This window comes from Notolepis coatsorum (genome assembly GCF_963971535.1).
Source record: "Notolepis coatsorum genome assembly, chromosome: 4".
In the NCBI taxonomy this organism is placed as follows: domain Eukaryota; kingdom Metazoa; phylum Chordata; class Actinopteri; order Aulopiformes; family Paralepididae; genus Notolepis; species Notolepis coatsorum.
The window spans coordinates 24,032,481-24,169,557 of NC_140168.1; the positions used below are offsets into that span (position 1 = coordinate 24,032,481).

The following is a 137,077-nucleotide window of genomic DNA, read 5'->3' on the forward strand; positions in this document are numbered from 1 at the left end:
CACTGCAGGGCTACGGTGTGTAGGAACCCATGGGGGCCTTACACCTTGCATGTCCGGCTGCAGAACAACTCCTTCAGCATGTTCTGGAGGGGTGTTCAGTGGGGGGGCTTTTTTCATCGGAAGCCCCCCGTATCAGATCGGCCCTTTCTGTCGGGGTTCCCCCTTGGGTGCGATTGCCTCGTGGGTGTGTCAGGGTCAGGTGTTCCGACACGGAACGCGCTCCTCGCACGGTTCCGGGGTTGTCTACGCACAGCGAGGGGACCGGGCCAACTATCTACAGTTCCTGGCGGACCTGCGCCACGTGACGGCGGGTGCGTTGGGAGTGTCGTCACATATGACTACGGCAGTACCATATGTCGAGGTAGATGGAGAGAACGGTGAGGCGGGGACTTGTGTTTACACAACCCCACCCGTTTTCAGGTTTGGTACAGACCCTGTTGTCGGGGTCTCCAGCAGGGACAGCTCTGGTCAACGAGATCCAATCTCTGTGGACGAAGCAAGCCATCGTCGTGGCGTTCTCCTCCCGGTGTTCTCAGCCCGAGAAGTCGGGAGGGAGGGGTGTAAGACCCAGGCTGGACCTGTCCCATGGGAAGGTTCAGCATTTTTTGGATCGTCTCCTACCTGTTGAACACTGTCAGGTGGGGGTCTGGTTCTCCTCCATAGACCTGTAGGATGCGTATGCGCATCCCCGATCTTCCATCCTAGGGCTTACCTACGCTTCCTTTGCAGGGTTAGCGTATGAGTACCAGAGGCTACCGTTCGGTTTTCTCTGGCTCCCCGCACTGGGGCCTCTGCGTCGTCCGGGGTTACGGAGTGTTCTGCCCTGATGACGTTCTGGTCCTTCGCGGTCAAGGTGGATCGTCAGGTCTCATACCAGGCAGGTCTCTACCAGCCTGGGGTTGCTGTAGACTGGATGTAGAGTATTCCTCTTCCCAGTCAACGGTTGGAGGGCTATGGGCATCCATCTCAGAGCGTGTTGTCAACACGCTCGGGAGGTTCCGTCCTAGGACGGTTACGGCGCTGTCTCACGTCGCGTTTTCACCGACGCCTCCCTCGCTGGTGATGCGTCGGGCCAACGCAGTAGGGGGCAGCTGGCAAACCATGCTGCCCGGTCTGCGCTACGTTCAATGTGTTGGTGTTGAAAGCGGTCCTTCTGGTCCACAAATGGTGTTGATCAGGACGGACGATACGACGTCAGTGTCATGTATCGACAGACAGGGAGGAGTACGCTCCCCCTGTCTGCACCAGGCGGCGGGCGGCTGGCTATGGGCGTCCTCCATCTGCGCGGCCTGAGGGCTCCCCACATCCCCGGCAGGGAGAATGTGGGTGCAGGTGTACTGTCGCGGGGCGGCCCTCATCCTGACGGGTGAGGATTGCGTCTGGACATGGCCAGGCAGGTCTGGGACCGATGCCGTGCCGCCAGGGATTCTTCCCCATACATCTGTTAGGTCAGTTGTTGGGACGGGTACGTTGAGGGGCGCAGGTTCTTGATCCTGATGGTGTTACCATCTGGAATGCGCATGCTCCCTCCACTGTCGCGCTTACGCGGGCAGATGACGTATGTTCCAAGTGTGGTGTAAGGCGGGGGGCCGGGACTCAGTCTCCTGCCCCCTGGATGCTGTCCTTGGTTACCTCCAGTCTCTCCTTGATAGACTGTCGGCTTCGACGGTGAGGGTATATGCAGCAGCTATATCCTCCTATCATGAGGGGTTTGAGGGGATGTCTTGTTCAGCCACCCTCTTGTGAAGCGTTTCCTGCTTGGCGCTCGACGCGTTAAGCCGGTGCAACGCTCCTTGGCTCCGACTTGGGATCTTCAATTGGTCCTCGGTCGGTTGTCCTTGGCCCCGTTTGAGCCGCTCGAGCAGGCGCCGTGGGGACAGCTGTCCTTCAGGACCGCGTTCCTTCTGGCTGTCACTTCCGCTAAACGCGTAGGTGAGCTCTGTGCTCTCTCGGTACGTCCAGAGTGCCTGTCTTTTCGGACCGATTGCGGTGTCACTCTGCGACCTGATCTTGCTTTCGTGCCTAAGAATATCCGGAGTTCCTTCCGCTCCCGGGATATTGTGGTTCAGGCGTTTCGTCCTCCTCCTCACACTAGTGAGTTAGATGCCTGTCATGTCCAGTCCGTGCTTGGGGATTTACCTCAGCCGTACTCAGGATTTCAGGGTTGCCGTCCAGCTTTTTGTCTGTTACGGTGGGGCTCGTGCTGGTAAAGCACTGTCGGAGCAGCGCCTGTCCCATTGGTTGTGCGAGGGTGTTACCCGCTGCTACACGTTGGCTGGGCAGGATCCCCCTGGGGGCGTCAGGGCGCACTCCACTCGTGGGGTGGCTGCCTCTGCCGCTCTCCTGGGTGGGGCCTCGGTGGAGGCCATCTATGCTGCAGCTTCATGGTCCTCCCCGGGCTCCTTTGTAAGGTTTTTCCTCATGGACATGACCGGGGGTTCTGTCTCCCAGGCGGTTCTGGGGTCTGTGGCCTTTCCTGCTTCCCGTCCTTTGGTCGGGTAGCAGGAGTGTATGGGTATGGGCCACAGTGTGTTGAGTCACACGTGGTTCCGCCTGTACGGTGTGTTCAAGGGGTTCTAGTTTCCCTCTTGTTCGCATTCAGGTGGAGTTGACTGCGCCCCCCCTTCATTAGGGAGGATGGGGTGACAGGGCTCCCCGCACCCCTTGATGTGGGCTTATGGGTCCTCAGGGGGTACATCTGTCGGGTCTCGCGCCCGCTCTTCCCCATTATCTCGTAAGGCTCAGAGCGGGACGCGATGCAAATACGATATATAACGATAGGTTATGTAGATAACCTAGTTATATTAGTATTGGCTGAGCGTCCCGCTCTGCGCGGCCCTGAGTTCCCTCTTGAGGGATCTTTTCCTGGGACAGGTTTTGGCGAGGAAGGGTGTTTCATGACCAGAGTCATGGTTATATGGGTGGTGCCACCGTAAGGGGCGGGGCCCCATACAGGTGGGGTGCATGTGTTTTTTATTCGTGGGAGATACATTAAGTATCACAGGAGATAGAAGTATCTCGTAAGGCTCAGAGCGGGACGCTCAGCCAATACTAATATAACTAGGTTATCTACATAACCTATCGTTCAGCCTAACCTAACATGTAAGAATGTACAAGTCAGGAGGTTCAGCCTAATGTATAAGTCAGGAGGTTCAGCCTAACCTAACATGTAAGAATGTATAAGTCAGGAGGTTCAGCCTAAACTAACATGTAATAATGTACAAGTCAGGAGGTTCAGGCAGCCTATTCTAACCTAACATGTAATAATGTACAAGTCAGGAGGTTCAGCCTATTCTAACCTAACATGTAAGAATGTATAAGTCAGGAGGTTCAGCCTAATGTATAAGTCAGGAGGTTCAGCCTAACCTAAAATGTACGAATGTATAAGTCAGGAGGTTCAGCCTAATGTACAAGTCAGGAGGTTCAGCCTAACCTAACATGTAAACATGCTCCAGAAGGTTTCTATTTAATCTATTTGGTCTATTTTTATGAAATTTGTATTTGCATTTGAGTAGTGATGTTGAGACAACTTGACAACCCATTACAAGGTATACCTGTTAAACAGGTCAACATGTTATTGAACGAGGTCATGTGTTTAACCCTTGTGCCTCCTTAGCAACTATTTCCTGTATTTAGCCTGTGTGTGTGTGTGTGGTGTGTGTGTCGTGTGTGTGTGTGTACAACGGTGGCTGTGTTGATGATTATGTCATGAAATTGGGTCCATTTGCTTATTTTCCATATATTTACAGAATTTGAGAAGATTATATTTTGAAAACCTCAAAAAAAGAAACCCTAACGCTAACCGTAACCCTAACCCCAACCCTAACCCTAACCATAAACATTTAGACTTTTTTTTTTTAATGGTTCATTTGCATGTTCTTGGTATCTGATTCTAGGGACATCTATGGATCTGTCAGAAATATTGTGTATGTTACTAGGCTTGAGTAAATTGTAATGAACCAAAGGAGAATATCAATTCAATTATATATATATTATTTTTATATTTGACTGTGAATAACACCATGCTAAAATTGACCAGACCTGAAAAATCTAAGCAAATTAATAAAGGGAAGATGATTAAACAGAAGGTTTTGTAGATACAGTACTGAATTCTGCCATTCGGACACATGCAATTTGAAATATGATTATAGAATATCAGGCCTATAAATGACCTTATTATGGCCAAGTCGCACATCTATGGATCGGGCCAAATCTCCTCTTTCCAATGGCAGAATTCAATCTGGATTTAGTATCACCAGGCGTGATTCACAAGTACAGTTACTTTTTTATAATGTAAATTTCTCCAAAATGTTTCATCAGATTGCAACGCAGTTTTTTGCTAGACATTCACAGAAAGGTAGAGAAACTAACTGTGTTCTGTATTATGGCAATAACGTTCAGGTTTGTGGGAGATAATCCTGAAAAATAAGAGAAATAAAAAAGTTAATCCAGAGGTCAGATGATTGACAGGCGCTGGCATGAGCTGGGTAGGGTCGTTTTTCGGAATTCGAAAGTCCATCAAAAGCCCTGGGTCTCTTCCTTCAAAAGACTCACTTTTGGCTGCGCCACTTCCTCACGTCAATATGCGCCGGTTTCCGACTCAATGCCCTGAGATTTCTATAATCATAATTTTCACTAATAACAGTTACAATCATTGGTAAACAAACATAATGATGAAAATATACACTTTGACTGCTGTTTTGACAGGGTTAGGGTCTTTACTCTTGGCTACATTTGAAAAGAAAATGCAACATTAATTCATACATTCTGTAGAGATGGATTTATGGCCTGATGTCATTTGCGGTCCAGTACCGGACCCCTCGGGCTTAAGAGGTTAACCCTGTGAGGCCCAAATAAAAAAGACATTAGCAACATCAGAGGCCAGAGGGTGGGACCTATAAACACATGAAGGGTGCCGTGACTGAAAAAAAGGTTGAGAAACGCTGGTATATATGGTGTGGCTCTTTGTGGTACCACAGTAATTTTTGTGGCTCTTAGTCTCTGACTGGTTGGCCACCCTAATGGCGTTCACTGGCAAGATGCCAACCAGAGGGCTTGGGCGAGAGGGCCCCAACTATCCCTCAGCCACCACGCCTCTGGAAGGAACACAATGGAAATAATATAGTGAAAGATTAAGGGAACGAATTGACTTGAATTAAAAAGACCTCCCTACGTACAGGTAGATGTTTTGAATGTACATTCTATCGATGGCCCGGGAACATGAGCGCGGCCCTCAGCGCGTCGCCTGTGCTGTAGTACAGATGTGCAGCTGTGGGCTGCTGGGGCAGACTCCAGGTTTATGACAGGATGCCAGCGCAGCGCTCCTACTGGAACTTTTATGGCTGGTGTACAAAGGGATGGTCTGCGGACGGGTGCAGCGCCTACACACACCAGGCCCCTCTGCCTGGGCTGTTTTCTGAATGAATGAATGAAAACTTTATTTAACAGATTGCAGAATGGGTAGGGTACACACAAAGGGATGAACATGACACTGTGTGTGTGGGCAAATATATGCCAACCACTTGTTATGCCGGCTGCGATGAATGCGAGGGCTGATGATTGATGTGTAGTAAACCGAATGAACATATTTATTGTCCAAGCTATTTATTAGGAAATAGTTTCACTTGAAGGCATGAATCCCGACAGTTATTGAGAGTAAATGAGTATGAATATGGCCACCAGTGATGTCATCGGGGACATTGGATCCTTGTGTTAATTACAGCAACAGGAAATGATAAGGTAGCAGTCCCTATAAGACAAGGTGTTGCTATTTTTCATCTACATCATTTCATGGAGCTGTAATTAACACAATACAAGGGTTCAATGACCCCGATGACATCACTGGTGGTGGCCATATTCAAACTCTCAATAACTGTCATGAATGTGTGCAAAACTGTTTTGAAAATAAATCTGCATCGTTTTTTGGTGAAGTGCCTCTTTAAGATATTACAGTTTGGTTCTCAAAGCAGCACTACAATAACCAACGGGAAAATGCAATAGATTACAGAGACCAGAGATTATTATAACATATCACATATTTATTTCAGGTCATGTAGAAAAATATTACATATTCATCAAAATACATTACCACTCAAATGCAATAAGCAACACATTACATAAATATCGTACACATACAGCAAAGCATTTGTGTGACTCGGTTCATTAAGACATGTTCACTCAAATTCAAACTTGTACATCAGATACATCAGATGGTCTATAGTCCTACAAGAAGAAAACAATGGTTCCACAACATATTAATAGATAATTAAGCATTAATAATGATGCATGAATAGTTTACATTTTTACTTTGTAACAACACACTAGCCTGACACAAGCCTCAAAACCCTTGCACTTCATGTAAACATTCCTTGAGCACAAGTTAAATAAATGGCACTAATTAAATGTTAATGTTTGATCAAAGTGAAGCTGGTACATTACATACACTGCACTCACTTGGGTCCTAAGCGTAAAGTTTGTTGGTATAGCGCCACCATCGGGCCAAATAGCTTCAGATTCAGTGCTAGACCGCCCTGGGTCCTCAGCAATACACCTGCAGAGTGTGAAGCCGATCGGATGAACGGTTCTCGAGATATGTGAAGGACAGACGGATAAAGACATTCTGTTTTGGATTTGGATTTTCCCTTTAAAAGTCCAGCTTTTTCCTGAAAGGACTGTACCAATACTCTTAAAACAGATCTGTTGAAATAACACACATAATGTGTTGTCCCCCAACTAAAGCACATACGGCCTGTGCTGAAGAGAACAACACGTGTTGATAACAACACACTTTTAAGCCAGGGCCCTATTCCCCGTACCTGGTTCAACTAAGTCGATCAAAAGTCCCATTATCCAGATTCAATTAACCCAATGTTTGAATCCGGGCTTTCCCTGTTCCTCGAACGCTGATTGAGTCTCGTTAATTCGAACCAGACTTGATACTCAGGATAATTGCGCGCGGCCGCCTCACCTGAAAAGACAGCAGGTGTCGATCGCAGAAATCCTGATTTTCTAACGGCATTGATTGATTGATTGAAAACTTTATTAACAGATTGCAGAATGGGTACAATACAGTACGGCTCAATAGCCTCGCCGACAAATTAAATGCATAATCTATAGGCTAATGTTAAGTGCCTCATTACCCCCAATCAATCAGATTATATTTCTTTAAATGTGCCTGCTGGCAGTAGGCTTAATGGAATGAATAATCGAATGAGATCTTGCTAGCAAAAATAATTAGTTCAACTTTCAGAATAAGTAGATACAAACAAGCCCAAAGAGTATCTAATTGATACGAATTAATAGATACTTATGAGGATATCTGTACTGTATGCGCTCGGCTTAGGTATCATGTACTTTATATATAAACACAGTTTTCAAGGCGCGACGCCCGAAATAACGGTGTCAGAGAGGCTTGGAGGGAGGCTATACAGTTTCACTATTAATCAGGTTTTAATCTGTTTCGGACATCATCCATACATGCATTGAATTGATTAACCTTTGGTTTATACCAGTGACACCTCATGTTCATCATCAGATAACAGTGCTTGAACATTCATCAAAACGTCAAAGGCTCATTCAATTTCTCAAGTCACGTCCACGTCATCAAATCCGTCAAACAGCGTATCTCCTCAGACATTTTAATCCCAGTTACAATATCACAATAACGTGTGAGTGACAGTGATACAATTCAACAATCCACAGATTCAGATTCCTCGTAATTCATATCCACAATCCACGCATAAAGACGCTTCAATTTATGCTTGAATGAAACACAATTCGGGTGCTCCGTTAATCAAATACATCCACAGCGAAGAATATGAAAAGAATCAGAGCCAAACGCCTGATAGGTTTCATTCATTAAAAATATCCTGCGGGATTCACATTTGCAATGCTCCGTTATTAAAATAACCACATAGTGTGTGTCGCGACTCGCGAGCGCCGTATCCGTATAACTATGACGTACATTATTTAGGACAAAGTAAATCCATAGGCTGAATATGCTTTATTATCCAAATTTTAGGTCTATTATTTTACATTTCAAAAGCCCCCTCTAGAAAAACGAAGCACAAAAACATAATTCAGAATGGTATAATGGGATCTGTGAGGAGAGCTGGCATTTCTTTGCGAGGGCGTGGCGAGGTTATCCAGCTAACTCAACTTAACCCTGCGCTGGAGCAGGTTCAAACGTTCTGATCTGTTGCCATAGTGATTTAGACAATCGCACGTCCGGGAACCGAAAAATCTGGCTTATGTCAAGTTATCCTGAAAATTATCCGGCTAACTCAGTTAGCCAGGTACGAAGAACAGGGCCCAGGTTGTGTAAAAACAACACATGTTGATAACAACACACTTTTAACTAGGGATGTCCGATATTATCGACCTACCGATATTGGCATTAAAATGTGATATCGGAAAATATCGGTATCGGTTAAAAACATTTTTTTTTTTTTTTTACATTTCTATAACCTTTATTTACCCAGGCAAGCAAGTAAGAACAAATTCTGATTTTCTTTATTGTCAAAAGTATGCATAATGTTGTGTTAATTCCACAACAAGAGATATGTAATGTTAATTACCTGAAATTATTCCGTTTTTTGGGGGGGGAAACCCTGCATATATCGGTATCGGTTGATATCGGTATCGGAAATTAAGAGTTGGACAATATCGGTATATCGGTATCGGTAAAAAAGCCAATATCAAGCATCCCTACTTTTAACACAATGGCGCCCGACCACGGAGATGTCCGTGTTTCGAATCCAACGGTTGAGGACCAACCACGGACATGTCCGTGGCAAGGTTGTTTTGGCTTTTATTCCATTGTAATAACCTACTCGATGTCACGAGCAGCACTGCAGAAGTACCCTACTCTTTGAATTCGAAAAAGTGCATTACCGGGCAGATCCTCTTAGGGACGCTATCTCGATAATGCAGTGTTCCCTGTGGCAGAAGTTGTCTTGTTTTTTCTGGATCTCCAATGTAGTTTTCTGCTAACATGAAGCGATGCCTATAGCCTGTAGCTTGGAATACGTTTTGGGACTCGGATTTCAGTGTGCAGTAAAGGAATATATCATCAGCCAATGGACATATCGATCTACCAGATGGTGATCGATAACTGGGAAATCCTTTGGGGGATCCAACCGGCCCACGGTAAGATCTTTTTCACGTAAATTACATGCTGATCAGGGCTTGTTATGATAGCCATCCACCCGATCAGCGAATGTGGCTACTGAGGCTAACGCGGTTATTGGTAATCAATAATCAGAAACGAGGTCCACCTTTCATGCATTCATGGTGGACCATCATATCGATCATATGCAGTTTGATTTTTAACTGTAGCTTCTGTATAGCCGAAATGCCATTGGATTTAATGTTAGTAGCTTAGCGGCCTGTATCGCGCCTTCCAGGAAATATACTAGCCGAAATCCCTTATAACGCTTATATTCAAGACACTATAAAATGAGAACGTATTGATGATTCTTTTTCTTCTTTAAGCCAGTTTGAAGGGACGGTTTATGGTGTCAATTGACAATGAGAATGGACAGATAGCAATACTATAAAGTATAGATTTAGCTCTACAAACAGCCCCACTATTATGAAATGCTGGCCGTCTAGAGTGATTTTAGACGGATCCAAGTGGCCTCGAAAGTGTTAAGCCAGGTTGTGTAAAAACAACAACAACACGTGTTGATAACAACACACTTGTAAGCCAGGTTGTGTAAAAACAAAAACACATGTTGATAACAACACACTTTTACTGTCCCTAGCATCTCTGGTGCCCTGGCCCCGATCACAACCTGGGGGGGATGATGTTACAGGAAGCTGGATACTCTCGGGCAGATAGGGCCGCCGTGGTGACGGCTCCCTCTTCACTTCCTGTGTGTCTGGCTGCCTGGAAGAGCAGAGAGTAGGGAGGAGGAGGTGGGTTAACATTAAGACTTGACTGGGACGATTGATTGAGTGACAAAACAATGCTTATTATGACTATATGGTTTCTGTTGTGAATATAATATTTACACATTCACACCCACTGCCCATTCTAAACAGTCTTCCACTGTTGCCCAGATCTACCTTTACCGCTAACCCTTAGGCTACTAACCCCCTCAACTCCCCGCTTTTATCAGTCTTTATACAACGGCATGCAAATTTCTCGATTCTGATTGGCCATTTACACAACTTTATTGGCAACAATCCACGGTCCTGGGCTCAGGACCCGCCCACAACCGAATCACATATCACTCCCCGGCTCACTCCGGGAGAAAACAAGATCGCGGACAACAAATGGATATGTTGATAGCACCATAACGACTAAATATGAAGCGATTCTGTCAAGGGGAATGTGTTAGTCCTTTAAACAATGTTGGATGATGTAATTGATGGGTCTTGAGTCAATCTAGAACAAAAGAAAAATCGCGGATTGATTGATTGATTAATTGATTGATTTAAATTTCTACTTCCTTCCCACTGACTGCAGCGTTCACTCTCACACTGTCAGACGCTGGCGTACCCACAAACACACACACACACACACACACACACACACACACACACACACACACACACACACACACACTGTGACACACACACACTGTGACACACACACACACACACACACACACACACACGCACACACACACACACACACTCCTGTCTGCAACAGCGGGGGAGTCAGACTGAGAGAGAAGCAGCGCTGTTTTAAGTGAGCATGGTCTATTGAATTGATTGATTGGTTGATTGCTAATTTTATTACTGTACCCCTGGTTTCCAACTGGTTAAGTTTAGGCTAAAAGAAATAAATAAAAAAATAGGGCGAAGAAAACGTTTTTTTCCTATAGGGCAAAGAAAACGTTTTAATTTGTTTTACCTACTTTATATAGAAGCATCTAAGAATGAAGTTCTATGGAAAGTAGGTCTGCATTCCCTTAACAATTGTGTGTATTGAGCCGTACTGTATTGTACCCATTCTGCATCTGGTAATAAAATTTTCAATCAATCATTCCAATAATACACAGTTGGATGTGTTAGTTGGTTGGATGCACTTCAAGCTGCTTCCACATGAGGCAACTTCTCTCAATCATTCCAATAATACACAGTTGGATGTGTTAGTTTGGTTGGATGCACTTCAAGCTGCTTCCACATGGAGGCAACTTGTCTTTTTTGTAGTTGTGGGAACTACTTTTTCTGGCGGATGGTTTTTTCAATAAATCTTCGATTAATGTGTGTTTATTGTATAGAAATAAGGTTGGATGAATCTGGCAGTTGTATAAAAGCTTTACACCACTTGTAGTCGTGATTTGTGACCAATAAACCATGCCTAGGGGGGTCTAACGACCCTCGGCTGCGCCTCGGGCCTAACGACCACCCCTAGGCATGGTTTATTGGTCACAAACCACTCCTGCGCGTGATGTAATGCTTAAATATATCAGTGTATCAGTCTATATACCAGTTTATTAGTCTATATACCAGTTTATCAGTCTATATACCAGTTTATCAGTCTATATACCAGTTTATCAGTCTATATACCAGTTTATTAGTCTATATATCAGTTTATCAGTCTATATACCAGTTTATCAGTCTATATACCAGTTATCAGTCTATATACCAGTTATCAGTCTATATACGAGTTTATCAGTCTATATACCAGTTATCAGTCTATATACCAGTTTATCAGTCTATATACCAGTTATCAGTCTATATACCAGTTATCAGTCTATATACCAGTTTATTAGTCTATACCAGTTTATCAGTCTATAACCAGTTTCATCAGTCTATATATCAGTTTATCAGTCTATATACCAGTTTCATCAGTCTATATATCAGTGTATCAGTCTATATACCAGTTTATCAGTCTATATATCAGTGTATCAGTCTATAACCAGTTTCATCAGTCTATATATCAGTTTATCAGTCTATATACCAGTTTATACATCAGTCTATACATCAGTCACTTTAAGGAAAGAACCGATGTGGTTCTTGTATAGTATAGTTTAGATATACTGTAGCAAGTATAGCATAAGGATATAGAGTAAAAGCTGTATATTGTATAGTAGTGTACATAGGACCCAGTGCCTTAAATCTATAGCTAACAATCTCAGGAATTTATCATGTCTATTTTATCATGCCCTTTTTATGTATATTTTATTACCTGGTTTTTTTACGTCTATTTTATTATTAGTATTATTGCACAATCGAAGCGGGCATGGTCACCCGCATTTCACTGTATGCCCTGGTATGTATGTGACAAATAAAACTCTTGAATCTTGAACAGTGATGTGCGTTCATTTACATAATAATGTACACAACACTCAAAGAAAACCTTTGTGTTAGTTCCACAGGTTTCATTAAAGGTAAATGGGATGAGGTAGCTTGTGGTGCCACCTTGTGGTGGTAAGGTAAGGTGCAAGGCTTGGCTATGTGCAATGAGTTGCCAATAATATATAAATATAAAGTGTGTTAGTGTCTAAAGTGGGTGCTACAGTGAGTTGTCCATTTAAAGTGTGTATGTGTGGGTGTGTGTGCTGCGAGTGTGTTTGATGGTTTGTTACATAGTGTTAATTGTCATTGAGCATCCTGATGGCCTGGGGATAGAAGCTCTTTCTGAGTCTGTAGTCTAACTAATATATATATAGTTGTAAGCAAATGTGTCATTGAAACAACTAAAATAATCTGCCAGCTAATCTGGCTTGGCAGGATTTCTTGAAATATGTAAAAAAAAATATCTACTCCAGATTGGGTAAAGTGGGAACGAGATACCAGGAAATCTATTTCCTGTTTACTACAAATAATAATAATAATAATAAATCAAATTTATATAGCGCATTTCATAGAACCCAAGGTCGCTTCACAATCAGGAAAAAAAATAGGGCTAGGGAAATATGGGGAAAAAAGGGGGATGAGGGAAGGTAAGGGATAATGGACCTAATCTAATCTAAACTAACTGATGGGGAAAAGCCTTGGTGAAGAGGTGTGTTTTTAGAGCAGATTTGAAGGTGTCCAGGGTTGGGGCGTTGTGGATTTCGGGGGAGGAGAGAGTTCCAGAGGGTAGGGGACGCCAAGCTGAAGGCTCTGTCCCCAAAAGTCCGTAACCTGGTGCGAGGGATGGAGAGGAGACCTAGATCAGAGGATCGTAGGTTCCGGGATGGAGTGTACTGGTGGAGGAGATCAGACAGGTACCGGGGGGCGAGGGCATGGAGGGACTTGTAGGTGAGGAGCAGGAGTTTGAAGGTGATGCGGAACTTGACTGGGAACCAGTGGAGGTGGATGAGGGTGGGGGTGATGTGCTGCCAGGGCTTGGTGTGAGTGAGAACCCTGGCAGCTGAGTTCTGAACATACTGGAGCCTGTCCAGGGCTTTGCTGGGTACCCCGAACAGGACTCCATTACAGTAGTCCAACCGGGAGGTGATGAATGAGTGGATCAGGGTCTCCGCCACAGAGTCTGAGAGTGAGGGTCGGAGACGGGAGATGTTCCTGAGGTGGTAGAAGGCAGACTTGGTGACGGATTTGATGTGGGAGTGAAATGAAAGTGTGGAGTCAAGGGTGACGCCCAGGTTACGGACTTCGAGAGACGGGGAGATGGAACAGCCGTCAACGTGGAGGAGGAGATCTCCAACCTTCCCGAGCAGTGCCTTGGGGGCCACAACCATGAGCTCTGTCTTTTTGCTGTTGAGTTTCAGTAATTTGGTTGACATCCAGGTTTTTATGGCGTGGAAGCAGTTGACTACAGACTGTGGGGGGAGCTGGGAGGATGGTGAGGTGCTGATATAGAGCTGAGTATCATCAGCATAACAATGAAAGTTGAGTCCGTAGTGATGTATAATCTGACCGAGGGGGAGCATGTAAATGGTGAATAGTAGGGGACCCAGCACAGAGCCTTGGGGGACACCGTGGTTGACTGGGGCCGGGGGGGGAGGATGAGCCGCTGACGCTGACAAACTGAGATCTATTTGTGAGATATGAATGAAACCAAGACAGAGCTGTACCGGTGATGCCAAGGTTGTCGGAGAGGCATTTGAGGAGGACTGAGTGGGATATTGTATCGAACGCTGCGGAGAGGTCGAGAAGGATGAGGAGGCTGATGTGTCCGGAGCCTGCAGCAAGGATGAGGTCATTAGTGATCTAGATCAGTGGTTCCCAAAGTCGGGGTCGCGACCCAAAGGTGGGCCGCGAGCAGCCACGGGTGGGCCGCGAGACGATTAAAAAATAAAGAAAAAAAAAAGAAAAAAAAGAAAAAAAAATATATTTTTTAAATTTAAATTTTTAAATTTTTAATTTTTAAATTTAAATTTTTTTTTGTCAGGCCACTGAACTTAGAAGCAGGCCAGGACAGTGTTTCTAGTTGTATTCTAAAATTATATTCTATTGTATTCTAAAATGTGACTATATGGTTTTATATTAACTTAATAAATAAACAAAAACGAAAAATCTACTTATTTCAACGAACATTTCAAACTAAATAACAGATTATGCACATAAAACGCTGAAAACAACCGAAGCAACAATAGTATTTTAATGAGGCTATTATTATTAGCATTATTATTTTGCAACAAGTTAGCCCTCTCATAAATAGCACATATAAATGAATAACTAACTTGAACTAACTTAATAGGATTGAAGTGATATTTGGCTTAAAAAATCGGTCGCCTGGCAAAAAAAAAAAAAAAAAAAGCCAGACGATGTGCATTGGGCCGCGGCTCTCTGACGCCTTATTTTCTGGGCCCTGGCCTGAAAAGTTTGGGAACCCCTGATCTAGATGAGGGCGGCCTCTGTGCTGTGATGTGCTCGGTAGGCTGACTGAAGGGGTTCGTAGAGCTCATGGTTGGACAGATGTTGATGAAGCTGGGCGGCGACTGCCCTTTCCAAGGTTTTACTTAGGAAAGGAAGGTTGGAGATCGGCCGGTAGTTGTCCAGCACCTCAGGGTCCAGACCAGGCTTCTTTAGGATGGGAGTGATGGAGGCGGTTTTGAAACTACAGAGCGGAGGGACTGGGAGACTCATGTTACTGACCAGACACTCTATAGCAGTGATGGCTGTCAGAATGTAGAGCTATTCAACACTTATATAATACCACTTACAGCACCTTTAAATATTTTTGTATTTAGAGCAGATAAGACGTCATGTTTGTGCAGTAAATCTTGTAAATCTCCAATTGTGAAAGTAGATTCCTCGTCACGGGGGAACACGTCACGGAGTGAAATAAACAAGGAAGGTGAGAGACAGAGAAGGTAAAAAGAAAGAGGACTCACTGTGTCGGCCGGACGCCATGGAGCCCACCCCGGCGGTGCGGCTGCTCTGCTGGGGCTCCGCCTGAGAGAAGTGGGGGGCCAGCGGGGGACCTCGCCCTCGCCGGCTGCTGCTGCTGCTGCTGCTGCTGGAGTCGGGGGAAGCAGCCTCACTGTCAGGCGTGCGTAGAATCTTGGTCCGAGTTGTAAACCCAGAGACGTTGTCTCTACTGAAGATGAGACAAAACCATGTGGGAGGACTTGTAATTTTACCTGATAATATAGCTCGATGACTATTGTAATATCTTAATAAGCAGCCTTAACACATTGGTTGCCAGCAGGGGGTGTGCTATTTATCACTTGAGTGCCAGCGCTTTAGTCAATGAGAAGACGGGGATATTTGCGAACGCATAAACTATATCTTAGATTATGGCTATGTGTCTAATACAACCGTCGCTTATCAATGGGTCTCATTCCCGAACGAATTTACGACAAAAAATTTCGTTTTAGCCAGATTTCGGCCCATTTAAAGGTCCCATGCATTATAAATGTCATTTTTCAGTCTCTAGCATTGTATTATAGTAATAGGAGTTCGTATCAATGTGTTTTAGGGTCTAAATACCATATTGGCGAATTGCTCCGTTTCAGCCCACCCCCCCTGTGCCTCTAGTAAATCGGGTCATTTTGATTTGAAGTCCCTGAGCACGTCACTGGGCGCTGTGGATAGACACAGTGATGCAATTGGCTCTGTGGTTGGAGCTAATGCCCGCCCCCATTCTACCTAGACTAGACAGCGAGTGGGGCTGCGGGGCCGAGAGGAAGAGAGAGCCGAGAGGGAGCCGAGAGAAAGGAAGAGAGAGGGAGGGAGGGAGAGAGAGGGGGCACTTGGGGGGGGGGGGGACCTGCCGCACGGAGGTCCGCGCGACACACACCTCCGAACGGGAGAGTGATAGAAAGAAAAAAAGGAAGAGAGAGGGAGGGAGGGAGAGAGAGGGGGCACTTGGGGGGGGGGGGGGACCTGCCGCACGGAGGTCCGCGCGACACACACCTCCGAACGGGAGAGTGATAGAAAGAAAAAAGGAAGAGAGAGGGAGGGAGGGAGAGAGAGGGGGCACTTGGGGGGGGGGGGACCTGCCGCACGGAGGTCCGCGCGACACACACCTCCGAACGGGAGAGTGATAGAAAGAAAAAAAGGAAGAGAGAGGGAGGGAGGGAGAGAGAGGGGGCACTTGGGGGGGGGGGGGGACCTGCCGCACGGAGGTCCGCGCGACACACACCTCCGAACGGGAGTGATAGAAAGAAAAAAAGGAAGAGAGAGGGAGGGGCCTCTCTCTCTCTCTCTCTCTCTCTCTCTCTCTCTCTCTCTCATGGTATAAATGATTATTTGTGTAAATAAGGTTATACGCCGACCATTAAGAAAATACATGTTAGTTTAGGAATAAGGGGCAGGTAACTATATAACTATAAGATGTATTCTTCTTCCTGCTCCTTTTTAATGAAGAAACTATGATTGTATTATTCCATGTGGCAAATAAAAACTCTGAACTGAACTGAACTCTCTCTCTCTTCCCCCCCCTCCCTCCCTCCCTCTACCAGTGCAGACTGTGGTCTGACTGTCACTCAAAGTGCTTATGGGCGGAGCCAGGCCATAACAGCCTGATTTCTCGAGGCTGAAAAATGATGGTTTCGAGTACTTGATTAGAAATATAAAACAATGAATTTTTTTGAAAAAAAAATTACAAATGTCTTCAATAGACTAACAGGAATTGTGTAAAGTTGCCCAAATAGTGCTAGGAATAGCAGTGCATAGCCCCTTTAAGACATATTAGGGCTGGGAGCGCGAGTCCCCAAATTTTCCTGAGATCAGATTTGAGCGTGGCTGAGAGCAGATTTAAGAGTGCTGAGGAGCAGTCTTATGATTGATTGAGTAATTGAAAATTGTATTAACTTGATAGACTGTGTTCTCATAGTGATTCCTTCATGTCAACGCTACAGGCCTCCTTGGAATTAATTACTTAATCATAATTAAAATAAATATGACAATATTTGTACGATATGAAATTACGCATTTGATGTCGGAAAAATAAATAATATGGATTCATCTGATCACAGGGCAGCTGCTTAACCATATCTGAACCAGCTATTTTGGACAAATGTATAATTACTTTAATTACTCAGATATTCAAACACAATTATGCAATTATTGTGAAATGATTGAAAATAATAATTATTTAATGCCTTCTGTGGAATTTGTATTTCTTATTTGTTACACATCTGTTTTAATGATTAATTATATACATTTGAAAGAATGCAGGTCAACATGCAATGTATCCCATTGATTGGTATACAATGGGACAGACCTTTGTTTGATTGATTGATTGAATGATTGAAAACTTTATTAACAGATTGCAGAATGGGTACAGTACAGTTCAATTACATAAGGGGATGCAGACCAGAGAAAGACTTTCGTCTTGTTTACATCAGGGTCCCCCATTTTCAATTCATCATAACATATATGACACACACGACACAGATAGACAGTACTGCTACATCTATACATTTATGACATACCAGATACAGTACTGTTTGTGATACAAAAAGAGTCCAGAAAAGAGAGTACATTTGACGTAGAAACTGTTGGAGGAGGTTGGGTAGGAGGGGTGGGTGGGGGATAGACTTACACTGTACAAGCAAAACTGTACATTGGAATATTGACAAAACCATACTTGGTAATTTACTGTACATTGGAGGGGGTTGATATAGCTATAAAGCTGCATTCCTTCGAATATATCATTAATCAATTAAACTTATATTGAAATACACTATATAGACTATACACCAACACTGAAATGACAGTGGATAAATAAATAAGAACTAAAGCTAATTGGTGGAAATAGACTGCATTAATATTCCATAACAAGTCTTGTGTGCGCCTACGAATGAACAGTATAGGCTTAATTATGAAATAATAAGCCATACTGCGTTCATTCATTACGCCCGCCGTAGGCTATATATATTATATTTCATTCATATACAGTACTGCGCGCGTGTGTGTGCGTGCGCGCTGCGGCAGGTGTACCACGAGCTGTATATGATGCCAATACATTAATCTAATCTAGTTTTGATGGCTCGCAAGCGTGATTACGAAACCTAGCCGCATTTCTCGGAGACGCTCTCTGATTGGCACTGACTGGCGCTCTCTGATTGGCCACTGACGCGTTTGCCCAATCCGTGACGAGCTGTGTCTTTGCCCATTTCCACGTCAAACAGCCTGCAAACTACCTGGCGTTCTATCGCCATGCTCTAAAACAAACTCTAACCTTAACCAACTTCGAAAGAGTGCCTAAGCTTAACCGTCGAAAGAACTTGCCGTCACGCTCTAAGACAAACTCTAACTTTAACCAACTTCGAAGAGTGCCTAAGCTTAACCAGTGTAGAAACAGGCATCGGCCAATCAGAGAGCGTCTCCGAGAAATGCGGCTAGGTTTCGTAATCACGCGGCTTGCAAGACTCGCAAAGCACTTCCGCCATTCCATTTTCACACAGCTGCGTCACTAGTTGCCTTATAATGAGCTCTGGAGGCGTTGTTTTGTATGCAAATGACCTGAACGGGAACGCGCGTTTCGAGTTTAAGACAGAATGCCATTCTCCAAGCAGATATCAGATCATATCATTTGTGGGACCGGTTCAGCCACTTAAGACATATTACCAGCACGTTGGGGACTCAGAGTGAACTTGTCATTGATTCTGTCTCAGTGGTTCCAAGATGAGTCTTCCAGAATAACTATTTGAAAAAATTTCGGGAATGAGACCCAATGACTTGCTTGCAGTCAACATGTACGAAACGGATTGTTTTTTCATCAGTACATTTCCGTTTTATACCGTTTTGAATACGAGTATAGTTTTGAAGATTTCTAGTGATTCTAGAAAAATCCGCGAAAATAGCCCTTTACTGAAATACACAAAACACATGTTATCAGTCTATATACCAGTTATCAGTCTATAATATACCAGTTTATCAGTCTATATATCAGTGTATCAGTCTATAACCAGTTTATCAGTCTATATACCAGTTTATCAGTCTATAACCAGTTTCATCAGTCTATATATCAGTTTATCAGTCTATATACGAGTTTCATCAGTCTATATACCAGTTTATACATCAGTCTATACATCAGTCACTTTAAGGAAAGAACCGATGTGGTTCTTGTATAGTATAGTTTAGATATACTGTAGCAAGTATAGCATAGGGATATAGAGTAAAAACTGTATATTGTATAGTAGTGTACATAGGACCCAGTGCCTTAAATCTATAGCTAACAATCTCAGGAATTTATCTTGTCTATTTTATCATGCCCTTTTTATGTATATTTTATTACCTGTTTTTTTTTACGTCTATTTTATTATTATTATTGCACAATCGAAGCGGGCATGGCCACCCGCATTTCACTGTATGCCCTGGTATGTATGTGACAAATAAAACTCTTGAATCTTGAACAGTGATGTGCGTTCATTTACATAATAATGTACACAACACTCTGCCTATTTATGAATAGTTTTCAAATAAACGCTAGATTATCGATAGTATATGTGTACTTATGCACGCTAGAGAAGCGGGCTGAAAGATTATTATCTATGCCCTGCCTGGCGCTAACGTTACGCACACACACACATTATGAGACATGTTGTGAAATCTGTGAAAAAAACATCCGATTACCCCAAGACTGGTAAAATAAAGTCCTTACCTCACATCAGATCTGCAAAAAGATTAATCCAATTCCTGATCGCCATTCCAAATATCGATCGCATTTATTGATCGAACGTTAGACCTCGAAATAGATAATCCACGCTGCTTTCGGTTGCCTCAATGAATGCAATAGTCTCAGGTTACATGGCTCAGAAGTCAAATGTGGAGCCCGGAGTTTTTTTTTCTCATGCATTTCCATTGACTCCATTCCAATGGGTGCAATACCATCCGGGAGACGATAGGGGGCGGTATTTGCCCTTTTCGAGCTCAGAGCCAGTCCCAATAATAACGTGAGGCTGGATGGATGAAAAATGAATGGATATCGCTAATAAAAGAAATAACGATTAAATAACGAGATTTCTCGTCATTGGCACTCAACGCATGGCGGCCAACAACGAGATTTCTCGTCGTTGGCACCCAGTGTGTTAAGCATTGACGTTCATAACAGCAATGAATACATCCTTGTCAGCCGCAACAGTATTTCTCAAGTGTAGTCCGGGGGGACATGTGTAGTCCGTGTGTGTGAGTGCGTGCGTGCGTGTTTACCTGGACGTGTCCCCGTTGCGTTCCTCCTGAGACTGCGCTCTGGGTCTCGCATCATACAAGCCGTCCAGCTCCGACTCCTGGGAAGACCGACCACACGCAGAGTCTGAATGTGAGAGATAGAGAGAGAGAGAGAGAGATAGAGAGAGACAGAGAGAGACAGAGACAGAGACAGAGAGAGAGAGAGACAGAGACAGAGACAGATAGAGAGAGAGAGAGACAGAGAGAGAGACAGAGAAAGAGTGACAGACAGAGAGAGAGAGATAGAGAGTTACATCAAATAAAATCTGCGCGCGCGCACACACACACACACACACACACACACACACACACACACACACACACACACACACACACACACACACACACACACACACACACACACACACACACACACACACACACACACACACACACACACACACACACACACACACACACACACACACACACACACACACACACACACACACACACACACACACACACACACACACACACACACACCTCGGGCATTCCACCCTGGAGCAGCCTTTCACAGGCGGGTGTCAAGTCAGTACAGTATGAGACACCAAGTCACCACGGTCTCCAGCACTGTGATTTCTGCCCGGCAACTATACTTTTTTTAAAAGGACCACACCGATTCTTTTTTGACACACGGGTCCCAAGTCGTTCCCGAGTCGTTCCCGCCTCGATACAGACATCAAGGTGCCCCTTCTTCTGTTATCCTCATCTTTTACCGTTACTGAAAAACCGCAGTGATTGTTTTCAGCCGATTCAACACTGCCTCAGGCTTCCATTGTATCTGATTAAAAACACTGCATAAAACCCATGGAAGTACAGCACGTTTGACTACAAACGGAAGATACTGTTAAGCGCACCTCTGTGTTAGCATGGCATTTTTGTCAGATGTGGTGATTATTTTATTTACGTGAATAACCTTTCTGAAAATAAATAAATCAATCAGTAATGGTATACGATTATGAAAAAAGAAGGGCATCTTGATTTTTGTATCAAGGCAAGAATGACTTGAAACCGATGTGTCAAAGACTGGTATGGACCTTTAACCCTTTCACTGCCACACGACAGAAGGTTAACCCTTTACTATCACACAACAGACGGCAATGCTCCATCATTAGCTCCGCATCCATGCTCCATGCATGCTGCACTGAAAACAAATTCCACCAGCCTGGCTGGGAGGTCATTAAAGAATCTAATCTAATCTAATCCGCGGAGCTAATGATGCTAATGATGGGGCATCGCCGTCGGTTGTGTGATAGTAAAGGGCTAACCTTCTGTATTGTCACAGTGAAAGGGTTAACCGGCTGTCGTGTGGCAGTGAAAGGGTTAACCTACACCACCTTCCAAATGCTGTGAAACCCCCCAATTTTAACATTGATTATAGACCTCTCTTCCTCTCCCTCTCTCTCACACTCTACATACTGCATAAACTCTGTTGCCTATACTCAATCCATAGTACCCATCTATTGCCCACACAGCCTACAACTGTCTAACGACCTTCATTATACCACTATATATCTAATTTATAGTCTACCCATATAACACTATATGATAGCAATGTACAATAACACTGTATACACATTTATCTATACCTGCTGTAGTATATTTATTATCTATACTCTTATTAGTTAAATGACTTCCTAGTATGGTTTATTACCATAGTGTTTTCATACTGTACTTGTACCACTGTATATAATAATACTGTACAGACATTAGCTTAGCATAATATTATTGACTCTGTAGCTCTGTCATATATAGCAGTCCACATATCCACATGGTACACTGTATGCTGCAATGCACTTGCCTGTAACTTTGCACTTGGTTGGTTAGGTGCCAGCTTCATTTCATTGCACTATACTTGTGCACCACATTTCCTTATGATTCAGTGATTGGACTTTGAATGTCATTCTATCCTCAAAGGTTTTAATGGAGGAAGCTTTTTGGAGGGGGCTGCCTTGGATGGTGGACTTAAAGAGACATCAAAGAGATCAAATATGAGACAGAGCGGAGAGAAAAGTATGCAGGGGGAAATTAAACTGTCCCCGCAAATATATAGCAGGCCCCTGGCACAAATGGTATGTGTGTGGTAACGTTACGAGATCTCAGACGGCCGATGAAAAGACACAGTGCCCTGGCGTCGCTGTAGACGGATTACACCACTGAACCCGCCAATCATTAGTCCACAGAAATCGTCCTTTTTCATTTTCAATGTATCGGTAAATTAAAAAAAAAAATTAAAAGGGTTGGAGGGAGATATATACTTTGTTTGGTGTGTGTGAGTTAGGTGAAATAGGTGTGAGTTAGGTGAGATTGAGAACAACGTTCTCTCGTTGTTTTACCGTCCTGTTTACGAGCAGTTAAGGGAAGTACTTTTTAGAAAAATTTCCTCCATTTATGTTGATCTGCTTCAGGAAGAAAACGTGTTTTTGTAGCAGATGTTATTTGTCAAGCTTGGGAGAGAGAAGGCAGAAAACACTGTTTAAGACAGAGCTGTAATCTGTATTTATGTAATCCGTATTTAGATAAAGAAATGTAATGTGTAATGGAATATGGCAACAGTATTTTTGGTGTCTTGTTATTAGGGATGTCCGATATTATCGGCCTACCGATATTATCGGCCGATATCGGCATTAAAATGTGATATCGGAAAATATCGGTATCGGTTTTCAATTATTCTTTATTTATTTTTTTATAATTTTTTTTTACATTTCTATAACCTTTATGTACCCAGGCAAGCAAGTAAGAACAAATTCTGATTTTATTTATTGTCAAAAGTATGCATAATGTTGTGTTAATTCCACAACAAGAGATATGTAATGTTAATTACCTGAAATTATTCCATTTTTTGGGGGGAAACCCTGCATATATCGGTATCGGTTGATATCGGTATCGGAAATTAAGAGTTGGACAATATCGGTATATCGGTATTGGTAAAAAAGCCAATATCGAGCATCCCTACTTGTTAGAAACCTATGAGGGTTGTGCACGACATGAAAATAAAAGAATCAATCAATCATATACACTGCTAGCTCAAATGCACGCATACAGTATACTGTATATAGACACGAGCACAAACGTGCATGTGCAGACACATGTGGGAGAGGATCAGAAGCCCTGGTGTGGAGCACACACCCAGAATGCCTTGCGGTACAAGAAAGACAGTAGTATGCGTGCGTTAAAAAGCATCCCGACAGATGCTCGGTCGTAGTAGGACCGCGTCCATGCTTTCTACAACGGAGTTCGGCGATTTGCGAATCTGATTGGCCACTTGCCCATTTCCGCGTCGAACAGCCTGCAAAGCACCTGGCGTTCTATCGCCATGCTCTAAGACAAACTCTAACCTTAACCAACTTCGAAAGAGCGCCTAAGCTTAATAACCAGTGTAAACACTTGCGGTCCCACGATTGGGCGTACATGTCACATGACCAGAAATGAATCGCCGAACTCCGTTGTAGAAAGCATACAAGCAGTCGGACCAGCGAGGCATTCTGGGTACGTTCCCCACCAGTAGGGCATCTATCCTCTCCCAGACACACATTAGATTAGATTAGATTCAAATGTATCGTCATCCTACAGCACAAGTACAGTACAACGCAAATAAGTTTGGCATCCAACCAGAGTGCAAATGTAACAGTAAAGTGCAATAGTAACAGGTGATTCAACTGGGTATAAAATATATGAATTAGTACTACTGAGCGTAGTGCTAATCAGATGTACGTACAGAGTTGTAATATACTATGTACAGTGATACAGGTATAAAGACTGGCCAGCAGTGTAACTAGTAAGAGTAGGTAAGGGATATGTACAGATATATAGTGCAGGTATTATGTGCAGGTATGTACAGACAGGTGTGGATATATATTATAATTATATATATATATATATATACGGTGAGATACGCGGTATATACAGCATTACTGTACATTAGGGGTGGGAATCACCAGAGGCCTCACGATACGATACTATCACGATACTTGAGTCACGATACGATAGTATTGCGATACTAAATATATTGCGATATGCTGAGTATTGCGATATTAATATTGCGATATATTGCGATTTATTACCTTTTTTCAACTGCAAAGTAAAACTTTGTCAACATGTTTTATCTAATCAAATAAAGTTCAGTCTGTTCATCTCACTTCAATCATTTTTATTGCAGAACATGGTATTTTGTCAAGCAGACAGATGTAAACACTGTAATCTGTGTTGCATGTACCTGACAAACTGAACTGTTTGTATTACAGTCATATTCCAACTTAACTGAATGCACATGTGTGCGTGTGTGTGTGTGTGTGTGGACTACTGTACTATTACAGGTATTGAAATTAACAATGCAACTTCCTTATACATTTTTTTTTTAATGTTTATGAATAATTAAATATCGATACTTGGCGTCCCTGTATCGATACAGTATCGCCACGCAAAGTATCGCGATACTACTACGTATCGATTTTTTCCCCCCACCCCTACTGTACATACTATCATACAGAGTTATAGTGTGTGGTGTGGAGGTGTATAAGTAAGTATATAGAAGGATTATATGCAGGTATATATATTCACACATCCGGGTGACCCACCGATGCCATGGCGCAGTGAGTCGCTGGTACTGGCGCAGCTGCTGGAGCGAGTAGGGAGCGGTGAGCTGTACCGGGACAGGGGCAGGGGGTCCTCCTCACTCCTGGGTCTGCACAGGGGGGGGCCGCCGGCAGAGTGCCCTCCATCCCCACCCACTCTGAAGTCTCTACAGAGAGAGAGAGAGAGAGAGAGAGAGAGAGAGAGAGAGAGAGAGAGAGAGAGAGAGAGAGAGAGAGAGAGAGAGAGAGAGAGAGAGAGAGAGAGAGAGAGAGAGAGAGAGAGAGAGAGAGAGAGAGAGACAGACACACACAGGTAAACGGTAAAGATGGTGGTTCAAATACCACAGAGCTCTGTCTCTGTGTTCATCATCCGTGTTTGGGAGCGACAGTGGCTCAGGAGGTACAGCGGCCGTCTGGTAATCAGAAGGTTCCCCGGATCGATTCCAAACTCCTCCTGGCCTTGCGTCGAAGTGTCCTTGAGCGAGACGCTTAACCCCTAACTGGTGGCTTTCACATTGTTTTAGTTAGAATATTTATTTGATTGATTGATTGATTCATAATTGTATTTTCGTGTCATGCACACAAAGTGCCCAACCCTCATGGGTTTATAAGACACCAAAAGTACTGTTGCAGTGTTGATTAACCGGCATGTGACAGAAGCTGATAGAGCATGAAGGCTGCCACTTGTATATACGTGACAGTGGCATATCCAGTGGCATAATGGGGAAAAGTGATCATCCCAGTTGGCCTCCTATTATTAATGTATTGTCATTGCTCAAGTACTGTACACAATACAACAAAATGAAGTCGGCATCTAAGCAGAGTGAGAAGGAGTAGTGAAGTGCATTGCAGTATAACATGTACATATGTGTATATGAGTATAATATGATGAAGCTACCGATTGATTATGCTAAGCTAGCTAATGTATGCACAGTATTATTCTACACAGTGGTACAAGTATGGATACACTATGGTAATAATTAGGGATGTTCGATATTGGCTTTTTTACTGATACTGATATACCGATATTGTCCAACTCTTAATTTCCGATACCGATATCAACCGATACAGATATATGCAGGGTCGCCCCCCCCCCCCAAAAAACGGAATAATTTCAGGTAATTAACATTACATATCTCTTGTCATGGAATTAACACAACATTATGCATACTTTTGACAATAAATTAAATCAGAATTTGTTCTTACTTGCTTGCCTGGGTAAATAAAGGTTAAATAAATGTTAAAAAATAAAAACAAATTTGAATGCCAATATCGGCCGATAATATCGGACATCCCTAGTAATAATAAACCATAGTTTAACTAATATCGTAGGCATGGATATAGATACAGATACAGGATATAGATAATGTGTTTATGATATTGTGATATAAAGCTAGGGTTTGTCCGGTAGAAGTAGAACGCAGAGGGTTTATAGCACAATCGACTATCATTATTGGTAGAGTTGGGGATTCGTGGGCGGAGAGTGTGAAAAGCGGTAAATGACATGTCGGAAGAAGCATTGAAAGGAAGTCAGTGGATTTGGTTGAGGAGAAATAATGTCAGCTGGGGGCCAAAGTAAACAAAGGGTAAGACTATTAATTTTCTTCTCTGTTGTTGCTGTTTCATGTGTGATATTGTTATCCGGAATTGTTCTATTTTTAACATAAGGAAGTTCGGCGTGTGGTGTGGGTATCATGGACAATGGGAGCTGGCATGGGGGGGGTAGTTCTGGGACGCTGGAAGTAACTGTTGAGCCTTCCCGAGGTGCCGTGGGCCTAACTTGACGAAACACTGGTGAAGCAAGGTGCCCACTTGATAACCCTGGTGATATGCTGACTCTCACTGCCTATATATCTACACGTTGGGTTGTAGTGGCCATCAGGGTCCACATCAAAGAGACACGGCTCTGTTGGGCCATTATGGGCCACGTAATACATTCATAGTGTGTAATTCCTACAAAGTATTTATAGGCATGTTAGACTTTCTTTTGGCAATGGGAGTGGGTTTCTTCACTGTGCACTTATCCGTATCATTAGGACACAAGTATGTTGTGTTTTATCATAAAAGAAAATGTTTGTAGAAATTAGGGATGTCCGATATTGGCATTCAAATGTAATATCGGGGGGCGCCCTCGTGGCGCACTGCATAGTGCCTCGCACACCTACGCGGCCGTTCGTATCCCGCTCCCGGTGACATTTGTCGCATGTCTTCCCCGCCTCTTCTCCCGTTCATCCTCTCCTCCTCTGTCGATCATGTTTGACCATGAAAAAGCAATAAATGCAAAAAAAATTATCTAAAAAAATTAAATAAATGTAATATCGGAAAATATTGGTATTCAATAATTCTTTATTAAAAAATTCTTTTTACATTTATTTAACCTTTACTTACCCAGGCAAGCAAGTAAGAACTAATTCTTATTTTATTTATTGTCAAAAGTATGCATAATGTTGAGTTAATTCCACGACAAGAGATATGTAATGTTAATTACCTGAAATTATTCCGTTTTTGGGGGGGGGGGGGGGGGGGGGGGGCCTGCATATATCGGTATCGGTTGATATCGGTATCGGAAATTAAGAGTTGGACAATATCGGTATATCGGTAAAAAAGACAATATCGAACATCCCTAGTTGAAATGTGTGTGTTCAAGAGTACTTAACCTACATGGCGTGGGCGCTACGGTGAGACCCGGGGGTGACCGGTCGCTGCAGGGGCTCGTCGACAGACTGGTGCGGTGGCGGGGCAGACCTCCTCTTCACCTTCGCCATGTTGGTCATGATCTAGAAACGCACAGACACATAACACGTTGACAGTAAGGACTCGGCCAAGTCCCCCTGTCCGAGTTATAGCCCGTCCCAACATGAACCACGTAACGACCGATCCCTTTTTTTCTAAAGCACCATACCACGGCACCTGCCACAACTGGGTCCTTCAACCAGGTCATTTAATAAACCATACTAGCCAATGGTTTAACTAATATGTAGACATGGATATAGATACAGATACAGGATATAGATACCGGTAATGTGTTTATGGTATTGTGATATAAAGCTAGGGTTTGTCCGGTAGAAGTAGAATGCAGAGGGTTTATAGCACGATCGACTATCATTATTGGTAGAGTTGGGGATTCGTGGGCGGAGAGTGCGAAAAGCGGTAAATGAGATGTCGGAAGAAGCATTGAAAGGAAGTCAGTGGATTTGGTTGCAGAGAAATAATGTCAGCTGGCGGCCAAAGTAAACAAAGGGTAAGACTATTAATTTTCTTCTCTGTTTCATGTGTGATATTGTTATCAGGAATTGTTCTATTTTTAACATAAGGAAGTTCGGCGTGTGGTGTGGGTATCATGGACAATGGGAGCTGGCATGGAGGGGGGTAGTTCTGGGACGCTGGAACTAACTGTTGAGCACCTGCCACAACTGGGTCCTTCAACCAGGTCATTTACTGACACAAAACCACACTTTCCCCCTCAGGGAGTGTCTCACTCTCACACTCACACACTCACACACTCACTCAGAGAATCACAGCTAATAATAGGGGTGTCATAATACATCAGGCATCATAGGTGTTGAAGTTAATAATAAATAACGTGAAACAGAATAATTACTCACGGTTCTTCTCCTCGCTGCTTTCATCTAGTTACCATGTGTGACGGGTGTGTTTAGGGCTGTGGTTTGTATGGCTACGTTCACACTGCAAGTGCTCAATTCTGATTTATTGCTCAGACCACATTTGATTTGTTCGGCTGTTTAAAATGTTTTATTATTTTTTTTGACCATTATCAGATTCCAGTGTGAACTGGTCACGCTCCTGAACCGACCTGCATGCACAAATTAACAATAAAGAAGATGGGCGTAAAAATTATTGTGACAAATGTCAATCTAGAGTGACGTAAAAGTTGCATGAAAGTCACATCACTGTTCAGAGACTGAGGTCGCATTGCAAAAAACTCTGACCTGTATCTGATTTAGGACCACGTATGAAAGTGGCCCAAAATCAGAATTGAAAAGATCAGATTCCATGTGATTTGTGCTGCTCACACTGATCTGATCACATTATGCTGTAAAGTAATTCAGAACTGGTGAGCTGGGTAGCGCAGTGGAGAATGCACTCGCCTACCACCGCACAGACTCTGGGATCGAATCCAGCTGTCAGCGGTACCTCCGGCTTGGTCAGTCATCCCTACTAACACAATTGGCAGTGTTAGCGGGTGGGAACGCGGCGGGGTATGTGTCCTGGTCGTTGTAAACTGCGGTTCCTACTGGTCGGTCGGGGCGCCGGTTCAGCAGGGAGGGGATGGGGGGGAGATAGCGTGAACCTCCGCATGTGTTACATTATGTATCGGAGGAGGCATGTGGTAGTTCTACACCCTCCCTAGGCCGACAGTGGGGCAATGCGTGCAACGACCAATGGCATAACTAAATTGGGATGGGAGCAAAATACAGAAAAATAAAAATAAAAAGAACTGGTCTGTAAAATAATTCAGAACTGTAATTCTATAATGTACCTTAGAATGGGGGAAAGACATATGGCTCTGACAGCTCTAAACATCTAAAATACTGCTGTGCTGAAGCACTTTGTGTGCTGATACATCTTTTTTGTTATTATTATTACATGTATCTGCCAATTTCATGATTTGATATGTCTATTTTACGTGTATCAGTGATAATCAAACCGTAAACAAAGAGGCCTCTTAACTGCTTCTGCGCCAAGAGCACGAGTTTACTCGTTTTTATGATCGTTATTTCCTTTATTCGCTATTGCCATTCATAATTCATCCAGCAAGGCTGTGGGAGACTCTGGACTCTGTCTGATATTGCAACGGCTCAATATTGCCGCCTGGTGGATTTCGGGCGATGTTGCACCCACTCTAAACCAGATGCTGTGCATCGGTGAATATGTCCCGGGCAGAGCTCTCTTGTTATGTGGATCCAGACAAACACTAGTCTAGTGCATTGGATCGCTTTCGAGACGCAAGAATCAATATGCTTTCGGCGTTTTTTGCGTCGTACAAACGGAAAACAGATCTAGCAGATGGAAATCAAATAATTGGAATCTTTTTTCTCCAGACTCATCGGCCATAAGTAAGAGGAATCTAACGTTAATTCCAGCTCGATTGTCCATTTATTTCATTGCAATCCATCTGATCAACGTATGATGTCGTACTAAAGAAAGCAGTTACTGACAATCAAGGAATCATAAACGACCCCCCCCTTTCCTCCACGCATGATGGAGCATAATGTATACCAATCATATGCATTTGAAATTTTTTATGTAGCGTATAAGGGACGAAACGCCAATCGATTATGTATAATATGCGTAGAACTTGCGTTCTAGGAATTACTGCAGACCACTCTAAAAACAGACTTATATTCACGACGGTATTAACACGACAATGTATGAATGGAAAAATATAACGTTCCCACATCCGGAACGATAGATACCCGATGTTGAATGGGCCATAGTAATGTCGATATAGCTATAATATTTAAAAAGTTATAGCCCTGCAAAGAAGGTGAGCGACTCCATAGGCTTATAGCGCTGGCAATGTAGACTATAAGATGCTCAAACTGCGTGGCATTGTGTTAAGATGATCCTAATATGAAAAACGATGTGATTTAATGTTCTATGCCTTACCTTGACGTTGTCAATTTTGCTGCTATCTATTTTATGCTCATTTTATGCTTATTTCATGTCTGCACTTTATGCTCTTGATCTGACAATTCTGTGCTCATTCTGTGCCTGTCTTTTTGTTTTACTGCTGCGAAACACTTTGAGCTGCATTTCTTGTATGAAAGGTGCTGTACAAATAAAGTGTATTATTATAGGATTTGGGCCACTCTTATCTTACTCTTTTTTTTATCATCCACTTTTTCTCCTTATTTTCATCCCAATTTCGCCTCGCCAATTCTCCCTTCAATTCTCCCCTCCCCTGTCTCGAACGTTGCTAGACTATGCCTCCCACTGGTCGGCTGCAGTGAGGACCAAGCCTTGCATCACGTGTCCCCTCCGGTACACGAGGAGGCAGCTGTCGCATCTTTTCACCTGAACAGCGCGATCTCTCAGTGGCGAGGAGTAACGTGTGGGAGGCTCACGCTGCCCCCGCTACTTCCTGATTCTGCTGTACAGGCGCACCAACCGACCTGTAAGAGTCGCTGTCCACAACGTCCAATCCCCACCCACCGGCTTTCCCACCCCTAACACTGCCAATGTGTGTTAGTATGACGACCGGCCAAGCCAGTAGCAACGCCGAGAGCTGGGCTCGATACCAGCATATCCTGCGTTAGTGGCGAGCGCCTTTCCCACTGCGCCACTCAGCCGCCCTACTCTTATCTTACTCTTAACCATTTCACTGCCACACGACAGAAGGTTAACCCACTACACTAACAGACAACTAACAGACAACTAACTAAAATGTGATCTCATTGGATGTGCCCTGACAATTAATGCTTGTATATCTTATCGTGTGTTGTCATGTTTGTTTATATGTTTGTTTAAAAAATAATAAAAAAATAAAATACAAAGAAGGTTAACCCTTTACTATCACACAAATGTGATAGTAAAGGGTTAACCTTCTGTCATGTGGCAGTGAAAGGGTTAACCGGCTGTTGTGTGGCAGTGAAAGGGTTAACCTTCTGTGTATTGTCACAGTGAAAGGGTTAACCGTTTTGGTAGTGCGGCAGTGAAAGGGTTAACAACGTCAGGGATCCACTCTACACACAACTTTCGATTGAAAACACTAGTTCTACTGACCTTGATTACATTTATAAATTGTAAAAATAATGTAAATGCTTGCGCCAAAGCCTGCCACCTCATCATCCAACATTGATGCGGTGTATGATCTGTGTTTTCAAGAGTGTGTAGGGCGGCTACGTGGCGTAGTGGGCAAGGCGCTCGCCACAAATTCAGTTTAGCTGGTCGTTCATACTAATACACATTGGCTTTATTCGGGGGTGGGAAACTGATGGGTGGGGATCGGGCGTTGTGGACAGCGACTCCTACAAGTCGGTTGGTGCGCCTGCGCAGTAGAATCAGGAAGTGTCGGGGGCAGCGTGAGCCTCCCACGCGTTACCCCTCGCCACCGAGAGATCGAGCTGCGCAGGTGAAAAGATGCGACTGCTGTTACCTCAAGTACCGGAGGGGACTTGTGCTATGTATGACTTAGTCCACATTGCAGCCGGCTTGTGGGAGGCAAGAAACAGCGTTCGTGACAGGGGAGGGTTGAATTGGATGATACGAAATTGGGATGGGAGAAAAATCTATAAAATGGGAGAAAAAGTGGATAAAAAAAAAAAGAAAAAATGTGTGTGTGTGTGTGTGTGACTGATTGATTGTTTGTCAAATGAGCACCTGTGTGTACCTGAAAGGTCTCTGACTTCCCTGTTGAAATAAGGGGAGGGGTTATATATTCAAATGTGTGTGTGTGTGTGTGTGTGTGTGTGTGTGTGTGTGTGTGTGTGTGTGTGTGTGTGTGTGTGTGTGTGTGTGTGTGTGTGTGTGTGTGTGTGTGTGTGTGTGTGTGTGTGTGTGTGTGTGAGAGTGTGTGGTCATACTCCCAGGTACTCTGTAGTCAGCAGGCTCTCTCCACATGTGTGTATGTGTGTGTGTGTGTGTGTGTGTGTGTGTGTGTGTGTGTGTGTGTGTGTGTGTGTGTGTGTGTGTGTGTGTGTGTGTGCGTGTGTGTATGCAGGGAACAAAGTTAACTTTTTGGCTTACCAGCCAAGGTGGCTGGTAGATTAAAAAAACTACCAGCCAGGCAGATTTTTTACCAGCCAAAAATTCAAAAACGCATTTTTGCGTCACATACGTATATATAATATTTTTTCAGTACATTTCAAGTAGATAAGGTATTACGTTCAAGTAGATAAAGAGTTAAATAAGAGGCCAGAGTAACATTTTAAGCAAATTATTTTAATATATTGATTGATGATTGATTAATCAATACAAGTCAATCTTACTTAGTGCCCTCTCTAAACTGGTTGGCGTGGCTAAACCCTCAACCTGTCTGTTTGACCCTCTCCCAGCAACTCTCATCAAAAAACTCTTCCCAACTCTAGGCCCTGCTCTACTCAATATCTTCAACACCTCCTTGTCTACTGGCGTGGTGCCCCTAGCCTTTAAATCAGCTGTCATTAAACCACTACTTAAAAAACCGAACCTCGACCCTCTAATCTTGAAAAATTACAGACCTATCTCCAATCTTCCATTCCTATCCAAAGTGTTAGAACGGATCGTCGCAACGCAACTTACTGACCATTTATCAAACAATAATCTTAATGAATCATTTCAATCTGGCTTTAGAGCCTTACACTCCACCGAAACGGCGGTTACCAAAGTCACAAATTACTTACTGCTCTCTCTTGACTCAAACCTCACTTCTGTGCTCTTATTGCTTGATCTCAGTGCAGCCTTTGACACTATCGATCACTCGATTCTTCTAGGTCGGCTTGAGAATCATGTTGGCATTCGGGGTCTCGCACTAGCTTGGTTTAAATCCTATTTAACTGATAGAACACACTGCGTGGTCTATAATGATTTAACATCTGAGACCCTCCCAGTGCAATGTGGTGTCCCACAAGGCTCTGTCCTGGGCCCTTTGCTATTTTCGATTTACATGCTACCCCTCGGCGATATCATACGCAAATTTGGCATAAACTTTCATTTTTACGCTGATGACACCCAATTATATATACCTATTAAGCCAAATGATTCCTCCCAACTACAAAACATTGAGGCCTGCTTGCTCGCCGTCAAAAAATGGATGTCGCAAAACTTTCTACTCCTTAATGCAGATAAAACTGAGATGTTAATTGTTGGCCCCCCAAACCACAGAGGCCTGTTTCAGGACATCTCCCTCAACTTTGATACCTGTCATGTATCCCAGAGCTCCACCATAAAAAACCTCGGAGTCATTTTTGATTCCTCCCTCTCATTTAATGCACATATAAAAATGTTCACCAAAATTGCATTCTTCCATCTTCGTAATATCGCAAAAATTCGCCCCATTTTAACTCTGGCTGATGCTGAAACCCTGATTCATGCTTTTGTCTCATCACGTCTGGATTACTGTAATGCACTTTTTTCAGGCCTACCTAATTCAAGCATCAAAAATCTTCAACTCGTGCAAAATGCGGCTGCACGGATACTAACTAGAACTAGACAATTTGATCACATCACACCAGTTTTGTCCGCCCTACACTGGCTTCCTATCCAAGCCCGATCTGACTTTAAAGTGCTACTCCTCACCTACAAAATTTTAAATGGGCTTGCACCGCTCTATCTATCCGATCTCATCTCCCGATACTCGCCCGCTCGTGCCCTGCGCTCACAAAATGCGGGGCTTCTATCGATCCCTAGGGTTAAAAAGAAATCCGCAGGCCACAGAGCCTTTGTCTACCGCGCTCCCTACCTGTGGAACAAATTACCTGCCGTCATCAGGTGCGCCTGCTCTGTCGAAGCTTTTAAATCCCTGCTTAAGACTCATCTTTTCTCCCTCTCCTTCAACCTACCCTGATCTCACCTGGTCGGGGACTGACCTTTAGATTAATCTGTCTAGTTTAGTTAGGGTACAGGGTACTACATGGTACTACTGGGTAGTTTACTACAGGGTAGTTTAGTTAGGGTACAGGGTGCTGCATGGTACTACGGGGTACTGCATGGTACTACATGGCACTACGGGGTACTACATGGCTCTACATGGTACTACATGGCACTACATGGCACTACGGGGTACTACATGGTACTACAGGGCACTACGGGGTACTACATGGCACTACAGGGTACTACAGGGCACTACAGGGTATTACATGGCACTACGGGGTACTACATGGCACTACAGGGTACTACATGTCTGCTCTTTTGCAGCACCACAAACATGGGAACTCTCTAACTCTTCCCCCCTCCCCCCCCCCTCCCCCTTCCCTCCCCCCCCTCCCTCCCCCATCTCTCTGAGTGCCCGTCTCCTGGCGCTGACTAAGGTGATGGATGCCTCGGGGTCTTGGCCAAGATTGTAGTGACTGCTCTACATGCACCTCCGAGGCCTTGGATCAGTTATTTACCGTCGTCTGTCCGTGGTCCTGTCAACTGATTAACAGCATTAACAGACTGTTAACAGATTAACAGTCAACGCGGTTTCATTGCTGGGTTAAGTACTTCTATTCTATTCACATAATATGCTCACTTCATATATCTACTCCATTCACATATATGCTTACCACTTGTATCTATTGCTATGTCCGCCCACTACAATCACATGAGCTGTCTAACGCCTGTCCCGTCTCCCTGTCCCCCTATGACTTGCTGTCCTGGAGTGCTGACCGGAGTGTCGGACATCCCGTGATGAAGGCCGGGAGGTTGCGACCCCCTCTGCGTGCCCCCCTGTCTCCGGAGGTCTCGTAGTGGTGACCGGAGTGCCGGACGTCTAGCGATGATGTCGGAGAGTTCGCGACCCTCTCTGCGCCGCCCCCTATCTCCCTGTCTCCGGCTGTCCCTGAGCAATGACCGGAGTGTTGAATGTCCCGTGACTAAGACGGGGAGGACGTGACCCTCTTTGCGCCGCCCCTGTGCCTCAAATAGATCCGCTATCAGCTCTATCTTTCAAAATGTTCAGTTGCTATTGCTATTTGCTTTATCTTTAATCTTTCAAAATGTTCAGTTGCTATTGCATGCACTCATCTGTGTTTCACTACACACATGAGTGCATGCTTACCAACTGGCCGTCTGCAACACTACTATCACCAACATCTAAGAAGGGAGATCCCCCCTTGAATGGCCCTTCTAAGGTTTCTCTCCTCCACACTGCCTGTGGAGCTTTTTTCCCTATTGTTAGGTTTTAGTGAGTTTTTCCTTACCTTCGCGTGGGGTATGTCTGGGAGTGCTTGCATTCTTAAATTTTTTATTTTAATTTTTTGCATTCATCTAAAAATGTTTGGACCTTATGGTGTTCTTGTTCTGTTCTTGACTTATTGTTATGTTTTCTTCTTGACTTGTTTAAAGAAGACCTGTACGGCCCATGGGGACATTAACGTGTGTTGTCGGGCCTTATAAATAAATTTGATTTGATTTGATTTAAGCTTAAATTGTAACCTAATGTTAAACACTCTAGCCTGTTTGCAGGATTGAACAGAACATAATAAAATGTGAAGGTTTTGTAAACCTAACTAAACCTCCTCAATCATGTCCTCATCAGAGTCCACAATCTCATTGATTTACTACCGATGACTGTGGTGTTATGTTAATGTGTGTGTGTTATACGACAGAGTGTACAGGCCACCGTACTCGGGGTCAAGGGGCAGGTACGGGAGGGGCGAGAGAGATACACCTGTGTGATGTTGCTACGGAGTTAAGCTAATAAAGGATACTCACAACCACAGCAGAGGACTCACGTATTTGTACTGTGAAGTAACACGACAATGACAAATGTGTTGTTTCCGTTTTTTCTTTTTGACACACGGAACACGTTTTATTTATTTTTTATTATCTTTCTTCCCCTCTTTTTCCCGATTTTTTCTCCCATCCCACCCTTCCTGGTTGTTGCGTACTTTCCCCTACTGTTGGTCCGAGAGACCGGAGACTGTCACATGCTTTCCTCCGACGCATGTGCAGCCTGCCGGCAGGCCAGCCTGGCCACACAGGTTCTCACCGGGGAGAGTGTAGCGTGTGGGAGGCCGCACTATCTCTCCCTAGTTCCTACCCTTGCTGAGCAGGCGCCCCGACCGAAATGTAGGGGTCGCTGTCCACAACGCCCAGGACCCACCCTTCAGCTTTCCCACCCTCTAATACTGCCAATTGTATTAGTGTGAGAGGCCAGCCAAGCTGATGGCAACGCCGGGAGCTGGATTCGAACAGGCGAATCCAGCATCCCCGGTGTTGGTGACGAACGCAATCTCCGCTACGCCACCTGACCCCCACACGGAACAAGTTAACAACTCACCACTACAGCCCCCAGTAGCCTAGCCAGTCTCTTGAAACACCGCTATCTTCAAACTTCCACTACTCTCGAAACTTTCTTTTGGTAGGTGGTCCCGCTCATCCTTTTCGTCTGAGAAAGCCACGGTGGGTTTCCTTTTTAGCGGCCGGCTTACTCCTTCCATATGGTTCCACATATTTGTAACCCATTTTAACGCTATTAAGCTAACGTTGCAGTGCAAGCAGGTGGTGGATGTGACGTCGGTAAACAAGGAGAGATTTATGCGCAAGGAGAGATTGGGGCTGCAAAAAAGGCGACTGTTGTAAGACCAAAACACACAGCCGTTTTAATTATTTTACATTACTATTTTGTTACCCGCCATGTGGCGGACAGACCTCTCATCACTCGCCAAACCTAAAATTTGCCCGCCATTGGCGCTTGGCGGGTGCTTATTTTGTTCCCTGTGTGTGTATGTATGTATGTATGTATGTATGTATGTATGTATGTATGTATGTATGTATGTATGTATGTATGTATATATGTATGGGTGTGTGTGTGTGTGTGTGTGTGTGTGTGTGTGTACGTGTGTGTGTGTGTGTATATATGTGTGTGTATATATGTGTGTGTACGTGTGTGTGTATATATGTGTGTGTGTGTGTGTGTGTGTGTGTGTGTGTGTGTGTGTGTGTGTGTGTGGTCTTACTCCCAGGTACTCTGCAGTCAGCAGGCTCTCTCCACACAGCTCCCTGGGCTGCGGTTGGAGCACTTCCTCCTTGTCAAGGTCCGCCTCCATCAGATCCTCCTGTTGCAACACAATATAACAAAATACAGTCACGTACATAAATGGCTTAATGACTGTACAAACCTGCATATAATCCTTTTTACATATCTGTAGATACTATATCTATATCTGTACATATCCCTTACCTACTCTTACTAGTTACACTACAACTCTCACTCTCTACTCTCACTAGTTAGTTACGCCGCTGGCCAGTATGACTAGTACTACCATAGTGTCTTTATAACTGTATCAACTGTACATATTAATACTACAACTCTGTACGTACTACATACTGATAAGCACTAACACTGTATACATGTATATATTTTATACCCAGTTTAATCACCTGTACATTGTATATTACTATTGCACTTAACTGTTACATTTGCACTCTGGTTGGATGCCAAACTTATTTTCGTTGTGCTGTACTTGTGCTGCATGATGACAATACATTTGAATCTAATCTAAAAAGGAAAAGGCATTTCATAGACCTGTTCACTGACAACATTAACTCATTCAGCGCCATCGCTTAATGAGCCAGGGGGGGGGGGGGGGGGGGGGGGGGGGGGGCGCTAGAACGCCATTGCTTTAATCAATGGGGAGACTGCGACATTTGCGAGTGCTTAAAATATATCTTATATTATAGCTATGGGTCTAATACACCCGTCGATTGTCAGTGAGTTGCTTCCAGTCAACATGCACAAAACAGATTGTTTTTTCATCCGTACATTTCCGTTTTATACCGTTTTGAATATGAGTATAATTTGGGTACTTCTGAGTAATTCCAGGAAAAGACGCGATAATAGCGTAACGTTTTAGCGGAATACACTTATCACGTTGTCATTTTTCGCCTGATTATCGAATCTTCCTGAAATCAACGCTAGATTATCATTATTATCCTTCCTCGTGCATACATAAAATGGCCCTCGTAGCGCGGCGCTCGCCCCCACCCCCACCGGAGCCAACGGTAAAAAGCACATACACAGTCCACACACGCAGCCTCGATCGCGGTAGAAAGAAATATCAGATCAACGCAAGATTGGATATATAGAGTCCTTACCTGGTCTCTGATGTAATGCAAAAGAAATAATCCAATTATCTGATCGCCATTCCAAATACTGCTCGTGGAGCTCCGTCCCACATTGTCCGGCATTGCATATGAAGGGGGGGGGGGGCAGCATCGCAGATGTAACGTTGTAAACGCTAGTACTGCCGGAGTATTTAAACCCCGCCCGCACGGCTCAGATTGGTGCTGAACGGTTGGCGAGTTAACCCAACTTTTCTCGTGACTGGCGCTGAATGAGTTAAGGGCCGTGGACCTTCGTCATCAGCATCGTGGCCAGATATAGGAGCCCGTAGCCCTCCCCCACCCGCCTTGATGACCAACGCAGTTGCTTTACCGGCTTAAGTGGCCAGATATAGGGAGCCCAAAGCACGGATTCGGGGGCGAATTTGGGGACACGGTGGAGAAGGACCGAGTCCAGCGAGACGGCAGGAAGGAGAACCGGCCCGGTCACGCCCAGTGATAACACTGTTGGATTCAAATATATTTGAATACACACGGTCCAATGGTCGCATGGTCCCCCGCGCCCTAGCCCATAGCCCCCCCCCCCCCCCCCCTTGCTACCTTATCTAGTTAACCCACTTTCCCCGAAGAATTCAACCTGCCAGTCCCATCGCCATACAGGCAGGTGGGCGACACCCAATATCTATGTCACGGCGAGATTGTAATCTACAGGTTTGGGAAAAGGTCAGATGTGGAGCTGTTGTTGTTATTTTGTTTCGTCTTGTGTTGTTTTGTTGTTGTCACTCACACTCCCTCCGCCTCCTTTGACAGCTCTTTTTGATGCAGACGTGCAGGTCTAATGGCTGCGGTAACAAAGAGTGCTACTAGGTAAGCAGGGTGGGAAATGAATAGCAGCCATCAGGCCAAACACTGCTATACTGTATCTGTGGCTGTTAGGTTTGCCCATTCATTCAGGGTATCTCACGATTCGATTTTGATTCTTGGCATCACAATTTTATTAAGTTTAATTTTTTCATCAAGATTATCTAGGGAATCCAGTGGATTAGACTGTAGATCACTATTAACCTTGTGTTACAAAGTTTTCCGCTTGGTTGATCTGTAAGATTTAGCAAGCTGATGACTTGTAGCTCTAAGATCATGCAGAAGTTGAAACATTATCACCAGACTGAAAAGTGACATTTGTTCGATTATTATTTATTTTTTTGTTTTAGATTTTGATTATTTTAGATTATTTCCATCATCCCTTAAAACTCAATCAGCGCCAGACCCGAGGATAGTCGGGTTTTCATCGTTATTTCTTTTATTCGATATTTCCATTCATTACAGGCACACGGACTCGGGATTAACATGGGGAATCATCCTGAGAATGCCAAAGTGCAATACCGGCCGCATCCTCCCAGGTGGCAGTATCGAGCACCCTTTGAAACCTTATATCTTGGCCTGTGCAACTTTCAAATGTCTCCGGGCACACTTTTCTTTGTCAGGCAAGTCGAGCGGGTATCCCGATCACATTGAGAAGCGTCAAATGCCCCCGATGCATCTGTTGTGGTGGATTATGTTGGCGACACGATGGACACCAATACTTGGACTCGCGATCAGACAATTGGAATATTCTTTTTGGGGTACCTGCTAGTGAAGGTAAGGACTAAATTATATCAATCCTGCTTTGATCCAACCATGCTTTCACCTCGATCGCAACGTGTGTGTGTGTAACGTTACTCCACAATGTATGCCGTTGGTGACGATCAAAGCGTCAAAAAACATAATACCTATTATATACATTTGATTTGGAAATAGTAGCATGTCCAGGCGAAAAACAGCAACGCGTTTAGTGAAATTCACGCTTTGCTGCATATCGTCGTTTTCTGGGATTAGACAGGATCACTCTAAAACTATGCTTATATTCACCACGGTATAATAGGCGAACGTATTGATGAACAAATGTATTCTTTTTCACATATTGAACGATAGATAGTTGTTGGCAAATAGGCCATAGTATTGTATCCATAGCTATAATATAGAATCGAGTCGGGTGGGGGTTGGCGGTGTACACCGTTACTCCAGCTGTGTTGTGAAACTACCCAGGGGGCGGCGGTGGGTCATCCGTGTAACGAGAGTCAAGCGGATGAGATGACTGAGAGAGCCGTGTCAAGAGCCTCCAATGGATTCTTTGACCCCAGTTGGAACAGTATGAAGAAACCGGTCCCTGAAGATTGTGTGATCTTCCAGCACGCTCACACACACATGTGAATAGAGACCCTTTTCACAGCAGCCATTTTGACGTGTCATAGCAGGGTAAACACAGGTGTAACTGTTCCATTTGAGTGTGCCAGTGCTGTTCCAGTGAGTCAGCATGTATGGTACCAGGGTCCTGGCACAACTAAATGGAACGGAAGCGTAATTAATGTTATTAGTTACACCTGTGTTTACCCTTTTTCCATTTAATTTCAACCTTTATTCAAAGTTGTACGTTTGAGGTTTCCCTCATTTACAGAAACGACGATCATACAAGTACACAATAAAGCAATATTGACAGAATATGAAACACAAAAGATTAATACAAAATAGGGGTGTAAAATATTTGACCCCACAACGATTCGATTACGATTCTTCAGGCAACGATTCAATGCATCATGAAATCTCTTCATTTGACCATGATTCGATTCGATTCGATAAATCTTCTATCAGTTGATTCCCCCAAGAATTTGGAATACACAAATGTGGCTGGGGGAACTGATTCACTCAGCATGAATGGACTATAGGTCAATAATAGGAGTGTAAAATATTTGACCCCACAACGATTCTATTAGATTACGATTCTTCAGGCAACGATTCAATGCATCATGAAATCTCTTCATTTGACCACGATTCGATTCGATGCGACCTTAGGATCGATGCATTGCATTGGATCAGAACATACTTGAGGGACCCTAAGAACAATCCAGCCATTAGATCAGAACATACTTGAGGGACCCTAACAACAATCCAGTTATTAGATCAGAACATACTGGACCCTAAGAACCATCCAGTCATTAGATCGAGTTGATTAGGTTCCAATATTCCATTCTAATAGATATAAAGAGGTTGCTTTAAAAATAAACAAATACCAGTGTTTGTTGCACCTTTCTGCAAGAGAAGGCCACGGCTATCATACAAGGCACAATGGTGAATTCCCAACCCTGCTATGCCACATCAAAATGGCCGATCTGAAAGGGGCCTATTTATGAACCAAACAGCGATGGATGGAAAAAGTTAGCTTCCTGCCCTGTGTGTGTGTGTGTATGCTGGTGTTTATGGCAGTGAAGGTGGGGGATTTCAATTCCCCTCGTGTCTAGAGGGTGCAGCCTTACATCATCGTCATCCTCTTCCTCATCTGACTCCGCCCCCTCTTCTTCATCTAGCAAGGAAACAGTCAGAATAAACAAATAGGCACAAATGTATCCAGCATTTGACCTGCTCACATGAAACGATGGATGGGAATTCAGACAAATTTCTCTGAGGATTCATCTCACAGTATGTAATGTAACAAACAGACTAGACTAATAAAAAACACAACTAAGATGCTGGACAACTAAGTTGCTGGACATTGACTCCATCCGTTTCCCTGGTGGGTTAAATATCTACACAATATGTGAATTACAATTTTATTTTTGTATCAATATATCAATGGGGTGTGGTCTGTATGAAAACAAATTCCTAAGGTAATCCAAATGTGTACATCCTGAAAGTTATGAAAACTTTTCTCTTCTGTTTCTGCAGTCTATTTCAATGCTGTTAAAAATCGATCAGTCGATTGTTTGCCGATATATGCATCTGCCTAGTTTTGCTCATCTGACAAATGCTGATAAATAAACAGAAATCTCTGATATGGGCCGAATATACCGTGGATCCCTAGAACTATGAGACGACTCTCTAACGTGCGAATGCACTCACAAAAGCCAGGCTGAACACGGCCCACCTAGTTACGGACGAGACACTAGGCACTAGGGCTGGGATCGAATATTAGAAAATTCGATCCCATACCTACATTAGATTTTAATATCAGAAGATTTTTTTTTTTTTTTTAAGCAACCCATTCTTATTTAATTTCTTTTTATATTTAGAGGCAGCCTCATTTTCATAGCCTAATTGATCTAAAAGATGCACATGCTACTGTTTCTGTTTGTTTATTAAAACCGGTTGATAGGCCAATGCAATGCTGTTATTATAGGCTACGATGGTGAATGGTGTCATTTTGATTTATTTGTCAGCTGAGCCGATCAACGTTCTGAAGGTTTATCTGAACTTCAGATTCTGAAGTGCCTATTTATGTGCAATACCCTTTGATTTTAATGATCCATTCTATTAATAAGAATAACTGAATTGAACTGAAACTGAAGATTTTAACTGAATTTAAACTGAAACAGAAAATAACAATATATTTAAAAAAAATTATAATAATAATAATTTGGGGGGTGGCTGGGGGGGTCGAATATTCGAATATTCGATCTTAAGAAGCAGCGATTTTCAAATAGCACTTTTGCTAGAAAGTCCCATCCCTACTAGGCGGCACCTCCTCTATTCTCATCTAAACAACATTGTGTGACAGGCGGGAAACTGACCTGAGTTCAGCTGTTTGATGATGAACTCAATCTGCCTGTTGAGCTCTGGGTTCTCCTCCTGGCTGTAACAGCTCAGGATCTCCTCCACACTCTAGACACTCAGGAACCACATGCATAGAAGGAGAAGGAGAAGGAGGGGAAGGAGGAGAAGAAGGAGGAGGAGAAGGAGAGGAAGGAGGAGAAGGAGGAGGAGGAGAAGAAGAATGAGAAGGAGGAGAAGAAGGAGGAGAAGAAGAAGGAGAAGAAGGAGAAAGAACTCAGTTGTCATTTGATTATCAACATTTGTTGCTGGCCTTCCAATGTGTGGTGTGTGTGTTGATGTAATGGAATACTGTGGATACCAGGGTTGAAAACCAGGGAAAAGATTAATAATAAAAAAAAAAAACAGGGACTGAAGGCAAAAATGTCCTCCAAGAGTTCATTAAATGCCCATGACGTTATGATTAAGATAAGATGTTCCTTTATGAATCCCCCCTGGAGAGATTCACGGTTCATTCAAAACTAGGCCTCGACTGAAAAGGGAAAAGTAGCGCAACAGTGTCGTCGTAACTCAGTTGTTCACGTTCCTACCCCTGGACTGTTACCCCCTGGTGGCCAAACTAATCCATGTCTCTCATCTCACCATCTCCCTGGCTTCCTGCCGCACAGAGGGAATACACAGGATACTGTAAAGGGCTCCGTTCACGTACGGACGGATCTGTGAAAGCAAACACATGCAGCACACGCAAACATCAGGGCCTCCAAATCTGGTCATTTCAAGCATAAAGCAACAACAGCTACTACGCTAACTTTCCAGCGTGAGGGGGAACAACAGTGTAGGTGTGAAGAGGGGAAAAAATAACATTTACAGGACGGAATATGAATTGCATGAATTAATATGATATTGTTTACGGCTTTGCTGTGCTGAAAAAAGGTGCTGACTAAAGGTAGGCTAAGGCCATAATCAAGATGCAGGAGGATCACGCACTTCTCTCTATGCAAATTTCATTTTTATTAGACCAACATGTTTCAGCAGAGTGCAATATACAGACAAATACAGGCACAGATGCCTAGGCAAAAAGGTGAAACAAAAAGAGGAAAGTGAGAAGCGGCTGGGTACTAGCGCAGTGGAGAATGCACTCGCCTACCACCGCAGAGACTCTGGGATCGAATCCAGCTGTCAGCGGTACCTCCGGCTTGGTCAGTCGTCCCTACTAACACAATTGGCAGTGTGTTCGCGGGTGGGAAGCCGGCAGGGTATGTGTCTTGTGTCCTGGTCTTTGTAAACTGCGGTTCCTACTGGTCGGTCGGGGCGCCTGTTCAGCAGGAGGGGATCGGGGGGAAATAGCGTGAACCTCTGCACGCGTTACGTTCCCCCAGTGAGAGTCCTCGCTGTCAGGTGAAAAGAAGCGGCTGGCTGACTCCACATGTATCGGAGGAGGCATGTGGTAGTTCTACACCCTCCCTAGGCCGACAGTGGGACAATGCGCACAACGACCAGGAAGGGAATTGGCATAATGACTAAATTGGGATGGGAGACACTCGTTGGCTACAACGCTGACCAATAATTTTTGCCATCAGCGGTGATTGGTCAGTTCTCGAGTGTATACTGTCCGAGGTGGGCATTTGACGCGCGGCCTGTAAAAAGACACTCACCTGACATATCGTTATGTAACTCGAGAACCGAGACACGGAATTGGTCGAGTGAAGTGGCGTTCGAACGGCGCAAATAGATGTTTCGAACGGTATATTATATGTTCGGCGATAAATGCAGCCCTGAGCCGGTAGACGCTTGCATGACAGCCCGATTCCGGGCAGGTGCGTGGTAAGAGGTTAATGGAGACCTCGGACTTGTGATTCCTGATTCAGTACAAAGATTTGGATCTTTAATGCGGATGAGTCAGGAACCGCCCAGCTCTAATCCATTGAGGGTAACATGGGACATACAGCAAGGAGCTTTCCAGTGGAGACAAGCCAGCTGAGATTGTGCTTGGTGTATTTAGTGTGTATGTGTGTGTGTGTGTGTGTGTGTGTGTGTGCGCATTACCACGTGGTTCTCGTGTCCCAGGAGGTCGGTCAGAACCTTCAGCACATGCTTGGCGCTCTCCGCACACTTCCTCTTTCCTGCGACAAGGCAGCCATCACACACTGACAATCATATCATTGACAATACAAAGAGCGCTCTACTCTCTTCACTGGTATTAAAAGGAACACGCCAACATTATGGGAAATCGTCTTCGAAGATAGATACCAATTTCCTGTACTGTGTGTTCAGTAGAAAGCTATCCGGCTGAAAGCTAGCCTCGCTTTTTGCTATCCTTTTTGGCAGGGACACGGGTATGATTCTCCGTAAACGATGTTGTTCTAAAGGAATAAAAAGTAAAACTGCTATGCGCAATGAACTGCTCTGTGGTATGTTTAAAAATAGGCATTTTTTCTAGCGTGAGTGGTTTGTTTTGAAAACAGGTTGAACATGATTCAACGGATTCATTCATAAAGACTGCCGAGCATGCAAAGCCAGGCAAGTGATACATTAGGGGCAGTCTTAATAAACTACTGATAAAAACATTAATTACATTGGTTCACTGACGATTTTAAGCTCATCAGTTAACTGTTAATAACTGGTTAAAGAAGGTCGATGATGGGATGACCTTGTGTAGTAAGAGTGTACCTTTTGTGCGCAAACACAAGTTCATGAGCAATGCCCCGGAATACTCCAGCATGTTGTCACTCAGACTATCAGAGTCCTGCAGCTCATCCACCAGCCAGCCGATCAGATCATCCGCTATCATAGCCGTCTGCTGACTCCGCCTATCAAGACATAATGGCAGGCGTTGAGGGGTCAACGGATATGAAAGCTGTGATGGGAATGTTATCTATACATCTGTGTGAAAATGCATACCATATTCTATCTTTGTACAGCTTGACTGGTTCAATATGACCAACTAGTGAACTAGTCTGACACTAGGCTACATATTCGACTGTCCCTTTAAGTGTGGGAGCAGTGGAGAGTGCCAAGGTTATTTCTCTCCTATGTCAAGCCATAACAAATTCTATTGAGCCAGGCTTGTTATTTGATTTCCCTAACTGGGCCCATTTTGTTTACCTTTGGCTTTCGGTCATATCTGAATGTCTAGTGTTACGTCTTTCAATTGTGTATTAATGTACGTCTGACCAGACCTCTTGGTCACTTTCTGGATAGACGCTTGTGTGTGAACATGACGTGTCTTTCTGTAAACTGACCACTTTTCACTGTGGCCACAGAGAAATAAACTATGTTTCTATTTTTAATAACTCGACTCAGAATGATTTCACAGCGGCTGATCCTTTGTCCTTAATAATTTCCACAACAAAGCACACAAAGGTTTATGTTGATCTAAGCATTAGTGTGACGATTCTGTGAAGACATAACACCAGGGGCACCCGGGAGCAGACATGGGCTGCGGCGTGGGCCGCGCTCGGGGACCAATCCAAGTGCTCCTGTCCGGTCTTCGCCAGGGATGCGACAGCGATCTGTTCTGCATGTTTTTCCATTGGGTTTATCTTATTGGGAGGGGAAACCCTTGGGAGCACGTGGGAGAACATGCAAACTCCACACAGAAAGGCCCAGGATATACCCCACCTGGGTACCTGGCAACCAGGCGACCTGGTCCCCAAGCGGGAATCGAACCCAGGACCTTCTAGCTGTGAGGTGACAATGCCACTACCCCACTGAGCCAGTGATCAACAATTAATATACTTCACTCTGCCTACCCAGCCACAAATTTCACCGCACCTTACTACTCCACGGTAACTATTTCTTAATATGTTGTAAACAAATACAACTTCTGCCGATAATGATAATCATATATTAATTTGAGACTGAAATGAGGAAGTTCTATACCCCAAGGAGCCACCAGTCACCTTCAAGTATAAACAACTAACCACTAGCTAGGTTAGCTTATTTTCAGTTACGAAAGACTTTTAGAGAACACTGTGCCAGCCTCCAGCAGCGTATGTAGTATTCAAAACGAATGCCGTTACTGGCGATCAGGGCATAAAAAAACGACCCCCCCCCCCCCCCCCTTTGATGCATTCATGATGAAACATAATACCTATTATATACCTTTGATTTGGAAATAGGAGCGTGTCCAGGTGAGCAACGCGAATGCATTTAGCAAAATTCACATATCGCTCCATAGCAGTTTCCAGGAAATAGCCAGGATCACTCTGAAACTATACAATATTCACGACGGGATAATACATGAAAAAATTTAAAAAAAATTACATGTTGGACGAGGGATAGTTACTGTCAAATTAGCTATAGTATTGTCTCCATAGCTATAATATAGATATAGCCCTGCAAACACCGCGACGCACAGTGAAAATGCCTATCTTTTAGCGTGGCCAAGTGAGAATGGGATAAGGATAATAGTTGGCAATGAATGAGTTAATGCTGATGATTCTTCAAGAGGATTGCTGTTTACTGCAAAATATCATACACTCTCCATAGTAAAGTGTAGGAACTTTTGAACCAGGGGGTGGGGCCAAATGGAATCATAATGATGGCAAAGATCTTGGCAATTTCCTATGGTAACAAACTCAATGCGGCACAACTGCAACACAAATACGGCCCAGGGCTTTCCCCAAACAATGGTATAGGGGCGCAGCACCACTATGACAACACGCCAGCGGCACAATTTAACAAAGGTTTAACAATAAATAAATAAATATATATAATTCTTTTTTGTTTTGCAGTGAAAGCTTGGGGCCAGCTTATACCTTTTACACTGTACTTAAATAAAAACTTTTTTTTCTTTTTATATATAAGTTGACGGAAATTACAGCAAATGGCTTTCTTTACTGCAAATGTTTGTGCCTGCCGGACGGGGGCACAGCCCCCCTCCAGACCACCCCCTAGCTGTGACTCAGCACCATCTTGTCTGAAGATCCTGGGGAAAGCCCTGTGGCCTATTCTGGAAAAACAATCAAATAAATACACCACAGTAGATGTAAAGTGTACCTGAGGCTGAGTTTCTGCAGGGCTACCAGAACGCTCTCTCTGGTCACAGAGTCCTTCTCCTCTTTCCTGAGCAGCTCTGTTAGCAGCTTGAGCAGAGAGGAGATCTGGGAAAGATACACTCGTCCTGGAAACAGTAACCAGGAGGAGGAAATGTTACTGAAATATATTGTAATACTGTATGAACTCTGAACTCCTATATTTATCTATATCTGCATATATTTCCATTTATATTCCTGCATATATTTCTGTCCATATATTCCTGTTCATATATGTATTCCTGTTTATATACTCTGTATATACTATATCTATATATATCCCATACCTACTCTTATTAGTTATGCCACTGGCCAGTACTACAGTATATATACCATAGTGGCCAGTATATTACCATATGGCTTACTGTGTGTGTATTTATACCTCTATCACTGTACAGTACATACAAATCTGTCAGATTAGCATATTACTCAGTAGCTTCATTTTATATATTCCACTTAATCACTTGTACTGTATATCATTAATGTACTTTACTGTTACCTAGCACTCTGGTTAGATGTCAACTTATTTTCGTTGTACTGTAGTTGTTCTGTACGATGACAATACATTTGTATCTAATCTAATCCTCAAGTATGAGCACTCAAAGTTATTTCAGTGAAGTTGCCCTCAAGTAGGAGTAAGGGGTCATTGTCTCAGAATTGCTTGAGTAAACTGCTTGGTTACTTCTGTACAAACAGAAACCACAGAGGTTTTGTGCATAATTGCCCATTTTGCCGTGGTGTTTGCAAATAGTTTGAAGGGTCGTTATCCACCCAGGGTTTGGAGGGCGGTCGCTTTACATTATATCAACAACGCTAATCATCATCAAAAGTAAAGTCCAGAATGACAGCTTTACAGAAAACATCAGAACTCATCGTACTCAATACTCAAATAGACAAAACATACTCAAATAAGAGTAAATACTTATTTTTTCATTGCTTTAAACCACATCTTCCTATGCTAAGCATTCGTTTAAGGTTAGGAAATGCAAAATATGTGATTTCTAATGGGTTTATAGTCATCCATGTCCCATGAAGTAAACAGTAAAAAAGAATTATAATAATAATAAATACAAATTCCAAGTGCTGCATCTTGTATCTCCCTTCTCTTTGCGCTCTTCTACCAATCACTTCATGGACGTTCTACCACAGCCATCTCCCGTGTGTCAGCACAAATTAAGATGTTTAACTTGTAAAAAATTTTAACAGTAACTGAGATCCTGCTGCGGGAGATCATTAGCGGGTCTTCTGTCTATCAAAAGAGACTTTCATCTGATCTGTGAAGAGATAAGAGGCTCCAGGATCTCTCCCTTGAATCTGCGCTTTCACTCAAATGCTTCCAATTTGATCAGGGCTGATGTTCTGAAGGGTGCACAACACGTGAAATTGATGCTTAACCCTTTCACTACCACACTACAGAAGGTTAACCCCTTTACTATCACACAACAGAAGTGAAAGGGTTAGCCCTTTGTCACGTGGCAGTGAACGGGTTAACCTCGTGTATCGTCACAGTGAAAGGGTTAACCACTTTGGTAGTGTGGTAGTGAAAGGGTTAACCAAATGTACTGGCATGTACCGTAGTCGAGCACTTACCCTCTGCGAGCGAGGCGAAGGCGTTGATGAGACGAGCCGTGTATTCACGCACAGTCTCGTCCTTTGACCTCATCAGGTGAAGCACGGTCTCCTGCCACGGCACAAATCAGATCAGATTTAATTTAATGTATTTGTAAGGTCCGACAACACACGTTAATGTCCCCATGGGCCGGACACGTCTTCTTTAAACAAGTCAAGAAGAAACATCACAATAAATCAAGAACAAAGACAAAAGCACCAGGAAATCCAAAATTTTATTAAATTAAATTAAATTAAATGTAAAATAAATAAATTAAATGAATGCAACACTCCCAGACATACCCCACACGAAGGTAAGGAAAAACGCACCACAGGCAATATGGAGGGGAGAAGAAGGGCCGTTCAATGGGGGGGGATCTCCCTTCTTAGATGTCGGTGATAGTAGTGTTGCTATGGATAATCGATGGGTGGAGAATAAAACAGGCGAAATAGTTTGTATGTAAACTATGAACATATACATGTGTAGACACCTGAATATGTCTAACAATAATTCAATGTGTCTAACGTTAATTCCTTGCATTCCCTGTGTGCGCGAGGACGTTGTGTAACTGGCTGACCGCTCTTGATCCTCCCTATCCTAACATTGACACTTAACTTGCTGACCTCTCTTGATCCTCCCTATCCTAACATTGACACTTAATAGTGGGACATGATACAGGTACCGCCATGGGGAGCTGGTGGCGACGTTGGACAGGGAGACACAGGTGAAGAAGGATGGGCTCAGGGCGAGGCGCCGACGGAGGAACTTCCTCTTCATCGTTTTCCAGAGAAGGAAGAGGTCGCGCGGAGCTGGAGCTCCGGACATCAAGCACGCGAGATATAAACCCAGTTACGAAGCGGGTTAGTAATGAGTATGCGATAGCTTAGCTTTTAGTTAATGCGGAAGAGACATTGTGAACGAAGAAGCAGACAAGCTACTGCCGAAGAGTGTGGTAGATATTGCCCACATTGAGTTTTAGCTGAAGTATATGCGTCATGACAGGGGGTCGTCCCGACCCACAGCTTAGCTTCAGTTAGGCTAGCACCACAGTTTAGCCCGCGTGTCGCCCCACCCCTTCAGCCCAGCAGCGGACGTCACTACACTGCACGCTCCTCCAGCCCCTCCGAGCCGTTACCCCAGCAGTCACCTGCCCAACGTCTACCCAGCCCCGCTGCCTGCTATCACGGGACCTCTCGACGGCCATCTCACCACACGGACGTTTGGTGGTGGGAGCAGGCCCGCCACTTGGTTAAGTACACTCAAGCCGGTTACAGCGAGCGCTCCGAGTGCTGAAACTTTATCGGTAGACTTTCTCTCTGTGTGGCGCGGGCCCTTTAAGGGCGAAGAGAAGCAGTGCTTTGAACTGACGCTGGAAACAGTGTTTAGGGGCGCCCCGACCTTTATTATTTTGGGGAACGCCGGCTATAGATAGGACTTTTATTTTCGAGGTGGGCCCACTGTCATTTTGGTTGAATGTGGTAATAATGTGTGTTCTTTTATAAAAATCCCATTGAACAGCTCCTTTATCCCTCTCCCTCTTCCTCCCCTCTCTCCCCACCTACGGAGAAGCGAATCAGTATATAAACCCTTAAAGGGAAGGGGTTATTACTGTGTCTAACCCAGTGTGGGAAGAACTTTAGTCTGTACTGTAGAGCGAGAGCACTAGGTGCCCAGTGCGGAAATAACTTTCATTCCTGTGTAAATACTTGTAACGTGCATCAGACTTTCAGTAAAGGAGAGCTCAATGGGACCACTGTGTGCGTGTCTGTTAATGTTCATTACAATTTAACCCTTTCCCCACCCCCCCTGCCTATAGTTCATTGGGAAAGGTCTCTACTCATCAATCAGGAAGGGTACTGCTTTGGGGAGCGAATATATCATCCATCCTTACTGCCATCGGGTGTGGGAGGGCCCAGGAAGTATTGGGGGAAGTGTGGGTGTGTGGGGAGCTACTGCTGATCGCCCTGGAGGGCAAGAAGGACCAGCGCACCATCCCTAGGTTAGTGAATCCTAGGCCCCATCCACTCCCGCTGCTCGACCTCCACTTCAACATTCCTGGCCTACAGTCGACGACTCAGCCGGACCCAGCTCTGCTGCGTTCTCACTACCAGGTGGCCGTGTACATCCACTCCCATAAAGCAGGGATAATCCACCCTGCTACACATGTAATAAAACACAAATATGTACATGCAATAGCAACTGGGGTACATTTTAGAAATAAATCCTCAGAGAGAGATAAAACATGGTTCAGAGACTCGTGGATCTGAGGCCCCTGGATCTAAGACCCTGGATCTGAGGCCCCTAGATCTAAGACATTGGATCAGAAGCTCCTGGATCTGAGACCCTGGATCTGAGACCCCTGGATCTAAGGCCCCTGGATCTAAGACACTGGATCTGAGATCCTGGATATGAGACCCTGGATCTGAGACCCCTGCTTCTGCTTATTCTCTAAATACGTGGCGAGGTTGGCAGAGCCCTACAGAACCTATGCTACTGGCAGAAACTGTGTAGTTTCATAAGAAGCTACACACCACAAACTGCCTCAGCCAGTCCTTTGTGCCAGTAGCCACCAGGCTCCACAACTGTGGGCACAGACTACTGCAATTGCTGGAGAACTAATAGCTGGTGAACATGAGTACTGTTAGGACTATCTGACTCTTAATAATAAACACTGCAAGGACTCTGGTCCAGTGTGTTACTATGGTTATTACTATTACTACTGTCTGATTGAATCATGCTATTGAACCAAATACTGTTCACTACTTCTACTACTGTTATCATTATTGTCATTATGTATTCTATGTTCTATTATTCTATTATCCTACCTGTACCCCCCCCTCCCCATCCCCATCCCCATCCCCATGCTGCTATGACACTTGAATTTCCCCAAGGGGATTAATAAAGGAACACTTGACTTGATGTGATAATCCCACCTGGTTGGTGTTATCCAGCAAGTCGTTGCTCATGTAGGCCTGCAGTACCGTGTCTCGCTGTTCCCCATGGAGAGAGCGAGTCAGCCTCTGAAAACAAGGCAACAGGCACAAGCACTGATTAAGACCCAAATAACTGCCATTACCTGACACTGGCATTACCTGACCATGACATTACCTGACACTGGCACTACCTGACACTGGCATTACCCGACACTGGCATTACCTGACCATGACATTACCTGACACTGGCATTACCTGACACTGGCATTACCTGACACTGGCATTACCTGACACTGACATTACCTGACCATGACATTACCTGACACTGGCATTACCTGACACTGGCACTACCTGACACTGGCACTACCTGACACTGGCACTACCTGACACTGGCACTACCTGACCATGACATTACCTGACACTGGCATTACCTGACACTGGCATTACCTGACACTGACATTACCTGACACTGACATTACCTGACACTGGCATTACCTGACACTGACATTACCTGACACTGGCACTACCTGACACTGGCATTACCTGACCATGACATTACCTGACACTGGCACTACCTGACACTGGCACTACCTGACACTGGCACTACCTGACACTGGCATTACCTGACCATGACATTACCTGACACTGGCATTACCTGACCATGACATTACCTGACACTGGCACTACCTGACACTGGCATTACCTGACACTGGCATTACCTGACACTGGCACTACCCGACACTGGCACTACCTGACACTGGCACTACCTGACACTGGCATTACCTGACCATGACATTACCTGACACTGGCACTACCTGACACTGGCATTACCTGACACTGGCATTACCTGACACTGGCACTACCTGACACTGGCATTACCTGACACTGGCATTACCTGACACTGGCACTACCTGACACTGGCACTACCTGACACTGGCATTACCTGACACTGGCATTACCTGACACTGGCATTACCTGACACTGGCACTACCTGACACTGGCACTACCTGACACTGGCACTACCTGACACTGGCATTACCTGACACTGGCACTACCTGACACTGGCACTACCTGACACTGACATTACCTGACCATGACATTACCTGACACTGGCATTACCTGACACTGGCATTACCTGACACTGGCACTACCTGACACTGGCACTACCTGACACTGACATTACCTGACCATGACATTACCTGACACTGGCATTACCTGACACTGGCATTACCTGACACTGGCACTACCTGACACTGGCATTACCTGACACTGGCATTACCTGACACTGGCATTACCTGACACTGACATTACCTGACCATGACATTACCTGACACTGGCATTACCTGACACTGGCATTACCTGACACTGGCACTACCTGACACTGACATTACCTGACACTGGCATTACCTGACACTGGCATTACCTGACACTGGCATTACCTGACACTGGCACTACCTGACCATGACATTACCTGACCATGACATTACCTGACACTGGCATTACCTGACACTGGCATTACCTGACACTGGCACTACCTGACACTGGCATTACCTGACACTGGCACTACCTGACACTGGCATTACCTGACACTGGCATTACCTGACACTGGCATTACCTGACCATGACATTACCTGACACTGGCACTACCTGACACTGGCACTACCTGACACTGACATTACCTGACCATGACATTACCTGACCATGACATTACCTGACCATGACATTACCTGACCATGACATTACCTGACCATGACATTACCTGACACTGACATTACCTGACCATGACATTACCTGACCATGACATTACCTGACCATGACATTACCTGACCATGTCATTACCTGACCATGACATTACCTGACCATGGCATTACCTGACCATGGCATTACCTGACACTGACATTACCTGACCATGACATTACCTGACACTGACATTACCTGACCATGACATTACCTGACCATGACATTACCTGACACTGACATTACCTGACCATGACGTTACCTGACACTGACATTACCTGACCATGACATTACCTGACACTGACATTACCTGACACTGACATTACCTGACCATGACATTACCTGACACTGACATTACCTGACCATGACATTACCTGACACTGACATTACCTGACCATGACATTACCTGACACTGACATTACCTGACCATGACATTACCTGACACTGACATTACCTGACCATGACGTTACCTGACACTGACATTACCTGACCATGACATTACCTGACACTGGCATTACCTGACCATGACATTACCTGACCATGACATTACCTGACCATGACATTACCTGACACTGACATTACCTGACACTGGCATTACCTGACCATGACATTACCTGACCATGACATTACCTGACCATGACATTACCTGACCATGACATTACCTGACCATGACATTACCTGACCATGACATTACCTGACCATGACATTACCTGACCATGACATTGTGGAGATCAATGTGGTATATCGGTTTGTCCGACTCTCACTGTAAAAAAGCTGCACGACTCTGATCACTTTCTTTAACGTAGTGGACAGAAGGGGTCCCGGAAAAGGTCCACGTTAAAGGAACGTGCCAACATTATGGGGACATGCGCTTACCGTCTGCTCCAGAGTCAGACAAGAAGATAGATGCCAAATTAGATCTATGCAAATGAATGGAAGCGGATATGGACCACTAGCCTAGCTGTTGGCCAAAAACACCTCTCCCAGAATTTTAAGCTAGGCTAGTGGTCTGTGTCCACTTCCATTCATTTGCGCTAAGCTAGGATAGCTTGCAGCCGGATAGCTTTCTACTGCAGAGGCATTTAGCAGATTTTTAACCTGAATCCTATTGTTCAGTTTTGAGGAGGACGAGAGCTCGGCTCACTAAAAATAAACTGAGTAAACTAAACTAAACACTAGGCGTGGTTGTTGCCACATGAATTCTAAAGTCAACGAATGAACCCTTCAGACAAACAACCATATAGGTCTGTTTTGAAAATATTTTTGTTCAGTCCATATACTTGCCATAAAGTTAATCCAGATCAGTGTGAATGGCATCCAAGTACTAAAGCTCTACTATCTTTAACCACTCCGACTTACCATCTTTAGATAATCAGGTTTGAAAACATTGTTCCTCTTAAAAAACCTATATGGATTTATATGGTTCTTCATCTGAGGGATTGAAATCATACTAGCCTTTCGGGGGAGTGCTGCTACAGCTAGGGATCCCAATCTGAGTAATTTAATATGGGGTATCTGCCGATACAGAGTCCCGATCCGATATTCATATTTTCCTAGATAATATAGCAGCACAGTGCACACACTACAAGTACATTACCACTTTGAGTGCCAGGGATGCGATTTGTCGTTAGTTCATGCCGCCAGTTGAGTGCCACCAACGACATATAGCGTTTGTTTGTCGTATTTTTTTTTATTAGCGATTTGAATTAATATTTCATCAATCGAGCCTCACGCTAGTGTTGCAGACTCTCTCTGAGCTCAATTGGGAAAATACTGCCCCCTATCGTCTCTCCCTGTGTAACTGCACCCCATTGGTTTTAGAAATAAATCCTCAGAGAGAGATAAAACATGGTTCAGAGACTCGTGGATCTGAGGCCCCTGGATCTAAGACCCTGGATCTGAGGCCCCTAGATCTAAGACACTGGATCTGAGACCCTTGGATCAGAAGCTCCTGGATCTGAGACCCCTGGATCTAAGACACTGGATCTGAGACCCTGGATATGAGGGGGGGGGGGGGGGGGGGGGGGGGGGGGGGGCGGTCCAGCCTCCTCATGTTACTTTTCCGGCGAGGCATCTGAAGAGACCCAAGTTGATCGCCGACCCTCAGAACAGCGTGGATTATGTATTTCCAGTACCCAATGCTGAATCAATAAACGCAATCGATATTTGGAATGGCGATCAGGAATTGGAATAATCTTTTTGGATAACATCTGATCTGAGGTAAGCAATTTATTAGACCAGTCTTGGGATAATCAGAGCTATTTTGACCTATATATCAACGTGTGTCCTATGTGTGTGTGTGTGTGTCTGTGTGTGCACGCTGATCAGGAAATGAGAGAATATATTTTTCAGATCGCTTCTATAGCGTGCATAAGTACACATATACTATCGATAATCTAGCGTTTATTTGAAAACGATTCATAAATAGGCCAAAAAATGAAAACGTTTGTGTATGCCAGAATATTCCAGTAAAGAGCGATTATCACGGAATCTATATATTTTCCTGAAAAACGAGGGCTTTTCAAAATGCTATAAACGGAAATGAACCGATTAAAAAACAATCCATTTCGACAATGTTGACTGCAAACAAGTCATTGATAAACGACGGGCAGATTACACACATAGCCATAATTTAAGACAGAGATTATGCGTTCACAACGCTATCATTGAAGTGGGTGGTGGCATCCAACGATAAATAGTGCACGCTGGCAATCAAAGTGTTAATGTTAGTAAAACCATTTCAATGTAGATAAGCTATGCTTGGTATTTGAATAGTTCTGCTTAAAGAAATAGCCTATATCACAGCTTTCCCTTAATGGTTTTCATAACTGTTTTTTAACAAAAAAAAAATCTGAATTTGATTGGGTTCAATATACCCGATACCGATCAATACAGATTCATAAAAATATGCCTTAAGGGTTTCCCATTAAATACCTAGACTGTGGCGGCCAGCCACAGTCTAATTAGTCCCGCCACAGTTGTATAATGAACAAAAAAAGATTATTAAAAAAGAAAACTTTGCCAATAGGGATGTATCAGTAGTATTGGCAGTGGTAGTAGTCGTAATAGTAATCCACTATATTTTTTTATTTTCAAAAAAAGAAACCAGTTCAACACAGGTAACCACTTTTGCTTAATTTCTTTGATGGCTCAAATGTATGCTCTAGTCGATTTTGTGTTTTGAGCACAAAGTTCATCATAGATCTAGCCTCTTTATTTTGCTCTCAAAGTGCACCAGATTGATGCATTTAACTTTAAAATGTAGAGGGACGGAGGTTCACCCCCCATAGTCTCTGAAAATCCTGTGGGAAACACTGTATGCCGTGATTGGCTCAGATTCCGATCTGTCCAATCCGATTGGGACATCCCTAGCTACAGCTAATGACAGCAAGTGTAACAAGTGCACAGTCTTGTCGAATTACATAAGATCTGCTCTGACTGAAGGCCAGGGAACGACCTATGTTTTACATGAGGCCTCCTCACCCAACGCAGGGCCTGAAGCAACAGGGACTTGAGTCTGTCGGAGCCTCGCAGCAGGTCCTTCTTCAGCTTCTCGTAGTCCAGGGAAGGCAGCAGTGGCACCTCCTTAGGCCTCCTGGAAGTTAGTAGAGAACTACAATTCAAGCGTCGTGCAGGGACCGTGGCGATACCCATGTAGCCAGACAGAACAGAGTGTAGTCATAGGGGAGGAATGGACAGAATTAGGGGTGTAACGATGCGACCTCATAACGATTAAATCCGATTACGATTCTTCAGGCAACGATTCAATGCATCATGAAATCTCTTCATTTGACCACGATTCGATTCGATTTGATACATTTTCTATCAGTTAATTCCCCAAAAAAAGATGTATACACAAATGTGGCTGGGGGAACTGATTCACTCAGCATGAATGGACTATAGGTCAATAAGAAAAATGTAATTTTCTTTTTTTTTAACAATTTTTTTTTCTTCAATTAATTTCGATTATAATCAATTCTAACATTTTCAAATAGTCACATTAGAATCGATGCATTTCGATGCATCGTTACACCCCTAGACAGAATGCATGGGAAATCTATGCCGTTGTCTTTGTGTGAGCAAACAAGGTTTGAAACAAGACTCACTGTGGCGCAATGGATGCTCGGAGCATTGAAGAGGCCTGTGATCATGAGACAGAGCGAGAGAGAGAGAGAGAAAAGGTTTTATAATTATTTTATAGTTATTACAGGTGACATTTATTCCCCATTTGTACTTTCAACACAGTGGTGAACCGAAAACCACATAATCACTGTCCATAATTACTTGTTCCTTTTTATAGAAAAGATGTCATGACATAAATGAGTCATAAATGAGAATGTCTGCGTGGGAAAAACGCAAATCCCTTCATGCTCACTACTGTATATGCTCCTAAATTAAGAATTAAAATGTTATTCCTATGGTCCTAGGAACGTTCAATCAATATTTGTAAACACAAGCTTCTCTATCCCGAAGCCAGAAACCGGAGTTTAGTGAGACTCAAACTTGAGATGTCATCAGGTAAGAAGGTCTGAAGCTGTCCCGTTGCCTGGGAACGGAGATGTCATCAGGTAAGAAGGTCTGAAGCTGTCCCGTTGCCTGGGAACGCTCCAATGAACGAGAGACATATTTTTTTGTTTTTATACCCAAATTAGTTTTGATCAAAGTTAAGTGCTCTCAGTTCTGAATCAGAAAATGTACCCGTATACTCAGAGAATGACACAGAATGTCCCCCTGAATGCCCCCAGTGTCATGGGGTGTCTTGGATGGGGATGTGGTAGGGATTGATGTGTGGGGTGTTCGGGGGACTGACTGTTCCGGGGGGGGGGGTTCACATGCCTTCGAGCGACATTGTACTATTTGTACTTATTTTATACCTATTCTTATGTCTGAAATGTATGCAATTTTTATTTTGTCAATTTGTGTGCTGATTTTATGCCTTTGTTCATTTTATACTAATTGCTGTGGGGTGCACTCTGGACTGCGGTCCATGTGTGTGAATAGTACTATATAGATAGTTATTAATATTTATTATTGTTATATTGTAGAAATGTGTGCATTGAAATGTCTGTAAAGTCTCGACGACATTGAAAACGAGGGGGACCTCAATTGTAATCTCGAGAATAAATAAAGGTTTGATGATGATGTTTCTCAATTCAGTGTCTACGAAGCGTCAGACCTCCCTGTATATGGTACCTGATGACATCATGGGCTTGAGTTTTAGCGCTCTAGTTTTGGGATTTATGAGAGTTGAGTTGTTCATGTTCACAAAACGTTTCATGGACTTTCTTCAGATTTTGGAATAACGTGCAAATTCTTAAAATTGGGTGGCATTATCCCTTTAACCCTTTCACCACCGCACTACCAAAACGGTTAACCCTTTCACTGCCACACGACAGCCGGTTAACCCTTTCACTGCCACACGACAGAAGGTTAACCCTTTTACTATCACACAACCGATGGCGACGGTCGGTTGTGTGATAGTAAAGGGTTAACCTTCTGTCGTGTGGCAGTGAAAGGGTTAACCATGAAGCATTCTCTCCACCTAGAACAGTCGGGTTAGTCTTGTGGTTTTCAAGCTCCATCGTGAGCGGATTCATGCGTCGGTTCTGGAACATGCTGCATCCCCCGGGGCGTTTTGGCAACAGCGCCCATGCAATGAGTGACAAGAGGAGACCATCCAATCCGACGAATGGAAAGGACCAGAGTGGGCGGGGTGAGAGCATTAAGTGTCAGACACACTAACTAATCTCTCCTTGTGTGTCTGTAATATCTCACTTCACCAGTGCTGTAAGTCCTCCACATTGGGATTAGTCCTTGAACACTTTCCATCCGCAGACCTTAACACCTGTGGCCCGGCGTGAATATTTTCCTTAAGTGGGTTGTACTTCCGCGTTCGGTTTGCGCGATCTGATTGGCCACTGACGTTTCTGGTCATGTGACATGTGCGCCAATCGTGTGACGCCTAGTTCTGCCACCGGTTAAGCTTAGGCGCTCTTTGGAAGTTGGTTAAGGTTAGAGTTTGTCTTAGAGCAGGGTGATAGAACACCAGCCCTGATTCCAAACTCTAACCTTAACCAACTTCGAAAGAGTCGCCTAAGCTTAACCAGTGATAAACTAGGCGTTAGGTAGTTTGCAGGCTGTTAGACCCGGAAATAGGCGCAGAACTAGGCGTCACACGATTGGCGCACATGTCACATGACCAGAAACGTCAGTGGCCAATCAGATTGCGCAAACCGAACGCAGAAGTACAACCCGCTTAGGGAAAATCTTCATGCGCCCTGGCCTCAACATTCGCCGTCAGAAGAGTTGGGAACACGTCGTTCTATCTCATAGCAATGCCTGCTTTTCATCGCTGCCTTCAAACAATTCCTCCTTGTGATCCTGTAGGACAAGCTGTGCATGGGGATATTATATATAACATACACTGTGTGCGTGGGAACAGCTTCTTATAACGACCATTCTTCCCTCCCTCTCACAGGTCTCTCTGGGCTCTTAATCAAAAAATAAATAAAGGTAACATTAGAGGAACTGGGAGAGAGGGGGGGTTGTCAGGGCTGTGACCTACGCGCAAAAAGAAAACACAGGTAGTGATCAGAAGGCGACAATGAAGGTGGTGTTTGGTTGGTTGGGAAGGACAAGACAATGGCTGCAACGTTTGGGGAACAAGCGAACGTTTGATGGAGAGCTACACCCTTGTTTGTGCTAGTGCTAAACAAGTGGCCGGGGACAATCGGGGGCATTCTTATCTCCGACGAGGACATACATTGCATTAAAAACTAGGACAATCTAATGGGAGCTACTGGGATACAAGATGCATGTAGGGCAAGTACAATGGAGGCAGAAGAGAGGTATAGGAGCGGTGGTGGTGGAGGAAGAGAAGAGAGAAAACAAGCGGAGGAGGAAGAGAGAGAGAGAGAGAGAGAGAGCGGCGGGGGGCGAGCGAGACGAGGTGGGAGAAGAAGAATAGAAGATGAAAATGTATGAAACTTACATAGCCGTCATCATAGGGACTCATAGAGTAATATCCCTTTATAGGCAGGGTGACACACACACACACACAAAGGCAAAGACAAACACAAAGAAAGCAGTTGTTGAGTCAAAACAAATTAAAATGCTGGCAGATACACAGGCCAGTTCAGATACACAGGCCAGTTCAGAAGATACACAGGCCAGTTCAGATACACAACCGACACTACAGTAGGGTCTGGTTTTGATGCGGAGGCGTTCGGCAGATGGCTAGCACATTGGGTAGGGCTCCGGGCCTCATGATAGGAGGGTCGTAGGTCATGGCCCCCGACCAGGGTGCTGTCGGAAAGTGATGTTGTCCAGTAGGGAGCACTCTGTCCTCTGGTCCTGGCAGTAGCACTGCACCCTGTTCAAGGTGACGGGGACACTGTCGTCCTTCGGATGAGATATTAAACCGAGGTCCTGACTCACTACGCTTGCTAAAGAACCCAGGGTGTCTATCAAGCGTCTGGGTAGTGTAGAGGTAAAAGCACTCTCCTACCTAGCCCCTTTCGTGACTGTGATGCACCGAGTGAATCCACAGTCACTTCCTTCCTAGCCCATAGCCAACCAACCTAGATTTACCATGAAGGACTGGTTCTGCCCGAACCGTATCAGAGACATTTCAAAGGTACTCACAGTTGCACGGGGGTTTCGGACAGAGATACGTGATGGTTTGAAAGCTCGGCGTTCGTTGCTAATAAACATTTTAAATAATTTGTATAAACGTGTAAACATCACAGAGGCAGCGTTCGCTTCTTCTCTTATTCTGCATTTGTGACACGCCTGGTGCGCCCAGCATGCAACTGTGATGTTTACACGTTTATAAAAATTATTTAAAATGTTTATTAGCAACGCCGAGCTTTCAAACCATCACGTATCTCTGTCCGAAACCCTCGTGCAACTGTGAGTACCTTTGAAATTTCTATGTGATCTAGGTTGGTTGGCTATGGGCTAGGAAGTGACTGTGGATTCACTCGGTGCATCACGAAAGGGGCTATCTCCTACCGCCCCAGAGACCGGGGTTCACCAGTGGTACCAGGTTGGTGAGACGTTCCAGCGAACACTGCAGTGTTCACGGGTGGGAAGCAGATTATAGTCCTGATCGTTAATAATAATATAATAATGCAGGACCTCTTTAGGGGGTCTTTAATCGGCATGCAACGAACTGGACATGCAATTGGAGCGGCACACACACACACACATGCATTGTCTTTTTCTCAGTCGCCGATGCGATAGAGTCTCTGCGCCTAACCCATCCCGTCGTCCTTCCCCCCATGGGCAGCCGGGAGCAGATAGGGCGTCAACGTGATCCGCGCCCCGGGGACCAATCCAAGTGCTCCTGTCCGTCTTCGTCAAGGACGCGCCACAGCGTTAGCGATCTGTTGTTGTGCATGTTTTTCCATTGGGTTTTTCTTATCGGGGGGGGGGGGGGGGGGGGCCTTTGCCAGCACGGGGAGAACATGCAAACTCCACACAGAAAGGCCTGGGAGATACCCCACCTCGTGAGAAGAGATCGTTGCAATAGCGACTCCTACTGGTCGGTTCCTGCTCAGCGGGGAGGGGATCTGGGGGAGATAGCGTGAACCTCCATGCACGTTACGCTCTGCCAGTGAAACTCCTAGCTGTCAGGTGAAAAGAAGCGGCTGGCGACTCCACATCTATCGGAGGAGACATGTGGTGGTCTACACTAGGGACGGGTACCGAACTCTACTTTTAAGGGTACCGACCGAATTACGTCTGTACTACCAAGTACCGATTCACGTTAGATCAATCGGTGCCACATTTTGATACCTAAGAAACCAGTTAGAAAATAATCCGAATTCCAATTATGCGCAATTGTCATTTCATTATAGACACAGACCAGCACGGACCTTCAATGACTCGCAATTGTTATTTCATAATAGACACAGACCAACGCGAACAGCGGCTACAATGCGTCTAACATGCTTTGCATCCTCACCATTCCTGTATGTCCACGTAGCAGTAAAAACCTTACGCTAACTAAGCTAACTAACGTTAGCCGCTAATGCTAACTAAGCTAAGCTAACCCTGGAAATACTTGATACCAGTTTCAGTTTCGAGTTCCATTAGTAAGGAAACAGGGGGGGGGGGGGCTGAGCCTCTCTCCCTCTCTACATTCAATGAATTAAAGTAGCCAAACGTTACACTATAAAAAGTAACTGGATAGGTGGTGATAAAACATTTGCCTGAAATATTCTAAAATCATTAAGTCTGTTATAAGCCATTCTCCCTTTCTCTATGTGTGTGTGTGTGTGTGTGTGTGTGTGTGTGTGTGTGTGTGCGTCTGTGTGTGTACACGTGTGGATTTGTGTGTGTGTTTGTGTGTGAGTGTTTGTGTGTGTGTGTGTGTGTGTGTATGTATGTGTATATGCATGTGTGTGTGCGTGTGCCCTCACTCACAGTGCCCGGCCTGGTGAAGTCGATGCCCTGTTCCACGCTCTGCCTCATCTGGCTGCTGAAGAGACGGCCGCAGACACTCTGGAGGTACTCTGGGGAGATCTGTGAACAACACCGCAGGCCCCTGAGCTTTTTTTTATTTTTTTTTTTACTAATATTTTTATTGCATTTTTTTTCTTTTATACAAACATACATATATACAGACAGTAACACATGACAAAAAAAGGACACATTTCAACCCCCTCCCTTCCCTAATTATAATTCAAATTGACATTCACGCCGACATATTACAATAATAAAAACAAATATTGTTTTGGGTGGAGCAGCGGACATTGCGCTCGTCACAACGCATGAGACACCGGTATCGAATCCAGCTGTCGGCGTTGCCTCCGGCTTGGGCCGGCCGTCATATTAACTCAATTGGCAGAGTTAACGGGTGGGAAGTCGATGGGTGGTAATCTGGACATTGTAAACAGCGACTCCTACAGGTCGGTTGGGGCGCCTGCACAGCAGAGACAGGAAAATGGCGGGGGCAGTGTCAGCCTCCTACACGTTACTCCTCGCCAAAACAGAACCTACCCTGGTAAATAAAGGTTAAAAACAGAACCTACCCTGGTAAATAACGGTTAAAAACAGAACCTACCCTGGTAAATAACGGTTAAAAACAGAACCTACCCTGGTAAATAAAGGTTAAAAACAGAACCTACCCTGGTAAATAAAGGTTAAAAACAGAACCTACCCTGGTAAATAAAGGTTCAAAACAGAACCTACCCTGGTAAATAAAGGTTAAAAACAGAACCTACCCTGGTAAATAAAGGTTAAAAACAGAACCTACCCTGGTAAATATAGGTTAAAAACAGAACCTACCCTGGTAAATAACGGTTAAAAACAGAACCTACCCTGGCAAATAAAGGTTAAAAACAGAACCTACCCTGGCAAATAACGGTTAAAAACAGAACCTACCCTGGTAAATAAAGGTTAAAAACAGAACCTACCCTGGCAAATAAAGGTTAAAAACAGAACCTACCCTGGCAAATAACGGTTAAAAACAGAACCTACCCTGGTAAATAAAGGTTAAAAACAGAACCTACCCTGGCAAATAAAGGTTAAAAACAGAACCTACCATGGTAAATAAAGGTTAAAAACAGAACCTACCCTGGCAAATAACGGTTAAAAACAGAACCTACCCTGGTAAATAATGGTTAAAAACAGAACCTACCCTGGTAAATAAAGGTTAAAAACAGAACCTACCCTGGTAAATAATGGTTCAAATCTAAATAATCTCGATTACGATTTTTGCCATACTCGTGCAGCCCTAGTATCCGTGTGGCGCTTATGGGCGTGTGTACGAGCAGACCTCATCAGCTTGTTTGTGACTGTGCTCTCAGTCCGCCCTACCATCTTCCCACCGACGGTGGCCTCCAGTAAGTCCACCAGCTCAGCAGCGACTCCGATCAGGTTGTGGTAGTCGGCCTGCATCCTGGTGAAGCGCCTCATGTAGGAGGACGCGCGCCTCTCCGACTCCACCAGCTGCAGCTGCAACTGCTGCATGGCCTCTGTGCGCGCGCACACACACACGCACGCACACACACACACACACACACACACACGCGTGCGCACACACACGCACACACACACACACACACACACACAAAATAAAATACAGTCACACATCAAGGGGTTGGGTTTCTGGTAGGGGTGCTCGATATTGGCTTTTTTACCGATATCAACCGATACCAATATATGCAGGGTCCCCCCCCCCCCCCAAAAAATTGAATAATTTCAGGTAATTAACATTACATATCTCTTGTTGTGGAATTAACACAACATTATGCATACTTTTGACAATAAATAAAATCAGAATTTGTTCTTACTTGCTTGCCTGGGTAAATAAAGGTTATAGAAATATTTAAAAAATATCGATACCGATATTTTCCGATATCACATTTTAATGCCGATATCGGCCGATAATATCGGTAGGCCGATAATATCGGACATCCCTAGTTTCTGGGCATGGTCATTTTGTCATAATTGTGAGATTACAAACTGAAGTATGTGCTCTGCATAGGAGACTGGAGAGGAACAATCAAATGGATCAAACATTCACCTTTGGTGCTCCTTCCTCCTTCCTTCTGTGTCACACGTGTTAAGGAAAACATCCTGTTCCACCCGGAGTGAGGGCCTATTTACTGTGTCGTTGGTTTGCTTAGGATTCAGTGGGTTTAGGCTGAGGCAGAGGCGTGGGTCTGTGACTCAAATGTCCCACTGACCCGACCGACACCCTTGGGTTTTTGGTAAAGACAGCTTCATCGACACACACTGGCTGTGTTAACATGTTGGCGACAGTGGCTCGGGAGGTATCGTCTGGTAATCCGGAGGTTCCCGGTTCGATTCCCGCTCCTCCCGGGCAGCGTGTGTCGAAGTGTCCTTGAGTGAGACACTTAACCCCTAACCTCGCATTGGTTGCCCCCGCCGTCGGTGGGTAAAATGTGAGGAACAAAATGTAAAGCGTTTTGGATAAAAGTGCTATATAAATGCACCATTTACAATATACTATATTTTGAATATTCAAGGGGAGAGTTTTGGTGACGTGTCGCCAGGTGTCAACATCATATCACGTGTTCAATAACCTGGATAAACTGTTGTCCTCATTGAGAGAAACCTTGATACGACAACCTGGGTTGGGATATTGGGTTAGTCTCTCTTATACATAAGAGGGGGTTGTGTTGTAGTGTATGGTGGTGGTGCTTTAGTGGCTTAACCTTTGCTAGCCAGTAGCCAGTAGCCAGTAGTGGCAGTAGTGCCAGTAGTGCATGCATCAAGTACCACTGAGTGTTAAGACATTGAATATACGGTACGCATTACATTCATGTTTACATTAATCATACATATATCCCGATGTATCCAGGTCGGGCTTGCCTAGTCTTACATTTTCGGTTCTTATTTATAAGACAAAAAATATGGGTGGGGAACAGTAATACAATATTACTTGTACAATATTTCAAGAGAAAATAATATGAGTATAGGTAGCACCGGACAAGTGGAATGTCGTCCAACTCTCTACATAGGAGAATGGGTGAGAGACAAATACTTATTTTATCCCATTTGAATTGTGCCATGTACACATGTCACATATGTCAATTTAAAAGTGTAATTGTCTAACGTTGTGTTATAGCATCAAAAGCCATCGATAATGTTCGCTAACTTTGGCTAATTTGCTAGTCAATAAACTTTTTTGACTTGGACATTTGAATTGTGTAATTCATGGCAATAAAAGAAATGACGTGTCTCTGGTCATTGAATACTGTATGTAGTCCAAGATAGGGTCCATACTGAATCAGTAAATACACTTTCTTACTTTTTGGACATGGTGTGAATTATTACCCAGAAAACCACAAGACAGCCTCTGGCATCACATCAGTATTCATAACCAGCATCTGTGTTGGCCTTTGATTCATCAGTATTCATAACAGCATCTGTGTTGGCCCTAAAGAGGCCATTGCAGATAAAAAAATAAAAAAAAATGTTTGGTTGATAAAGTCGAACACTTAATTCATTTGTTCTGTATTTGAATCTGTTGGGTCAGTTCTAGAGATGATGGTTACTATTACTGTTGTGAAGGATCAGATTAAACCGAATATATATATTTATTTATGGATATATATTTAATAGTATTTGTATATCGTTTGATATCCCTTGTATATTCCTTGTACATATACACGGAATATCCCTTTATTCTACTACAGCCCATAATAGTTCATTCTCTTATTGGACAAAAGGACCAGGCGCCAGGGACCGGCCCCTGGCGTTCAAGTTCAAAGGTACCGACGAGACATGCCCTTACTAGCCTCAGCTCCGCGCAGGAATACGGCTACCGAAAGCAGAGCGGCACTACTTGTCCACTGTGCATATAAATATGGCGCAAGAAATGTAGAATTCCTCTTAGTCCTTTACCCTTCTACCCAACTAAGTAACAAGACGTGAAGCCTCACCCCACGATACCGCGTGCGGTGTAGTACGGCCTGTTTGGCCTTAGAATAGCAGTGAGACCTCGTGCGAATTAATAGCTGAATTGCCAGAGTTTGGCACCGTATTTCTATTAAGTAATAATAGTTTATTATGTATGGTGCATCGTTCGGTTAGAGTTCTAAAGTGAGCAGCACCCCCATCGTTTCCTCGCGTTATCTAGAGTCTTAACCAGGTTGGGCAGACCACGCGTGGTGCTTTCATCCGAGGAGTTCTGGGCGAGGACGAGTGGACCTGCACATTGGATTACCTACCCCGACGACTGCTGAGCCCTATACGGCATGGAATATCTATTTGCTTTGGTGCTTTGATTTGTGGAGCGGATAATCGCCAACACCGGTGAGTGTTGGATTTACCCCGAGAGGAGCCAAGGTGAGACGGCGCTCAGACCAGACTGAGGTCGCCTCGCTTCTTCTTCGTTGTGGACCGACAGCGACAGATACAGCTATCGTCTACAAGAGAGCCCAAGTGTATTCATCTGCGGATCAAGGTTCTACGGGCACTGTGTTCTGTACCTGGACTCTCCCTAGAAATCGTTGACCAGACGGGATACAGCCGACGGCTCTCCTACCCCCCCTACTGGCTTACAACCGGCGGGACCCCTTCAGTATATTATCCAGCTATAATCATTAAGTGACCATCGCTATAATCCCCTAAGAGCCAGGTTGTATACTTGCTTCCTGTGTAACCAGAGATTGGACATTCAGTGTTGATTTGCATACGAGTACTCATTTGCCTTACAAGAGCATTCAATTCAAATCATAAATGTAATAAGTAACTATTATATGTACCTTTTGCTATATATTAAATATTTGACTATTACCTTTGTGTGGACCTGATTTCATATGTGGGAAAGTGTTCATCATACTTAGATATCGTGTACTGTATGGCCAGTAATTAAAGTACATAAAGCGGTAGTGGTTTAATGATACCATACTTATCAATACAGTCAGGGAATTGTACCCCTCAGTTACAATTGGTCCTTCGAGCCGGAGGGTAATTAGTGTAATATTAATATAGTGGTATTAATATTGAAATGGCCTATGATGAACACTCCACGAAACGGTCCTCCTAAAGTAGAACGCCCGCAACGTAGACGACAGCCACCTCAGTACTTAGAGGATTACGCCGTCAGTAAACTACCTAGCCTTCTACAAACAGTAAACGCAGTAAAAGTAGAAAGTAAAATTATGTCCGACCCTATCAACCAGGATACCCCGACCACAGAGGCCCTAGTGGGTTCTAATGTAACTGACCAAGCTCACGGTGGGGACCAGGAGGGAACTGACAGGACTTTACCCCCCGCCAATACCGAAGAAGTAGTCCCCCCAGAGCTCCGGGAGGAAGACAACCCTCCAGAGGTGGAACTCTGCACGGAACAAGATGAGGAGAGCGCCGAGGAGATAGAGCTCCAGGACTCCCCAACGAGTACAGCCAGGAGCGGCTCACCTCTACAAGCGTCTTCCCCCAGCGAAGCGGAGAGGATGCTGTCACAGGCGTTCTTCGCCAGCCTGACAGCCTCTACCGAACGCGATCGAATTCAGGGTGAACGCGATCGACTTCAGGGTGAACGCGATCGACTCCAAACACAGCAACGGAGCGAAGAAGAGCACATACGTCTGGAGCTGAGACGCCTTCAGACGGAAGAGAATATGGCAAGAGACCGGGCCGACGCCCGGCGCGCCGCTGCCCAAAGAGAAGCAGATCTCACCAAGCGCGAAGCCGAGCGCGACAGACTACAAGCGCAGCTAATGGAGCAGCTGATCACCAGGGCAACACCCCCTCCCTCCACAAGGGGTTCCAGAGCCTCGTCAAGACACACGTCAAGGGCACCCTCCCCTAACCGAGCAGGCGACCTTGAACTCGACCACCAGAGAGAGTCTACACCCCCCTCCGAACTCATTCCCCGACCGGTCCAAGTGAGACCCAGCTACAAGGAAGGAACGGCGGACACCGCGGAGAGGCTAAATAGACGACTACAAGATTTAGGTGACCTGGCAGAAGAAGAGGGAGAAGAGGAGAGTCAAGCCCGACAGCAGCACATTACTCCACAGGACCAGGAGGTCCAGTACAGCCCAGGCTATACCCCCGCGGCTCTGCGCTACAGACCCCCGACTCGATTCACGGGTGAGCATGACGCACGACCAGTCCCGAGGAATAGCACCTGGACCAGCGGGCCATGGTACCCTGCCAGTACCAGCCCACCGAGAGGCGTAAGAAGAGACTCGCCCAGGAGGCCTCTCTCCCAACGCTCACCGATCTGCCAGCCATCCATGGCGTCATACATTGGCACACCAACGTTTCCAGACTTCACCCATGAGAATCGAGCACAGTACACGGAGCTCCGGATGTGCTTAGAGACAATGATGGTGGATGTCGCTGATGAACGCCACAAGTATGCAATATTATTGAAGCACCTGAAAGTGCCCCGAGCGCACAACATAGCGCTGGCCTATGCCACCTCTACGACCCCATACACCGCGGCTCTAGCAGCGCTGGACCAGAGATATGGACGTATATGGGATTACGTAATCCAAGAGATAAGGCATATTGACCGCCTACCCCCAGCAACAGACAATCGCTCACTAGACGACCTGTCTATAAAAGTACAATCCCTGGTAGGGATGCTGGGGGCGCAACGAGAAAAGGGTATGCACGAACTATACGCAAACTCGAACGTCGAGAGGATTTTAGAGAAGCTACCGCCCGCCCGACAGGAGCGCTTCAGGCGGCAAAGAGACCACCGTGATCCTAACGGTCCCGAGCCATCCCTCCTAGATTTAGCCGACTTCCTGGCGAGAGAAGTCAGCAGCCTACGGCTGGATACGTTCGTGCGGAGCACGCCAAGCTCCAGAGAGGGACCTAGGAGAGTAAACGATGGCCGAAGATCGGTGACTGTCATGCACCAATCAGAATCAGTACCGAGCAGCAAGAACCACAGTACCCCCTCGACGAAAGAGAAGTGGAAGATGGTGTGCCCGTACTGCGAGAAGGAACACTGGTTGTCACAATGTGACCAGTTCAAGAAGATGACCGCTGAAGAAGTAAGTCACTGGATAAAGTCCAACAGGTGCTGTTACCGATGTGCGCGCAGCCACATGGCAGCCGAGTGCCGCCTAAAGAAGAAGTGTAGTCGGTGTGACGGAGCCCATCTGGATGTCCTACACGACAGTAACAAAAGAAAGCCTGCACCATCCAACAGCACAAAGGCAAGTGTTATGTACATTGACCCCGCTAGCAGCAGCGGCGCCCAGGTGCTCTTAAAGGTGGTCCGTGTAACCCTGAGTTACCAAGACAAGATCATGGACACTTACGCCGTCCTTGATGACGGGTCAGAGAAGACCCTTCTCCTCGCGTCCGCTGCGGCCCAGCTGGGGCTACGGGGGAGCGAGAACCAGATGACTATTCGGACAATAAGACGAGATCTAAAGACGATAAAGGGCGAGAATGTCTCCTTCACTATCGCAGCAAGCGGGCAGCCAGAGAGACGGTACAGGATTACTAATGCTTTCACCAGCCAAGAAATAGGACTATCGCAGTACACCTACCCCATCGCCAAGCTGATGGAGAAATATGTGCACCTGCGTCAACTTCCTATCCCGCTCATAGACGGCGCCACCCCGACCCTGCTGATAGGCTCCGACCATGCAGACCTCATAGTCCCGATAGACCGGGTCCATACAGGACCCAGAGGCTGTCCTGCAGCAGTCGAGACCCGCCTAGGATGGACATTACAAGGCCCCCTCGCTAAGTCTCTTAACCGAACAGCAGCCACTAACTGCCTCCACTCCAGAGCGACAGAAGGAGACACCACACTCCTGCAGCATGTCGAGAGGCTATGGACACTAGAGACAATGCCCTTTAAGAACGAAAAGAAAGACATTCGTTCTAAGGAAGATATCTACGCTATAGCCCTCCTCGAGCACGGGACAAAGAGAGTCAACGTCAACGGAGTGATGAGATACGCAACTCCACTCCTGAGGCGAGAGGGAATGCCCACCTTTCGTGCTACAAAAGAGGCGACGGAGCGGTATCTATTGAACACAGAGCGGCGCCTAGCCAAAGACCCCGCTCAAGAAGCTATGTACCGCGCTGAGATTAACAAATTAATCACAGCGGGACACAAAGAAAACTGACTGGCGACGTCGTGCGCTGCTCCGCGCCTCCCTGATCAAAGGCGGCTTTGATCTCAGGCAGTGGGCCAGCAGCGACCCGCAAGCACTGCGCCGCCTCTCCCCCGAGGACAAGGCCGCGAGCAGCGATACTTGGATGGCGACCATCCCAGGAGAAGCCCAAGAAATGACACTAGGACTAGTCTGGCGCTTCAAAACAGACTCGCTCCATTATAGACACAAACCCCTGATCAAGGAGCAGGGAAGGTCGACGGCAATACCGACCACCAGACGGAGTGTATACAGAACACTCGCCAGACAATATGACCCGTTGGGATGTATTCTACCTTACACCACCAGGGCAAAGATGATTGTAAGAGCGCTATGGGACAAAGACCAGGGCTGGGACGATCCCATACCCGAACACCTTGCATCCACATGGAGAGAGTGGGAGACGGAACTCCGCTCACTCCCAGGTGTTAATATACGCCGCAGCTACTTCCCACCCACAGTGAGGCCAGAGACATGCAAGATCGACCTGCACGTATTCAGCGACGCCTCCGAAGTAGCCTACGGTTCGGTGGCTTACTTGCGTGCCCAAGAGGAGGGAGGAGAAATACATACTGCTTTCATCCTGGCTCGCTCAAGAATAGCCCCACGCAAGCAACAATCTATCCCGCGCCTAGAGCTCTGCGCAGCCCTAGCAGGAGCGCAGCTCGCCACGTTAATCCAACGTGAACTCACCATCCCGGTGCAAAGAACAATCTTGTGGTCAGACTCCACGACCGTACTCACATGGATCCGGTCCGATTCGTGCAGATACAAGGTCTTCGTGGGAGTCAGAGTCACAAGAGTTTCAAGAGTTAACAGAAGTAACCAGCTGGAGGTATGTGGCCACCAAACACAACCCAGCTGACGTCATCACCCGGGGAATGTCCCTGGATGACCTCACCCGTCACAACCTCTACAGTGACGGGCCAAAGTTCCTCAAGCTCCCCGAAGAAGAGTGGCCTACACCCACCCCACGGGAGGCGAGTAAAGAGGAGGCAGAGAACAAGAAACCTATGTTCTGTGGGTTGACACACACACACTCGTCCCCACAGACCCGGTTCTAGACGATTGCCTCACCCTAGAGAGTGCGCAGCTAAAGACATTTCTGTGGCACCACCCAGAGGTTCAGCCCACAATTGACATTTCAGCAGCTGACTACGAAGAAGCAGAACTCCTTCTACTACAACGAGCCCAGAAAGACTCGTTCCCCGATGAGCTAGCTTGTCTACAGGGAGCAAAGCCCGTCCCATCAGACAGCAGACTGCTTCACCTGGCCCCCGAGAGCGACGCCCATAATCTCATCAGAGTGGGTGGTCGTCTGCGGAGAGCCCCAGACCTACCGGATGACGTTAAGTACCCGATAGTCTTGAACAGCCGACACAAGGTCACAGAGCTGATCATAAAGAAATACGACGAGGATGTGCACCACGCAGGGGCAGAGAGAGTCTTCGCGGAGATCAGACGTCGTTATTGGATACTGCAAGGGAGAGAAGCAGTGCGGCGCTTCCAGCGAACCTGTCTAGACTGCCGTAAGTGGCGCGCGCAGCCCAGTATACCCCGGATGGCTGACCTACCTCCCTGTCGCCTCCGACTCGGCGACAAGCCCTTCCACTCCACCGGTATGGACTGTTTTGGCCCGCTGTATATAAAGAGAGGAAGAGGAACCGAGAAGCGGTGGGGTATTGTATTCAAATGCATGACCACCAGAGCGATACATATCGAACTCCTTCCAACCATGAGCACAGACTCATTCCTTATGGCCTTCCGAAGATTCACATCACGGAAAGGAAAACCGTCTACATTGTTGTCTGATCACGGGACAAACTTCAAAGGCGGAGAAAGAGAGCTGAGAGAGCTTCCAAGCTATGGGCCCAGAACTTAAGACCCACCTCGCTCCATCCCAGATTGACTTCCAGTTTAATCCCCCGAACGCACCTCACTTCGGTGGAACCTGGGAACGAGAAGTACGTTCCATAAAGACAGCCCTGTACGCCGTGCTTGGGGCCCAGACCGTGGCGGAAGAAGTCCTAATGACAGTCCTCACGGAGATCGAGGGAGTATTGAACTCAAAGCCCCTCGGTTACGTCTCAAGTGATGTAGCAGATGTCGACCCAGTCACCCCCAACACCCTCTTGATGGGGCGGCTGGACCCCGCGCTACCACAGACAATGTACAGGCCTGAAGAAGCGAACGGCCGAAGAATGTGGAGGTACAGTCAAGTACTGGCTGATAAGTTTTGGAACAGGTTCCTACTCCACTACCTACCGTCTCTACAGACCCGCCAGAAGTGGGTAAAAGAGAGAGACAATTTGACAGAAGGAACAGTCGTCATGATCATCGACCAGTCACTACCCAGAGCTATGTGGCCGGCTGGCCGCGTAAGCAAAGTGATCACCGGTGCCGATGGAAAGGTCCGAGCAGCTGAAGTGCTCGTCCAAGGACGGACTTACACCCGACCCGTGGCGAGGCTAATAGAACTGCCAAGGCTCCCTGATACTATTGATGACGACCATGACCCTATGACTTTGTGAGTTGACTGACCCTTACAGCGGACAGTGCGGTTAATCTGTCTCTGCTCAGCTAATTAGGTGGGACTAATTAGGGGGCGGCTGTTGTGAAGGATCAGATTAAACCGAATATATATATTTATTTATGGATATATATTTAATAGTATTTGTATATCGTTTGATATCCCTTGTATATTCCTTGTACATATACACTGAATATCCCTTTATTCTACTACAGCCCATAATAGTTCATTCTCTTATTGGACAAAAGGACCAGGCGCCAGGGACAAGCCCCTGGCGTTCAAGTTCAAAGGTACCGACGAGACATGCCCTTACTAGCCTCAGCTCCGCGCAGGAATACGGCTACCGAAAGCAGAGCGGCACTACTTGTCCACTGTGCATATAAATATGGCGCAAGAAATGTAGAATTCCTCTTAGTCCTTTACCCTTCTACCCAACTAAGTAACAAGACGTGAAGCCTCACCCCACGATACCGCGTGCGGTGTAGTACGGCCTGTTTGGCCTTAGAATAGCAGTGAGACCTCGTGCGAATTAATAGCTGAATTGCCAGAGTTTGGCACCGTATTTCTATTAAGTAATAATAGTTTATTATGTATGGTGCATCGTTCGGTTAGAGTTCTAAAGTGAGCAGCACCCCCATCGTTTCCTCGCGTTATCTAGAGTCTTAACCAGGTTGGGCAGACCACGCGTGGTGCTTTCATCCGAGGAGTTCTGGGCGAGGACGAGTGGACCTGCACATTGGATTACCTACCCCGACGACTGCTGAGCCCTATACGGCATGGAATATCTATTTGCTTTGGTGCTTTGATTTGTGGAGCGGATAATCGCCAACACCGGTGAGTGTTGGATTTACCCCGAGAGGAGCCAAGGTGAGACGGCGCTCAGACCAGACTGAGGTCGCCTCGCTTCTTCTTCGTTGTGGACCGACAGCGACAGCTACAGCTATCGTCTACAAGAGAGCCCAAGTGTATTCATCTGCGGATCAAGGTTCTACGGGCACTGTGTTCTGTACCTGGACTCTCCCTAGAAATCGTTGACCAGACGGGATACAGCCGACGGCTCTCCTACCCCCCCTACTGGCTTACAACCGGCGGGACCCCTTCAGTATATTATCCAGCTATAATCATTAAGTGACCATCGCTATAATCCCCTAAGAGCCAGGTTGTATACTTGCTTCCTGTGTAACCAGAGATTGGACATTCAGTGTTGATTTGCATACGAGTACTCATTTGCCTTACAAGAGCATTCAATTCAAATCATAAATGTAATAAGTAACTATTATATGTACCTTTTGCTATATATTAAATATTTGACTATTACCTTTGTGTGGACCTGATTTCATATGTGGGAAAGTGTTCATCATACTTAGATATCGTGTACTGTATGGCCAGTAATTAAAGTACATAAAGCGGTAGTGGTTTAATGATACCATACTTATCAATACAGTCAGGGAATTGTACCCCTCAGTTACAATTACATAAACAACATATTCCATGACAATGTAATACGCTCGCCACTCGACACCATAAGTAGAAAAAAATTAAACTGCGTTTTATATCAAAGTAACAATAGTTGTTGAATGCGTATCCTTTTCTCATTTGCCATTTAAACCACCAATGGGTGGGGTTGAGAGAGGTTGACACTAGGTGTGACCATGCTCGGAATCGCTTGTATTTGTACCAGAGTAAAACAAGTTGTTCCCCCATCAGTGATGTGGTTCCCCTCTTGAGTCAGTCAGTGACTTAAAGGTGCTATAGATAACATTCAGTCACTTGATGTCGCACTAGCATGTCGTTTAACCAGGCCAGGTGCATTCCACATGCCTGCAACATGTAAACAACAACATTCATTTTGGACCTGCAAACAGTTTTTTAAATGATAAATTCATTAATCAATAACTTTTTTTGGGGGGGAAGCAATACTTTTATTCCACACCTTTTGTATGTGGATAGCGAGAGTGTGAGAGAGAGAGAGAGTGGGAAGCTGAGAGAGAGAGAGAGAGAGAGAGAGAGAGAGAGAGAAGCTGAGAGAGAGGGAGAGAGAGAGAGAGAGAGAGAGAGAGTGGGAAGCTGATCGAGAGAGACGATCGAGGTATCAGGAGATTTGAATTACCCACCCGTCTTCAAAAGGGTAGAGCTATGGGTGGCTGATTGGCGCAGTGGGCAAGGCGCTCGCCACTAACACAGGAGATGCTGGGTTTGAGCCCAGCTCTCGGCGTTGCTACCGGTTTGGCTGGTCGTTCATACTAACACACATTGGCAGTGTGAGGGGTGGGAAAGCCGGTGGGTGGGGATTGGACGTTGTGGACAGCGACTCCTACAGGTCGGTTGGTGCGCCTGTACAGCAGAATCAGGAAGTATCGGGGGCAGCGTGAGCCTCCCACGCGTTACTCCTCACCACTGAGAGGTCGCACTGTTCAGGTGAAAAGATGCGACAGCTGCCTCCTCGTGTACCGGACCAGTTGCATAGTCTAGCAACGTTCGAGACAGGGGAGGGGAGAATTGAAGGGAGAATTGGCGAGGCGAAATTGGGATGGGAGGAAAATAGAAAAATTAGGAGAAAAAGTGGATCAAAAAAAAGAAGGGGGTAGAGCTATGCATCACTATGGCGTCTGGCTCAGTGATCGCTTTGGCCACAGCCACACTGGAGAGAATCAACCAGTTACACTTCAATCTGGTTGCCGAGTATAATATCGCTTTGCAGTGGAATTGCTCCTCTAACTCTCATTGGTATGGGCAAATATCAGAGAGGGTGTTTGCAGCATGAGAAGCACTCTGGTTTGGGTGGCAGACTGCATCTTAACAAGCTCTTTATTCGGCAGAGAAAGGCTTTTTGAAGGAGCCAGAGCCGGTCTTGGAATGACCTGAATTCCTGAGTCACTGCTGCCGATTTGATTTTTCCACTCATTATTCACAGCCAATTTCCAGAGGCTTTTGTTTGCTACGAATGGGCTTCAGAGCGGCTGGTACCTGCCGTGTCGCGGGCTCAGCCAGAGCGGCTGGTATACCTGGCGTGTCGCGGGCTCAGCCAGACGTCTCAGTGAGGGCTGTGAAGTGCGCCGTGGAATACTGAATTTCAGAGAGCTGACCACTCGCCACCTGGCAAGGCCACAAAGCCAGGGCTCGCCACAAAGTGAAAACGTTGGTGTTCCATCTCTCTCAGAATCGCTTCTCTGTCTCTGATATTAAACCACTCAAAATATCTTCATACAAATATATATATTTGTCACCCGTCACTACTTCAAATGTTCAAAGCTCCTTATAAAGAACCTGTGCTGCAGACCAACTTTCAGAAATGACAAAAAAAACATGTGATTGAGTAATGTGTCATGCTTATAAGATACATATAAAACATGCAAGTATTGAGTAATGTATGCAACACTTATGAGATACATATACAACATGCGAGTAATGTATGACACTTATAAGATACATATAAAACATGTGAGTAATGTATGCCACACTTATAAGGATACATATAAAGTCAGCAGCCTTGGCGTATTGGAGGCCTTCAATGTCACTGACAGGAACTGGTCCAGCTTCACCTTCAACTCCGGCGTCCAAGAATCCTAAATGCACATAAGGATCTCTTTCAGTAAGAAAACACAGCTGTGTACATGTCAGGAGGTGAACAATGCCTCACGCATCGCGATGAGCAGCTGAAAAACCACACCGCAGGTTTATACAGTTTATAAATGTCTTCTCTCTGTGCAATGACTGACAAAATCAATATGACCCAATCACTCGATCGATTACTGTACAATACATCTTCCATTAATTGCATTGGAAATGGAGTGGTGACCACTGAATTGAAAATGGGGGACCCTGATGTAAACAAGACGAAAGTCTCTCTGGTCTGCATCCCCTTAACAATTGTATGTATTGAGCTGTACTGTACTGTACCCACTCTGCAATCTGTTAATAAAGTTTTCAATCAATCAATCAAACCAGGGGACAGACTACCGTTTGAGACTCCAGCTTCTTATTAGAGTTCTTTTTAACCATTATTTTCATATCTGATGTCTCAAGAGACTTCCTGTCCATTCCTCTCTGCATTGACATAAAAGTAAAAGGGCCCTCTGGTAAAAAGTGAATGCCTACAAAGTGCCCTTGTTATTTGGTTCTGTCTTGCCAATTCACTATGCAGGTACAAGTAGGGTGTGAGAATACAGCTTTTTATCAACCAATCACAGTGGTTACTTAGCACATTAAGACTTTCACCAGCCAATTTGACTTCTTAGCAGCCAAATGTAGTTTATAGGATAGAAAATATAAATATACACATTTATATATTTACCCCATATATATCCATATCGGTCTGAATATACCTGCATATAATCCTTTTATATACCTACTTATACACCTGCATATACACACATATTGTATATATATTCATTCACCATATATATCCACATCTGTCTGTATATACCTGCATATAATCCTTTTTACATATATGTAGATACTATATCTATATCTGTACATATCACTTACTAGTTACACTACAACTCTGTACATCCATCTGATTAGCACTATTACTCAGTAGTAGTGCTAATTCATATATTTTATATCCAGTTTAATCACCTGTACATTGTATATTACTAGTGAACTTTACTGCTACACTGCTATAATTTATTTACTGTATATTTTATTCCATTTTTATTCTATTTTATTCTACTCTTATCTTAGGCAATTTGATTTGATTGTTTTGCTATTCTTATTCGTGACCTGTTCTGTCTAAATGTTTAAATGTTGAGCGATTTGCAGTGTCAAATTTCCCTCTGGATAATAAAAGTATTTCTATTCTATTCTATACATTTGTACTCTGGTTGGATGCCAAACTTATTTTTGTTGTACTGTACTCCTACCAATAATAGGACAATACATTTGAATCTAATCTAATCGAATCTAAAGAGATAGGTTGGATACGTGAAAGAAATGGCAAACAGAAGTGACAGACTTACCAGCCACAGCCAAAAGGCTACTAGTATTTGACTGAAGACTAATATTAATTCCAAGGACTGGGTAGAAGTGTAAACAACCCATCACCTTGTTACAACTGACTCTGGTACACGCTCAACACACTCAAGGATCAACATAAATTATTTAAAGTCCCAATCTGTGATTTCTCTGACCATATAAATGTGGGGTATATACGTATAGATTCTTGATGTTTAATCTCTTCAATGGAAAATAAGATAATCTTAATCCGTTGTAATTTTAAATATAGACTCTTAGTTTTTACAAGCAGTACCAACAAAGAAACAAACCGTTTTACAGCCACGAATTACAGCAAATACAATTACAATACAAACCCATGTGTATCTGTTGTTGTCTAGTGTTAGTTTATTTGTATGAAATCGCATCACTGACTGGGCCTTTAAAAAGGGAGAATCTATTACTGAGATATTTTAGGCAACAAACTTGCGTCTAGCCACGCCCCCGTGGCGACGCGGCAGAGCTCTGGCTCTGCCGCGGCAGCATTATGTAGCCGTAATTCCCCCTCTTTTAACATCGACGGTTAGCTCAACTGGTTCGCTGCCTTGCTGTGGATCCTGCGGTGCGTTGGTAACAAGTTCGAATCCCTTCAATTTCTTTTTAACGTGCTTTCGCCGGTTAAGTTTAGGCATTGTTTCGGAGTTGGTTAAGGTTAGGGTTAAGGTTAGGCATTGTTTCGGAGTTGGTTAAGGTTAGAAGGGTTAAGTTTAGGCGCTGTTTCGGAGTTGGTTAAGGTTAGAGTTTGTCGCAGAGAATGGCAATAGAATGCAGCCTATTTCCGCACTGCAGCTCTCTCGCGGTCACATGGTCACAGTTGGTTGCCTAAAATATTCACGCAGTCGGGCCAGGGCACCTGGAAGAGATCCCTGAAGGAGGGGTGGACCTCGGGGTTCCGGATGAAGGGCAGGGCGTAGTAAGGCAGGAACTCGGTGGTCTGGCTCAGGGTGGCCCCCTGGGTCTCCAGGTAGTGCTTGAAGTGGGAGATCCTCTCCTCAAACTCACTTTGGTTCTGGGGGACAGAATTAAATGAATGAATGAATGAATGAATGAATGAATGAATGAATGAATGAATGAATGAATGAATGAATGAATGAATGAATGAATGAATGAATGAATGAATGAATGAATGAATGAATGAATGAATGAATGCGTTTATTTTTGAACATGTATTCTCCATATTCCTCCAAACAATATCAAGCTCCGTCATACATAACAATCATAATGAAAAAGAAATTAAGCAAAAAAGTCAAGAGCAATGTAGTTAGTTTGTTGACATGTTCAAAAAAGGAGTAGAGGGAAGCTAAGCTTATTGATCCCTACCCCCTTACATTTAAAAAAAATTCTCTTCCATTCAATTTGACTTGATTTAACATAATTTAGTATAATACATTATATACTATACTTTGACTTATAGTACAAAAAGAAAAAACTTGAGTCACTTGACAGCAGTAAATACAATACCACACTACATAACACAATATAACATAACTTTGTTTATCCGCATTACTCAATTCTATATTTCTCTAATGTGTATTTTTTAAGCTGCTTTTTAAATTGTGCAATATGTTTACTCATTTTGATGTATTCAGGCAAGTCATTCCACAACTTCACTCCACAAACGGATATGCACATGCTTTTCAGCGTAGTGTGTACCATTGGTTGTTTAAGATTCTCTCTCCCTCTTAAAAAGACCGTCGATTGTGTGATAGTAAAAGGGTTAACCTTCTGTCGTGTGGCAGTGAAAGGGTTAACAATTGTGTGTATTGTGCCGTACTGTATTGTACCCATTCTGCAATCTGTTAATACAATTTTCAATCAATCAATCAATCAAACCACATGGTGGCGCTGGCACGTTGTCATTGTGGCGCTGTGCCCTTTTACCATTGTTTAGGGAAAGCCCTGTGAATGAATGAATAATAATGTCCCCTTTAACAGGGATGTGGTTTTCACTCGTTGGCCACGTGGTGCAAAGTCAAACATCCCTACTGTCACTATCTAACTGATGATGACCATACTTGAGGTCTGGGTGGCGCATTTCATGGAGCTGTAATTAACACAAGGATTCAATGTCCTCCGATGACATCACTGGTGGCCCATATTCAAACTAATTTACTCTCAATAAACTGTCAAACTAAAGTTTATGTTTTTGGGGGGGATGTGTGAGATTATGTCTCTGAGGATGGTCTGTAGCACAGCTTAGTGGACATGTGGTAGAATAGCACCCGCTGCTATACAGCTATCATCAGAATCCGAATCTGAATCAGAAAGGTCTTTATTGCCAAGTAGTTTTCACATACAAGGAATTTGATTAGGTCGTTTTCGGTGCAACATTAACGGACAGACAATAACGGACAGATAATAAGATAACAAGGTGGAATAAAATAAAATGGAATATAAACTAAGTTCAAATAGAAGCACAATAGAATATAATAGAATTATGAAATAAGAAATAGGCCAGGGCTGTACAACTGTAAAATAAAAAGGTGGAATAAAATACAATGGGATATAAACTAAATTAAAATAGAAGCATAATAGAATATAATATAATTATAAAATAAAAATAAGCCAGGGCTGTACAACTGTGCACAATGTGGTCAAGTATATACACACTAATTAGAATAAAAATAACAATACAGTGGGAAGGAATATTTAGCAGGGCTGTGCAATTGGACAGTTATGGGCAAAGAGTATGAACAGTGAAGTATGAAGAGTTTGATTGTATTTACAAATATATAGTCCAGTGGGGTGTGTTAATGTAACACAGTGGGGGGTGTCAGTGGGGGTCCCGAGCCTTGTTGATGAGGCGCACTGCAGAGGGGAAGAAACTGTTCTTGTGTGGCGTGAGGTTTTGGCCCTGATGGATCATGAGACTTAATAAACAATGGTGGAGGCTGAGAACAGAAACACTGGCCGCTTATGGTGATACTTGGACATTAAAGGGGTGGTTTAGGCTTGGGCGGTATGACGGTATTACGGTATACCAGGATATTTCGAAATCCCGCCGGTATGATTCTCAATACCGTGATGTCACAGACTGCTATTACACTGACACGGAGTTGATTGTAGTGCACAGCACGCGCCAGCAGAGGGTTACGTGGCTATCGTTCCGGGAGCTAACGTTAGTAGTACTAGGCTGGTGCGGGCTAACTGGCTATCGTTCTGGGAGCTAACGTTAGTAGTAGTAGGCTGGTGCGGGCTAACTGGCTATCGTTCTGGGAGCTAACGTTAGTAGTACTAGGCTGGTGCGGGCTAAATGGCTATCGTTCTGGGAGCTAACGTTAGTAGTACTAGGCTGGTGCGGGCTAACTGGCTATCGTTCCGGGAGCTAACGTTAGTAGTACTAGGCTGGTGCGGGCTAACTGGCTATCGTTCCGTGATTTGTTTACTTGGTAACACGGATTGCTAAGGAATTTAGGTTTGAGGTTGAAGAAAGTGCACTTTTAGGTTGAAAGAACGGCCCTAATGTCAACGTGTTTCAATATAAGCGTTATGTATGGTGATAACGAGTATATTGTTAGCCCCCCCCCCCCGCTGATGAAAATGAAAGTCATACCGTCATAATACCCATACCGGGGTATTATGTCAGCAAGGTATGACGGTATGAAAAAAATGATACCGCCCAAGCCTAGGGCGGTTCACCCAAAATTACCCCCTTATGCTATCTATCCAGATAGTTTTGAAGAGTTTGAGATATCTGCTGTAGAGATATCTGCAGTGCTGCCATTCCGATATAATGGAGCTGAATGACGCTCACAATGCAATGTGCTAAAAAATACATTTGAAAAACTCAACAGCAACGTCTCTTTCCAGAAATCATGACCTGGTTACTCAAGATAATCCACAGACCTTGTTGTGAACAGTTTCATTTGGGAACTGTTTTCTACCTAAGTACACCGCCATATATTATTATGGGGGTGTACTTCGGTAGAAAGTAGTTCCCTATTTTCCCTAATAGTGCCATCCAGCTCCATTGTATTGGAGTGACGGCAGACATCCATACGGCAAATATCTCCAAAACATCCGTTTGTTGGACAGCGATGATGATGACCATCTCCGCCAGATTTGTGTCCATTTTGACGGACAGAACATTTCTGAATCAATGAACTTTTGGAACTGACAGATACGTCACTGTCTGTTAGAAAAGCAGCTGTTGGATAGGACCTGATGATGTGTCCGAATCTGCAAAGGGCCAATTACATTACATCCAAGTTTTAAAACTTTAAGAACCTTCTGTTCTAGGGCGGCTGAGTGGCGCAGTGGGCAAGGCGCTCGCCACTAATGCGGGAGATGCTGGTATCGAGCCCAGCTCTCGCCGTTGCTACCGGCTTGGCCGGTCGTCATACTAACACAATTGGCAAGTGTTAGAGGGTGGGAAAGCCGGTGGGTGGGGATTTGACGTTGTGGACAGCGACTACTACAGGTCGGTTGGGTGACGCCTGTACAGCGGAAACAGGAAGTGACGGGGGCAGCGTGAGCCTCCCACGCGTTACTCCTCGCCACTGAGAGTTCGAGCTGTCTGGTGAAAAGATGTGACAGGCTGCCTCCTCGTGTACCAGAGGGGACACGTGATGCAAGGCTTCTGTCCTCACTACAGCCGACCAGTGGGAGGCATAGTCTAGCAACGTTCAAGATAGGGGAGGGAAGAATTGGAAATACGAAATTGGAATGGGAGAAAAATAGAAAATAAGGAGAAAAAGTGGATAAAAAAAAAGAACCTTCTACAGGAAATGGAGAGAATCACACATCTGCTGAGGCTGCAAGAAGAAAAGTTTGAATGGAAATGGGGAAAATGGGAAGAATACAGGAGGGGAAGTAACGACATCACAGAGGTTTGAAAAGGATACAAGGAAATGAATAAAAATGTAAATAAATAATGCAAATGTAGAATGGACCGAAGGACCCATGTCACACTTTTTCTTTACTCATTTTTTGTCTATTTGTTTTAATTTATGTACTGTGTATTGTCTATGAATGTTGTCTATGTATGTTGTTGAAAAAATGAAAATAAAAATTTAAGTTTAAAAAAATAATAAACTTCTGTTCTATCTCTGCTTTGTGATGGATTAATGTAGCCAGGCCCAAAGCATTTCAATGTTATCACATAATAATAATAATAATAATAATAATAATAATAATAATAATAATAATAATAATAATAATAATAATAATAATAATAATAATAATAATAATAATAATAATAATAATACATTAAATGTATATAGCACACTTTAAACTCACCAAGATCTCAAGGTGCTTCACAGCCCCTTTTGGCCCAGAGGAGAATATTAAAGTTAATCCGCTGGTTTATTGGCAGCCAGTGAAGGGAGTGGAGGACTGGGGAGATGTGTTGGGTTTTCCGGGCTCAATAAGAGTTGAGTAGTAGGAGGCCCTAGCGGCTCTCAGTGCGGATGAGTATGCCATCTGATGTTGTCGGTATGACAGCTGATGGACTGTTAGCTGATGGACACATAGCATTGCATTGTGATGGATCAATGTAGCCAGGCCCAAAGCCTTTCAACATGATCACATAGCATTGCTTTGTGATGAATCAATGTAGCCAGGCCCATAGCCTTTCAACGTTATCACATAGCATTGCTTTGTGATGGATCAATGTAGCCAGGCCCAAAGCCTTTCAACATGATCACATAGCATTGCTTTGTGATGGATCAATGTAGCCAGGCCCAAAGCCTTTCAACGTTATCACATAGCATTGCATTGTGATGGATCAATGTAGCCAGGCCCAAAGCCTTTCAACATTATCACATAGCATTGCTTTGTGATGGATCAATGTAGCCAGGCCCAAAGCCTTTCAACATTATCACATAGCATTGCTTTGTGATGGATCAATGTAGTGTGGTATAATATATTGTCCTCATGTAAATATATCCCCCTCCCCTGTATCCCCTTACCTATGCCCCCCCCTCTCTGTGGAATAAGATATCCCCCTCCCCTGTATCCCCTTACCTGTGCCCCCCCCCCCTCTCTGTGGAATCACCCCCCTCCCCTGTGTCCCCAAACCTGTACCCCCTCCCCCCCATCTGACCTATCAAATGGGACCACACCCCCTCCTGTTAACTATATAGATCTCCTCTTGAGATCTATCTGGGTCTTTTACCTGGGTCACTTCAGCTGACTACCTGGGGAGAGCCCCTCAGCCATTCTCTCTATGTAATCTATCTGTTTGGTTAATAAACCTTGTTATTATCCAAGCCTCGGTTGACTGAGACATTCTTCATCAGGATATCCACAAATATCCCACAATTGGCGTCTACGAACTTGTGACGGACTTTTTGCGTCCTCCCGGCGTGCTGTATTGTTTTCAGCTATACAGAGAAAAGTGAGTATAATAGGATGGTCGACCAAAAATGTATGGAAGGAATTAAAACGTTCCCGCTTTTCTCTGTGCCAGGTGAATATTACAGAATGTTGTCAAATATTGAGATCATGGCTGAGTGAGAATAATGTGCATTAATATATCTGATCTGTATTGAGAATCGTACCGGGGAAACGCGTGTACCTGGGTCCTTATCTGGACAGATGTTCTGAAAGGATGGGTTGTCTGTGCTATTCCCGGATTTGGCTGTTGCCAAACCGAAAGTTAGGGCACAAAATAATCGGTTGTTGGTTTGCTAACCCAAGTCTAGCTGATGCAGGCTAAAATATAGGCAACAAGGCAAGAAGTGTGGGCTTATTATGATGTGATATCCATGGAAAACGCTACTCTATTGGAACCTATTAATTACCAGAGTAGCGTCATAATATTCATTGTTTCAACCTCAAACTAAACCCACAATATCTTCCATTCCTGAAAACGATGTATTTGGATTGAATTCCAATTGATTATACAGATAGCGGGAAGATGACCTGTCTCGGGAGTACGTGAATGTACATTTAACGAGTCGCAGGTCGAAGGGACCGTGAGTGTGATTAAAAGGTATATATAATCTAATATATCGCTGGTAAATTTCGAAGTCAGGTTCGGTCGTTATGACTTTAATAACGATGTGTAGTTAAATCAAGGGATAAATGCCTTGTCGCAACAGATGTTGGACGACTAAACGTACAGCGATCCAATACAGTCAGATATACACACACGTTAACTTATATGTATTAATGTTTGTTTGTCTGTTTTAAGTCTCGTTTGTATGTGCACAAGTATTATAGGACCCGTCGCGTTGCTTTATTGAGTCAAGAACCGGCTACGGATAGCGCGACGAGCATTGAGAGACGAGATACCGTTATACAAAGAATAACATTGAAGTGCAGTTCACGGGAACAAACTAGGATAGTAATTTCCGGATTCCGCAGAACACCGGCCCACGGGAACGGCCATTTGGGGAAGTATAGTTTTATCGTTTCAGTTTGTTTACGTTTCACATATGCACAGGCGCGTTCATTCGGTAACAAAACGCTGGTATAGGAATTCCAGGCTATTGAGAGCTCGTGGAAAAATACTGTATGAATTGCAAAGCGTTATTTCCGAGGCGAATGAGAACACACGAACGTCGCATGGAGCAATGACGTGACACTATGCGCGCCGTGAAGTTATTATTTTATATTAAACTATCCATAAGCGAACGTAAAGTGTAATGTACCCAAGGCCAAGGGTGCGTGAAATCCACGTGTAGTATATGTTTTATTTGTATATGTATGTGCGCGCTGCTATTGGAAAATGTTGAGTTGAGGTGGCGAGATGCGGGTTGCTGACGACACGTAACGGATCCAACCCAACACAACAGCTGTCCCCGGTGAGTATGAAAAATCATAAATATAGATGCATTGATTGATTGAAAACTTTATTAACAGATTGCAGAATGGGTACAATACAGCACAGCTCAATACACAATTGTTAAGGGGATGCAGACCAGAGAGAGACTTTAGTCTTGTTTACATCAGGGTCCCCCATTTTCAATACCAGATTTGTTTACATCAGGGTCCCCCATTTTCAATACCAGATTTGTTTACATCAGGGTCCCCCATTTTCAATTTATCAGAACATATTATGACATACATGACATACAGATAGTCAGTACTGCTACATCTGTACATTTATGACATACCAGATTTGCAAATTTAGTACTGTTTGTGATACAAAAGGAGTCAAGAAAAGGGAGTCATTTGACGTAGAAACTGTACATATACACAACTATCAGTTACAGCAAATTACAACTATCTCAGATCACTTGAGTGTTTATGTTGCTTTAATTTACACATTATAAGTCACATAAAGCTAATTACAATGTCTGTTTCAGAATTATAATACATCTGTGGGCGTACCTTGTAGTCCACATAAACAGCGTTAGATTAGGCTTTATAAGCTTTCAATGTTGAAAACTTGGAACACAAACAACATAGATTATGTTTAAAAGTAAGATGTTTAGGTTATATTCACTTGAGTTAATGTGTTTATCTAAAGAACCAATGAAAGATAACTAGCCCTTTCCATTGTAAGACATTTTTAAACATGATTCAAAATGTGTGGTTCCACATTCATATGTACACAAACATGAGATCTGGCTAATGTTTGTTGAGCACACAGACAGTCAAAGAGGATTCACCCAGGTCTTGGAAAAGAGTGGAAAATTAACATGTGTTTGTATTTACAGATCTGGCTCTGAGGCGAGATGCAAAACAGTGCATGACTACACCCAAAGCGTATCACAAAAGACTGAAGCTCCAACAATTTGCATGTCAACCGAGAGACAGTGCAGAGCTGAGAGACAATCGATTGACCATTTGGAACAAATCTGCATCCAAATACCCACATGTAAATTTCTTCAGAGTGGGCACTTGGGAGACAAAACAATGCAAATGCCTAGAGAGGACTCTGACCACACCTAGAGACGACGATAGCAGACACCATTGGATGGACACTTGAAACCCACAGGGTATGCCTACACTCTGACCACAGACTTGGTGGAGCAACAGAGAACCACTTAGTTAAACATGAAATCAGACACAAATGATGATGTTGCAGTCATGAAAGTCTACCTAATTCCCATACTAACAATAACTAACCAGTTGTTTTCATCATCTCTTTTCAAGAGGCACACAAATTAGAGATATGAATTCTGAATAAAACCAAACAAAGTAGAAGTGCCTGAGATGAAAGATCAATGATGAAAACAATTTAACATACTATCCCCCTCCTTCTATTCTCTGCTTAACCACTAACTCCTTGCAAATTTCAAGTACTTTCCACGACTGCAAAATTATCAACAACATTGATCATTTAGCTGACACTTTTATCCAAAGCGACTCACAGGTTCTGTACGACAGGACATCAGGCAAGGCACATCTCTATCAGCTGAGTAACAATGTTCATCAAAGTGTTGAGTGCCACAGTGTAGGTTAGTTTTATTAGTGTTGAGTGCTACAGTGTAGATTAGTTTATTAGGACAAATGCATGCTACCTAGATTTTATGTTTTTTCCCCATGCTATGCTATGATGAGCCACACTGAGATGTGAAGAACAACCGAGAAGTCATGGCGAGGTAAGTATCTTGAAGAAGCACACCATCGTACGCGGCCTGAGGTAAGATCAACTTCAATTTAAGACCATCAGAATATGAAGACAAGGAGCTATTTTATCTGATTCAAGACTTTGGCCATTCATTTACAAATTTTATTTAAAGCCTAATGCTGTAAGATCTAGTTAGACACAAGATCTGATAAAATTGTAGTGAATGTGACCTTCTTGACGTAAAGAATCACTGCTAATGCAATTAGCTTGCATTTCTTATTGTCAATTAAGTGATTTTATTTACAATGAATTGAATTAATCCCAAAATGATTTTCCACTTTAGCAGAAAGGCGTTGAATCATTTATGTGAGGAGTTTTCTAAGGCAGTGTTTATCACCCTCAGATCACGAATTGGTGAGAGGACAGGACGAATGAGACGACGCGTGACTTGAACCAAGGAGCTGCGGACACAACCAGAGGCGACGACAACAACCGTGGGAGAACCATCCAACCCAGCCCACAGACATCCCCAAGAAAGTGGAGCAGAGGACCACGAAGGAGACTGACCAAGGAGACACTGACGAAGAGGAGATCAACCTTTGACGGCCTCCACCCCGGCACTGCAGACCAAACCCATCACCTGCAGATGGGAACCAAAGCCCCGACCATCAAGGTGGATTCCCATGACAAGATTGTCATCCGTGTGAGAGAGAGCGTCCTACTGACTAGCCACTACACCGGCGGGCCCTCGCCCTCCATCAAGTGGTACCGCAATGACGAGGAGAGGACAGCGAAACCAGCACAACACATTCAAAAACGCCCTGACCACCATGTCTCTGGGCCTGATGGGAGCCAAGCGTGAGCACAGTGGCGGATGTGTGGTGGTGATGGAGAGCAGCGCAGACAAGTGACCCTTGACAGGGAATGGACGACGACCAGTGAATATTCCCGACTGCATCGTCAAGAAGAGACACATAGCAAATGAGACTGTCTTACTGCCACACGACAGGCTCACAGAAACATCAACTGAATGTACGATACGTTCAACACACAGCAGGTCACACAGAAGGACACATCCCCGACCGAGAACAGATGATCAACACGACACAGCAACTGTCAGATTCACAAACAAGAACTGTTTCACAGAGTTCATATGTATCTGGAAAATTATGGACTAAGAATATGATGAAATACAATCAGTAAGATTGCATTAACCAATTTTATAATAGCAATGAGAAATGATCAGAGAGTCACATTGCAAAATGCTATTGTTAAACAGGGCAGAACCAGTTGGGTTGTTCCAAGACACCAAGTTTGGTTACTGTATTACATCACATTTGAATTACTTAGGTTACAAAATTGTATTGTCAGACAAGAAAGAATCAGTTGTTTTATTCTTTCATAGAAGAGGACATGTAACGTTGTTTTGCACCTGTATGGTGAACCATTGATAGTATATGCACTAGAATAACATACAGAAGCGATGCATAAGACGTTTTATCGCCTCATTTATAGAGAAGAAATGGAGAAAATTGCCTGATTCTAAGTAAAGACCAACAAAACTGAGGCAATCACAGATGAAAGTGACACTCAAACTCAGGTTAAATACAACTGGATCCTAAGTAATTTAATCATGTTAGTTTTATTAACCACCAGGTTAACGGTTGTTAAAATGTTTTTGTACACATTAGCCTTATGTGCAAATCCTATTCCTAATAATTATGCACACGATTTTGTTTTTCACCCTGTGCACTCTGACCACACAGAGACAGTGCTCACATGTATGTAATAGTTGTATTACTATGCCTGTATGCACAACCATCACATTAGCTCCCCTGAATCACGACATGAACGACTGAAGGTATGCCAAGATATTTGCACAGCTATAGCTTCTAATGATTATGTTAATTGTTGTTTGATATCAGAGTTGAGGACCACTCATTGATATAGATATTTTGAACGATTAATAAAAGAAAATGGTGATATCTATTCCCACATCTCTGATATCAAAATAACACAGACCGCAGTCCAGTCGATCATGTCATGAATCAAGTATGTAAATAATACTATTTTAAACTATTAGGCCAACCAACAGAACACATTGGCCAACATTTTCATTATTTTAATTATTTTCTATTTTCTGATAACCGATGGATTACATCGGTCCCCACTTTTACCTGTTCCAAACAATCCTGGTATATTATACATTAATCTCACCCACATTATAAGAAAGAAAAGTGAGTATTGTGGTATAATATATTGTCCTCATGTAAATATATCCCCCTCCCCTGTATCCCCTTACCTATGCCCCCCCCCTCTCTGTGGAATAAGATATCCCCCTCCCCTGTATCCCCTTACCTGTGCCCCCCCCCCCTCTCTGTGGAATCACCCCCCTCCCCTGTGTCCCCAAACCTGTACCCCCTCCCCCCCATCTGACCTATCAAATGGGACCACACCCCCTCCTGTTAACTATATAGATCTCCTCTTGAGATCTATCTGGGTCTTTTACCTGGGTCACTTCAGCTGACTACCTGGGGAGAGCCCCTCAGCCATTCTCTCTATGTAATCTATCTGTTTGGTTAATAAACCTTGTTATTATCCAAGCCTCGGTTGACTGAGACATTCTTCATCAGGATATCCACAAATATCCCACAGTAGCCAGGCCCAAAGCCTTTCAACGTTATCACATAGCATTGCTTTGTGATGGATCAATGTAGCCAGGCCCAAAGCCTTTCAACATGATCACATAGCATTGCTTTGTGATGGATCAATGTAGCCAGGCCCAAAGCCTTTCAACGTTATCACATAGCATTGCTTTGTGATGGATCAATGTAGCCAGGCCCAAAGCCTTTCAACGTTATCACATAGCATTGCTTTGTGATGGATCAATGTAGCCAGGCCCAAAGCCTTTCAACATGATCACATAGCATTGCTTTGTGATGGATCAATGTAGCCAGGCCCAAAGCCTTTCAACATGATCACATAGCATTGCATTGTGATGGATCAATGTAGCCAGGCCCAAAGCCTTTCAACATGATCACATAGCATTGCTTTGTGATGGATCAATGTAGCCAGGCCCAAAGCCTTTCAAAATTAAAACACAGCATTGCATTGTGCTATGTGCAAGTAAAAAAAACAGACTTCTTTAGAAGTAGATGTTATAGCTCATTGATTCTCAAACCTTTTCACGTCAAGGACCCCCAAATTGACATATAATAGATCAGGGACCCCCATTTGATAAGATTGTGTCTCTGGACCCTTAGTCCAGAATTCCATAATGTACGTAGGGGGTGAAAAACCTTTGATCAGAAAAGTCATTCCTATACATCCTTGCATTGGGCGAACTTCTACTGAATGATAGTTTCGCTGGGGACCCCCTAGAGCCCACTCAAGGCCACACTTTGAGAAACACTGTTGTAGCTGTTTACATACATGTCTGCCGAGGTGGTTCTTCAGGGGGAAGATGGTGAAGTGGATGTACAGGTTGAACTCCAGTCTCTGGACATGAGGGTCCAAGTCCCTGACCTCAGAGGGAACGTTCTCCGTCCACAGCTCGAAGAACACCTTCAGGTCTCCATCGTCAAAGGAGCTCAGGAGGTCCCTCTGTGAAGAAGATTGGTGGATATACAGGAGTGTTTATAAAATCAGAGGTTTCTGTTGTCATCTCAGCTGTTCATTATATCTCATTTCAGCTGTAAACTGTTAGCTAGTATCATTTACCTGAATGATAAGTATCTTTGCGTCTCTTTGAGTGTTTCCATGAGGTTTTGATACAAGTTTTCCTTTGTTTTTGCACTCCTTGTCGAAATTCCGAATGGTTTCTTCGAATTCCTCAACCTTCAGGTACTGGACAAAAAGAAAAAAGAAAGATATGATGAACTTCAAATTCAAGCACAAGTGTAGCAATAACACCACTTCCCCTTCACCACTACAGAATTGGAATAATGTACTATTGCATACTTCCTTGATCATCCCAAGTAGATCAGCCTCATTGGCCAAGATGTCCCCCATCTTTGCTATCTCCCTGGAACTCATGTGAACACTCTGTAGAACCTGAGAGAAAGAACATGGAGAGACACCTCTTTTGTTGCATATTCTTGCTGGGAAATGTGCTGCTTACCGTCTTATCCAGAGTCAGCCAAGAAGGCACAGAGAGGAAATTGGTATATAGGCTATCTTCTTGTCTGACTCTGGAGAAGATGGTAAGTGCATTTCCCATTATGTTGCTGTGCACCTTTAACAATGGATGTTTAGATTAGCTTCAATGTACAGTATGTACAGTACAAAGAAATTAAGTTGGCATCTCACTAGAGAGTGCAAAGTAACAGTAAAGTGCATAGCAGTATACAGTGCAGCGTGTGAATATGTGGAGTATATGACGAAGCTACGAACTAAATATGTTAATCTAATACAGTAGTATTATATACAGTGGTACATGAATACACTATTGATTGATTGAAAATTGTATTAACAGATTGCAGAATGGGTACAGTACAGTACAGCTCAATACACAATTGTTAAGGGGATGCAGACCAGAGAAAGACTTTCGTCTTGTTTACATCAGGGTCCCCCATTTTCAATTCATCATAACATTGACATACACGACATACAGATAGACAGTACTACTGCTACATCTATACATTTATGACATACCAGATTTGCAGTAAACCATACTAGCCTTGCAATGTTTGAATGGCAAGAAAGCCGAACTAGGTTTGCAATGGATAATAATGAGGGTTGTCACTTGACTTACCTCAACAAGGAAGGCAGCGACATCAACAACAGCGTTATCAGGGACAAGCTTTGCAAAATCTGGCAAGCATTTGATAACTGTCCTTGGATATCTAACGCTATAGCCGTTAGCTTAGCAAGCAAGACAACTCACGTTAGTTAGCCATGTATGAATCTATTTCTAACTAGCACTGACTCTATTCGCGTGTCGGTTTTCTTTTGCATAACGTTACCGGTCAGTTATATAGGATCGTTCTGCTGTGTAGCGCCGTCAACTACACTCATGGTTGTTGCTCACGGAGGCTAAAAACAAAAGGCGCTAGCTAGCAACGCAGGCCCAGGCCAGCAACCGTACACAACAAAACACCTAGCAACCAGATTGTTGTCTTCTTCTCTTCTTCTTCTTATTGAGGTTTAACGGCGGCTGGCCACTTTTAGGGCATTACCGCCATCTTCTGGTATCCTTAATCCCCTACAGCAGGGGTAGGCAACCCTAGGCACGCGTGCCCATAGATATGCGCGTGCCTGCCAAATCACGTGACCCAAATCAGCCAATGGAAGCGCGGGGCCTCTAAGCGCGGGGCTTCTAAGCGCTGCGATCTGACGTTCTGCAGCTGCATACTATTGAGCGGGGCCTCTAAGCGCCGCTACTGTGGTGGTTCTGGGGTTCTGCAGCTGGATACTATTGCATTTCCTCGTCAAACAGCCTGCAAACTACCTGGCGTTCTATCGCCATGCTCTAAGACAAACTCTAACCTTAACCAACTTCGAAAGAGTGCCTAAGCTTAACCGTCGAAAGAACTTGCTGTCACGCTCTAAGACAAACTCTAACCTTAACCAACTTCGAAAGAGTGCCTAAGCTTAACCAGTGCAGAAACAGGCGTCGGCCAATCAGAGAGCGTCTTGCCAGAAATGCGGCTACGGAAAGTATAGACGCCTCTTAGCGGCGTTATTTTGTTCCGTAGCCGTATTTCTGGCAGACGCTCTCTGATTGGCCACTGGCTGACGCTCTCTGATTGGCCACTGACATGTTTGCCCAATCGCGTGACGAGCTGTGCCTTTGCCCATTTCCGCGTCGAACAGCCTGCAAACTACCTGGCGTTCTATCGCCATGCTCTAAGACAAACTCTAACCTTAACCAACTTCGAAAGAGTGCCTAAGCTTAACCTTCGAAAGAACTTGCCGTCACGCTCTAAGACAAACTCTAACCTTAACCAACTTCGAAAGAGTGCCTAAGCTTAACCAGTGTAGAAACAGGCGTCGGCCAATCAGAGAGCGTCTTGCCAGAAATGCGGCTACGGAAGAAAATAACGCCTCTTAGCGACTAACTCCAACCATTTACGACCTTGTTTTGCTCTACCGTAAAGCAAAACGCGACTCTCCGTGGAAGGTTAAAGCGACTCCAATAAAGCACAGGTAAATAAAGACATTTCTTATAGAATCTCCCAGTTTGAGCAGGACACTGATTTGTTTGATAAAATGTGTACTTAATTATACATTCTGTATAGCAATAGCAAAAGGGTGTAACGTTAGCTGAATCAAAGAATGACAGCGAGCGTCCTGTTGTCAACAAGGTGTCACTGTCACATTTAGACCAACGTCTGTCAGTGTATGAACATATATGAACGTATTAGAGGCTACAATATAATTTTTGCATGCTGGTTCTTTTAGTCATTTACGCTACAGAACAACTAGCGTTAGCGTGTGAGCTAAAGTTATAAACGTTATCTGGCTATAGCTATGAATGAATGAATGAAAACTTTATTAACAGATTGCAGAATGGGTGAATGAATGAATGAATGAAAACTTTATTAACAGATTGCAGAATGGGTACAGTGCAGTACAGCTCAATACATACAATTGTTAAGGGGATGCAGACCAGAGAAAGACTTTCGTCTTGTTTCCACCAGGGTCCCCCATTTCCAATTCATCGTAACATATATGACATACATGACATACAGATAGACAGTACTGCTACATCTATACATTTATGACATACCAGATTTGCAATTACAGTACTGTATTTGTGATACAAAAAGAGTCCAGAAAGAAAAGAGTATATACATTAGGCGTAGAAACTGTACATTGGATTGGGTAGGTGGGGGTGGGACTGTACATTGGAGGTGGTTGGGGGGGGGGGGGCGGGGGGGGGGGGTAGGAGTGGGGGGGGGGGTGTTGGCGGGGGTTGTGTTCGGACATTTACAGGGGCCAGTTTCGAGTTGCAGTCTCCCTTAGGTGTTTTTTGAAAGTGGGTAGTGATTCACATTCCTTTACAGCTTTGGGTAGGGCGTTCCACATTGATGTGGCATAATTGCGAAACGTGTTTAGTCCCTTGTTTGAGCCGAATCTGGGTTTAACATGATTTGTGGAGCTCCCTCTGGTGTTGTGATCGTGGTATTCACTGACCTTTGGGAAGTATTTAGTCATGTACATGGGTACCTTGGTCGTGTAGTGTATCTTGTAGACCAGGCCCATTGCAAGTTGCTGTACTCTGTCGTCTACTCTAAGCCATCCTAGGTTGTCAAAGTGGGCAGGGGTGAGGTGGGTTCTAGGAGTAAGGTCAAGCAGTAGTCTGACCAGTTTGTTTTGAGATGTTTGTAATTTTGTTTTTAGCGCCTTTGAGGTGCTTTGGTACCATGAGGTGCAAGCATAGTCGTAGTACCCTTGAATGAGTGCTCCTGCTAGAGTCTTCAGGGTATTCTTGTTTACCAGTGAGGAGATCCGGTACAAGAAACGAGTTCGTTGGTTGACTTTTTTTATTACATTGGATGCCATTTTGTCACAGGAAAGATTTGCCTCTAGGATGGAACCCAGGTAGGTAATATCTTCTTTCCTTGTGACAATATTGTCACCCACTGTAACTGAGAAGCCGTCGGTCTTGCTGAGTTTGTTATTTGAACCGAAGAGAATGGACTCTGTTTTGCCCATGTGTAATGATAGTTTGTTATCAGCGAGCCATATGCAGATTTTGCTTAGTTCTGAGCTGAGGGTTTTTTCAACCTGTAATTTGTTCTTGTCAGAGACCAGCAGGGCTGAGTCGTCCGCAAACAGGAACAAGTTGCACCGTTACGTGATCATCAACAGTATTCTATTACGCCAATCATTTCCATTTGAATGTATCTTGTCCAACATGATCAGCATGTTATATATAGTATATATCTAGTGAGGGGGTACAGGCACTGTCAGGCAGGATCATATAAACAAGAATATTATAACAAAATGTATATCATATATGTCCTGATGAATTGAAAATGGGGGACCCTGATGTAAACAAGACGAAAGTCTTTCTCTGGTCTGCATCCCCTTAACAATTGTGTATTGAGCCGTACTGTATTGTACCCATTCTGCATTCTGTTAATAAAGTTATCAATCAATCAATCAATCAATCAAATGTGATATATATAGCTAACCTAAATCTACTCTGTACAATGAGCAATACTCCATACTGAGTCTAAGGCTTCATGCTAGGTGCTCTGCTACACTCATCCCCCTTTGACCCCCCCCCCCCCTTGTGGCTAGGCTTGCCAGGCATCACTGTAGCACACCTGGATTTTAAGATGGATCCCCACTAATCCCCCCCCCTCTCTTCCTTCCCTTCTCTCCCTCTCAGCACCATGCCGTACATAGACATCGGGGAAAAGTTGGGGATCAACCTGGACCGCTGGATGCTGGTGCAGAGTGGACCGCAGCCCCTGAAGCGAGCAGCTCGCTGCCACGCCTTCGAGAGGGAGTGGATCGAGTGTTCCCATGGCATCGGGCAGACGCGCGCCAAGAAGGAGTGCAAGCTGGAGATGGACGACTTCCTCGAGTGCATGAACCGGGAGAAGACGGTGAGTGTCCCTGTGGGCAAGGATGGGGTTTTTCTCCTTTTTAAAAAAAATTTCCGCTAATCGTCCACCTTTTGAGTTTTGATCAAGCTTAAGTTTACATTTACAAGTTACCCGTTCTGTACAACGAGTCAGCAGGAAGGGTACAACTCTGGCAGCTAAGGGTAAGTAACATTGTTCGTCAAACAGTGTGCTACAGACTTGAGTGCAGACTTATTAGCATAGTAGTTAATAATATAGGCACGGTAGATTCCTTAGTAGCAGAGTGCATACTAGGAAAAGACAGTACAACGTTTTTATTTTTTTATTTGTTCATTTCAGATATTGATTGAAGAAGTGTGTTTTTAGTCAACCACGGAAAATTGGGCAGGTTTCAGCTGTCCTGACTGTGATGGTTTCAGCTGTCCTGACTGTCGACTGATCGGTGGGGGGTGTGGCGGTGCAGGAGCTCGGACAGATAGGAGGGAGCCGTGCCATTTAATGATTTAAAAACATTTAGTGCTAATTTAAAATCGATCCTGAAGTTAACAGGCAGCCAGTGGAGCGAGGCCAAAACTGGGCTGATGTGTTCTGTTTTCTTGTTTTGGTGAGGAGGCGCGCGGCTGCGTTCTGCACCAGTTGTAGGCGGCGGAGGAGGGACTTGTCGATGCCCGTGTACAGAGCATTGCAGTAGTCGAGGCGGGTGGTGACAAAGGCATGTATCACCGTCTCTAGGTTACTTTGGGAGAGGTATGCCTTTGTCTTCGCCAGGAGTCTAAGGTGGTAAAAGCTGTTTTTAACTACGGCGCTGACCTGTCTATCGAATTTAAAATTGCTGTCGAAGATGACCCCGAGGTTCCTGACAGAGGTGGAGAGGTTTGGGCCCAGAGGACCAAGTGCGTCAATGAGGGGGGGCACTATTAAAAACAATGACCTCGGTTTTCCCTTCGTTCAATGTCAGGGAGTTTTCGGACATCCAGCACTTGATTTCTGCCAGGCAGTCAAGCAGTGGTTCTATTGACGTCTTCCCTTGGGTGGGCTTTAAGGGGAGGTAAACCTGCACGTCATCGGCGAAGCAGTGGAATGAGATATTGTGTTTTGCCAAGACCTGGCCTAGGGGGAGTATGTATAGGAGGAAGAGAGTGGGACCCAATATCGAGCCTTGGGGCACCCCGCAGGTGAGGGGGGCCACGGAGGAAGTGAGATCACCGAGTTGGACAGAGAAGGTCCTATTACTCAGGTAGGACCGGAACCAGTCTAAGACGGGGCCCCTAAGGCCTACGTAATGCTCGAGGCGAGCTATAAGGATGTGGTGGTCTACCGTGTCAAAGGCGGCTGAGAGTTCAAGGAGTAATAGTAGGGATGAGTTTTCTGCATCAGCAGCTGTAATCAGGTCGTTTAAGACAAGGAGGAGAGCCGTTTCAGTGCTGTGTCGTGGTTTAAAGCCATATTGGAATTTGTCATGGATGTTGTTGTGTTCAAGGAATGATTGTAGCTGTATGTAGACTATGCGCTCCAGGATTTTTGATAAAAATGGTAGTTGTGAGATGGGTCTAAAATTGGCGAAGACAGAGCTTCTTTATCCGGGGCTGGACCACAGCGTGCTTGAAGGCAGCCGGGACACATCCAGTGCTGAGGCAAGCGTTTAGTAGTGGTAATAATGTGAGGAGGACAGGGTCAGGTACTTCCTTTAGAATGCGTGAGGGGAGTGCGTCTGAGGGGCAATTTGTTGGTCGCAGGTGTTTAATGGCATCGGAAAGGGAGGAGAGGGAGACCGGGGCAAACTGGTCAAAAACAGCAGGCAGTGGGTGGGGGGGGGGAGGAGGGGGGACAAGGGGGGCAAGGGGGAGAGAGATCTAAGGGCAGAGACTTTGCTGATGAAGAAGTGTTGGAAGCCTTCGCATAGAGCTAATGAAGGTACGACAGAGGGGGTGGCACAGGGGTTGGTGAGGGAGTTTAGGACTTTGAACAGGGCCTGTGGTTTGTTTGAATTTGCTATGACTAAGTTGGAAATGTAAGCTGTTTTTGCAGTTTTGACAGCCGTTTGGTAGATGGACAGAGCGCTGTGTAGGATTTGGAGGGATACATGCAACCTGTCCTTCCTCCACTTCCTCTCGGCACGTCTACATGCACATCTGAGAGTACGCGTGGATTCATTTAGCCAGGGTGTGGGGAGGGGTTTTATGCGTTTAGTTTTAAAAGGTGCTACAGTATTTAAAATATCGGTGCATGACTCATTGAACATGGAGAGATAGTCATCGATATTTGGGACACTGTTTGCATTTAGGACACAAATTGGGGAGCTGGAGAAGGCTTCAGAAAAGTGGGCAGCAGTGTCAGAGGTAAACGTGCGGGATTGTTTTGTAGGTACATGAGGGGAAATAGCAGAGCAGGGGATTTTAATGGAGAAAACAATAGGTGAGTGGTCAGAAAAAGCAGCAGCACATATGTCAATTATATTGACAGATAGCCCAAATGACAGAACGAGATCAAGTGTGTGTCCTTTTTCATGCGTTGGTACTGTGACAGATTGGGTGAGGTTGAGAGAGTCAATGAGATTTAGGAAATCTCGCGACAGGGGATGTGATTCGCAACACACATGGATATTAAAATCGCCGCATAGGAGAATGTGATCGTATCTAACCATCAGTCCGGAGAGGAAGTCCATGAAGTCATTTAAAAAGTCCTTGTTGTATTTAGGCGGGCGGTATATGACAGCGCAGAACACGACGGATGACAAGTTTAGTTCAAAAGATTGAACTTCGAAACTAGTGTACTTCGCTGCCGGCTGTGACAGGCGGCAGTGGAATGTGGATTTGAACACCGAGGCTATTCCACCCCCTCTGCCCGAGGGGCGAGGAGTGTTGAAGAAAGTGCATTCGGGGGGGAGAAGTTCAGAGAGCGGCAGTAGCTCGCCAACTTGGAGCCACGTCTCGGTAATGAACATGAAATCCAGGCCACGGGAGGTGAAGAAGTCATTTATAGTGAACGTTTTGTTGGCTATCGACCTAGCATTCAACAGGGCTAAGTTTCAGCTGTCCTGACTGTGATGGTTTCAGCTGTGAGCTGTCCTGACTGGTGGTTTCAGCTGTCCTGACTGTGATGGTTTCAGCTGTCCTGAGGCTGAAGTTACACGAGGGGAAAACACAACGTTGCATTTTCACTCGTGAAAAAACACAGTCAGGTTAGACGACGCGCTGTCTCCTGATCTCTCTCGTTGTCAGAAGCTAGGTTTGGTTAGACGGAAACGGATCTCATCACTGAATTCAACACTGAGCATGTGTCGGAGGTATTCATCGCGTGCACAGAGCAAACACAGAGCGAGCGTGAGTGCATGTGTGAGCGACTCGAGTCGCGAGTGTGCGTAAAAGCACAGCCCCGGCTCCCCGTCCAGACAGACCGAGAGAGAGAGAGACGAGAGGAGAGATAGATTAGAAAACAGTAAACAAGATTAGTTTGCTGCGTTTAAATTCCTCTGGAAAAAAACTATAATTTCTCGAGTAGCAGAACGGTTAAGTTAAAATAGTTTCTTTTCTCAGTGATGTGAACGTTGGTGTCCAGGCACACACCCGCGCTCGACTACAGAAACGACAATGGCTTGCGCGAGGTTACATGACACCGTTCCAAGGGACTTTTGACAACGAAAACACCCTTTGAGCGTTGCTGCTGGGGAAAACGAAAATGCCATTGCCATTCGACTTGGACGTGTCGTGCACATGAAATAATTTGAAAATGCAACATTGTCGTTTTTCCCTCATGTAACCTCAGCCTGACTCTGATGGTTTCAGCTGTCCTGACTGTGATGGTTTCAGCTGGCCTGACTGTGATGGTTTCAGCTGTCCTGACTGTGATGGTTTCAGCTGTCCTGACTGTGATGGTTTCAGCTGGCCTGACTGTGATGGTTTCAGCTGTCCTGACTGTGATGGTTTCAGCTGGCCTGACTGTGATGGTTTCAGCTGGCCTGACTGTGATGGTTTCAGCTGTCCTGACTGTGATGGTTTCAGCTGTCCTGACTGTGATGGTTTCAGCTGGCCTGACTGTGATGGTTTCAGCTGTCCTGACTGTGATGGTTTCAGCTGGCCTGACTGTGATGGTTTCAGCTGGCCTGACTGTGATGGTTTCAGCTGTCCTGACTGTGATGGTTTCAGCTGGCCTGACTGTGATGGTTTCAGCTGTCCTGACTGTGATGGTTTCAGCTGGCCTGACTGTGATGGTTTCAGCTGTCCTGACTGTGATGGTTTCAGCTGTCCTGACTGTGATGGTTTCAGCTGGCCTGACTGTGATGGTTTCAGCTGTCCTGACTGTGATGGTTTCAGCTGGCCTGACTGTGATGGTTTCAGCTGGCCTGACTGTGATGGTTTCAGCTGTCCTGACTGTGATGGTTTCAGCTGTCCTGACTGTGATGGTTTCAGCTGGCCTGACTGTGATGGTTTCAGCTGTCCTGACTGTGATGGTTTCAGCTGGCCTGACTGTGATGGTTTCAGCTGGCCTGACTGTGATGGTTTCAGCTGTCCTGACTGTGATGGTTTCAGCTGGCCTGACTGTGATGGTTTCAGCTGTCCTGACTGTGATGGTTTCAGCTGGCCTGACTGTGATGGTTTCAGCTGTCCTGACTGTGATGGTTTCAGCTGGCCTGACTGTGATGGTTTCAGCTGTCCTGACTGTGATGGTTTCAGCTGTCCTGACTGTGATGGTTTCAGCTGTCCTGACTGTGATGGTTTCAGCTGTCCTGACTGTGATGGTTTCAGCTGGCCTGACTGTGATGGTTTCAGCTGTCCTGACTGTGATGGTTTCAGCTGTCCTGACTGTGATGGTTTCAGCTGTCCTGACTGTGATGGTTTCAGCTGTCCTGACTGTGATGGTTTCAGCTGTCCTGACTGTGATGGTTTCAGCTGTCCTGACTGATGGTTTCAGCTGTCCTGACTGTGATGGTTTCAGCTGTCCTGACTGTGATGGTTTCAGCTGTCCTGACTGTGATGGTTTCAGCTGTCCTGACTGTGATGGTTTCAGCTGTCCTGACTGTGATGGTTTCAGCTGTCTGTCCTGACTGTGATTGTTTCAGCTGTCTGTCCTGACTGTGATGGTTTCAGCTGTCCTGACTGTGATGGTTTCAGCTGTCTGTCCTGACTGTGATGGTTTCAGCTGTCTGTCCTGACTGTGATGGTTTCAGCTGTCTGTCCTGACTGTGATGGTTTCAGCTGTCTGTCCTGACTGTGATGGTTTCAGCTGTCTGTCCTGACTGTGATGGTTTCAGCTGTCTGTCCTGACTGTGATGGTTTCAGCTGTCCTGACTGTGATGGTTTCAGCTGTCTGTCCTGACTGTGATGGTTTCAGCTGCCCTGACTGTGATGGTTTCAGCTGTCTGTCCTGACTGTGATGGTTTCAGCTGTCCTGACTGTGATGGTTTCAGCTGTCCTGACTGTGATGGTTTCAGCTGTCCTGACTGTGATGGTTTCAGCTGTCCTGACTGTGATGGTCTCAGCTGACCTGACTGTGATGGTTTCAGCTGTCCTGACTGTGATGGTTTCAGCTGTCCTGACTGTGATGGTTTCAGCTGTCCTGACTGTGATGGTTTCAGCTGTCCTGACTGTGATGGTTTCAGCTGTCCTGACTGTGATGGTTTCAGCTGTCCTGACTGTGATGGTTTCAGCTGTCCTGACTGTGATGGTTTCAGCTGTCCTGACTGTGATGGTTTCAGCTGTCCTGACTGTGATGGTTTCAGCTGGCCTGACTGTGATGGTTTCAGCTGTCCTGACTGTGATGGTCTCAGCTGTCCTGACTGTGGTGAGAAGTTGGTTCCACCGTTGTGGAGTGAGGACAGAGAATAGCCTGCTTCTCTTTAGATCGCAAAACAATGGAGTTGTCTGAGGCTTCATTGTTGACTCATAGTTACTGAAGTAGCTTGTGAAGCGTGTAAAACGCTTGACATATTTTGTAGCTTCAAGTTTGAAAGACGTCAATGGGTAGGGAGAGGGGGATCTATGTCTAAGACAGCTTTAGTGAAGCTGGTTACGACTGATTATGATGACTGCCCAATACAAGTTTCTCTCACTCAAACTCAGTCGCTCATTCGCTTCCCAATTCTATGGGCATGCCCATTGTTCAGTGCTTTTCCCCAACACAAAATAGTGTTAATCCACACCACAACATGCAGACAAAGCATAATTTGTAATTCCTGGTGTTAAACGGAATAATGGATGGATTGTCCAAGAGGGGGTCCTGAGGGGGGGGGGGGGGGGAAGAGCGAGCAAGAGCATATGTATTGTATTGTATTTATTATCGGTATATCTTTTAATCTACATTTATTTTGATTTAAGTACTGGACTGTCATTATTGTTATTATTATGTCGATCATAGTCCTGTGATTTATTGGGGATTTCTACTGTTAATGTATTGTGTGTCTGCTTTTATGTAAAAAAAGAAAAAAAAAGGGTAAATAAAAAAACATTTGTGGCTAGCGTACATAGCGTGATCAATATAACTTGTTATTGATTGTTTGTACTAGTAACGTTAATGCTAGTAGAATAGACACAACGTGAGGTAATCATCATCCATTTTAAACCGGTTATTACCTAATGCTAACGCTAGTAGAATAGACACGAGAGGTAACGTTAACGTTAGCAGAATAGACACAACGAGAGTCTGGTTAATGTTATTGATTAATTGAAACTGTTTACTCTGGCTTGCTCCAAGCCCCCACGGACTACTGAGTCGAGTAGGTACCGTGCAGAACCTGGAAAAGCGGCATTAGAGAATACTTCATAATGTTTCATGCAATTAAAAAGTAAATGTATATATGATGATGATGTACACACCTTAGTATAGGCAGACCATTCCTTGGTTACAGTACATGATTATTATTTTCTCACAGTAGTGTGTGTGTGTATTTTTGGCTAAAGTGGATAGAAAACAGTACTGTGCAAAAGTCTTAGCCACCCAAGAGTTTTTATATAAATAGTCTTAGATGTTAATACATTTTTCTGTATTAGTGTGTCAGTAGACTAATCTTTTAGATTTTTAGAAATGTTTAATTAAATTATTTTTGAAAGCATCTTCATGGTTTAATGCAGACATATGTTGCAGGGACTATTTTAATCGTCATGTTGGCGTGACTGTATGCTTCAAAGGGTTAAATCAAGCATTTTTAACTGCTTTAGAGGAAATGTCAAAATATCGTGATGTACATTGTGTATCGATTCGTGACATAGCCAAAAAATATCGTGATATCATTTAGAGGCCATATCGCCCAGCCCTACCTCAAAAGCCCCCTTTTTCAAAAAACAACAGGGCTTTTGAGGTTATGGAATCACTGCGCCCACCAAACTGTCGGCGTGCAGCAGTGGCCTGGCCTGGATCCAGCTCCTTGGCGGTGCACTTGTTTGTCAAGCCCACTTTTTAAGTTTAAGTTGTTGTTTTTTATCCTAATTCAATTCAATGTGATTTTACACACCAGCTCATTTCACAACACCTCTTGAAGGAACACGCCAACGTTATGGGAAATGCTTAGCACAAATGAATGGAAGCGGATACGGATCAGCTAACCTAGTTTAAAATTCCAGGAGAGGTGTTCTTGGCCAACAGCGAGGCGCCGTAGCTGCTTCCATTCATTTGTGCTAAGCTAGGCTAGCTTGCAGCCGGTTGCAGATTGGCAAAAGTTAAAATCACGATTATAACATGAAATTATTATCTCTCCCACTCCTGTCTGACATGACCCCCCCCCTCCCCCCTCTCTCTCTCTTCCTACCCCTCTCTCTCTCTTCTACCCCTCTCTCTTCCTATCTCTCTCTCTTCCTACCCCCTCTCTCTCTTCCCTCCTGTCTTCTTCTCTTCCTCTCTCCAGCTACAGAGATTGTATGAGATTCGGAAGCAGCAAGCCAAGATGGTGAAGGAAGGCTCCTACACCATCCCAGCCCACCACAGTGGCAAGCAAGACGATCTGCCCTGAGCGGCACCTCGTCCCCGTGTACAGTAGCTGTAAATCACATATGACTTATTGTTCGTCTACCCTGTGCAAGTTTGCAAATAAATGTTATTGTTGGCCATCTTCTTGTGTCTTTATTTTAGATTTTGTGTGTATACCATAGGGTCGACAATGTGGAGAAGGCAAGGATAGAACTGTGTGAGAGAGGATTGGTGTGTACAGTTTTTGCGTTGTAGGGATTGCTTTAGGAAATATGTGATTTACTGAAGGAATATTAAAGGGTTTCACTGACGATTCTATAAACATACATGTAGTTTTGTTTTTTTTAATAAATACTGTATTATTGTTTGTGGGATGCCATTGGTGTATGTGGGTCACACTATGGGACAATTATTAATTAATAATGACGGTAGTTAATAATGTAGCAGTGATTCTCAAAACGAGGCTTCTATAACGTCTATTGACCTTTGCCTTAGTTGGAAATGGAAGTCTAGCTATTTTTTTCCCCTGATATGGGGGTTGGCGTTAATTTATTTTCTGACCTAATTCTAGTAAATATCACTCAATGGATTAGTCTATAAACGGCCCGAGGGTCGGTTTGGAGAGAGAGATGAATGGATGATCTTTTGACATCCCCGATTCAATTACTAGTGTTTTACTGGTGCTGATTAGATTAAGAGGTTCCGCGTTTAACCGCAAGATGGCGCCAAGACCACGGGTAATCAATAGGCAGCAGAGAGATGGGTTGAAATCTAATTATGAATATTGAGTATCTACAACAACTGATTTAGAGCAAGTTTTGGATGATCGTTATGTAAGCCTAGGTCTACACATGAGAGTGAAAGGGAATTGTAAATAGCCTACTACAGGCAGCCGCACGCATGTCATCAGGCCTTCTGGACACGGCACGTTTCCCTAAAGATTAGATCATTCAGATTAAGATATTTCCAAGAATATTAATAATTATATATAATGTGTGTATATATACATGTAGTAGGAGAACAAATGTCTGGGGGGTGACCCACTAGATATGATCTGAAATTGCCGATGACATTGTAGACTCCTAGTAGTGAGAGACGTATGCCTATTGTACGTCGGGTTTCAAAATATCAACTCATATCCTCCTTATTGAGTTACTTTCCGGAAAAGCCAAGGGCCCCGGTGGTCTTTATACTTGGGCCAGGCACAACGTTCCTTCCATATAATCGATTCAACGAGGTAATCATTACCCCAAAAAACGAACATGGCGAACATAGGCCTAATAGTCCTTCGTTCTGGTTCATCACTACAGGCTACTTTTCATGTGGCCAGGCAGGCAGAGTTGCCATTAGCTTTTGTTTGATTAAAACAGCAGCAGCCATTCAGTTAATCCCGAACTGTCGGCCAGCATTCCTCTGCACACTCTGACGGGGTTAGTAGCCGAGATGGGAGAAAGGAGGGCGAGGGAGAGGCGTGAAAGAGGACCGAATTGAATTCTCAAGGGGTTTCCCCTCTGACTCCCATCCCATGCATGAAAAGTAGACCTAACTGCCAGTCAGGAGAGACCAGCTCTGCTCTGTTCTGCTCTCACTTTCTCCAACTGTATCTCCTTACTCTCGCTCCAGATGTTGAGGGAAGGGAGGAGTATAGAGAAGGGAATGGCTGGTAGGCAGCGATCAATGGATTCATGTCCGAGATTAAAGGTGCTGTAAGTGGTATTTTTGTTCAAATAAGTGTTAAATATTGTTGTGGAATATTTAAAATGAGCCATGACAGTACGCTGTAGGAATTTCAGATCGAGTCAGTTTGTATAAAAATATAGAACATCGTTTATTTCTGGCTCCATAGCCATAGAAGAGGTGATCGGTTTATAATCAGAGACAACATGTTTACACACAAAGCGTCTGACCAGAAAGTGACCAAGAGCTCTGGTCAGAACGTATATATTAATACATAACTGAAATTACGTACATTAGACACCAGATATGACAAGAAAGGTAAACAAGAATTATGCCCTAGTTAGAGAATCATAACAAAGATTAGCTATGTCCTTGTTATGGCTAGGACTGAAAGAGATAGGCCAAATGTCATCTCTCCCCAACCTTGGTCGTTGTTAACAGACACTGTCAGACTGTAGCCTAGTCTCTGAGATGTTATACTAGTTGACCTATATTAAACTAGTCAAGCTGTACAGAGATTTAAACACAGATGGACATAGATAACATTTCCATTACACTAGCATTCCAACAGCCATCACTGGTATAGAGTGTCTGGTCACTGGTCAGTAACCCGTGTCTCCCAGTCCCTCCACTCTGCAGTAAACAGAAAATACATTTTCTGGTATCCCTTTCTTCCCACTCTATCCAACCAACAATATTTTTGTCAGACCATTTTTGCAGTGTGGAGTTCTCTCTCCTGGATTGGATAATAAAGTGGGAACGGGATACCAGTCCAGAGCGGAGGGAGACTGTGTTACTGACCAGACACTATGATGATAGAGTGATGGCTGTCGGAATGTATAGAGCTTTTATTTTGAACACTTTAGGCCACTTATTTTAACAAAGAAAAATACCACTCATCACAGCACTTTTAACGGTTTCACTGGCCGCACTACCAAAACGGTTAACCCTTTCACCGTGACAATACACAGAAGGTTAACCCTTTCACTGCCGCACACAACAGCCGGTTAACCCTTTCACTGCCACACTACAGCAGGTTAACCCTTTACTATCACACTACAGCAGGTTAACTCTTTACTATCACACTACCAAAATGGTTAACCCTTTCACTGCGACAATGCACAGAAGGTTAACCCTTTCACTGCCACACACACCAGCCGGTTAACCCTTTCACTGCCACACAACAGCCGGTTAACCCTTTACTATCACACTACAGCAGGTTAACCCTTTACTATCACACTACCAAAACGGTTAACCCTTTCGCCACAACAATACACAGAAGGTTAACCCTTTCACTGGCCACACAACAGCCGGTTAACCCTTTCACACTGCCACACTACAGGTTAACCCTTTACTATCACACTACAGCAGGTTAACCCTTTACTATCACACCACCAAAACGGTTAACCCTTTCACTGCAACACAACAGCCGGTTAACCCTTTCACTGCCACACTAACAGGTGGTTAACCCTTTACTATCACACTACAGCAGGTTAACCCCTTTACTATCACACACTACCAAAGCGGTTAACCCTTTCACTGCGACAAACAATGCACAGAAGGTTAACCCTTTCTTTCACTGCCACACAACAGCAGGTTAGTCGGTAGTGTGATAGTAGTAAAGGGTATAACCTTCTTCTGTAGTGTGCCAATGAATGAATGAATGAAAACTTTATTTAACAGATTGCAAAATGGGTACAGTACGGCTCAATACATACAATTGTTAAGGGGATGCAGACCTGAGAAAGACGTTTGTCTTGTTTCCATCAGGGTCCCCCATTTTCAATTCATATAGACATTTATGACATACACAACATACATGACATTTATGGCATAGGGACATATAGGTATTTAGTACTGATACATTTGTGACATAAACGGTATTCAAATATACAGTACTGTTACCCCTAGATCCTGACAGAGTTTATACATATGATGGGGAGGGGACTGTACATTAGGAGGGGGTGGGTGGGTGGGAGAGAAATATACATACGGTGGGGAGGGAATATATACATGCGGTGGGGAGGAGACTGTCTATTAGGAGGTGGTGGGGGTTTTGGGCATTTACGGTGGCCAGTTTCGAATTGCAGCCTCCCGTAGGTGCTCTTTAAGAGCGGTTTTGAATGTGGGCAGGGATTCACATTCCTTTACAGCTTTGGGTAGGGCGTTCCACATTGTTGTGGCATAATTGCGAAACGTGTTTAGTCCCTTGTTTGAGCCGAATCTGGGTTTAACATGATTTGTTGAGCTTCCTCTGGTGTAGTGGTTGTGGTATTCACTGACCTTTGGGAAGTATTTTGACATGTACATGGGCACCCCGGTCGTATAGTGTATCTTGTAGACCAGGCCCATTGCAAGTTGCTGTACTCTGTCGTCTACTCTAAGCCATCCTAGGTTGTCAAAGTGGGCAGGGGTGAGGTGGGTTCTGGGGTTCAGGTCAAGTAGTAGTCTGACCAGTTTGTTTTGTGATGTTGTTTTGAGACTGTGAAAGGGTTAATATGATCTCGTGTGGTATACTATAAAGTAGCAGAGCATCAAATAACACATCCCCAAAAACGGATGCGATATTTTCTCTATGCGAACCCAGAGCCGTAATAGAGAAACGTCGCTCTGCATAGTACTGCCTCGATGTACAACACGCCTCCTTTTTCGCTCAAAAGGCAGCACCCGGTGCGCAGAGGGGGCGACGGTCTGTGGTCTCTTTGCCGGTCGGTCGGGCGGTGGTGGTATAACGAATAACGGTACTGACTGACTGGTGAGCCGCGGATGATGATGACGCTGGAATATACTTAATAACACATTCAATAGGAATGGGTTACGTGTGTGTTAGAGAGACCCGTGGAAATAGCCTATTCAACGGGTGGCAGCAGCGGGGAGAGAGTGTGTGAAAGTGGACAGAGAGTGCAGACAGAGCTAGAGAGAGGTGGTGGTTACTAGTGGTGGGGGTTGTACAAGACAAGAGCAAGAAGAAGAGAGAGAGAGAGAGAGAGAGAGAGAGGAGAGAGAGAGAGAGAGAGAGAGAGAGAGAGAGAGAGAGAGAGAGAGAGAGAGAGAGAGAGAGAGAGAGAGAGAGAGAGAGAGAGAGAGAGAGAGAGAGAGAGAGAGAGAGAGAGAGAGAGAGAGAGAGAGAGAGAGAGAGAGAGAGAGAGAGAGAGAGAGAGAGAGAGAAAGGGAAGCAGAGAGGGAAAGGGAGGAGGGTATACAGCCATTATTATAGGCGATCCATGTGTCTCTCGTCCTCCCAACTCCAAAGGGAACCTCTAGCACTACAGTAAAAACCGACCCAGAGGGACGCGGTGACTGAGAGGAGCGTGGCATCATCCCGACCTCTCCCATCCTCAACCCGGACCCCGGGAGCGCTATTCTCCGGTAAGTAAGGATCTCTCTCTGTGTGTCAATGCCTGGCTGGTACCACACGGGACATGATCCATCCACCCGGACCCGTGGCTATAGAGGCTACTTAAATTATGATGCGATTATTAAACAGGCCGCGCTGATGTTGTTGTTGTTGTGCGGATTGGATCATCATGCCATTGACCGGTCACTTCATCATCAACATGAACCGATAACATGTTGATCCTATAGCCTATTAAAAAAATAATAATAATAATAATAACGTTGATCATGATGCAGGTGATGATGGGCTATCATCATCATTGGTCAATACCACCATTCTAATGTTCAGCCCATGCATGGTGCTTTTGTGTGTGTAATGTATACAGGGCTCGGCTTGGAATGGAGAGCATTGGGTTTTTGGGGTCGTGAGAAGCCCACGTTATTATCGCCCACTAATGGGAGAGTCGGAACGCATTTAGAAAAAAAACCAGACACTCTACACATGGATAAATGTAATTAGCTTGTTATCCATCCGACTTTGCGGACAAAGAGAGACCCTGGCTGTGTGTGGTCCAGCGAGCCTGCCTCTGCCCCCCCCCCCCCCCACGACATGATGTCCCGGATCCACCGATGTCCAATAATCATACCTCATATTATATCTGCCTCTGTTTTCTTTATTGCGATCACACAATGCGTTTCACATGCATGAAATATACGTGCATTTACAGCTAAACAAAAACAGACCTAGTATTGTTTTCTAATTTCGATATTTTTTGTTTTGCTGCACCTGAAGGAGATCATTTATTGATCTGTCTCTTCTGTTTTTTAGCCAATCACATCAAGAGACTGGGTAGAATGCACCCCCCCCCCACACACGGCTCCATTTGTACAAGTCTCTCTATTCCTTCCTTGTCTCCTTTTACACACTGCCTCAGCCCTGCTAAGCGTTTCTCACACACCCACCAGAGGCTGCCTTTCTTTCTGTCTGGAAAATATCGGCATATTGTGCAAGAAGGGGCGAGACTGAGAGAAAGGATGATTCAGGGGTCCCCCGTCGATCGACTACACCACCACCAGATGGTCAGATGATGATGTAGCCTATAGTAGTACATCTCCATCCAGTAGGGCTGCCTTGTGTTTTGAGCGTGAGCTAAACAGACATACAGTCATGTGAAATAATTGGCTTCATTGCATTTCATTTAGCCATTATGGAATATCCCATGTTGTGGCACTTGGCCTCTCACGCCTTTCCCTCTGCAGTGCTGCTCATATGGACACACCCCCTTTCAGTCTATAAGGGACCACCACTGTAACATGAGGAACATTATGTCTTGTTAGTCATAAATGTGGCCTGAATCCGTTTTTTGGGGGGGGGGTCATCATAACTCAGATCAGTTTTTTTCATGACGGTGTGAACAGCACAAATCATATTGAATGTGATCTTTTCAATTCTGATTTTGGCCCACTTTCATAATGTGGTCCTAAATCAGATACAGGTGTGAAGATGATTTGTTTGAATTAGCTACGCCTCCACTGCATTCAATTTAATAAATTAAACTGTGACTTCAGTGTCCTCCGTGTTGAAATCCATCCTCTTTTTATTGTTCATTTGCACATCATGTGGGTCAATTCAGGAGCGTGACCGGTTCACACACTGGAGTCTGATCTTGGCCACATTAAAAAAGAATAATGATGATGATAATAATACTAATGATAATAATACTAATGATAATAATAATAATATCATATCCTGAAGTACTGTGATCATGTCTCCAGTCATCTTACCACATGCACTGATCAATATGCACTGTTCTAGGAGGTCACCATTATCCTCACCAAGGTGACGCTTAAGGAAATAAGACTCTGTCTCTCTCCCGTAAGATGCTCCATGCATACCAAAGAGCCACGGGATGAGCCCACACACACACACACACACACGCACGCACGCACGCGCACACACACACACACACACACACAGCAGGTGGCAATCAACCATTTGAAATTATATCCTCGTTATCGGATATTTGTGTTGGAAACATTTAGTTATTTTTTTTTTCAATGGCAGCCACAACCCTGATGGAAACAGACATTCAGAACCATCATCATGACTAAATAATATTGCCGAGATGCACTATAAAACCTAGCCTACAGTAACAGTATATCACTATAAAACCTAGCCTACAGTAACAGTATATCACTATAAAACCTAGCCTACACTAACAGTATATCACTATAAAACCTAGCCTACAGTAACAGTATATCACTATAAAACATAGCATACACTAACAGTATATCACTATAAAACCTAGCCTATAACAGTATATCACTATAAAACCTAGCCTACAGTAACAGTATATCACTATAAAACCTAGCCTACAGTAACAGTATATCACTATAAAACCTAGCCTACAGTAACAGTATTTCTCATCATCAATATCATTATCATTTTGTATTATTATTATTATTATTATTATTATTGATCCCACTCTTGCTGCTAGGTTACAGAATCTTCTAGGTGTGTGTGTGTGTGTGTGTGTGTGTGTGTGTGTGTGTGTGTGTGTGTGTGTGTGCGTGTGTGTGTGTGTGTGTGTGCGTGTGTGAGAGAGAGGGGGGGGGCTGCATTTTAAGGGGAGAAGTAGTACAGCAGTACAGTCTATCAAGCCCTTCCACACTCATTCATGCAGGTAAACACAGCTATGTGTCGGTCATATGCTTTCCTGCCTTGGCAACTCAGCTATCTGTTTTTTTTTTTTTATCTACTTTTTCTCCCCATTTAAAATGTTTCTCCAATTTCGTATTGTCCAATTCTCCCCTCCCCTGTCTCGAACGTTGTTAGACCATGCCTCCCACTGGTCGGCTGCAATGTGGACGAAGCCTTGCATCACGTGTCCCCTCCGGTACACGATGAGGCAGCCGTCGCATCTTTTCACCTGCACAGCGCAAACTCTCAGTGGCGAGGAGTAACGCGTGGGAGGCTCACGCTGCCCCCGATACTTTCTGATTCTGCTGTACAGGCGCACCGACCGACCTGTAGGAGTCGCTGTCCACAACGTCCGATCCCCACCCACCGGCTTTCCCACCCCCTAATACTGCCAATTGTATTAGTATGAACGACCAGCCAAGCCGGAAGCAACGCAGAGAGCTGGGCTCGAACCCAGCATCTCCTGCGTTAGTGGCGAGCGCCTTGCCCACTGCGCCACTTAGCCGCCCCTAGCTCTCTGTCTGTTGAGCAGGATTATCAATCAAACTCCAGGAGCAGTTGTTGAAGAGAGTTCCGGAACTCTGACTCTAACACTTAGTTAGTAGTACAGTGTTTTTTGTCTTTCTTTCTTTCTTTTTTTTTGTATTTCTTTTGTATTTTTTTTTTTTAAACAAACATATAAACAAACATGACAACACACGATAAGATACACAAGCATTAGTTGACAGTGTACATCCAATGAAATCACATTTTAGTTAATTGTCATATATAGGATATACCTTAATACCTGTTATCTAAAAACGTACACACATATGCTCCAGCTCGTACCCCCCCCCCTCCCGGACCCCCCATTGGATAATCCATCCATTTTCCTCGCTCCTAACCAGACATTACCATTATATGCTAGCTTTTATTTTCTCCACCACTTCTAACCACAATGTCATTTTGGATTCATTGAGACCCAAAATTCTTGCTGTAGATATTTCTTGATAGATCACATCGAGATATGTAATAATCCAGACCTTTCGGCACATTTTCAAGTAGTTTTCACATACAAGGAAATTGCTTTGGTCGTTTCCGGTGCAACATTGGCGGACAGACATTAACAGACAGATAATAAAATAAATAAAGTTCTGTCTTCAGAATGTTTTGTAAGAATAACATGTATAGTCTCAGGTGGTCAGGTGGCGTAGCGGAGATTGTGCTCATCACCAATGCAAGAGGCTGCGGTCTCGACTCCCGGAGAGTCAGCATTGCCTTGGCTCGGGCTGATCGCTATACTAACTCGTTTGGCTGAGTTAGGGGGAGGGGAGCCGTGGGTGGGTCCTGGGTGTTGTGGACAGCGACCCCTACAGTTCGGTCGGGGCGCTTTCTCAGCGAAGGTAGGATCTGGTGAGAGGTAGTGCAGCCTCCCACACGTTACACTCTCCCAGTGAGAATCTGCGCGGCCAGGCTGGCTGCCGGCTGGCTGCACATGCATCGGAGGAAAGCATGTGGCAGTCTCCGGTCTCTCGGACCAACAGTAGGGGAAAGTGCGCAACAACCAGGAAGGGGTTTTGGGAATTGGCATAACGACTAACAGTGGGATGGGAGAAAAATCGGAAAAAGGGGGGGGGGAGGGAAAGATAATAAAAAAAAAAACATGTACTGTATAGTCTCTGCCTTCAGATGTCATTACCAATCTCATCAATGTTTTCATACTATTACTGGTGTATGTTAGATCCCTGGTTGCCCAGCCATATATGGCAGGTTCTCTCAATTATTTGTGACTATTATCTGCTTCTACTTACTAAAGTCCTTTGGTAGACCTGGACCATATTAAAAAATCTAGTAAGATCTGTATACATCTTTTCCATATGGGTCTCTCTCTGTGTCTCTTTCTCTTGCTATCTCTCTCTGCACGCACACACACACACACACACGCACACACGGGACGCACACACACAGCCTTGCCTGTGTGTCCCTGCAGACTTGTGAGTTATAAATCAACTCATCCCAGCATCCTTACGTGGTCTTCTTCAGCTGCTGCACAGAGTAGACAGGAGCCAAAGATGTGTGTGTGTGTGTGTGTATGTGTGCACAGTCACGCACGTGCATGCCTATTTATGTGTGTGACTGATTGTCTGTGTGTTTCTGGGTTCCTTCACGTGCACACGCCTGTGTGAGGAGTTTGAGTGAGAGCAACTGGCCGTGGTTGCATAAGGGGGAGGGTGTGATCTCATTGGTTCTCACACTGGTCCATCAGAGTTTCCAGCGGCGGTGGGTTTCCTCCTTTCAGCTCCGCGCCACAGAGGGCCATAATGACACAGCAGCGTGGCTTTGAAACCTCCATTCCGGCTCTATTTATAAAACCGCCAGTTGCAGTAGTGGAGTCTAACTCTTGTGTCAGCAGGCGGCAGGGAAACTGACTGATCCAAATGCTGGGGATGCTGGGAAGGCTTTAACCTCCTTCCTATTGCTGTTGCCTTGGAGACGGGGATTCAGGAAACGCCAGCGGTCTACCCGGGGGCCGGCCTCGGGAGAAGGGGAGGGTTTTTTGGCAGCGCTCAACTCCTTACGGAGAAATCATAGCCGCTGTGTTTGACTTACAGACCCTACTACCAGCCAGCCTCAATGAAATGTTTCCACTACCTAACGTTATTATTATTACTACACAGTGGGGTCGTTTCAGTTTAGTCAGAGGGCTCCATCCCAACCACAAAAAAAAAGCCCAAATGAATCTCTGGTAGTGATTTGCTAGCTTGGACGCCTGTCCATATGCGCGGCACGCCACTGCGCCCCTCTGCCTTTGGCAGTTAGTGTCAGTTGGCTAGAAAGCACAAACAGTCTGGTTGGAATTGGAGGCGTGCTGCTGCTGACCAATCCTAACTTTAAAGACGCAGTACAATGCTGTTTTAATTCAGTCGTGAATTGCTTATTGTGGACTGTGAGTTAAACCTTTCCCAGCTTCAGATGCATGATTTGATTTGTTCTCAGTGTTTTAGTGCACCCTCTCTGGGAACAGCCAACTCTCAGTAGGCTGAGGGGACGTGGCCTTAAATGGCTGCGTTTGTCTTTAAATGGCTTAAATGGCTGCCTTCTGTTCACTAGACACTAGAAGGTTTCGCTGGAATTCTGTTGCTATAGGGAACAGTTTGGACCCGAATGTATTTCCTGTCAACTACTGCGTTAGCAAACGTTTGCAACAGGAAATAAACTTGGGTATTTTTTTTAGAAAGTTATTGTTGTCACTTTGAGGCGGGTTCCTCGTCCACGTCAGACTCGATGTGCGAGCGCATCAAGGAGGCAAAAAGGAATGTAATCCTAGAAAAACTGGGCAGATTACAATACGTTTGCCTTTGTTAGCCATGCTAGTGATCTAAAGTTTCTAAACAATCAATCCATGCAAACGCTAGCTATGTAAAATGTGAAAGACTCACACTCACAGCCATGCTGATTTGGCAAAATGACATCCAGTTGTTTTTAGTTTGAAACAACTCTTAATCAGGGGAGTGCCATGGTTTCTCCATAGAGTCTCGTTGTTCTTTTTCAGCTTAACGCAGGTAGGGGACAACTATATGGGACAACTTTCTGAACACGGAGAGACCAACCCCAAGTCGATCGGCACTTTCTCGGCCGAGCTACAGTCGCTTTTCCGCACCTACTCCCCAAACTCCACATGCACAGATTACCCAGGGACGCTCTCTGGATTGTCCAGAGACTCAAGTCAAGTCAAGAGTCAAGTCAAGAGTTTTATTCGTCACGGCATACAAGTATACAGTGAAATGCGGGGGGGTCTTGCCCGCAACAATTGTGCAGCAATACAATAATACAATAATAAGAATCCAATAGGATGAGAATAAGACATTTGTGAAATAATACAAGTAATAAGAATAAAGACATATCAGGTATATGTACATGAAGTTTACAAAAAGCATGGTAAGGGCGGTCAGGTGGCGTAGCGGAGATTGCGTTCGTCACCAACACCGGAGACGCTGGATTCGCCTGTTCGAATCCAGCTCACAGCTCCGGCGTTGTCACCAGCTTGGCTGGCCGTTCACACTAATACAATTGGCTGTATTAGAGGGTGGGAAAGCTGGCGGGGTGGGTCCGGGTCGTTGTAAACAGCGACTCCTACAGTTCGGTCGGGGCGCCTGCTCAGCGCGGATAGGATCTAAGGGGGGTAGTGTGATCCTTCCACACGTTACACCCTCTCAGTGAGAGTCCGTGCTGCCAGGTGAAAAGAAGCGGTTGATTGGCTAGACGTGTGTCGGAGGAAGCACGTGATAGCCTCCACTCTCCCAGACCGACTGTGGGGGGTAAGTGCGCAGCGACCAGGAAGGGGATTGGGAATTGGCATAATGACTAACATTGGGATGGGAGAAAATCGGAGGAAAAAGGAGGGGGAAAAAGATTAAAAAAAAAGCATGGTAAGACATGCTAGGTCCTGCGATAGTGCAATACACTGTTAGCTTCGGATGAGGCACTGAGTCTTATGTACACTACTATACAATGCTATAGTATACAATCTACAGTTATACTATGTGTCCTTATGCTAGCTTGCTATCCATCTGTTTAAGAACCACTCCCGTTCTTGTTTTTAAAGTGACTTTTCATTGTGTAAAGTGACCATGAGTGTGAGCGTGTGCAGCATGTGTGTGTGTGTGTGTTCATGTTAAAGTGACTGCTAGTGTGTGAGCGTGTACAGTGTGTGTGTTGTGTGTGTGCTCATGTGTGCTTGTGTGTGGAGAGTTCAGTGTTCAAGGCTCTGATGGCCTGGGGGAAGAAGCTGAGCCCAAGTCTCTCTGTCCTAGTTGCTGGTGTTCGCAGGCGCTTGCCCGACCGCAGCAGCTTGAACAGGCTGTTGTTGGGGTGGTGAGGTGAGGTGACTCCCTGGCTAATCTGCGCATGCGGTGTACGGGAGTAGGTGCGGAAAAGCGACTGCAGCTCGGCCGCTAAAGTGCCGATCGACTTGGGGCTGATCTCTCCGTGTTCAGGAGACTTGGGCGTATAAAAAAGTATATTGGATCATGTCTCCAGCACCCCCACAGCCGTAGCTACAACCACTTACGTCAAGGCTCTGATAAACATTCATTCATTTTATCCCCCCCACGCTCTCCCACCCATGAGCTGAAAATACCAGACGTGTTGCGGTGGTCTATGACAACGGGACCTCACATACAGTGCTTGTAAGACATACGATAGACAGTAGAGTATACATATCGGTCCACGTATATACATTCAGCTGTTCAGATATACATAACTGACCCTAAATCAGCATCTTAGGCATTTTCACCCGACTCCTCAGTTAGCAACATCCTGGGCCTTGCCTCTTAAGAGGTATGGGAGATGGAAGCATGTCAAACTCTGGTAAAATAACGGCCTAGCTAATGCAGGAGTCCGCTTTATGACTCTGCAAATTGGGTACCGTGGCTGTCCGGCGGGCTGATGTGCGGGTTGGAGACCAGTAAGATGTTCACACAGAGGGGAAGCAGTCTTTATTTTTATAATAATATACCTTTTGTTCTATTGTAAGCCGGAGTCTACCTTAACCCTTTCACTACCACACTCCAAAGGGTTAACACTTTCACTACCACACTACAGAAGGTTAACATTTTCACTACCACGCTACAGAAGGTTAACCCTTTCACTACCACACTACAGAAGGTTAACGCTTTCACTACCACACTACAGACGGTTAACACTTTCACTACCACACTACAAAGGGTTAACACTTTCACTACCACGCTATAGAAGGTTAACGCTTTCACTACCGCACTACAGACGGTTAACTGTCTGCAGTGTGGTAGTGAAAGGGTTAACCTTCTATAGTGTGGTAGTGAAAGGGTTAATGAACGTGGGGTGCTCTGTAGTGTTCTACGCGGGTTATATGGTGCACCCCATATCTACTTGCTACTCCGTGAGTGCGAGTGCAGCCCTTAACCTCTTCATCATCACACCATCAAAATAACCTTTAACCTTCATCATCTTCGATGTTCTTCGTGTGACAATTCATCTGGTCTTGGATTGTCGAGAAGCAAGCTAAACATCTGTTACAGCAAGGTCTAGCAAGGAAGTGATCATCTATCCACTATCTCGGCCCAACCGTGTTTCGCTCCAAGCTTGAGCTTCGTAAGTAACTGGTTGGTAGATCGTTTGAATGCATACAGTGGCAGAAAGCGACATCCATAAATTATCCACTTTCCACACCTCATGCCTGCGCAAAATACTGCGTATATACTGGCCCAAGATCATCTCCAACAATAACCTGCTCAACATTACCCAACAAGATGACATGCACTGTATAATTAATAAACGAAGGTGGACCTGGATTGGCCATGTACTCAGAATGGACACCAATGCGATTCCAATAGTCTCATTACACTGGACCCCAGAAGGCAAAATAAAGAAAGGGAGGCCTAAAACGACATGGCGTAGGACTATAGAGAAAGAGCTCCAGCAACACCACCAGAGCTGGTGGACCATAGAGAAGATGGCCAAAGAAGACAGATGCAAGTGGAGGAACTTTGTTGCTGCCCTATGCGCCAGCCGGCGTAATGGGGATAAGTAAAAGTAAAAGAAAGTGGCAGTCCTCCTCGTCACAGACCCCCGTGACCTGTGAGCTACATGCTAAAGTAGATTTCCAGACTATTTCCAGAGAATGTTGACGCCTGGCGATGGACGATGGTCTTCGGAAAACATTCCAATACACCAAACGTATAAAGGTCCCTGGACGGCTCGGCGCTGAGGTCAGCGTTATTGATCTGCCTCCGTGATGGACGGGTCAGACCTGGTGCTCCCCAGAGCCTCGTTCCTTTCAGCTGATCAGAGAGAGAGAGAGAGAGAGAGAGCAAGGATAGCGCACTAGAGCGTCGTACTGTGACAAGTAGAAAGGACGGACGGAGGAAGGGAGGGAGGGAGGGAGAGAGAGAGGTAGGGTAACAACCAGAGTATCTTACTGTGATACGCTGGGAAGAGAGATAGAGAGAGGGATAAGGCCAACAACATAGATTAAAATACATAAAAAAATACATAAAGGCACCGGTTCCAATGTTTCCACAAATCAGAGGAGTACCTTGTATCACTTCGTTTTACATCACTAATGACACCTATTATCTTGTTTCTTGACTCTAATAAACGACATACATTTAAACATCAGGTTCCTCAGCAGAGCATGGAAGGTGGGGACATTTGTAGTGACAAACAGATGGCTTGTTGCACTAGTCCGTCTTGGGAGCTTAAGGAGGATCCTAAATGCATCATTATATGCTACCTGCAGTTTTTACATTTTTGCTGTGCTATAATTACAGGTGTGCAGTATAAAATGGAGTACAATAGGCTCTGAACACAGGCTTATTTTCACATTGTCTGTACTGTACATATAAAACCTTCGTGCCAGCATATTGGCCTGCGCATACAGTTTGCAGCGCTGGCGCTGCACATCAACATCATCACACATGTCATCAGTGATATTGTGACCCAAATATCGCACACTCTTCACCACATCTAGAGCGCAGTCAGACAGCAAGAAGGAGAGTCCATCTTTTTCTTTTCCCAGGCTGTTGGAGTGTCTGCCTGTATGGCTTTATTGGCCCAGTAGAGTTGTGTGTGAACGGCTGTCTGATCTCCCCGTCTCTCTCTCGTCTCTCTCTCGTCCTCCCCGTCTCTCTCTCGTCCTCCCCGTCTCTCTCTCGTCCTCCCCGTCTCTCTCTCGTCCTCCCCGTCTCTCTCTCGTCCTCCCCGTCTCTCTCTCGTCTCTCTCGTCTCTCTCTCGTCCTCTCCGTCTCTCTCTCGTCCTCTCCGTCTCTCTCTCGTCCTCCCCGTCTCTCTCTCGTCCTCCCCGTCTCTCTCTCGTCCTCCCCGTCTCTCTCTCGTCCTCCCCGTCTCTCTCTCGTCCTCCCTGTCTCTCTCTCGTCCTCCCCGTCTCTCTCTCGTCTCTCTCTCGTCTCTCTCTCGTCCTCTCCGTCTCTCTCTCGTCCTCTCCGTCTCTCTCTCGTCCTCCCCGTCTCTCTCTCGTCCTCCCTGTCTCTCTCTCGTCCTCCCCGTCTCTCTCGTCCTCCCTGTCTCTCTCTCGTCCTCCCTGTCCCTCTCTCGTCCTCCCCGTCTCTCTCTCGTCCTCCCCGTCTCTCTCTCGTCCTCCCCGTCTCTCTCTCGTCCTCCCCGTCTCTCTCTCATCCTCCCCGTCTCTCTCTCTCATCCTCCCTGTCTCTCTCGTCCTCCCCGTCTCTCTCTCGTCCTCCCTGTCTCTCTCTCATCCTCCCTGTCTCTCTCTCATCCTCCCTGTCTCTCTCTCGTCCTCCCTGTCTCTCTCTCTCGTCCTCCCCGTCTCTCTCTCTCGTCCTCCCCGTCTCTCTCTCGTCCTCCCTGTCTCTCTCTCATCCTCCCTGTCTCTCTCTCATCCTCCCTGTCTCTCTCTCATCCTCCCTGTCTCTCTCTCGTCCTCCCCGTCTCTCTCTCGTCCTCCCTGTCTCTCTCTCGTCCTCCCCGTCTCTCTCTCGTCCTCCCTGTCTCTCTCTCGTCCTCCCCGTCTCTCTCTCGTCCTCCCTGTCTCTCTCTCGTCCTCCCCGTCTCTTTCTCGTCCTCCCTGTCTCTCTCGTCCTCCCCGTCTCTCTCTCGTCCTCCCCGTCTCTCTCTCGTCCTCCCTGTCTCTCTCGTCCTCCCTGTCTCTCTCTCGTCCTCCCTGTCTCTCTCTCATCCTCCCCGTCTCTCTCTCGTCCTCCCCGTCTCTCTCGTCCTCCCCGTCTCTCTCTCGTCCTCCCTGTCTCTCTCTCGTCCTCCCTGTCTCTCTCTCGTCCTCCCTGTCTCTCTCTCATCCTCCCTGTCTCTCTCATCCTCCCCGTCTCTCTCTCATCCTCCCTGTCTCTCTCTCATCCTCCCCGTCTCTCTCTCGTCCTCCCTGTCTCTCTCTCGTCCTCCCTGTCTCTCTCTCGTCCTCCCTGTCTCTCTCTCGTCCTGTGTCTGTAGTGGGATCTCGTCAACCCGTGGCTGCACTTAAGACGGGATGGCTGAACCCAATTATTCCCTCCATCACCTCCACCTCCTCCTCCCCCACCTCCCCCCCCCCCATAATTTCTGATAATCTAGCATTCTGTTGTAACCTAGGTGACTTACAGCAGTTACATGGAACATTGCAGTATTCATGACATCTGCCTGATGACTCTCTTCGCCGACGATGAATTATACAGTGTCTTCAATTTCTCTCAATACTTTTTTCCTCTTCTCTTCTCTTCCTCTCCCCTCCATTCTTCTACCCTGACCTTATTTCTCCCCCTCCCCCCGCTGTCCCACATCTGTCTCTCCATCTCTCCATCTCTCTCTCTCTTCCTTACCCCCTCTTCTCCCTCCTCTCTCCTCCCATCCCCCCCCCCCCCCCCCCCCCCGCCGCGCTCCAGGCCGCGCTCCAGTAGCAGCGATGGAGTCGTCGGACGAGGAGACGCTGAGCGAGCGCTCCTGCGTCAGCGAGAGGTCCTTCCGCAGCGAGCGCTCGGGGGGGTCGCTGTCCCCGTGCCCCAGCCAGGTGCCCCAGCCAGGCCCGCGCGGAGACACGCTGCCGTGGAACCTGTCCAAGCACGAGAGGAGGAAGCGGAGGAGCCAGGACTCGGTGCTGGACCCGGCCGAGAGGGCGGTGGTGCGGGTGGCAGGTGAGAGGAGGAAGCTCGTGATGTGTTATTTCTACCGATATGATTTAGTGGTGGCTCTCGTATAATTGGATCTCCAATACTTAAATGTAGAGGCCATAAATCCCCAGCAAACTGCGTTTCCCATTATTGTCTCTCCTGCTTCTACCAGTCGCCCCTAAAAGGTAGGCCCAAGCCTATAAGTTGAATCTCGGTGGTGTTCCCTTGTCTCCTCTCCTCCCCCCTCTATCAGAGAGCTGCACTGGAGCGGCTAAGTGGCGCAGTGGGCACGGCGCTCGGGTTCGAGCCCAGCTCTCGCCGTTGCTTCCGGCTTGGCTGGTGGTCGTTCATACTAATACAATTGGGCAGTGTTAGAGGGTGGGAAAGCCGGTGGGTGGGGATTGGACGTTGTGGACAGCGACTCCTACAGGTCGGTTGGTGCGCCTGTACAGCAGAATCAGGAAGTATCGGGGGGCAGCGTGAGCCTCCCACGCGTTACTCCTCGCCGCTGAGAGATCGCGCTGTTCAGGTGAAAAGATGCGACGGCTGCCTCCTCGTGTACCGGAGGGGATACGTGATGCAAGGCTTCGTCCACATTGCAGCCGACCAGTGGGAGGCATGGCCTAGCAACGTTCGAGACGGGGGAGGGGAGAATTGGATCATACGAAATTGGGATGGGAGAAAAAATAGAAAAATGGGAGAAAAAGTAGAGAAGAGAGAGAGCTGCACTGGCTTCCCGTCGCCGCACGGATCTGCTTTAAGGTCCTTGACCTGCTGGCATATCGTGCAGCGAGGGGAACGGCTCCCTGCGGTCAATGGTCTCCAACTACACACCCTCAAGACCCCTCCTCTCTACATCTCACTGGGGTGACAGTGGCTCGGGACGGAAGTAGTCTGGCAATCTGGAGGTTGCCGGTTCGATTCCCCCTCCTCCCGGGCAGCGTGTCGAAGTGTCCTTGAGCAAGACACACTTAACCCCTAACTGCTCTTAACTGTTGGCACCTTGCATGGTCGCCTCCGCCATCGGTGTGTGAGTGAATGGGTAAAATGTGAGGAACAAATTGTAAAGCGCTTTTGGATAAAAGCTGCTATATAAATGCACCAGTTACCATTTACATCTTCTGGACGCCTCAGACCCACTCCTATCCGAGCTCTGGGGGGGGGGGGGGGTCATCAAAAAGCTATACTCGGAACGAACTTAGCACCACAGTTAGGACAGCCGAAACCCGTCGACTAAAAACACAAAACACATTCTTCAATCAATATCTGAAATGAAGAAAAAAAAACAAAAGAAATGTACCTTTGTCTTTTACTATTGTGCACTTTGCCACTAAATAATCCTCCTTGCCTATATTACCTAGTACTAATATGTCTTTACTACTATGCACTCAAGACTGTAGCATTCAAGTTCAACACTGCTTGACGAACATTGTTACTCAGCTGAAAGAGTCGTACCCTTCCTGCTGACTTGCTACAGAAGTTACTTGAGTTACTACAGAACTTGTAAGTCGCTTTGGATAAAAGCGTTCGGCTAAATGACGAGATGTAAAAATGTAAATGTCTACCGGATGAGAAGATCAGAGGCTGTGCCCCGTCAGACCGTCTCTATTTTACGGCTATTATGGGCACATTGATGAAAGAGAGATTGTGCTTTTCCTGTCCATTTTCATCCGACACGTCTCACAAGAGGTGACACAGAGAAAGGACACTCGTAAATATTGGGAGACACAGCCAAGTCTTGCCGCCTCACTGTCGCGGGCAGGTGACAGATCGGCGGATCAACCTCCTGAGAGCCAGAGGAGAGTCTTGAATCCACACGCCTCCAATACACTTTTTTTTTTAAACAATATTTGTATTGCTTTCTTTTTTTTTTTTTTACATATATGACAATAATACAGGACAAAAAGTATACAGTTTAACCCCCCCCCCTTCCCTAATTATAGTATAAATTGACATTTACATAAACATTCAACAAAAAAAACAAAATAATACAGTAAAATGAGTTATAAGAAATCATAAAAAAAAAAAACTCTTTGGCCTCTCCACCCCCATCTGTCTTCTTTTCCTATCCCCCAACCCTCACCTCTCACATCTCTTTCCTTCAAACTATCACACCCTTCAAGAACCTCATAAATGTCACCCACGTCCTTTCAAACTGCTCTGTTTTTCCCTTCTGTATGTAGGTTTGCTTTTCCATTGCCAAGTTCTCTGACACTTCCTTTAACCATCCTGGTCTCTGTATCTCCTTCCAGTTTAGAGCAACCACTCTCTTGGCTTGTAACAGACAAAAATTTATCAATTTCCTCTTTCTAGTGTTAGCTAAAAAGTTCTCTGAGTACATGTGTAGTGTACATAACTTAGGATCGATCGGGACTTCCATCTCCGTCAGCCCAGAGATGAGCTCCAGAATCTCTTTCCAATACTCCTGCATCTTCCAATACACCTTGTTGACGGCGTCTAACCAACGAAGATTGGCACAAAGAAGCGTGACCACGTCACACCGGTGCTGCCTGCACCGGCTTCCTGTTCGCTTCAGGATTGATTTAAATTTTTTTTTTTAAATGGTGCATTTATATAACAGCTTTTATCCAAAGCGCTTTACAATTTGTTCCTCACATTTGACCCATTCACTCACACATTCACACACCGACGGCGGAGGCGACCATGCAAGGTGCCAACCTGCTCATCGGGAGCAGTTAGGGGTCTTGCTCAAGGACACTTCGACACAGTGCCTGGGAGAAGCAGGAATCAAACCGGGAACCTCCAGATTACCAGGCGACAGCTCTACCTCCCGAGCCACTGTCACCCCAGTTTGTTTATTTGTCTTTAAGGCATTGAATGGTCTGGCCCCTCGGTACCAAGCTGAGCTTCTCCACGTTCGCACCCCAGTTAAAGCACTGAGGTCATCGAATGAGGTACTTTTAGATGTCCCAAGGTCTAACAGGCTAAAGACTAAAGGCGACCAAGCTTTTGCAGTAGCTGCCCCCAAGTTGTGGAATAGTCTGTGCCACAAATCCGTCTACAAATCCGGTCTGCACAGACCCTAGAGACTTTTAAGTCGCGGCTGAAAACTAATTTGTTTTCATTGGCTTTTTGAGGCTTGTTATTAAGCCATCCATCCCTGGTCCTGTTGTGACTATTTAGTGTATTTATTGTATTGCATTGACTTGTGCATTTTATATTGTACTTTGAATTTGTCTGTTTCTTTGTACTGTGAAGCACTTTGGTGCAACTTCGGTTGGTTTTAAATGTGCTATATAAATAACGGTGACCTTGACCTTTGACCTTGACGACGTAGCGGAGCCCAGCAGGTTCGACGCTATGTTTGTTCTTCTATTGAAGATGATGTGTGCGTCACTGAGCCGCACGTCGTCACGCAGAGAGTAGAAATGAACAAAAGCAGCGACTTCTGTCGCTCGACTTACTCTTTTAAGTTAAACCTTCTCGCTCTCAGGGGAGCATTGGTCATCCGCTAATGTCATCCGGTGGGCTCAACTATGGATTTTTCTTTCTCCATCTCTTTCATCATCTCTGCACTGGTGTTCTCCAGCTGATCCTCTCCATGTTTCCATTCCCCTGTGGGTTCCAGGCGGGGACCTAGTGGTCCTCTGCTAGGGATGGAACGGTTTGTGTAAAAAGAAATCCACCGTTTGGGCGCCTAGAGACTGTTTGGTTTACTCTGGTACTGTGGAACCCTTTGCTGTAGTCTATGACATCACTCCTGGGTTTACTCTGGTACTGTGGAACCTTTTGCTGTAGTCTAATACATCACCCCTGGGTTTACTCTGGCGCTGTGACATGCCGGAGCGCTGTGATTTCTGGGTGCACCAGACATGTCACAAAGCAGAAGAAGAGAAGAAGCCAATCACAGCGCTCCGGCATGTCACAAAGCAGAAGAAGAGAGTAAGCCATTTTGATGCAACGCTGAGCTCTGTGATGTTTACTGTTTGCTTTTTTTGACCGAATCCCTCGTGCAACTGTGAGTACCTTTGAAATGTCTCTGTGATACTTGTATAATGAACGGTTCGGCCAAAACCAGTCCTTCATGGGTAACATTGATTGGTATCCTATAGAGGAGCAAGTGACTGTGTATTCACTGGCCAAAGCATGTTGGCGTGCATCACAGTCACGAAAGGGGCTACACGTCCACATGCTGGCACCTAAACCCAGAACAAATCTACTAAAATCTTCTGTGACTTACAGAGCTATCATGGAATGGAACTCATTGCCAAGCTACTTCGCTGAAATAGAATCCAAAACCACTTTCAAGAATTTTTTTTAATACCATCTAATAACGAGCATGCACTGAACCCTTATGGCATAGCGGTGAAAACCAATTGACTGTTAATTGTATTTATGTTGATGGCAGTGAGTGCTGCTCAGGAAGCACTATTTATTTGATTTTAATACTTTATACTAATAATAAGTATCTTGTACAATATCATCCTTAACTGAGGATGAGATTGTTAATGATGTTGATAATGATGTAATTGATGTTGATAATGATGTAATGTATTGAATATTGTTGTAAGTGCTGGACCCAAGGAAGAATAGCTTTTGTCAAGTGCAAAAGCTAATGGGGATCCTAAATACATAAACATAAACATGCTGAGACGACAACGGTCAATAAATACCGCGCGAATGATCGATCAATCGATTGAGTGGTGTACAACTTGTTCCTCCGTTGGACGGACACGGTGTTAAGTGTGGAGGCTGCGAGAGGTCTAGTTGTTGGCCTGGCCCACTTAAAATGCTTACAGTGTATTATATTCTGACACCGCTTTTTTTTCCACACGCGTTGGCAAAACACAGATGCAAGCGCACACACACATAATGCACGCAGAAACATAACATGCACCCCAATATACATAGGGGCGACAGTGGCTCGGGGGGGGGGGGGGGGGTAGAGCAGTCGTCTGGTAATCCCGGTTAGATTCCCAGGCAGCGTGTTGAAGTGTCCTTGAGCAAGACACTTTAACCCCTAATTGCTCCTGATGAGCAGGTTGGCACCTCGCATGTTTGCCCCTGCTAGGGCTGGGCGATATGGCCTCTAAATGATATCACAATCTTTTTTGGCTCTATCACGATACACGATATATATCGCAATATTTTGACATTTCCTCTAAAGCACTTAAAAATGCTTGATTTAACCAGATACGGTCACGCAAATATGATGATTATAATAATCCCTGCAACATATGTCTGCATTAAACCATGAAAATGCTTTCAAAAATAATTTAATGAAAAGTTTCTAAAAATGTAAAAGAGTAGTCTACTGACACACTAATACAGAATTTCTTTTATTAACATCCAAGACAATTTAGATAAAAACTCTTTGGTGCCAAGACTTTTGCACAGTACTGTGTTTTCTATCCACTTTAGCCAAAAATACACACACACACATATATACTGTATGGATGAGGGTTTGTGCAAAACATCACAATGTCCACGATACGTTTAAAAAGTGTTAATGAACTGTACCCGATATTTATTTAATATCGTCATATTGCCCACCCCTGCCGTCGGTGTGTGAATGTGTGAGTGAATGGGTAAAAATGTGAGGAACTAAATTGTAAAGCTCTTTGGATAAAAGCTGCTATATAAAATGCAGCCATTTACCATTTATATACACACATGTTTCTCTCGCACTCTCTCTCCCCCCTCTCTTTCTCTCCATCTCTTTGTGTCTGTCTGTCTGTCTGTCTGGCATTTGTCCTTTTTACCTGGGGTATAGTAGAACAGTCCAGGACTGGTACTGTAGCGTAGGAGGCCATAGCAGAAATCGCCCAGTTTTGCGAGTATAAAACGCTGGCGCCGGAGCGCTCGGACCGGGACAGATGTAGGTTACTGGGCTCACAGGGGAGCCTGGGCTTCCCTGCTGTAGTAACCAAACACTGAGAGTAGGCCACAGCTTCCCCCCCCCTTTTAGTCAAGTGGCGGAAGACATCCAGTGTGGCAGCGACTGAGGGAGACCATATAGAAAAGGGATTCTGCGCAGACCGGTTCATCCCCCCGGAGGCCATTAGCACACAGACGGAGCAGTGGTGGAAGAAGTACACGGTTTCTTTTACTTAAGTAAAAGTAGAAATACCCAGATAAAATAGTACTATGGTAAAGTTAAAAGTCCCCCATTCACAGTTCTACTTAAAAGTAGATAAGTATTTGCTATTGAATGTACTTAAGTATCCAAAGTAAAAGTATGCATTCTACATGACGTTTGTGTATTCCAGTGCTTGGGAGCATTTAATCATCAATCCATTGACTTCTATAGGTTATGTTATGTAAGTGGTATGTGGTCCAGTTATGCTGCTCTGGTTAAAGGTTATGTTAAAGTGGTATGTGGTCCAGTTATGCTGCTCTGATTAAAGGTGATGTTAAAGTGGTATGTGGTCCAGTTATGCTGCTCTGATTAAAGGTGATGTTAAAGTGGTATGTGGTCCAGTTATGCTGCTCTGATTAAAGTGGTATGTGGTCCAGTTATGCTGCTCTGATTAAAGGTGATGTTAAAGTGGTATGTGGTCCAGTTATGCTGCTCTGATTAAAGGTGATGTTAAAGTGGTATGTGGTCCAGTTATGCTGCTCTGATTAAAGGTTATGTTAAAGTGGTATGTGGTCCAGTTATGCTGCTCTGATTAAAGTGGTATGTGGTCCAGTTCTGCTGCTCTGATTAAAGGTGATGTTAAAGTGTTCTGTATCGTTAGTGGCTTAGCTTGGCATCGCCTTCTGCACTATCTCGCGTACGTGCACGCGTACTGAATAAACCACAAATGTACCTCTAATACCAGTATTAGTCTGACCACACCCCTCATCAGCTTACCTTCATAAGCAGGTGTGTGGTCACCTGCTCTCCTCCTTCTCGCTTTCACCACAAGGAAGAGGTGCCTCGGTAGATCCCCACACTTGACACCATGATGGAAGAAATTGGATTAGGAACAGCTTGGGAAACAAGGATACGTTGACATCATATCTTTATTTTCTCTCTCACTATTTTCGAGAAAATACGGCGGTATTGTCTTCGTACTGGAGTGTCTAGAAGATGATGATCATTCTACAAACCCTCCACCGGTTTTCGTATTGGGAGCACGCCGCTGCATGCTTCTCAACTGCAGTTCCTTGCTGTGTTTGTTGGGGTGAAACCTGTCAGGCCACAGCTGAACTGTCGGACATGCCGCTGTTGTGAGGAGCGGTGCGTTCCAGGTTGGGTGAGTAGTGTTTGCTGGCGGGCTCCACTTGTCTGTTAGTGCTATGGGGGCTACTAGACAAAGTTTATGGAAACCGGCCCCAGGCTAGGGTCCTTTGTTTAGCCGTCTAGGCGACAGAAGGCCTTGGTCTGGCGACCATTATAGTTTTAACTAGTGGGCCGCGACCATTGACACTGGTGATCCGTGTGTTCTGGACGAGTGGATTCTCTCTGTCACCGTGTTAAGACCCCATCTTTCATATCCAAATGAGAGTATTCCTTCACGAGGGGATATGTGCATGTAATGTGCGATAGCGGCAGATTCATGTTCAAAGTCAGCTATACAGGCCAGTTGGTACTGTGCTGATTCCGCCGGACGTGTTTTTTGTCACCGTTGTGAAGCGGTGTTGACGTCTTGTTTTCTCTTTTCTCTTAAAAAGTGAGGAGGGTTCAGAACGGCGGCCTGTCTGGGTGAGTGTTATGTCATTGTTTACATGTTCATAGCTTACGGTTAGCCGGTCGGTGGCCTGGCGCGGGGTAGCTTAGGCTTCTCACGCGCCGCCGGGAGCTCGCTCCTGATCGCGTGCGTCGTAGATCGGCGTCTCGCGAGCGGAAGCGATAGCACCCGAATGGTTGGAGCAGCCGTTAGCTTGATGCTATTCTGTTGAACGTGCTTTGATTTTTAACATGTTTTACACTCTTGACCACGACGTCATCTTTGACAGGGGATGTTCGTCAACCCTGCCTGAGCCTAGACGGGGATTGCGTCAACAAAGAGGGCTGTGTTCTACGGTGGCTTATGACTGCACTTCGCTGATCTGCGTTCCGGGCAGGTACGGGGTTGGCCAGACCCTCATAACACGTCTTCTGGTTTTACCTTGCTAAATGTATTGTGAATGACGGTGTTTTTTCCCAAAACGTGTGTTGTTGCAATGCATTTGAGATACGTTGCGGGTTGTGTGTGAGCTGTTTTTGTCACTGGCAGTAGCTTCTCTGTGCAGGTCGTGATGTATTGATCTGGTTGTTGTGTGAGAAACATCATGGTGTTTATGTGTACCGTGTACTCACTACTAAGGCAACTAACCTATGAAGCTATGCTTGGTGACGAGTGAGTAAAAGAATGTTCTTTCTCAGACTGTAATGACAATGGACAGTGAGTTCACACATTAACAGGTTTTCCTGTTTTAACTGGCCGTATTGAGGGTAAAATAGGAGGATTGTGTTTTTCCCCCCCCGGTTCCCTGGGGACTTTATCACCTCCTATCAGACATGTTGTGCATTAATTGTGTCTTTTGTGTGGTAGGGATACGATGTAACTCTCAGCTTGATTGCTGAGGTTGTGCTAAATCTGCTGGAGAAACTTATTTCCTAAAGGGAAATTGGTTTGGTTGCTGTCATGTGTGCTTAGCAAGGCCTGTGGTCGATACTAATCAAGAATGTTGTATTCTCTCATTGTGATGATGATGGGTTGTGTGTGTCATGTGACCTACAACTGGGTTGTACTGACCACAGAAGCACATGTGTATGTTGGACCGGGGTTCTTAGAGCCCTCTCTATTCTGTGTTTTTCCTTAGTAAAAATCAGATAGCAGGTTAGCTCGTGCGCTGTGTGGAGCTGTGAAACGCTTCATAGGGTTGACTATGACTGTGTCATATTCTCTTTTTGTCGTTACGTCGTATCATGGGTGTGGGGTCGTAAAGGGGTGAACTGGTAACCTTTCCTCTCCCCGTTGTTCTGTCGGTCAGGGGTACACCCCCTGTCCTTCAAGGTTCCCGTCACGTGGCGGTTCGGCACGTTACGGGGGGGGGGGGGGGGGGGGGGGGGGAGTTCCTGGTCCCACGGCCTGGTATATTGGGCGTGTGCACCGCAGGAATTCCCCCGCCATAGAGTACGTCACCGTGCGCGTCTCTGTTGGTAGGACTTCCGTGTGCTGTTCAGGTCCATGTGATGGATCTGTTTTCAGGGGGGGTGGTCAGGGCTCCTCCTCACCAAGCGCCTACTCAGGCCTTCTGTGAGTTCGGACTCCTTCTTCCATGTGATCCATGTGAGGAAGCCTCCATCAGAGTACAGAGCCTTCCTCCTCAGATTGTCAAAGTGAGTGGACCCTCTAGAAGGGTCCTTTTCTATTGTATGTATATTCGATTCAATTCGTTTATTGAGTGTGTATGGGTTCGGTGCCTCTTCCCCGGAGGCCCTAAAACCAGTTTTTTACATGGCTCAAGGTGCAATATATTCTTTTCAATCTGTACAGCTCGCGTGGGAAGTCTCTCTGGGGATCCCCGTCTCTTTCCTATGGGAGGGTGGTGGGATGTAAAAATGTGAACATTTTTTACCCCGGCTGTGTAGACTGGGATACATACTGTTGATGCTTCCTTCTTTCTATTCCAGAAGTGTTGGAGTTAGGGAGTGTCACACCCCTCTTGTCGTTCCCCTGGGCGCCTTGGGGATTCAATGGCAGGTCTAAATAGCCTGTTCATTGATGGGGGTGTGTCCCGACGCACGTATAGTGCTAGCTCGCTGTAAACAGGCGATTGACTGGCACGCCTTAGTTGCTTGTGGTTGAAACAGCGTTTTTATAAAGCAACTGAGATGGGGGTTTTTCCTCTTCCGGCGACCACATCCCATGACCTGGGTGGGTTGTCGACGGATCCTCGTTCATGTCTGGGGGATGATGACGGGATGGATCTGAACATATGTAGTGGGGTCTCACGCCCTTGGGGTGGGCCACCAGGCGCGGTTCGTCCCGACGTCTGGGTGGCGCCTTCTTTTCATGTTAAGATCAACACGCATATCTGCCCTTTTCCTGGGGCATGTCGGCGTGGTTAGGGCACGGGACTGGTTCTGGTCACGCTGGTCCAGATCAGTTGAACCCGTTGTCCGCCGGGGATGCAGATCTGCTGTTCTGGTACCCTGAGGGACTTGGGCTTTTTTCAGGGGGAAAAATGCCAGGTCGGTCTGGGTGTCACAGGGTTAAGCGCTATGGAGACCCTGGTTGGGTATGTTTTTGCTCAGCACTGTCGTCATGGCTTACAGCCATGCCATTCTGTACGCGCTCGATCTCGTCGGATCTCGGCCGCTACACAGGTTGGTCCTGGTTAGTACTTGGTTGGGAGACCGCCGGGGAATACCAGGTACGGTGTGCTTAGGGGCTGGTTCTCCATTGTTTTTCGCTCCTCTCTCACGCATGGCGAAGAGGGGCCTGTGGGGGTGGTTTTTTGACCTCCTCTGGTGACCCTGTGCTTCCCGTACCGCCAGGCCCGGTCCGAAGTGATGTTTGCGACCCGTAGGCCTGGGTTAACCCTTTTTGGAAACTGAAACACTTGTACTGCGGTATAGCCGGTGTATACCCGCAGGTGTGTTTTGGAGTTTTTTCTTGAGGGGTTATAGGAACAACCACCGCATTGGGTAACACCGAGGTGGTTGATTCCCTGGTGTGTTGGAGCAGTGTCAACTCCCGGGTTCACCGGTTGAGGGTGCCCCTGCACGTTCATGACGTCTGCCAATCGTGTCAGCCTTCTCTGCCTCGACCCCTCTGGGTGGGGGTTGTTAAATGGAGGCTTGGTCATGCAACACCGCCAGCTTACGCTCCTTCCGCCGGGGCGGCTGTGTTCAGCTGTCCCCTCTGGCGCCTGTCTCGTCCGCAGTCTCCAGGCTAGGGTTAACAGCCTGTTGCCTGGTTTTTCCCCGGTGCGCTGCCTGCTTCCGTTGGTTAACCTTTTTTGTGTGCTTACGGCCATGCTGACTGCCTATTCTGCAGGGTCAGTGTGCCAGGCGGTGTACTATTGGGGGGACGGGGCCCGCTCGGCTTACTGGCCTGGTTGGTTCCGCCTGGGAATACCAGGTGCAGTAACTGAGGGGCCTTTGTCCGAATACGCTGGCGATGTGGGGGGCGGGGCACTACGTGCCCACCTGGTGGGGTCTTGATGCTGGCATCATGGACTTCTCCGGGCCCCCATTCCAGGGAGTCCAGTCCTTTTGGTGGGTCTGGGTCTTCCTTCGTGCTCCGCTGCTACGGCCTTGCCACGGGGTTGGGTTTGCCCTTGACCCCGTGATTCTGGGGGCAGTAACGAGGTTGTTCCTCCGTTCGTTCCCGGGTGGCATGCGGGTTGTGCGTGTGTGTAGTCGTGGGTCAAGCCACGGTCTGCTCACCCTGTGCGTTGAGTTGCTTGAGTGCCTCTTCGCACGGTCGGGTCCGTCGCCCTCCCGTGACGTCCCTAATAGGGGGGCTACCCTCCATTAGGGGGGGTCGGGGGGGCTCGGCCCTCCCTGTTCTGATGGTTTTGGGGGGCTGTCAGCGGGGTGTATTTGTCAGCCAAGTGGCTCCGCTTGGCCTCCCTTGTGCAGAAGGCGATGCCAAGCTAAGCCACTAACGATACAGAACGTTAGGTTATGACTATAACCAAGTTCTGTTAGTTAGGGGCGATGCTTGGCATCGGACGCCGCTGCAGCCCTTGTCCTCACCTTGTGGTGAAAGCTTGGGAAGGAGGAGAGCAGGTGACCACACACCTGCTTATGAAGGTAAGCTGATGAGGGGTGTGGTCAGACTAATACTGGTATTAGAGGTACATTTGTGGTTTATTCAGTACGCGTGCACGTACGCGAGATAGTGCAGAAGGCGATGCCAAGCATCGCCCCTAACTAACAGAACTTGGTTATAGTCATAACCTAACGTTTTATCTCCGTGAGATAAAGCCTGGTAAAGAACTACGGCCGAAAGTGTCTATGGGGTAGAATTTCCGGTGTATGTACTTCCCCTGGTAGCTGCCTCCGAACCAGGGGCGTTTTTAGGGTTAGAAAACATTGGGGGCTTCAGCCCAGGGGGGTGGAGGGGGGGGTCACCCCCCCCCCCCCCCCCCCCGCCTTTTTTTTTTTTTTTTTTTTTTTTTTTAAGCACAGAAATACGCAATTTTAGATTAATTAGAGATGAATACTGAATAACTAGAATCATTAGAGGTTCTCAAAGTGAGGTCCAGGTCCATGAGAGGGATATGGGCAGTCCCTAGAAAATTCAAAGTTAACAGGACCAAATCATCAGTTTCTTATTTATTTATTTATTTAGCCAGATAAAACATTGATCTGGTCCAAGAAGCCCCAACAGGAGTACAAATATACATATATACACATATATATACATATAATATATATACATATACTGTACATACATACACATATACACCAATAACAAAATAAAAACACAGTTAATTGTAGATACACAATCAGGTTTAAGCACTATAAAAATGCAGCAGGTGAGTTCACCTGTCTTCAACCAAAATGGAAGGAGAGTGAAGTACTGTACACAGAGAACGTGAAAATATACAATACATTCACCAAACACTACACAAGACAACCAATGATGCAGACTGATGAAAATATACATTTTCTCCCATTTTCCCAAATCAGTCAACATGGAGAATCACAACAAAGAATTATCTTGCCAGATCCAGCTAGGCAAAGAGATAATGTCTAGTATTTTCTGTTTACATTTTTTCAAAAAAAAAATTGTGTTACTGTAATTTTAACCTGTACTGGATACAGTATTTTATGTTTGTCTGATATTTGCTGAGCTTACAGTGTTATGCACATAGTAGCATGAAAACTGGGACATGTATTGTTGTGATTCTCCATGTTGAAATGTTGACTGATTTGGTTATATGGAGAGAAAATGTTATTTTTTTCATCAGTCTGCATCATTGATTTGGGTATATGTAGATAAATAAATTATATTTTCATCAGTCTACAGCATTGGTCTTGTGTAGTGTTTGGTGAATTTATTGTATATTTGCACATTATCTGCGTACTTCACTTACAGTACTCTAATCACTGAGAAGTAGAATTGCTAAATGTGTTTTAGGTTAAGCACAGCAGTGTGTGTAACTGGTTCAAACAGAATTAAGTCATTATGTAACGTGTGTTTCATATGGTAACAAAATTAGTGTATGGTTTTGACAAGTGTTTAATTTAGCAAAGGATCTGAGGTGTTCTGATAATTGTGTGTGTGGTTGTGCTAATTGTGTGTTTTGAAACACCGGGCCCCGTTTTCAAAATCATGCTTAGGCAATCGAAAAAAAACTATTGTGTGTTTCATTATATACATATGTTTCAGTCTTCTCATTAAAAAAAGATTCGATTTTTGGGTCTTTTCCTGCCTTTGGTCCGCTTTGCATTCACATCTCAAATGAACCGCAGCAGGGTTCACTTGCAAGAGTGAATGAGCTTTCACACCACCCCAAACCAACCGGACTATCCGAGGTTCGATTAAAGCTTATTATAGGACACTGGACATGGGTATGGATGGCTCCAGGTGCTGCTGCGTTAAAGTGCACATCTTCAATATCTGTACTATTTAAAAGCACAGTGCAGGACACACTCAAAGGTTATCGCACATCAGAGATGGCAGTGGACATGTATGACAGGACAAAGGCCATATGTAATGGCCTTTGGATTGAGGAACATACTACCAGCCAAAGGAGGAAGCAGAAAAGGATGGACGAGTATGTAGTTGAGTCATCTTGTGGCACAAGCTCAGACCTCAGCTCAGGAGATCAGCTGAGACAGAGACTGTTCTATCCAGTCGTCGACAGAATGCTGCAAGAGCTTGAGAGCAGGTTCTCATGAGTTGGATAACAATTTATGAGAGGCATACAGGCATGTTATCCAGCCTCAGACCAGTTTCTCTCAGTGGAATTGCTGCAACCCCTCGCCACACATTACAATATCCAACTATTGCCAGAGGAGATCACAGTTGCAAAGTGTTTCCTGGTCAGGACAGGCAGAGATGCAGTCCCTACTATCCAAAGTGTCTTTTCCCTCCTGGATGATAATAATAATAATAATGCATT

General features: G+C 45.1%; 2 protein-coding genes across 3 annotated transcripts; one reads left to right on the forward strand and one right to left on the reverse strand.

The window, feature by feature from the left end:
- Positions 1–6,103: 6,103 nt before the first annotated feature.
- LOC311227242 (lisH domain-containing protein ARMC9-like) lies at positions 6,104–94,269 on the reverse strand. Of its 2 annotated transcripts, XM_084312821.1 has the most exons (26): positions 94,063–94,269; positions 93,270–93,362; positions 93,030–93,155; positions 92,742–92,912; positions 80,700–80,855; positions 78,328–78,420; positions 66,243–66,267; positions 65,534–65,691; positions 64,139–64,237; positions 61,701–61,736; positions 58,816–58,850; positions 58,193–58,304; positions 52,973–53,059; positions 50,021–50,111; positions 48,396–48,519; positions 46,065–46,204; positions 45,441–45,517; positions 44,037–44,111; positions 43,415–43,505; positions 42,164–42,210; positions 37,709–37,807; positions 27,765–27,880; positions 25,107–25,270; positions 20,509–20,611; positions 15,240–15,445; positions 6,104–9,889 (listed from the first exon to the last, which is right to left on the reverse strand). In XM_084312821.1, exons 2-26 carry the CDS (start codon positions 93,342–93,344, stop codon positions 9,867–9,869), a joined length of 2,529 nt encoding a protein of 842 aa, XP_084168947.1. In that variant the 5' UTR covers positions 93,345–93,362; positions 94,063–94,269; the 3' UTR covers positions 6,104–9,866. The 2 variants fall into 2 exon arrangements, with proteins under 2 accessions (XP_084168947.1, XP_084168948.1); XM_084312822.1 differs by lacking the exon at positions 61,701–61,736.
- A 1,074-nt stretch (positions 94,270–95,343) lies between these two features.
- Positions 95,344–105,888, forward strand: ndufs5 (NADH:ubiquinone oxidoreductase subunit S5). The gene is made up of 3 exons (XM_084312381.1): positions 95,344–95,456; positions 97,651–97,870; positions 105,687–105,888. The coding sequence occupies exons 2-3, from the start codon at positions 97,655–97,657 to the stop codon at positions 105,789–105,791; spliced, it is 321 nt and encodes a 106-aa protein (XP_084168507.1). The 5' UTR covers positions 95,344–95,456; positions 97,651–97,654; the 3' UTR covers positions 105,792–105,888.
- The last annotated feature ends 31,189 nt before the right edge of the window (positions 105,889–137,077 follow it).

Coding starts and splice junctions, on each gene's coding strand:
- LOC311227242 (XM_084312821.1), bottom strand. CDS start 93,344: ATGAGTTCCAGGGAGATAGCAAAGATGGGGGACATCTTGGCCAATGAG. Junction 61,737..64,138: donor ACTTCACCAGGCCGGGCACT/GTGAGTGAGGGC, acceptor CTGCCTATAAAG/GGATATTACTCTATGAGTCC. Junction 58,305..58,815: donor CGAGCATCCATTGCGCCACA/GTGAGTCTTGTT, acceptor ACTAACTTCCAG/GAGGCCTAAGGAGGTGCCAC.
- ndufs5 (XM_084312381.1), top strand. CDS start 97,655: ATGCCGTACATAGACATCGGGGAAAAGTTGGGGATCAACCTGGACCGC. Junction 97,871..105,686: donor GCATGAACCGGGAGAAGACG/GTGAGTGTCCCT, acceptor TCCTCTCTCCAG/CTACAGAGATTGTATGAGAT.